Source organism: Equus przewalskii, chromosome 2, assembly GCF_037783145.1.
Source record: "Equus przewalskii isolate Varuska chromosome 2, EquPr2, whole genome shotgun sequence".
Taxonomy (NCBI): domain Eukaryota; kingdom Metazoa; phylum Chordata; class Mammalia; order Perissodactyla; family Equidae; genus Equus; species Equus przewalskii.
Genome location: NC_091832.1, coordinates 97,354,329 through 97,498,507, shown reverse-complemented (window position 1 = coordinate 97,498,507; position 144,179 = coordinate 97,354,329). Strand labels below are relative to the sequence as shown.

The 144,179-nt window shown below is 35.2% G+C and overlaps 1 long non-coding RNA gene across 4 annotated transcripts; it reads left to right on the top strand.

Moving 5' to 3' along the window:
- Positions 1 to 50,901: 50,901 nt before the first annotated feature.
- Positions 50,902 to 127,839, top strand: LOC139078878 (uncharacterized). Of its 4 annotated transcripts, XR_011532047.1 has the most exons (8): positions 50,928 to 51,059; positions 62,960 to 63,179; positions 63,800 to 63,916; positions 95,371 to 95,423; positions 113,667 to 113,751; positions 125,965 to 126,037; positions 126,418 to 126,537; positions 127,045 to 127,834. It is a non-coding gene; the product is annotated as an uncharacterized lncRNA (long non-coding RNA). The 4 variants fall into 4 exon arrangements; XR_011532048.1 differs by lacking the exon at positions 113,667 to 113,751 and having other exon boundaries at positions 50,902 to 51,059; positions 127,045 to 127,529; XR_011532046.1 differs by lacking the exon at positions 126,418 to 126,537 and having other exon boundaries at positions 50,920 to 51,059; positions 127,045 to 127,839.
- The last annotated feature ends 16,340 nt before the right edge of the window (positions 127,840 to 144,179 follow it).

Below are 144,179 nucleotides of genomic sequence, written 5' to 3'. Positions count from 1 at the left end.
TCAAATAATCACCCAATGTCACCTTCTCTGCTTCCTTAGTTTCACATTTAATATATAATCATACAGGATCTATTTGTTAATATTTTTGAAGCGCTGTCATTTTAATGAGGAAAGAAACTAACAAGAATCTGGAAGTGTTACTGAGTGAAAGGATATGACTATAACTGCCATAAAAAGCTAAAAAGGTGCAGTGTTCTGAAACTACTTGCCCAAGTTTCTTTTCTCAGAGTACAACGAGAGCACAACTCCTCTATCATAACAGGCAAAACGATTAATTGATTCAAAATAAGCAATACATCGCTACTTCCCCTGAAACGCAGGTCTGAATTGCAAGAGAAAATCAGACCAGTGGCACCTTTCTTTGATCCAAATGATTCTGGAAGCAGACAGATATAAGGAGACACCTTTTACAGCATCATGCCCGGAAGGTTAACTACTTTTTATGCTTCAAAGTCACTCTCCCTGTCTAGAGAACATCACGCCTAAATTGGAAAGGGCACATCTTTTTGGTTTAGCTGTTGTTGTCTGATTAATAGAGGAAGTCAAGCTAGTTGTCTTTATTGTTACTGTTAACCATTTATGGTCTATCTTTCTACATTCTATACTGACAGGCAAGCAGCTCTACCTGTTGTTGGTTCTGCAGCTAGATATCTGCAGTTATTGGTTCATAAAGGTCTTATAAATTAAATGAAAGCCAGAATAAAAATTACTGGACTTTATCATGTCATACACATTCATTTGATGTACTACATATAGACAGAATTATAAAATGTTTACATGCTTCTTTATTACTCCTTTTGTGGGGCAGGGGAGAGACAGGTTGCCAGTCTTTTAATTTGGATTATGTCACAGTCAAGGAAAAAGTGAAACATTTATTGGTGTTTATAGATAGAGTTCCTTACATGTGTGTTGGAAGTTGAAGTCTCTTTGCTTCTTGATACTCTCCACATTCAGAGCTTTCCGTCCTTCCACACCAGGATATCAAATCCTTCTCTTTGGATGGAGTGAAAGTGGGAGATCTTAGGTAGCTCTATTGGAGGTATTGTGGTGGCTGCTTTAATGACAGCTGCTGCTTGCACTATCAGATGAGCTTGAAAAAGATGTTCTGTTTTATTAAATGCACAGCCCTCAAAATCCTGGACATTTGTACTCATTTTGTGTTAGTTTTCCTAGTTCCAATATTCAGATGTTAGCCGAGATCCCGATGGCATTTTAACATAGTCATTGTATGCAAAGATCAAAGAAAAAACAGATGTTTTTGATGGCTACCTCACAATGGAAATTATTTAATCCTTAAATGTCCAGTAAGGGAGATTCTATGGCCTTCAGTAAGCCATAGATACATTTGTAAAAGTGTATTCACTTGCTCTTGCAGCTTAAAGATTACCACAGACTTCCCACTTTAAGACGATTACGCATTTATTAACTTACAGTTCTGAAAGTCAAAAGTCTGGCTGGGTGTAACTGGGGTCTCTGCACATGGTCACACAAGGTGTACGTCAAACTCTCGGCCATTTGGGATTCTTGTCTGGAAGCTCTGAGAAAGAATCCTCTCCAAGCTCGTTCAGGTTGTTGGTTGAATTGAGTCCCCTGAGGTTCTAGACTGAGATCCCCATCTGCTTGTTAGTCGTCAGCCGGCCATGTGCTCTCAGCTCCTCAAGGCTGCCCACATTTCTTAGCACATGGCTTGCTCTATCTTCAAAGTCAGCAATGGCACCTCAAATATTTCCAACCTTGTGCTTTGAATCTCACCTCTTCATCACCTCTCTTCTTTCATACCAGATATTATAGTCATCTCAACTCTTCCTTTTATGTCTAGAAAAATTCTACAAATGGGGTCTGTTGTATATTAGACTTGAGAGTAAATGCACCTCAATCGATCTCCCTTTGACAATTAAAACATGACAATTTTCACTGTCCACTTGTTATATGAAAAGAGATGCAGCTACGTTCTTCCTAAAGCACCTTCCAGAGCCAAATGATTCCTGGAAGATTCTGAGAGACCCTTGAGTTTCTAAGGCTGTTGACAACAAATGTCCTGCAACATTCTGCATGAATCTCATTTCTGACTTCCACAGAAGAGACCTTCCTGGGCGCTTACAGCTTTATAGTGATAAAAGATCTAGAAATAAACAAGCTGAATGTATTTTACAGGAATCCCCAGGAACAAATACATTGACTTCCAGGATAGGAATGCAGATATTTGCATTTTTACCAAGGATTCAGTACTAGTAACATTTTCAGAGATTAATTTTTGAGGGCCATTGTTCCAAATACTATAGAAACTGTTGATCTTTATTAAGAAGAATTTCTCTAAGATTCTAATTTTCATATAATTATCAGGGTTGCTTTCTACAATCACAATGTTAGGCTAAAATATATATTACCCTATTATCCCGAAAAGAATGCCATAGTTTTAAAATTGTAATGTTTTCGAAAACTTACGGAAAAAAAGAATGAGCTATGTGCTTTAAAAAATTGTACATCATAGTAAATCATCTTAGGATCTTAGCATTGATTTTTAAAGTATTTACAAACTTCCTTTAAAATTCCAGTTTATATGTAGCTATTTACATTAATGTCTGATTTTCTTCCAATGATGAAATATTTTATCTCATTTATCTTTCTTTTTTGGATAATAAAAATACAAAAGTGCACTAAAAAAAAGTGATTCTTTTCATCCTTTCACAAAATTATTTCAAACCCAAATTCACTAGTCTCACTTTGGTTCCTCATTCAGGTTTAGTCAATATAAAGCTGTTAATGTAACATTGTGCAATTTGGCATTTCCCTCCATAATATTTGAGAAGCGGATGTCTGATTCAACACTTCCTAATAGGAGGAGAGGCAACTTCATTTCAGGAGCTTCATGCATACCAGAATTTTCCTGCTGAGCTATCTATTACCCTGTAAGATCATAAGTTATTTCTATATTATGTAAAATGCAGCATGCATCGAAGGTGACATATGCCATTTGGGGGTTTTATTATAGTTCACCCAACAAATTGTAAGGACAGTCAAATCAAAATGAGATTTCAGAATGCAAAACAGCATTCACGCTAGTGGCTCACCTGACGTGCTGTTCTATTATATGCTTGTCCTGTCCCATTGTAAGATGCCTCCTTAGAGGGAAGTATGAAAAGCGTCACTCAGTTTTTCTCTCACTAAATACTACCTGTACATTTGTGATTCTGTAATTTCATTTCAAGTGTCTCTTGCAAATTGAATCAAGTCCTATGAGGACAGATACTGTCATCTGCAAGAAAAATGCATAGTTAACCACAAACTATACTCTTCACATATGACTAAATATATTTTCTAATACATTCAGGTGAAAATAGATGTTTCTTCTCTATGAGGCTGGTTTTTTTTTAATGTATTTTAGGCATGCGGCTGAGAGTAAAATCTTAGCAATGTAACAGATTTGAAATGGTGCTGTCATGCAAACCCTTAAATATGACAATATATTTGCAAGTAACAGTTCTAAAAAAAAGCTTTCTCTTTTGTTCTTTAAAACACACTTTAACTCGTGTTTTGCCATCTATTATATTTGTTTAATAAAACATATATATATAATTGTACACATACAACCACTTTTTATCTATATATATGTAAATATATATGTATAATCAGTATATGCAGAATGCCATCCTATACTGGTGGAATTACAAACTAAAGAAAGAATGAGAGAATATGGTTCTTGTCCTTACGAAACCCATATCTAAATGGGGAGTAAAAGTAAACACATATTGCATTTAAAGCAACAAATCTGATTTTTCTAGGTTATCCTATCCCTTAACCACAGATGATGCTTCCAGGAGTTAGACATGCCACCAAAAAAAGGGCCAAATACCAAACACATCATTTCTCCTATAAATCTAATTCTACTCCTTGTGTTTCCATATGATTTGGAATCACAAGAACTGGAATATGGCCAGACAACCACTGTCTTAGTCACTATTTTTCTTAGGATTCATGCGATTCATTTCCCAGTGTCCCTTCTCCATCTATTGAAGGCTGTTGTTTGGGTTGCATACAAACCAACAGGAACCCATAGTCACTGAGTCTCTCTAATATCAAAGCTTAAGTCTGCAGTGTTATTTAATGGACTCAGTATTCGTGTCCAAACTAAATTTACAGGAGAAATGATGTGTTTGGTATTTGGCCCTCTTTTTGGTGGCGTGTCTAACTCCTAGAGCCATCATCTGTGATTAAGGGATAGGATAACCTAGACACATCATATCCTACCTGGTCAACTCCTTCAGCGCGTAGTATGTGTTAATTTCTCTCAAAAGAGGTTGTATATAAGAAAACAATGTCTGGCTTTGATACTGCAAATAGTCACTTGGAGGAAATATAGAATGAGCTTACTTAAATGAGTCTTGAGGTGAGGTGTAAGGGAAAGACAGTCTGTTTTTCTGTGTAGGGAGAATGCCCATTGTTTGATGATTTGTAAGTTGATCTATTTAAAAACACATGTGTGTGGTACTGAGTAGGCTAAACTAACTGAAGCCATGAGAATAAAATATTCTCTGTGACAAAAGAAAGTGAAAGTATCTTAGGAGTAACGCTCCTGTATCTCAGGAATTTGAGTTATATCAGAGCATTGGAAGCCAATGATAAAAGAAAAAAAAAATAGAGTATACAGAAAATGCATTGCTGAAGAGTGGGTTTTGATTTGTTTTTGTTTCGTTTTTGATTGCTTGTTTGTAGTAGTTTCAGAAAAAGATAAAAGAGAAGGAAGCAAAAATAGAATATAATTTGCAATAAGAGAATTAGGGCAAGCTAAGTAATGTTATGGCATTTCTCCTTTGCACAATAACACATTTTAGTACCTTGATCACCTAACTATTTTAGAAGGATTCCAGTTGTACGAGTAAAATAACCCCAATCTTGATATTACATTTTATTATAATGTTTAAGTAATTTTGATTATTACTTTTGCTTCAGTTATTATTACTTTTGTTTCGGTTGATCTCAGTTAGCTGAAATAATTTTGACCACGAGTTGATCGTATTTGAAATAAACATGGCTGGACCACTCCAATCATCAGGTCTATAATGTAATAGCTACTTCGAATATTATGTTACAGAACAACTCTCCTCACCTGTCAGTAACCTCCTGCTCTCATCTGTCTGTTTATTTATGCAATAGACATTTGCCACAACCCAAAGTACTCTACATTTACAAAAGGCAAGTGGAGCAGAATCTCAAAGAACTTCACGTCAATCTGTTGTAATCACCAGAAGGAATGCTTGACAAGTACATGTTTGTTCAAATGCACTCTTACCTTTATGCCTTGGCTAATATCTTGCAGATCAAAAGGAGCCTTGATTCAGCAGAGGTCTGTGATTAATTCACCATCTATGGGAGGACAAGAGAACATCCATCTTTGTTTTAATACAACACTCCTTCCAATGAGTATGCCTTGAGTTCATTCTCATTTCTCATCCTTGAAAAGATCCAGATAACAAAATGTTATTATTCTGAGCATATTTTTTAAAAATTCCATAATTCTGAAGCTTTAAATATTATGATACAATAGATATTTTGATATTTAGGGAGGAAAAACTGGAAATAAAAATCTGGGTACTAGGTAAAATAGTGGAAATAAAAATAAAAAAAATACTAGAAATATATCAGAGTTATTTCCTGGGCTCCTTTCAAAAGATTTGATTTTAGAAAACATTAGTTTGAAGAGAAAGGCAAAAATAAGGGTGAAAACTTTGCCCACTATTGAAACATCTAATTGTAACCTCTAAGAGAATTTAACAATGTATGGATGATTCAGTCTTTTATATCTTCCTACTCAAGTTCCAATGAGGAAAATAAGAACACAACAATTTTTGTCAATATAAAAACTATTAATAATACTAGCCCTTCTGTAACTGGGCTGGCCCAATGGCACAGTGGTTAAGTTTATGTACGCTGCTTCGGCGGCCTGGGGTTTGCAGGTTTGGATCCCAGGCACAGACCTAGTACCATTCATCAAGCCGCACTATGGTGGCATCCCACATTAAATAGAGGAAGATTGGCAACAAGTGTTAGCTCAGGGCCAACCTTCCTAAAAAGGAAAAAGCCTTTGATACGTGGGTGCATTTACAGTCACGTGTCCCTTAACAATGGGGACTTATTCTGAGAAATGTGAGGTTAGGCAATTTCATCATTGTGGGAACATCATAGGGTGTACAAACCTAGATGGTATAGCCTACTACACACCTAGACTATATGATACTAATCTTATGAGACTACCATCATATTCTGTCGTTGACTGAAGAATCATTATGCCGTGCATGATTGTATTTATAGAGGCCCACAAAACTCTTAAGTCCTCTATATCTTATAATGATCTGGAAAAAAGGTTTCAATGAAAATCAGGATGAGTAACTTCTAAGTCTATCTTGAATTAAGAATGAGAATCAAGGGGTCGGCCCCGTGACTGAGTGGTTAAATTCATGTACTCCACTTCTGTGGCCCAGGGTTTCACCGGTTTGGATCCCAGGAATGGACTTGGCACTGCTCATCAGGCCTTTCTGAGGCGGCATCCCACATAAAAAAAACAGAGGCACTCACAACTAGAATATACAACTATGTACTGAGGGGCTGCAGGGAGGAGAAGAAGAAAAAGAAAAGAATAAGAAGCAAGCAGAGAAAGTAGGAAAATATCTAAATTCCCAAATGCAACAAATCACAGTTGAATACTTGCTAGAATTTGAGAATTTGACTATTAGCTGAAATTAAGAATAGTCATATGCTTTATCCATTTGCAAGCACTGTCTCTCCATAGAGCTCTTATTATTCCAGAAGACATAGAGAAATAAGTAAAAGGATATGCACTCCAAAGAAAAGACTATAAAAATGATTAATGACTTCATTCACAAAATCATTTTAAAAAGATATCAGGACTCCTATATGAGGCATCATGGTGGATTAATGTACTAAAGGAGCCACTTCATTGAGGGGAAAATAAACTAAAAACTGGAAAGAAGTAATAAAAATGTTTAAATGAATCACTGACCAAGGAATATGGGATCCCAGAGGCCAAGATTAAAGTGAAAGTAAGAAGCCTTTTTAGTAAGCACATACCCTAAGCATCTTCTCCCTTAGCTTAACAGGGAGAGACTTATTAACTTGAGTCTTTCTTTTGATGACTGCATAGGTGTAGAGACAGGAGCTAAAGTTTAAGTCCTTCTCCAGGGATGAGGAGTCTGATGAAACACTCCTCCATTAAGCCTATCTGAAATGAGAACACTTGCAGTGTAAAGGTGAACAAGAAGATATGATCCTGCTCCACAGACTCAGCAAGAAAATTTTACGGTATCGAATTTGTGGCTAGTGTAAAACACACACACACACACAAATACACACACACACACACTCACTCTTGAATATGCATAAGCACAATCCAGGCATTATGTGAAATTCAACAGAACATTCACACCACTTGAGTGGTTTAAGTCATAGTATTCAAACCATAGTGATCTGAGATAAACACTTGCCCCACTGATTGCAAGAAGCAAATGCAAATCCTGTGAGAAGAGCACAGCTTCTGTGCAAGCCTTAAAAATTTCCCAAAGAAAAATGTCAAGAACATGGACTCCTCGTCAAAATTCTCAGAACAGTGAATCCTGAAAGTGATATTGCAGAAGAAAGCAGATATCAGAATCAGATCAGTATTGATTTCAGATATTAGATTTATCACAAACAGAATATAAAATATTTACTATATATTATGTTCTAAGAAGTAAAAGAAAATACGAACTAGAAACGAAAATTATACAAAATGACAAACAGATTTGAAAAAATCAAATATAATATCTAGAAATGAAATGTTTAGTTACGCAACTAGGAAGAATTAGTGGACTACTTGTACAGAATTAGTGGATTATCTAGTTTAATTCACTTAAGTGGAAGATCTAAAGGGGGCTTCTACTAACAATAATAAATGGTGAGGAATTTAACAGCAACCATTCACCTTATACATTTACAAGCATGGGCTACTTTTATTCTAGAAGAGAGAAAAAAATAAAGGAAACAGAATATTCATATGAATTTCAAAGTATAGATTTTAAGAGAAAATGGTTAGTTACTATAACTACATTAATTTAAAATAAATCTGAAGAAAGTATCTACAATATAGCATACATTAAAAAAAGATGAAAATGTGACATACAACTTAAGAAACATGGAAGAGAAAAGGAAATGATCTGATGTATGTTTACTTAGAGTTCTAAAGGGTGATAATTAGATTACAGAAAGAACGAAGAGGAGGCAATGTCTAAAGAGGTAATGTTTGTGAATTTTCTAAAAAACATCAAATCTCACACTTTGGAGACCTGAACTTTTAATAAAGATAAAGAAAACACAAACACATTTATAATAACTATTTTTTTAAGATTTTATTTTTTTTCCTTTTTCTCCCCAAGGCCACCCAGTACATAGTTGTATATTCTTTGTTGTGGGTCTTTGTAGTTGTGGCATGTGGGACGCCGCCTCAGCATGGTTTCATGAGCAGTGCCACGTCTGCGCCCAGCATTCGAACCGTCAAAACACTGGGCCGTCTGCAGCGGAGCGCGCGAACTTAACCACTGGGCCACAGGGCCAGCCCCACATTTATAATAATTTTGACAAAGCTTCAGAACACCAAAAAGAGAGTAAAGGAGAGAGGGAGAGGGAGAGAGAGACTAAGATATCAGGAAAGAAATAACATTGCAACTAAAGTGAAATGATCATGAGAGTGAAGGTTGACATCTCAATGACATCTATGATAGGCAGAAGACACTGAAGTAAGACTTTTAAATTAGTGACAGAAATAACCATAGATTTTGAATTATCAACCCAGAGAACTTTCAAGATAAGGGTAAAACAAGATATTATCAGACAAACTAAACCCAAAGAAATTACCTCTATTAAAGGGAATTCTAAAGACTGTATTTCAAGAAGGTAAGCAGTCACAGTAGAAAGGTCAATGTGGCAAGATTATTAGAATTAATTAATGCTAAAAAAGGAGTGAGATACAAGAAAAACATAAACAAATTAAATCTTTACCACCGGGCAACCAAAAATTATTGCAATGTGAAATAAGAGATTATATTGACAGTAGCCCATGAAATATATATTTTCTAGGCATATATGATTAAACATAAAATTTTAATAGGAAACTGATAGAAAAATTTACTGAAAAATACATAAGGAAATTCGAATATGGTGCAAATATCGTTTTCTAGAAATAAAATAATCAACATCAAAATGATCTATATCTTTTACAAATTAATCTGGTTTAATTTTTTGGGAATTGAACCAATAGATTGATTCTAAATTTATCCAGATAAAAACTTGGAAAATTCTAATACTTTTTAAAAAAAGAATTATAGTAGAGGATCTTCTTAAGGGAAAATTAAAGTATATTAAAATATATAAAAATTAAAAGTTTTTATTGGAACAGTATGTTTGATATGAAGCCTAAATAAACACACATTTTGCATATGTGTGTATACACATGTATGCATACATAACCACACATGTATATACATATACATACATGTTTGATAACATTGATATAAAAATACTAGCTATAGTCATGTATTATACATGTATAAGTTATATAACATGTGCTATACATCTATACTATTAAAAACATAGTGTAATATATAAATAGCCCAAAATAGAAATTATCTAAATATATTATCTAAAAATAGTGTATTTTATTTTTTATCTATTATAAATTAAGTATCATACAGTATTAATTCTACAATGCACCTTACATAATTAATATATTATATTATATACTAGAAATTGAACGTCATGCTATAGTTTATTACCTATACTATATATATATACTATAGTATATTTACATATTATATCATTTTGTATAAATACATACAATGTACAACAGGTAATAGCCCAGGAAGAATTACTAATTTATAAAATAAATTCAAAGCATATAAGTTGGCAGAGGTAAAAAGGGCATAAATCTAAACTTTCCAATTTATACTTTTAAAAAATACAGTGAAGTACAGGACTCATAAAACTAAAAATAAATAAGTAGGCAAACAGATAAATAAAGCTCATGCTCTTAGCAAAACAAGAAGAGAGAGAATGTCCAAATTTAAAATTACCTGTAAGTAGAAAGCTAACCATCAAATTCCAAAGAAGGCTGTTCTATTTCACACCCCAACCCCTGCCTTCTCAGACAGCCAGTGCAGTTTGTGAAACAAAATGAAACAAATCCAAAACAAACAAACAAAAATCTATGCAGAAAGGGAAAGAAGGGAATTACTCAAAATCCTAAAATCAATCTAAACCATAGCCAGGAAAAGAATCTAGGTGAAAATACAGAGAAGGTGTGCTGGGAGATCAGAGAACCGAGTAAAGGGGAAAAACTCAAAAATAAGCATCAGACATGAGGTAGTAGCTTTGGAAAAGTGAAGCTTCAAGCAGAGAAAAATGTTAAATGCAAGGAAGGGGCAACCATTGGAAACTGTATGATGAAAAACAAAAGAAACAAGAGAGGAAATTTTTTTTCTTTTGTTTGAGGAAGATTGTCCCTGAGCTAACATCTCTGCCAATCTTTCTCTATTTTGTATGTGGGATGCTGCCACAACATCGCTTAATGAGTGATGTCTAAGTCCCTGATGGAACCCTGGGCCAACGAAGTGGAGCCAACAAAGTGGAGTGTTAACTTAACCGCTATGCTACCAGGCTGGCCCCAGGAGGAGAGATTTTTAAGTCCTTAAACAGAAGATATCAAAGACTTGAAACACATGAAATAACCACTTCCCCCAAAAAGGCATTCAGTGCCTGAATCACACTTTTTCACTGTAAAGGAGAGTATTCGTGAATTTGAAATCTTGTATTCACTCCACACCACCAACCACGTCGAAAGTACAAGCAGCTAGTATACAAAACAATTACAAAAAGAAGAGTGAAAACGAGAGCCCAGGCGGTTCAGCTAAGGAAACTGCCTCTCCCCACGTGCTCACCCTGAGAAAGTACGCTGAGCAGAAGAAAGTTATAGAAACACTTCAAACTTAAATTCCCTGAAACAAGTATTTGGGACCAAAGAAAAAAGACTGAGTCAAAACTTCAAATAGAATGGGCAAAAATGATCAACTAAATGAAGATTGATCGACATTAAAAAAATAAATGGAAAACAAAAAATGATACTAGTAATACAGACTAAATAACAAGCTGGCAGAGAGCTAACAGATTTAAATAAAAACGAAATCAGAGGAAGAAAAGGAGGAAAACAATAAAGATAATGAAAATGTGATAAAGAAAGAAATAAAAAGGGCCAGAGAATAATTGATGGAAATGAAAGACAAACTAAGATAATCAAATGTACGTATAAATGGACTTCCTGAAGAAAAACAAAAAGCAATGGGATTTGCTGCAAATACAAAATAATTTTAATCAACGTACTTGTAGATTCCAATATATACATAATGTTCCATAGGGAATAAATAATAATTGACCTGCGATGGTCAATCTCATGATGGATCCTAAGAAAACAATTATATTTTAAAACTAAGGAATAAACACTGAGGGCTTCCAGGAGGAAAGATCACATAATGTATGTGTGTAGTAGAATTAGGGTGGCATCCAGATTCTCAAAATCAACACATAAAGCAAATAAAAATTTTTCAAAACTCTGAAGACCTTTTATCATAGGATCTTATATCCAGTGAAGCTGTCCTTCCTTTATCAAACCTATAGAAAAAGTTGTAAATCTCAAAGAGCTTGGGATATTTTACATCAGAGAACTTATTCATTAAGATCTACTACAAGAACAATCTCTTCTAAACCAACAATGACTGGGGAAATGAACAAAAGAACTAATGAAAATAAGTAAAATCCACATGTAGGGGGAAAAACTAAAATGGAGTACAAATGAAACAAATGGATTGCAGTATTTCAGTAGAAAAATAACCACACTGAAGAGGAACAGAAAGAAAGAAATTAACTCATGAACACAGTATTTGGACTCTATGCCCTAACACTAGAGAAGAAAAGATCTTTAAACAAACATTGAAACATAGTTGGAAGGCTTCTTTTTTGCAAAAGTATAGGTTAGCAACACTGAAAGTAATTTCTCTGCATTTTAGGATAAAACAGGTAAGTAAGTATGTTGTGGATGATGGAAACGTTTCCATTGTCTGAAAGGCAACAAATACGGAAAGAGGAAGAGGAGAATAAATCCTGTTGTGTTGAATTGGAATTTAAGGTATCTAAATTTACGGTTTTAAGGGGGGAGAGGAGTAATCTAACTCTTTTTTATGAATTTCAACATGTAAATCTTAACAGAAGCAATTAATTGGTCAAAAGATATATTCTATATAAAAATATTTATGTTCTATAAGCAGAAACAATAACCAAGTGAGTAACAGCCTCAGGTTAATGACAGAAAACCAGGTCATATACACATATATAAATACCATTGCTGGTCTGAAAAGCATTTCCAATTTCTATGCCTAATTTATCCCACTCCTCTTTATTAGAATCTTGCAAGTTGTCACTTTGACAGTTGTCATATTTCTTTTTTCTTTTCTTTCTCCCCAAAGCCCTAGTACCTAGTTGTGGGTCCTTCTAGTTCTCTCAGCTGAGACACTGCCTCAGCATGGCTTGGTGAGCAGTGCTAGGTCTGCGCCCAGGATCTGAACCGGCAAACCTGAGCCTCTGAAGCAGATCTTGTGAATTTAACCACTACGCCACTAGACCAGACCCTGTCATATTTCTTCTTTAAAAAAACTGTCAATACTTGAGAAATCATTAGTGGAAATTTGTGGCTTGCAGGCAAAAAACCTATTAAGAAATTTTTCAAATATTGTTAAAAGAAATCAATATCATCTTCCAATGGTATCATCTTTCAAATATTCCACATATATTTCTATCTAAATGTACTATTACAACCAATGTTTTGCTAATTGGTGGAATTTAGAGTAAGTTTATGTCAAAATGCTTTATCTTGTTGCACCTGTTTTTAAAGAACTTCATTGCTTGGTGTGACATCACACAAGGTAATAAACAAAACACAACCCAATATGATATACACAGGTGATGTATTTCTAAGGTACCTAGGCAGCAATAAAACTGTGATTTTAACAAAAAGCTCCTCTTTTGCTGATTATTAGGATAAACACTTTAAAGAGATTTTGTTCAGATTATTTTGCTTTTAAAAATTATCTCCAACTGGATGCACCTTTTTTTTTTTAAGCTAGAGGGAAGCACGAGCTTGCTTGAACATGACTCAGAAATAAGTATTCATTGATCAGTATAAAACTGTGAAATAGTTTTCAAATGGCAAAACAGCATGACTATATCATTGGTCATCAAAGAATAAGTTAGCATTAACTTTGTCTTTTAGTAGATTATATAGAATGATTAGAAAGACTTAGGCAGTCTGGAAATATGTGTGTGTTTGTGTGTGTGTGTAAACATTGGGTTTGAAAATAATGACTTTATTTAATGTTATTTAGCAAGACAATTCCCCATATAGAACAATTGGTTATAATTTTTATCAGGTAGTGGCAAGGTATTTACTATTACCTATTTAATGCACACATTCAACGGTGCTCTTCAGAATCCATCCCATATTTATGTTTTGTTTTAACAGGACACAATGCCACAATTGCATTAGCAGTTAATCGAATGCATGCAAACTTTAAATAATAGGTAGGATTACTTAAAATCAGCTTTTCACAGTTTCAGCTGACATATATCTAGACAATTTAAGGTGGAAAATTGAACAAATAAATAGCAACTGGATCAATTAACATAACTATTCCAGAAATTTTGCTTCTTATTCACCTTCCAAAGTCTTTCTTATTCAATATAAGTCAAATTATTTCCCTGTATTAACCGTTGTTTCTTTGCTTAAAGAACCTAAGCATGCAATATACTATGAATATAAGCCTTTCATGGAAAAATTAACACTAATTTATTATTGAAATATAATAAATGACACCCTACACGTTGTCTGATTTGAGAAAAATAATTAATTTTGATTGTCAATCAAACGTTCCAGGGTAGCAAGTACATGGTGACCCAGAATATTGCTGTCTATAGGTATTTAATTAGGATTATCTAATGGCAATATTTTGCGCATTTTTATTGCCACAACATACCGAGGACTATGAGTCTTCTCTTTACCCCTGAAAATAGGCAGTGTGTAATGGGAACACATAGCCAGATTATCTAGAATAATCTTCCTTACTTCAAGTTGACTTTCTTAAAATCAACTGATTATAGACTTCAATCACATCTAGAAAGTACCTTTAAAGCAACACCTATCTTAGAGTTTGACTGAATAACTGGAAAGTGTAGTCTAGAGTGTTGTAGTTTACATATCAAACATTCTATCATAATATCTACAAAAAAAAGATTGATAGCAAATTTATAAGAAGTTTAGGAAAATCAAAAGGTTTAAATAAGTGTGTGTGTGTGTGTATTCATGAATTAGTGGCCTTTTTTGGCAATTGAGAACCTCAAACATTTGTATTCAAATTCAATACTTATTTTGTATATTTTGAATTTTTAAAAAAGTAGCACAATAGAAAATGATGCCAAGTTTTGTTTATATTGTATTTTACTGTGATAAAAAATGTAAGTAAAATATAGTGAGGCTTATTTGAATAAACATCTTAATCTCAATACGAATGGGGTAAATCTCTTTACCTCTTTACCTCAAACTTCCTTGTTTTCAGTTTCCTTTGTACTCTGGATCCATGAGCTACATTGTTGCATTGCCCTCATTGCCTCTTCTGGTTACTCAACCAATAGGCTCATGGTTACATGTCATTATCATACTCATTCTTGGGTTAGCACTCTTTTTTGTCACTGCTTTTTTCTGGTATAAATTTCTTCCTCTTACCTTTTCTACTCATCCCTTATCCATATCAATTTCATAGTGTTCTCCTATGTTATCCAATGCTTCTAAAATATACTAATTTCTCTCAACAGAGTAAGTCTTGATTTATAGCTTAATACTTTCTTGCATTCTAAGTACTTCCTATATACTATTTTTATCCATTAAAAAAGTTATGTTTCCTTTCTTAGATTCTATGTTACAGAGTATTTCAAAAAATCATTCAATCTTGTAGACATAGCACCCTGCCTGAGACTAAAGAAATATCAAGTACTAGTGAAGGCAATTGAGCAGAACTATATTAATTATATATGACTAGTTTGTCTACCTTCTAATCTGAAAATAGGTAACTGCAATTTTCCTTTGCCAGAGGGTTTCTCACATTTTAGTTAAAGCCTACAGTAACCACTTCTATGAGGCTGAAAATTCATCTGTCTGCCGAATTTTGGCTTATAATTTCCAAATAGATTAGCTTGTTTATTCACTAGACTGAGGAATTATAAACTATTAACATTCAGTAGTCATAAAATGTGCTAATTTATAAGGTAAAATGTTTTTCTATTCTTAAAATTTCCTTAAAATTTTTGTCGCTCAGTTTTGCTTTTGCAAGTAGAAGTAATAGAAGTTTTAAATTAGAAATTATCCTCAAGTAAGTCAATGATTAAAAATTCTTGGAGTAATTATTTCTATTGTGTATACTGAGTGTTCCTTTTATGAAAATGTTGTATGGATGAGAATTAATATTCCAGCAGATTTTTAGTTACGTTATATGAATAGTGAGTGTACCTTCTCCTCCTTTATTCTATTCTGCCACAAATTAATCTATTTTACAATGAGGAAGATCTAATGAAAATATTTAAAATAGATAAATTAATCCTAATTATCAAGATTGTACTGATTTCTTTTCTGCCAACATTTTTTACCCTTCTCTCTCCTGTGATAGAACACTTTGGATAATAAGCAAAATTGGTAAATATTAAAAGCTATTTTAGGTATTTTCAAGTTCCTTTTAGCTTTCAGTTACACTTTAATGTGCTTTTGGATTATATTGTCTTGTTCTTAATATATGTAATCCATGTCCGTATTAACAGGATACTTGATCAAATTTAGGATAAATAGTATTACCACCCAGTTACATGAAGACAGCTGCTAAATCAGCTTACAATTACTGCTTTTTTCTTTCATCTGAGAAACTGGCACTAATCCAGAGATGCTAAGCATCATAATAGCAGTGACTTTAATTAAATTTAGTATATTGATTCTGCCAAAGTTAGTTCTTGAATTTTGATTCATAGGCATTAAAGAGAAATATACAGAATTACACAAGCATTTGATCTGGCTTTCTCTGATGTTATTAAAAAAAAAAAACCCAGAATGTAGCCCTCCTAAAACAAATATCTGAGTTCTAATATCTAATGAATGAAATCTATTTAACAAGTTCCAAAATCTTTTCAGGTAAAGCGTGTATCTCTTAAATATGCATCTAGAAATACTTACAAATACACACACAGATGTAATAATTACTTTCTGAAACATATGCCTTTTTATTCCCTCTTAGTTTCTCCATTCTAATTATTTTCAATATTCATAAACTAATTGTAGTCTCATACAATTCAGAACATTGATCTTGGTCTGTCTTTATTTTCCCATCTCTTTCAAATTTCTCATTCTCTGTTACCTGCCCATCATCTATGGGTCCTTCAAGATCTGAGATAATGTCACTAATTCAGAAATGTCTTCCCAAATCTCTTCCAGGTACGTGATGTTGTAAAATTCTTTATGTCTCTGTGTAGCCCCTAGTCACAAATATATTTAGCTGTTTAATGTTATCTTCTTTGTTATAGTTCAAGCTCCAACAAGACAAAAGAATTAATACATTAGATAATACAATAGATAATACGTTAACTAATTATTATTAGTTAACGATAATTAACTAATGTATTATCAGATCTAGCACAGTGCCTTGCACATTATAATTGCCCCAAAAAATGTGCTGCATGATGAGGTGATGAATAATTTTCAAGAATTTTTTTTAATCTTTGGGCATCTTAAAATATCTATCTGGATATTCCTCAAATATAAAATACACAGTATGACTCATTCCTCACAAACTTGTTTGACCCTTAACATCCTCCCCTGCCAGTTAGCTAAGTAACTTTTTTAATTGAAGTGAAATTCATAGCACAAAATTAACCATTTTAAAGTGTAAACTTCAGTGGCATTTAGCACATTCACAGCAACCATCACATCTATCAAGTTCCAAACATTTTCAGCTCCCAAAAGAAAACTCAGTGTCTATTAAACAATGACTTCGCATTCCTGCCCACCTCCCCCAAGCCCCTGGAAACCACCCATGTGCTTTCACTCTCTATAAGTGTATCTGTTTTGAATATTTCATATAAATGGAATAATACAGCATGCGACTTTTGTGTCTGGCTTTTTTTCACTTAGCATAATGTTTTTGAGGTGCATCCATGTTACAATCTGTATCAATACTTCATTGTTTTTTATGGGTGAATAAATTCCATTACATGTTCATACCACATTTTCTTTATCCATTCATTCATTCATTCATAGGCATTTGATTTGTTTCCACCTTTTGGATATTGTGAAAAGCGCTGTTATGACCATTTGCATACACATATTTGTTTGAATTCCTGTATGTACATACCAAAGAGTGGAATTGTTGACCTATATGGTATTCCGTGCTTAACTTTTTTAGTGTGAGGCAATTGGCCCACAGTTAACATCTGTTGGCAATCCTCCTCTTTTTGCTTGAGGAATATTGTCACTGAGCTAATATTTGTGCCAATCATCCTCTATTTTGTATGTTGGACACCACCATAGCATAGCTTGATGAGCAGTGTGTAAGTCTGAGCCCGGGATCTGAACATGTGAACCCTGGGGCACAGAAGCAGAGCACACGAACTTAAACCCCTCCACCACTGGGCTGGCCCTCTATGCTTAACTTTTGAAGAATTGTCAAACTGTTTTTCCACGGTGGCAGTATCATTTTATGTTCCCACCAGCAATGTGCAATTCTTCATATCTCTTCTAGTTCTTGGTATTTTCCCTTTTATAAAAAAATTATAACCATCCTAGTGAATATAAACAAGTATCTCATTGTGGTTTTAATTTGCATTTCACCAGTAACTAATAATGTTGAGCATCTTTTCATTTTCCTGCTGTCCATTTGCATATCTTTAGATAAATGTCTATTCAAATTCTTTGCCCATTTCTTAATTGGGTTGCTTGTCTTTTTGCTGTTGAGTTAATATAGTCCTTATATTGTTTGGATACTAGACCCTTATCAGATATATGATTTGCAAATATTCTTTTCTATCTTGTAGGTTGTCTTGCACATTCTCAATAATGTCCTTTGACACACAAAAGTTATTAATTTTGATAAAGTCTATTTACATTTTTTTAATGTTATTGTTTGTACTCTTGGTGTCATATTAAAGAATCCATTTCAAAACCCAAAGTTATGATGATTTACTTCTATATATTTTTCTAAGGGTTTTATGGTTTTGCTTCTTATATTTAGATTGTTGACTCATTTTCAGTTAATTTTTATATGTGGTATGAGGTAAGGGCTCAACTTTGTTCTCTTGCAGGTAGATATTCACCTGTCCTGTCATTACTTATTGAAGAAACTGTTCTTTTCCCATTGAATAATCTTGGCACCATTGTTGAAAATCAATTAGCCATAGACATATGGACTTACTTCTGGACTCACTCTCAATTCGAATCTATATGTCTAATCTTAAAGCAGTACCATGCTGTTTTTGATTCTTGAAGCTTTGTAGTAAATTCGGTATCGGGAAGTGTGAGTCCTCCAATTTTATTCTTCTTTTTCAAAATTGGCTGTTCAGGATCCCTTGAAAGTTTATATGAATTTGAGGATTGGCTTTTTCTCTACACATTTACCAGGATATTAAAAGTAAAATAATTAATAATAAAATATATTGGGAAAGACATAGACCACGGGGAGTCTTTGTTAGGACAGCAAATTACACAACCACTTTGGAAAGCTACCTGGTCTTAGCTACAAAATGTGAACATATGCACATAACATAGCTCAACAATTAGCAATAAAACCACTGTGCTATCTATACATAAATAATAACAAAAATGAGTCAATAATGTACACAGTGGCATTATTCTGGATAGGCAAAAGATGGAAAAACTTTGACGGTCAATCAATAATAGAGTAGATACATACATTGCAATATAGGGACAAAGTGAAATAATAGATAGCAATGAAAATAAATAAATGCTAGACTCAACAAGGATAAACGTGAAAAGCACAAAGCTGCGTGAAAAAAGCCTGGCACACACACAACACACACTGTATGATTTCATTTACATCAAGTTAAAACCATATTAATAATATCGATTGTGCCAAAAATCAGTATAGTGGCTACTTTTGGGGAGGGGTAAAGAGCTAACAGTCCAGAAGGGGCATAAGAGAGCTTCTGGTGTGTTGACTGGTCATTTCTTTTTGTGATGGTTACAGGAGTGTGCTCAATATATGATAATGAATTGAGCTGTATGCTTGATATTTGTATGTGTTTTGTACGTTCCTGTTTAACAAATAAATGCATTTTCATATATAAATTGTATATTTTAACATATAATTTAGTAACTACACCCTACACGCTCCCTCTCCTTACCAAAAAAAATAATTTCCTTTTACCACGTCACGTCTGGCTCCATCTAGATCCCCAGTCACCATTCTCTTCCCATAGCCTTCCAGGAGGTATTTAATCCTCTTCCATTGTATAATCATTTTCATATTTGAAAATAGCTTATGTGTGCCTCTGAGTCTCTTTTTAAAGTGAAAATTTGTTGTGTCCATTAATCACGGCATCTGAAATATTTTAACCGTCTCACAATTCCGTAGCTCTGTTCTGAACATATTTTGTCCTTTTTATCTATAAATTTAAGTTAAATGATGTTGTCAAATTCTGAAGCCAAATTTGAAGCCAATTCAAATTTTGAAACGTATGCAATTAAGAGTAGATTTAAGATGATCAGAAAAAAACCCCTCAGTTCTAGATTGCAGGCTATCAACAATACAACATATTACAACTTTTTGTTGATATTTTTTAATATTCTACGTGTTTACTTAGCAACAATAAAATAGTTAATTTATGTATGCATGTTTTTGGTATGTAAAACATTCTAAGCTGCATCTCCAAAACACCATACATATGAAGCTTAGTGTTTTGTTTTTTTAGAGGAAGATTAGCCCTGAGCTAACATCTGCTGCCAATCCTCTTCTTTTTGCTGAGGAAGACTGGCCCTGAGCTAACATCCATACCCATCTTCCTCTACTTTATATGTGGGATGCCTACCACAGCATGGCTTGCCAGTCGGTGCCATGTCCACACCTGGGATCATGAACCGGCGAACCCCGTGCTGCCAGAGTGGAATGTGTGAACTTACCTCCTGGGCCACTGGGCCAGCCACTAGAGTTTAGTTTTTGAAATCATGATAAATAACACTGTTTTGCATGTTAACGTTAGGAATTGTGTTCAGCTACTAGAAAACTACATGGGGTGAATGGTACCTTAAATAAATTATGAGTATATATTTTTCTTTCACAGATTGATAAGTCCAAAGTTTGGTAATTGAGATCTGGATGACAGCTCCACAGTGGTATGAGAGATTTGGGTTCTCTTTTGCTGCTGCAATTTCTTTAACATCCTTTGAGGTTCTAGTCTCAAGTTTGCCTTGGGGTAAAAAGGTAGCCGCTGAAGGTACTGCCATCGTATCCATGTCTTAGGCAGGATTAAGAAATTGACAAGTATATAAGGGCTCAATTTAGCTGAGTCAGCAACCCTTCTGACAGATTTCTCTGTGAAGTAGCCCCCAAAGTCTAGTTGTCCAGATGTTCATACCATTGTCAGCCCTCTCTGCAAGATAAAATATAAAATGCTGTCAATTGTTTCTCCAACACAGTCTGTTTTATTATGGAAGAAAGAGAAAGTAGATATTGCTTGGGCAAGTAGTAATCTCTTATGCGAGATTCTGAATTTGTCATCTTAAATGTTCGCTATTCCTGCACTCACAAGTTTAGGACCCCAATTCCTGCTTCTAGTAACAGTTTTTTGTGAAAATATTGAACAGGAGAAGGCTAAGGAAAATTACTTATTAAGTAACACTAGAAACGTATATACTTGCTTGCTCCAACTCACTAAGCAGCCATCACTCAATTAATGATTACACAATTTACACAGCATCCTGTTAATATTTATATTTTCCCAAAGGCCAAGGTCAGGGGTGTGTATAGTGTATGTTATTATTAGTGATACTGGAAGGGTATATACCAAGTAAAATACTGGATGTGATGCTGGAAAAGAATATGTGCGTTGGACTTTAGCGCAATGGACACAGAAAGAGAAGCATATGCAGACAACTAAGAGGTCCCGTGCTAAGAATGCTTTAAAAAATGTCACTTTTTGTGTGATATCAAATATATTTTCTGTAAAGTGATTCTGTAATGAACACCTGCTCTTCACCAAACAGCATTTTTAAACTAAGTGCTTTGGCAGGTGAGCGTCTAAGGAGAGATTTACCAGCATACAGCACATTAAAGGACATTATTAGTTAATTAGTTATTTTAAAAGGACATCCTAGTTTGACTTGATTTCCCATAACATTATTTCCTTAAAATTATCTTAATGTGAGATTAATTCCCCAAACCCCGTTTAACTAATTTTGCTTACGTATTTCACCAATTTGTCCCGTTACAAGTAAAGACACTTTTGATTAGGGTAACTGCAGTGTCTGACTTTGCAAACTTTGATAAATGAGTGCGTTAGATATACCCCACAGCTAATGAGATTCCACACCTCAGTTTGGATGACATCGAATATGCCACAGATTGTTTATTTTCCTAAGCATAATTACTAAGAGAAAAAGCCCTTATATGTGATTATGGTGATAAAAAATGCATATCTTCATTGATAGCATAATTACTAAGAGAAAAAGCCCTTATATGTGATTATGGTGATAAAAAATGCATATCTTCATTGATATTTAATAGACAATTTTCTTAAAACAACACTGTGGGAGCGCATCTTTTTGATGCAACAGATGCTGAATTTACACAAAATAGAAATAAAACCAGGATTCTATACTTGGAATACCCATCTAATTTTAAGGATGAGGATTTTTCAGTAGCAGATGGCATTTCACACCGTCTTATGAAATAGAAAAAAAAGTTTGCCTTTACACTGTAAATTAACAGATTGGTTACACCTATGTGCATATGGATTAATACATTTAAAATCTGTGTTTTGTAAAGATAGACAATTCTCGCAACTGGCAATATGTGAATTATTAAGCATATCTTTCTAATCCTTAAAATGGAAGTCAATATAAATTCACGTTTTGTTAAATATGGATTTATAAGCTTGGATTTAGTTGAAATTAATTAATAGTAAATCTGATCTTTTCTAAGGAGAAATTTTTCATTTGGTAATATGCAAATTTTGCAATTGATTCTGATAAGAACGTGTATAGTGTCACATTGTGTATGTCTTTTATCACAATATAAAAGAACTGTAGAAAGAATGTCTTTTGATCACAGAATTACATAGAGTTTTTAAATCGACTACAAACATTTTTGTAGCAATTTTGAGTAAGAGATGTGCAGAACTCCCTCTAAAGCCAATGTCCCTTCTTTCTATTATACTACAAATATCATTTTCCCAGTAGAAAAGGAGTTTGCTTTTCATGATAAGAGAAAGCATAGAGTTATATTTCCATTGCCTTGTCACCATTGAAGGAATTTTACCTACTATTTTTCAAAAGTGTATTGTAGCAAATCAAAACTACAATGAGATATCACCTCACTCCCATCAGAATGGCTATAATTAACAAGACAGGAAACAATAAGTGTTGGAGAGGATGTGGAGAGAAGGGAACCCTCACACACTGCTGGTGGGAGTGCAAACTGGTGCAGTCACTATGGAAAACAGTATGGCGATTCCTCAAAAATTTAACAATATAACTACCATATGATCCAGCTATTCCACTGCTGGGTATTTATCCAAAGAACATGAAAACATGAATGCATAAAGATACATGCACGCCTATGTTCATTGAAGCATTATTCATAAGCGCCAAGACTTGGAAGCAACCTGGGTGCATGTCAAGGGATGAATGGATAAAGAAGAAGTGGTATGTATACACAATGGAATACACTTGGCCATAAAAGCAATGAAATCTGCCATTTGTGACAATATGGATGGACCTTGAGGGCATTATGCTAGCAAAATAAGTCAGAAGGACAAAATCAAATACCATATGATCTCACTCGTAAATAGAAGGTAAAAACAACAACAAACAATTACATAGAGACAGAGATTGTGTTAGTGGTTACCAGAGGGGAAGGTGAGAGGAATGAGGGCAAAAGGGATAATTAGGCACATGTGTATGGTGATGCACTGTAATTAGTCTCTGGGTGGTGAACATGATATAATCTATGCAGAAATCAAAATATAATAATGCACACCTGAAATTTAAAAAGAAAGTCTATTGAATTTCCTTAAATTATTAAAACTGTATTATAAAAACATGTATTCCCATAGGAAAATTGGGCTATTAGCTAAAAAGTTTTGTACTTCTAAAAGAAAGTCCACTTTCTCTAAATTGCAATAGTAAGTATTATCATTGCTATGAATGTTTGTTTTGTATAAACATATATATTATTGAGCTTAAACCTCAACATATGAGGAATGAGTCCATCTAACAGGCACTCATAAGCAATGGCTTTTTTCTATATTCATTTGAGATAATTTTAGTACAATGTATTTTATACTTTCTTATCTTTCTTCCATTAAAGAAAACTTGAAGCCACTCAAATATATTCTCTCTCTTGTATATTCCTAATTACTTGAGATTATCTCACAAGTTGATTGTACTACAAATAATATCATTCTATATAATACAACATATGTTTCTGAACTGATTGTCATCTTAGATTCATTTTGCATTATGAATATTTGTACTTCTTTCACAAGTAATACTGATCTCTACTCAGCTAGAGACTTTGATCCAAGGTGACAAGACAAATGAGATGGACTTAAAGGTAAAGGAAGGAGTTGAGGAACCATAGATTTGACACACAATTGGGGAAGTTGAGCCAAATGGGTGTAGTAGATCTGGACTTGATTCCCCTTATGGGTTTAACTAATATATTGAGAAAGTATTACTCAGAGGACATAATCAAAGTACAATTTAAATTTATCTCTCATTTTGCCTGTATATTTAATTAGAGGGATGCATTTCTCTGCCCAGAGTGATAAATGGGGTTAGTATATGACATCACTAATTACTCTTAGTTAATAAACAGCACCAGTTTCTTCTTCAGGCCCAACATAGACATAGTGTTTTGGCTGGTTATTCTGGGATGAAGTTTCATGGTCTTTTTCACTCTCTTCTGATATTTGCCAGATAACCTCCTAAACCACCTATGCTAGGATACAGGGACTCAAAAAAGGGAAAGAGGAACTAGTGAATTCTAATTTTAATTACTATTCAAAGCAGATAACTAACCCCCCAAACTCTCCTGATTTTGGGGTTTGGTTAGACACAAATCCACCAACTCCCCAATGCAGACAGATGTCATATATATGCAGAAAAATACCACGGGCACCTCCATCCCTAGACTTTAGGTCAAGTCAAGAGTCTTCACAGCAGGGCAAGAGCTCTCTCCCAAGAATCCTCTCCACAGGTCCTCGCTCCATTTACTTTCTCAACCTTCTTGTACTTTTGATCCTTACCAGGGGTGCTGAGGGATGGGGCCCATCCATTGGGAAACCAATTCTAGCATCTATTCTGAAATTTATGTTTTGTTTTGCTACCTCTCTTTATACCGTCTTAATACATAGGGCCTCACTCAAGTTGACATTTACATATCGAGACAATCAGATTCTATTTTTTCTTTCTACTAACTACTAGTCAATCATGCATTCCAGAATCCCAGATTCATCATTAGGTCTTGAATAGATATTATTCATCTTGATACTATCGATTTTCTCAGTGTTCTATGGTCTAGAATGTCTTTTTGTTTTCTACCCACCGCTTAAAATATTACAAGCTTTTTTAGACATTGCAGCATGGATCATCTACACAAATGAGGGCTTGGGATTAGGAGGAGAGATGATGGCTCACATGTGTGGAAATTGAATCCAAATAAGAAATACCCAATTTATTTTATTTTTATTATTATTTATGCTGCCTATTTCACAAATGATTTTAAAAGATTGGCTATCTTGGTAGGAAGCTAATGAGTTTAGATTAGTCATGAAACCAAGTGACCTGTCATGTATATTAATCAGCCAATAATAATTTTTAAAAAATGATTTGATGCAGGTAACTGTCACTATTTAAAATGTGCATTTCACATAAAAATTGTATGCAAAGTTTAGAAATATGCAATAAGAATAAAAAAGAGTATAGGTAGCTCTTACTATCAAAATAACACATATAGTAAGAAACATTTGCAGCACTCATAGAAAAATTAAAAATAAACTACTCAGAAAGGCATAGACATTTGTCCATTGGCAAATTCATTTATCCATTTGTTTATAAAATACAAAAGAATTCAGTAAATACTAACAACTAATGCTTATTGAGCACTTTTTAATATTATGGGTCCATTTCTAAATATTTTACAGGCATCATCATATTTCATTTTTATGAATACCTTTTGTAATAGTTATTCTAATATTATACGTAACTATATATTAATGTAATAGTTAGAAAAAAGTGCCTAGAGACATTAAATAATTTGCCTGAGCTCATATAGTTAATTAACAGCATATTCAATTATCAAACAGAGGTCCATCTGATTTAAGAATCTATGCACCAACCTTAATACACACCTCATGAAACAGGATATAGAGATGGCAAATAGCCTGATAAACGATGCTCCACATCATATGTCGTCAGGGAAATGCAAATAAAAGCAACAATGAGATGCTACTACACACTATTAGAATGGCCAAAATTTGGAACACTGATGACGCTAAACACTGTGAGAACAGGGAGCAACAGGAATGCTCAAGCATTTTCTGGTGGAAATGTAAACTGGTACAGCCACTTTAGAAGCCAGTTTGGAGGTTTCCTACAAAACTAAACAAACTCTTACTATACGCTCCAGCAATTGTTCTCCTTGGTATTTACCCAAAGGAGTTGAAACATATGTCCATACAAAAACTTGAATGTAGGTGTTTATAGCAGTTTTATTCATAACTGCCAAAATTCGGAAGCAACCAGGATGTTCTTCAATCGGTGAATGGATAAATAAGCTGTGTATATCCAGAAGATGTACACTAAAAATAAATGAACCATCAAGCCATGAAAAGTCATGAAGGGAAACTTAAATGCATGTTAGTAAGTGAAAGAATCCAATTTGAAAGGCTACATACTGTGAGATTCCAACTACGTGACATTCTGGAAAAAGCAAAACTATGGAGACAATGAAAAGATCAGTGGTTTCTGCCAGGAGTTGGGCATGGGGAGAGGAATAAATAGGTGGAACATAGTGGATTTTTAGGGTAATGCAAATATTCTGTTTAATACTACAATGATGAATGCATATCATTCTACATTTGTCCAAACTTGTGGAAGGACAACACCAAGAAAGACTTGTAATGTACCTTCTGGACTTTGGATGACTATTATGTGTCAGTGTATGTTTATCAATTTTAACAAATGTACCACCGATAAGGGATGTTGATAACGGAGGAGGCTCTGTATTTGTGGGGAGGCATGATGTATATGGGATATCTCTGTACCTTCCCCTCATTTTTTCTCTGAACCTAAAACTGCTCAAAAAATACAAAGTCCTAAAAATAGCAAATAGCTTTCATTTTTGACAATGATTATCTGTAAGTTGTACCTGCATCACTATCAAAGAAAAAAGACATTTGTAATTATGAGAACCTTGATGTGATAGCTTCAGAAAGGAAATATCAATACTCAAGCAATGGAAAGTTTAGCCATTATTGGTCTTCCCTAAAAAGCGATTTCTCTACCTTTCTTAGTTCAACACCACAAAAGATTATATTTGAAGAACAGGTGATACAAAACTCTATTTTTTCTTTTGTCATGTGTAATTTCCTTAACAGAATAATAATACAAAACAAAAACCAAGTAGTAAATTCTAAGTATTTTCTGAATATACCTATATATTAGTATATTTTATAGAAAATTCCCACAATGCCCTTGATCCTTTAAATGGCTTTAAGGTATAACAACAAAATTCAATGCTTTGTATCAAAATAGATAATGAGAGCCTATATGGTATCCCGATTTTGTCAAAGAAAATTAGATTATGTGGGGATTCAAAGGGTACACACAGTGGTTCCGTCTTTCTCATCCAAATAAAATGTTCATAAAGTCTTGAACTAGAAACAGAAATTCATCTCAGTTTCTGGTTCACAGTTATGTAATATCAATCCAAGTTAATTTCATTTATTTTATTTGCCTTTAGTGACACCCAGAGACATTTCTGTAAATCATGTGGAATCAGGTAAAAGATTAAATGACTTCAATTCATTTAACGTGGAATCACTCAAACCCCAGGATACAATTTACCAAAAGAGAAGGTGCTTACACAATCTTTCTAAGGTATTTGAATAAATTTTTCTTTAATAAATTAGAAAATGATAAGGCAGGCTCAATTTCTATCAAATAGAAAAATAAAATGCCAGTAATTGTTTTTTTTTATCATATTCATTTTTCTGGCAATAAACATTAACTCAGCCTATCCAGACTGATTATGGGAAGTGGAAAAATAGAAACTGAAAATTGAAACTTGGTCAGTAAAGTCACATGGCACGCGTTCCGAAGAATCCTCACAGAGGGAAGCACCAGTAAAGGCTCCACACACAGTCATTGATAAAAAGTAAAGAGCATCTCAGAAAAATGTGGTTTGACAAAAACAGAAATATTAGGTATGAGTAACTCAGTAACTGACCTGGCTTATTTCAGTTACCTTTCGTTAGTTTTAAATAAGATGTAATTTCCCCTTTCCATCATGTCAATGTATTTACCAATGACTCAAGTGACATGTGACCAATAGAAAAACTTCTAATTTCTTCCCTATGTTTAACATGCCAGATTCTAATGTGTAATGTCATTTTCACTTATCATCTCTCTTACCTCAAACAAATTAGTCTCTCACTGCCTTTTTCTTCAGGACATGGCAATGTTTGTAATGGAAATTCAAACTACTGGCATCTTTTCCATCTTAGGTTAAAATAGAGAAAGTAGGACATTACAGCCCCATTTGCGCATTTTTCTAATCCAGAGAGGAAAAATATTTTCAAGGAAAGCATTGAAGTCTGTACCTTTACCATTAGGCAAATAATCAGGGTCCTGTGAAGACAGTTCCCCAGTTCATCACTGCTGGAGCCAGGAGAAAGTCCCCGGAGAGGACTTATCCAGCTCGCCTCGACTGCGCATGGATGGTTTGTTGACATTGTAACTGGAGTGCAAGTTGAGAAGTTCACAGGAGGTAAAGTAGTTGTTGGGGCCTGTCAAGATGCTCTTCTCAATGCAGAAGTTAAAAGTATTATTCTAGAACATTCTACCAACTGTGAGTTGTCTGGAAAATTCATTCAGATTTGGACTAAATTATTTTATATATAAAATGGAAATATTATTAGTACTTACCTCCTCAGTAAGTACTCAATACATGGTTACCATTATTATTTTAAGCAACTAGTGCTAATAATAGCACCAGTGCTAATAATAACAATACTAAATAATAGTAAACGTCTCAAAATAAAAATAAAAGTGATTACTATTATCTTTAAATTTTAAGAGTGAAGAATTTGAACAGCATAATAATATTTTCAATACATAAAAGTCAAGGCATAATTATTGTGCCATGGGACTCACAATTCAATAAATATTGGTTAGACCTGGATTTGCACCGTAAAAAAAAGGGCTCGTTTGCATTTTCTAACTTTGCAGAAACACAAAACATAAGGAAGACAGCAGTTTCAGGAGAAAGTCTTACAAGAACATTTAAGTGAATGACCGCATTCCTTTCAAATGCGGAGCAAAACCCTTCTGTCAACTACAGATAAGTATTTTCCTTCGGAATGAAAACTTACGGATCTCTACAGGTGCCTAGCAGATTGAATTATTTTCTACAAACACCAGTGTTAATTAATGGCTAATCTTATTTCTCCATATTTGATTTACGGGTATCAAAAGGGAGTGTGACTCATCACAAAAAGGCATAAATATCACTCAAAGATGGATAAAGTGACATATTCTCTTTGGAGAGAGGGTTAATGCGTGAAATGCCTGAGAATGCCAAATATAGTTAAAATGGTGCTATGAATGAGGAAGACGGTTTAAAAGACGTGCATGCATACCCAGTTGACAGGGGCTAGACTGTGCCCTGTCGCTTTGCTTAAACTGGGAACTCCATTTCGCAGGATCCCCTCCCCTGTCTTTTTCTGAGTAGCACTAGCCAGAATAGAAAGTCGTGCAAGATTTAGAAGTCATTAAACAGTCAAATAGCTGATAGACACAACAGTGCCTAGTTCATTCCAGCTCATCCTCTTCTACACATGCTCAGATCTTCCCGATAACTGAAACTGTAGCAACAAACAAGGGTCCCAGGCCCCCCAACTTTGGAGCAGAAACACAGCAGCTAAAGAGAGAAGCAATTCCCCACATACCTCTCCACAAGCTCCACAGAAAGAATTGTAACTCCTCCTCCTCCTTTTTCTATTTCTCCTTCTTCTTTCTTCCTTCTCCACCTCTCCTTTCTCCTCTTTTTTCTCTTTCTTTTCCTTTTATCCTTCTATTTCTATAGTAATTGAAGATGTTCAGTTAAGCTGGAGAAGTTCCCCAGCGTTAGTCAAGGAGGCATTTCTTTTAAAGACGACTTTCAGGTATTTGAGAAAGAGACAACCCTTAAAATATGCATAAAGAACTTATAAATACTTTGATGTCAAGGGAGCTTTGGGTATGATAGCTGTATAAAGACTCTGACACCCCTAAATATTGTAGATTTATAGTGGGGAAAAATGCAGTCTGCTGTCTTTCTATTCTGGAGAATCGTTTAAGTGAGAGAAGATGCATTTTATAAATTAAGGGGGAAAAAACATGAGAAATCCCTGGGGAATGTGCAGGCTCTGCCGAACTACTGAACACATATAATGATGTAAACTTAGAGTATGGAAATCAAGGCTTGAGGAGAGACTGGACTGGAGGATGGATTCCAATTCCTCTTCTTATCTTCCCCCATGTCAGGGCCTTTCACTTACCACAGCATGCAGCGGTAATCTAGGCCTGTTGTTTTGGATGTGGTGATACTTACCATAAAGGTCCTTGAATGCTTTGAGCTGAGAAACAAAGGATGATGAGACATCCTTTAGCACTCACATCTCCACCTGTTCTTCCTCCAAAATCAATGGGCTTTGCAAACTCAGATGACTGCTGCTTCCCAATGCTGATGCTTCTTAAGAATTTAGAGCAAAGGGGTCCTGCCCAGTGGCAAGTGGTTAAGTTCCTGCTCTCCACTTCGGTGGCTCAGGGTTTCACATGTTCAGATCCTGGTGGTGGACCTAGCACCACTCACCAAGCCATGCTGAGTCGGCATCCCATATAGCACACCTAGAAGGACCTACAGCCAGCATATGCAACTATGTACGGGGGCTTCAGGGAGAAGAAGGAAAAAAAATAAAGATTGGCAAGAAATATTAGCTCAGGGCCAATCTTTAAAAAAGAAAAAAAAGAATTTAGAGGAAAAATCCTAATCAGAGGTGTTTTTTGATCCAGAGACAGCAAAATGCAGAGTAGGGGCCTGTTTGACTTCAAAATTACTTGTTGCTTACTCGATAAATTTACCTGGTTATGCATGGCTAAGGAAAAGTTTGCTTTATTCAGATGTCTTAAAATATTTCATGGAATCTGAAAAATATAAACCTCTCCAGCAAACTGAATAACACGTAGTAACTAAACTGAATGAGACAAATAGTTAAAAATATGTGTGATATATATGAGGGGTCAGCGCCTGACAAAAATCCCAGGTGTGATTCTCCAGGCCCAACCATAGGCAACTCACCTGGCAGAACTCATGGAGCATATCTGCCCTCCCCACACCAAACCTGGGGCACAACCAGGGCTTTGCAATCTTTGAAGGGAGAGGCAGTCAAGGACTCACCTGGGCCCCTCTGGCCAGTCATGCTGTCACTCACTTTTGCCTTCCCAGCCCAGGCTGTCTTCAGCCCAGGCCTTCCTGGGTGCCTCCGCAGAGGCCTCCTTTCCTGTGTGGGGACCTGGAATTGGCAACCCCAAGATATGTCTTTTGGGCATCAGGATTATTTGAGGCTGATTGCTGTTGATAAACTGGGACAGGGAAGGAGGCTCTGAGGAATGGAACTTGCCCTTTGTTAGGACACGTTTACATTTGTAAGGTAAATCTCTATCTGTAAAAGGTGCCTCCCTCTCTGTACCAGGAAGAAGAAAGGAGATGACCTTCTCTCTCTAAAAACTCTTAATCAATACCAAAGGCAAGGACTTAAATCTGCATTTTATTGTGCTTGTCTGGTAACCTCCTGTAACTGACTTCCCTCCCCCTCCCAACTTTGGCATTTCTTTAAGGATTAAGTATCTTTCCTTAGGCTAGGAACTGATTGCTGCGTTCACCTGTGACCCCCCAGCTCCAGACAATTGACTTGCCTCCTGCTACGCTCACCGAGACAGCAGACCACTACCTGCTGTGTCCATCAAGCAATGTGCCAACAGGGCAATCTTGTGACTATTGTGGGAGGGACATTTCAATCACATGTGAAACACCCTGTTTGGGGGTATTTAACCACTCTGTGCACCCCACTTCTTCGGTGCCCTTTCTTCCTTCGGGAAGAAAGGCCCCGGGCCATGGTTCCTCATAAAGCTTTGTTTAATTTTCTCCTGCTATTCTGTCTCATGTGAATTTAATTCGTTCTCCAGCCAGACGAACCCACATTTGGGGAGAGGAAATGTCCTCCTCGCCTACACCTGCATGTGATTAGGGAGTGGAGGAGAAAGGGGAAACTTTGAGGATACTTTTCTCAGTACTTTTCTACTCCTATCCCACCCCTTTACCAGATTTTGAATATCTAGCATTCAAGTATAAGACATACAGTAAATAAAACAAAGAAAAAATACTGTCGAGACACCAAATATTCAGTAGAACAAGAAACGTAAAATAACAAGACATTGAAAGTATCAGATAGAGATTTTAATGTAACTATGATTCATATGATACAATATCCTAGAAAAGGTAAACATGTATGAACAAATAAGGATTTCCAGTAGAGATATGCAAAATATATGAAGAGACAAACAGAATGTTTGAAATAAAAATACAGGATGTCAGAGATGAAGAATCTGTACAATGGGTTTATCAACAGATGACACAACAGGAAAAGAATCAGTGACCTTAAATATAGTTCAATGTAAATTTTCTCTGTTGAAATAAAAAATTAAGATAAAATAAATTTAAAAGAAAATAGCATCAAAGAGCTGTGAGACAAAATCAAAAGTCTTAACATATGTATTTGGAGTCTCAGAAAACAAAGAGAGAGAAGGAGTATGAAAATATATTTGAAGAGATATTAGTTGGAATTTTCAAAAAATAATAAGAAATGATAAAAAACTGATCCAGAGGGGTTGGCCCGGTGACACAGCAGTTCAGTTAGTGCACTCCATTTCAGCGGCCCATGGTTCCCTAGTTTGGATCCCAGGCGTGGAGGTATGCAAGGCTTACTAAGCCATGCTGTGGCAGACATCCCGCATATGAAATAGAGGAAGATGGGTACAGATGTTAGATTGGGGCCAATCTTCCTCAGCAAAAAGAGGAGGATTGGTAGCAGATGTTAGCTCAGGGCTAATCTTCCTCAAAAAAAAAAAAAAAGATCTAGAATGGCAAAGAATGCTGAACACACTCAATAGATGCAGAAAAAGCAGCAACAAACTTCATGCATTCATGATAAACAAAGCAAAACACAAAACTCTCAGCAAACTAGGAATAGAAGAGAAATCTCCCTGAAAGGCCCTGAAATGATTAAAACATCTATAAAAACCTACACCCAATATTATACTCAATGGTGAAAAGTTGAATGCTTTCCTACTAAAATCTGACGCAAGGCAATAAGATCTGCGCTACCGTTTCCATTCAGCACAATATGAGTGACCTACCCATTGCAACAAGAGAATGACAAGCAATGAGGGACATATAGTTTTGAAAGGAAGAAATAAATGTCTTTATTTGCAGGTGATGTGATTGTGTATCATAGGAAATCTACCAAAAAACAACAAAAAAAAAGAATTTAAGGATCTGCAAAATAAGCTACTAAAACTAATAGATGACTTAGTAAGGCTGCAACATACAAAGTCAAATAGTAAATTAATTTTATTTCTATATATTATCACTCATAATTGGAAATTGAAATTGAATGAAAAAGAGCACTTACGAAAGCATTAAAACCTGCAAAATACATAAAGATACATCTAGGAAAAGATGTGCATGTTTGTTTGCTGGCAACTATAAAACAATGCTGAAATAAATCAAATAAACTTGCACAAATGGAGAGATACACTGTGTATATGGATTGGAAGAGTCAATGTTTTTAAGATGCCAGTTCTTCCTAGATTGATTTATAGTTTCATTGCAATTCATATCAAAATCGCATTGCTTCACTTTTGTCAATGAACTGGTGAAATAGAAAATAGGTCATCTCCTGAGAATAAGAATAGAACAGAAAATTTTGAAGGTTAGGGGAAACAGAAGTTGTAGGTGAGTTATTGAAATGGGCAAATAAATGGACTGGAAATACAAGGCACACTTGAAATTAGGAATTATAAGTTTACTATCATCTAAAGAAAAAAAAAGAAAAGTTTAACTAATAAAAGAAAAGGGAAATGAATAATCTTAAGAACCCCAAACTAAAAATCTGGACAATTTAGCTAGGGTAAAGAGTTTGCATAGGAGACATCTTAGGGTCATATACTAAAGTATTTGTGATAATTTCAAGACATCAATAAAGGCAATTAAGCATTACTGTGGGTCAGAGAACCACGCCACCGGTCTGTCGGTTGTCAGACTGTGGTGGCTGCATGTTGCTGTGATTCTCAAAGCTATGCCACCAGCATTTCAAATTCCAACAGAGTCACCCATGGTGGACAGGTTTCAGTGAGCTTCCAGACTAAGACAGACTAGGAAGAAGGACCTGTTCATCCACTTCCAAAAAACTGACGATGAAAACTCTATGAATAGCAGCGGAGCATTGTCTGAAACAGTGCTGGAAGTGAGAGGATGGTGCAAAAAGACTGGGCAGGGTCCACTCTGCTGTCCGCAGGGTAGCTAGGAGTCCGAACAGATTCTACTAGCACTAAATCCAACAGAAAACATGAAAGATAGAAAGAAAAATACAATACTTGAAAAAATAAAGTAAGATGTTATAAGTAATTCTAATAAATATGTGAGTTTTAAAATCGTCAAGTAGAAGATAGGTCTCAAATGTGATAAAAATAATAGTTCTAACAATATATCATATATAATTATATCAAAAAGATATGAAAAAATTCTAAATAAATGAATTTAAAAATATTCATCAGATAAAAATGAATCATAAGGATGAGGGGTAATATTCTCAACATCTGACAAAATAAAATCTAGGGAAAAATAAAATACATCCTGTGCTAGTTTATGGAACAATAGACAAAATTATATAAACATTTTAATATAGAAATTCAGCAACTCATGTTAAGTAATTTCAAGCAAAAACTGATAGAACTTCAAGGAGAAATAAACTTTTAGCTACCGACATTAATACATGTTTATAAAATGATAAGTCAAGCAGATAAAAGATAAATTTATAACATAAAACATGCGATTAATGAGCTCAAGCTACTTCATATAAATTATGCCTTAATATCCTGAAAAGAGAATACATTCTATTTTAGAAGACTTGAACTGAATTAAAATAGGCAAAGTTTTCTGAAATTCCAAAGAATGAATACTACACAATCTTCTCTGATGTAATCAATACAAAAAAATCTTATTAACAAAATGAATGCTATTTCTTTGGAAAATAAATTATATACTAATTAAATTTACATTGCGAAAGAAAATAAAAAATTCTGAGAAATTGCAATAATGAATTTGTGAATCGAGCTCATTTAACTTACATAAAATTTTATACATTTAATTGTATTGAACAGGAAAAAGTCATCAAACGTTAAAAACAAATTCCTTAAGCAGTCGACTCAAGGTGTTGAAGAAAATGGGAAGAGATCAAGAAGATTCAAATACTGGAGTTCTGAACCAAGTTTAAAGGTGACCCACATCATAGTTCTAAAGCATGATCCCTAACAAGCAAGACACCTCACAATATCCGGTATCAATGAGGTCAGATGATGCCCAGAAGTGTTTTCTAATTGTAAATGGCCTACTTGAGAATTGTTATCCAACCTAAAGTAATGTATGTCATAAGTAATCATCTGAGGTAGCTATAATTTTCATTTCACTATAGAGGTTGTGTGGTCTTATATTGCAAAAAACAACTTACAATAAAAGTGAACATTATGATACCAGTGACAGAATTGAGATTTAAGTTAAGAGTATGAGGAAATAGTAAAATTTAGGCATTTTTTTTTGATAATTTAGAAGAATAAACAAGGATTTTTTTGTGTATCTTTGAGGCATTCCCGTCCAAGAATAATGAACATCTTGATAGAGAAAAGTAAATTTATTTTTGGCTTCTAGGGTAGATCAAAATAGAAAAGAATTGACAGCTTATATCCACCGTGCTATGTAGTAGGTGAAACACATAGCACCATATTTGCTATCTTAGACATCATGGAGAAGATTAAAAAACTAATAATCATTACATGTTGACTATTGCTTTCAATAGTCAGGGTACCATCTCTAAGACTCTTGTATATATTGATTTATTAAGTTTGAAATATGGGGCTAAAAATTTTAAGTTCCTTGCAAAGATCGTTTAGTGTAACTGGCAGCCATGATTCAAATACACAGAGTTTGGCTCCAGAATTTGCAATTTAGCAGTTTTGCAATACTGACTTTCTGACTCCTGCATGCAGACTCTCTAGTGAAATAGTATGACATTTAAGAAATATTAAATTTTAATATTTTAACCTTGCATATCAGTAAACACTGGATGGGTCCATAACAGTTATGAAACAAAATGAAATAGTTTACACAGTAAAGTGGCGTATATGTTACTTTGTATATAGCACCACATGCTGCTTGGTTTGTAAATACTCCAGAATTATGTAATTGAAAACAGTGCTCCAGTATAAATTTTGCATTATATTACCTAATTCTACACAATGAATGATATCGTTATCTATACACTCATATAACCAGAGATCTGAGTGGACGATGGGCCAGATATTTATACATGAAATGTTTTAATATTATGTTTATGTAAAAGACAAGATATTTTTATGAAGACTGTAACATTGAAGATTATGCAGTTGGAATTAAGGCATCTTTTGAAAAGTCTTTGTTCCTCCTTTCTCCTTATACAATCAGTAAGAACACTCTGATTTCCTCCTATATATCTCTCAAGTCCAAATCTATTGCCACTTTCCAAATTCAATTTATAGCTATCTCTTTTCTACTCATTTTCTTTTGATCTAATCCAATTCATTCTCTAAACTTCAGCTTAAGATTAATCTTTTTTAAGGATCAAATTGTTAGAGTAACTTCTCTGTAATATACTTCAGCAGTTTCTCATTGTTCTTACGTTTGAGGTAAAATTTCTAAGGTGCCTTAGAGAAATACCAAAATCATGCAATACCACTATATTTTCTTTCTTAATTCCTTGAATGCATATGTCTTATATCATAGAGGCATTTGTCCATTTAGTCCTTCCAATAATTTTTTACATTTATGCATATAGGTAACATATTAAAATTATATAAAATTTGTGTTTAAAATTTACATGTATAATTTATATACAAACATATATATTTATATTTAAAGTGCTATTTGCCATATGGTTTCCTTTTTAAGATAGTTGAGGATTTAAAGGGTTGCTTTATATGGTTATAATGGCAGAACATAGAGAAAGAGAAGGTATATGTTTTTATGTTTAATACATATTGCATATTATGTGCTGTTATAGATTGAATGTTTGTGTCCCCCCAAAAGTCATATGTTGAAATTCTAATCCCAATGTGATAGTATGTGGAGGTGAGACCTTTAGGAGGCAATTAGGTCGTGAGGATGGAGCAGTCATGAATGGGATCAGTGCCCTTATAAGAAGAGGACAGAAAGCTAGCTAGTTCTCGTTCCGCCATGTGAGGACGCAGCAAGAAGGCAGCCATCTGTAAACCAGGAAAAGGGCCCTCATCAAGAAGCCAACCATATGGGCACCCTGATGTCAGACTTCCATCCTCCAGAACTGTGAGAAATAAATGTTTGTTGTTTAAGTCCCCCAGTCTATGATATTTGCTATAGCAGCCTGAACTAAGATGTGTGCAAATAGTTTGTTTTTCATCATACACTTAAAAGTATGGAATTTACATTTAAAGGTAAATTGAATGTAACTTAAACTTAAATGGCTCCCATTATATAGTGTGTGTGTGTGTGTGTGTGTGTGTATTGCTTGTGTTTATTCATTAATTCTTATTAACTCTTCCTTCCCGAGATCAAATCTTACCAGCCTCTTCATCATATAACTTTTTCCATAGCAATTATTGGTTATTCCATTGAGCTGTAATTTTACATTTATAATGCAGTCATTTGATGGTCTGTCCCACTAGACTATAAATTCTGTAACGGCAATCAATATTTGTTTGTGCTTGCCATTGGATATTTTTGTTGACTTATAAATAGCCAATAAATATTTGGATAACTAAATGATTGAATAAAGACATGAATGAATGATGTATCTTTCAATGGATTAAAGAGGATACGTATGTTAAATGATTAACAGTAATTGATCTCTGCAGTTAGAGTATAGAGAAAAATCATGATAGACTCAATATCTGTGTACTCTAATCAATTAAGCTATCTTAGAAACTATAAAACACCATTCCTTCTGTTATTAAATTTGTAAGTGATCTTATCTCCTAATTAATTGCTCAACAGAAAATTTTTGGTTTGAGGCTTAGTTGATGTTTTTCTTTGTATTTTAATGTGCTTGTTTATATATTGATACCATAGAAAAGCCGAATTATGTTAGTATACAAACATCATCATACAAATAAGAGAATATTGTCAAAAATATTGTTGTTAAAATAAATTTATTTTAAATCCTCCTAGTGAAATTTGAATGAAAAGAGCTGCATACAAATCTGATAAAATTAACTTTATTTTGTATTTGAAATTTTATTTGCAACTTCTGTTACTAAAGAGACAGTTTACTTGCATAATTAAACATTAGAATCTTCCCAACGGATTTATCTTTTATAGAAAAAAACTTTTTGTGCTGTGCAAGGAATGAAATCATTTAATCAAGTCTCTGTGGTAATTATCTCAGTTCAGGAGATTTTCCTTATTCCTCATCTAAACAATTCATTGATTTCTTTCATTCACTTTTGTAATGTCTCAATATAGCTTTCATTATATACTAGTAACTAATTCTTTCCTATATAGCATACTATTGTTTTCCTACTATTAAAAATATATATTTAGGGGCTGGCCCCATAGCCAAGTGGTTAAGTTCGTCCACTCCGCTGCAGGCGGCCCAGTGTTTCATTGGTTCGAATCCTGGGCACAGACATGGCACTGCTCATCAAACCATGCTGAGGCAGCGTCCCACATGCCACAACTAGAAGGACCCACAATGAAGAATATACAACTATGTACCGGGGGGCTTTGGGGAGAAAAAGGAAAGAAATAAAATCTTTAAAAAGAAAAAAATATACAGATATATATATTTATTCACACAAATGTTAGCCTTTGATATTTTATTTTCATGATCTAAGGAATACGCATATAAAACAATGAATATCTTAAATAACTCTTTGCCAAATAATCTTCTAGATAGAATTCAGAATTTTAAAAATTGCCTTTTGTGGTTATAAAGGTAGAACATAGAGAGAGGTATATGTTCACTACAATTATTTGTTTAGTAAGTATTTTGCATTACGTCCAGATTGCATTGTTTTTATCATTTCCTAACATGGTATCCAGAAGTGAATTTGAGGGAAAATGCATTTTCTCTAATATCAAGAAAATCCAGCTATTATACATATTTAGCTTTTTCCAGGAAAAAGAAATAAAATCTAGGTTTCTCCATGAGAAAGAAATAATCATGACATAGAAAGCATTACCGGGAAGAAATGTACAGATCTTACCTGATACCTACACATAAATATAAGCTCTGCAAATAATTAGTATGTAAATCATAGGTAGCTGATACATCTTAAATGCTGAAAAGATATTATAGTTAATAAGAAAATTAAGAAAACAAATTCATATCATTATAATATTATATATTTACTTAGAAAGTCTTTCAAAATACTACAGAAGGAAAAAAACTGAATCCCATACTCTGCCTAAATTATCTAAAATTTCAAATTAAATATTAATTAAGAAAAACATTGGTAGGGCAATAATTCATTTTTTCATAAATCGTTTATTTAGCAATATTAGCCATATGACATGTGCCACTAACTTTGAAGGAAACCCAACGAAAAATAATTTTTAAAAACCTAAAAATAATAGAAGAGTAGGAAAATACTTGTACAGCACTTTAATAAATGATCATAACATTCTTGAATTATTTAAAAAAATAGATTGCATAGTTATTTAATGAAGGGGCTGTTCTGAAAGCAGTAATGGTTGAGACTGAAAATCATTTTTAGAAAAAAAGAGAACATTTCTGAAAATCCTTCTTCTGATTTAAGATGATGACTATCTCTCAGGTACTGATTTATATCCCTTTTCTTATATGTAAATAGAGAAAATTTAGAACAAGAACAGAGGTCAGGCCACAGAATACAGCAAAGAATCTTCACTAATGCTTTTGCAGAAGAGTCCTTGAAAAAGTAGAATCTAGAAAAAAAAAAAAAAACGTGATAAAGTTTCTGCCCAGCCAAAGGTGGATCTCACAGCTTCGTTTCTAGGTAGTCAAGGTCATTTTGAGCCTTGCAGACTGATGCTTGCCCATCCTTGCCTGCACAGAAGCCCTGCATTCTAGGTGCAATCTAATCCAGTACAGATGGGAATGAGGGACTTTCTGTCTTCATTATCTATCTTTTTTATCAAGTACATTCTCACTCAGCAACCTCACACTTATTTATTTATAGAATCACTTTTCCTCAGATCACCTCTTCATAGTTTACAAGACAATGGTTTAGAAATAGTAGACAGCAGGAGGATATTTTTCTTTGAAATGTTCTGAATTTACTCCATGTTTCCTGAATTCTCTCTCTCTCTCAATCAGAAAAGCCTACAGTGATCCTCCTCCTGTGTTTTTCCTTTACTTTTACACAGAACAATTCACTTCTGACACTTCTGGTCACCAAATGTGTGGAGGTTTTTCCCCACACCAAGTAATTCCCCATGATGCCGGTTGGATGTCCTACCATTCAACTCAATTCTGACGCTATCTACCTGGAGATATCTACCTGGATAACTGTCTCCATGTAGATTGTGTTGGATCCCACAGGTTAAGGGCTCAGTCCCACAAAACTGCATCCTGTCACTTTAGACACTAGTCACAAGTCCAGGTTGTCACCTGTGCTTCTGACCTACTGGCTATAGATGAGAGGGTTCAATGAGGAGACCCCCTCCTTGGGTTCAATTAATTTGCTAAATCTGCTCACAGAACTCACGGAAACATTTTACTAACTGGATTACTGGCTTCTTATAAAAGGATATAACTCAGGAACAGCCAGATGGAAGAGCTGCATAGGACAAGGCTTAGGGAAAGGGCACAAAGCTTCCATGCTCTCTCCAAGCACATTACTCTCCCCAAATCTCCCAGGTGTTCACTAACCGAGGTTCTCTGAACCTGGTCCTTTTGGGGGTTTTATTACATAGGCATAATTGATTAAATCATTGGGCTCTGGTGATTGATTCAACCTCCAGCCCCGTCTGCTCATTTCAGAAATCAGGGGATGGGACTGAAAGTTCCAACCCTCTATCACTATTGAGTGCCCCAGCAACGCAACTCCATCCCTAGGTGCTTTCCAAAAATCCCTTCATTCACATAAACCCAGTTGTGGTCAAAAGGGGTTTGTTATGAATAGCAAGACATCCATTTTACCTTTATGGCTCTGAAGCAATTTCAGGAACTGAGGACAAGAGACCAAATATTATGAAAACAGATGCTCCCATTGCTCTTATCGCTCAGGAAATTCTTGGGGAACCATCAGAGAAGTTCATATATCTATGCAAAATATATTTCCATCAACTGAATGACCAAATATATATTTCTTATAAATCACAATGTTGCACTTTCTCTCGGTTTGTGTTTATTTGCAGTCAAGCCTCAAAGTATAGGGGACATTATATGTAAATGATATACTTTAGGGTTTAGGTAGATACAGAACATATTTCAAGACTCTTCCACCAGATGTCTATCCCATTACTCCAAGATTACTTCGTTATTTACAGTTTTCTGGTTTTTGATTTGAATTTTTTTGTGGCTGAAATATATGTAATTAAAATGCCATGAGGTCTTAATGTTTATTTTTAGCATGTAGTTTTCTACATTATGATTAGTATGTAACTCTTTCTACAGAAAAGCTGGACCTTTATTTCATTAGGTTCCTCAAGACTCCATACATTTCTTTTTCCTTTTTGCCTTTCTTGCATACAATACAATTCCTAGAAGGAGTATATACTGAAGGTCGATCATTCCTCTTCTTCCATTCTCTCTTGAATCCATTTTAATGAGCCTTACATAGCTTTCCTGGAAAAATATGTCTTCCCAGGATCACCAACATCCTCCAGGTAAATACAGCAGTCAATTTTAGTCTTCATCTTACTTGAACTGTAAGTAGCATTCAAGACAGTTGATCACTTCCTCTTCCTTGAAACATTACCCATAATTGACTTTTCCAGAAACCCCTTCTCCCAGTTTCCTTCTTATCTCACTGGCCTGTCCTTCTCAGTCTCCTTCGATACTTTGTTCTCCTCGCCTGCCTGCACGAGTGTGAGTGTCCCAAGATTCAGCCACAAGAACTTTCTTTATTTTCTTACAGGTAATTTCATTGACTCCAGTGGCTTTAAATCTACATGATGATGACACCCTAATCTATATTGCCAGCCCAGAAAACTTCCTTGAATTTTGAACTTGCATATCCAACCACTTGCTTACCATCTTCACTTGAATATGTACATCAGGCATCTCAAATTTAACATGTCTAAATCTTAACTGATAAGCCCAAAACCTGTTCCCGCATTTTTCTTCATTTTAGGATATAGAAATGTCATTCTTCAAGATTCCCAGTTTGAAAATCTGGAAGTCATCTTTGGCACCTCACTTTCTCAGATTCAATCCATCATCATACTCTGTACATTCTACATTCAAAAAAACACACAGAATCTGTCCACTTTTCACCATTTTTATGACAAATCAACATCCAAACCAATCTTATTTCTCAGTTAGATGGCTGGGAGAAAATGGTTTAAAAATTGTCCTCTTGCGTTTACGCCTATAACCTGATAATATATTTTCATCAGGATAATCAAAGTGACTTTAAAATGGTCAATCAGAGCAGATCATGATTTTTCTCCAAATGCTCCCATGGTTTCACATTCCAACCAGAGTTCCCTCACTGGCCTACAATGCCTTGCCCTGCTCTCTCTTTAGTTTTATCTCATGTTAATGCTCTCTCTTGTCCAGTCATCTCCTACTGCCGGGGTCCAGCCCCAGCAGGAACAGGGTCTCCTGAGGGATGGACGGCGTAGGCGAAGGAGGAGGCAGTGAGACAAGGAGTTTGGTGTCCAAGTCTAACTTTATTTGTGTATGTATGATTTATATAGGGCTCAGGATATGCAAGGATGATTTCATGAAACAGTCCCAATACATATTTTTGGCTCGCGTAAGCGGGTTTTTGCAAGGTAGACAATAGTCCTGAGAGCAACTGATTGTGTGTAGGCCTGGGGGGAGTCAAGCTTCTGCAATCCTTTACTTCAAGGAGGCCACCCCCAGCGGCCTCCTGACTCAATGGCCCGTGGCAACCACCGTCCTCCTAGAGAGATCTGTGGGGGCCACAGATTTCTTTGTTTCCTCTCCACTCCCACCGCTTCACCCGACCAAAGGACAGGTCAGAATGTTCTTTCCCTAGAAGATGTTTTTCCCCAGAACTTTTCCTAGAATACTGTATTGTATCATTCTCATTCCCAGGGCCTGGGTGACTTCCCCTGAAATAACCCCAGGTGCAGAACAGAGTAAGCAGAAGCAGGAAAGTCAAAAGTACCAGGGAGACTTGTTGCAGGGGCAGCCTGGTAGATTCCCTTGAGGGTCGCCGTGCGTCCCCTCATCTCTCTCCCGGACCATGTCACAAGGCAGAGGCTTAACTTGTAGGCTGACAGCTCCCAGCATCCTACTGCAGTGACCACCTTCCTGTTCCACTAATACATCAAGCAGGCTTTCATCATAGGGTCTTTGTATTTGCGCTTTCCCTTGCCTGGAAAACAGTCTCAAGAAAGAGTCATATAGGGGCTGGCCCGGTGGCACAGCGGTTAAGTTCACACCTTCTGCTTTGGCAGCACAGGGTTCGCTGGTTCGGATCCTGGTGCGGACATGGCACTGCTTGGCAAGCCATGCTGTGGTAAGCGTCCCACATATAAAGTAAAGGAAGATGGGCATGGATGTTAGCTCAGGGCCAGTCTTCCTCAGCGAAAAGAGGAGGATTGGCAGCAGTTAGCTCAGGTCTAATCTTCCTCAAAAATCAAAAAAAATCAAAAAAAGAGTTATATCCCTCGTTAGTTTCTTCTTTCAATTTACAGCTCAAATATGACCTTTTAGGGAGGACTACGCTGACAACCTTATATAAAACAGCAGCCTCTGCAGACACACACACACACACACACACACACTCCCTTTCACTTTTTCCTCATTTATTTTTCTCTAAATGACTTTTCACTTTTGGATACTCTGAGCATTTGCTTATGAGTTTATTTCTCTGTCCCCACTACTAGACTGTAAGTTCCATGAGAGAAGATACTATTTGCTATTTTGTTTACTGCTGCATCCCCAACACAAAACAGTATACTGGATCACAGATGCCAAGTGAATATTTGTTAAATGAAGAAACAAAAGATGCATAAATATGTTGTGGTCATTCTTTACTCTGATTGTTAAAAACCTAAGTGGGAACTGGGTTGTAATCAGATTCTAGTTTTCACAAGTCAGAACATCCCTGAAAGTCTGTCAGCACAGAACGGTTCTTAGAGTCTGTGGTTCTTAGATTCTCAGACTGAGTGATTCTTGAGTGATACCTGTCGTGATGCAAAAAGTGCATTACCAAGCGCAGGATAGCACTTACTGACAATAGTCTCAGATAAAATCTTCCTCAGTAATAGGAAAAAATCATTGCTCTGTGTTTGACCTGAGATTGGACCTATTTTTCAGGGTGGTTCTGAGCAGGATTCCTTCATGAAAATGGGCACATCAACCAGTTTCAGGCCATCTTGCCTAATAAGTGGAGTCATCTTTTAAGAATGCCACCTTGGGGTCAGGATGGGTTTGCGAATTACTTGCAAGTCATCATCTTTGTCATCAAAGTCTTTGTGGATGCTCTATCACCAATCTCGCAGGGACATTATTAAACACTGTAGGAGACCAACTATACTGCTCTTACACCTAATTCCACACTGCATATGACTCTGAGGACTCAAATTTTAAAGATACTTCCAATATCCTCCCTACTAATCATAATAGGTAAGTACCCCTACTATCAACATTTCTAACCATCTAATATTGATTTTAAATTATGCTCAATGGTTATAAAGATATTTTTATGCCTATGACAATAGCAACAGCGACATTGGACCCAGATTTACTAAACAGCAATATCTCATACAGTGTCCAAAGCATAACACCAGTGAGTTCACTACTGGCTCTCAGAAAAGTTCAGCTCTGTTCATTCCCACTTTAGTTAGGAGTAGGTACTTCTCCTTGTACACTTTAATGCCTAAGACTCTTCCGAACTCCCTGCCCCTAGAAGATGTTAACCTGTATCTAGAGCTGCTGAATGGCAGTTTTTCCACGGATGATAATTTGGAAGGAGGTAAAGATGTTCACACATTCAAACACAGTTCATCTTCGGAAGCTTTTTCATTCTGCTACTTGGCCCCTATATTGAAGACTCCGTCTGCGCCTTCCTCTCTTCAGGTCCCTACTTAGTCCTCTCCTCTTCGTTTTCCTTTCCTTCTCCTCCTTCTCCCAGGATAATTCTTATCTATCTAATTAAAAATTGTGATAATTCCTTATTTCTAAGAACGGTAATTGTTTCTCTTTCATAGTAGCTTCCATTTATTCTATATATGTAAGGGACTCAAAGTCAATATATTGAGGAAGAGAGAGTATTCAAATAAAAATATCTGAGTCTTTGATAACTTCCTTAAGCCACCGAACCAACCGAGGGGCCACTAACAAGGCTTCTATTGTGTAATCATTAAAAGTCCTCATTACTTGCAAGTGAAAGTGAAATTAACTGAACTGTACACTAAATGTCTCTTTATCTGACTTACAAGATAAAAGCCAGATTGTATATGGCACCTTTTGATACCATCCTGAAAAAAGATCTCTACCTGAGATTTTCCTGTCATATTTGCTAGTTATTGCAACTTTAGCCTATGGACAATAACAGAAAGGGTATAAGAAATACTTATTTCATGCCTAATCTTTGAGTTTTTCTATGGGGACTTAGAATTGTGTTACAATTCAGAGAGGCTTAGGTTTAAGTTATTCCCAGTTGTTGACAGAATGGATGAAAAAGGCTGAGTGCATGCTAGAAGTGGGTGATGCTTTCCTTTGGGGAAGAGCAATGGGAAAATAACTGACCACTGAACAGCTACTATCTCTTGAAAGAGCAGTTGATTGTGTTTGTGTTTGTGGTGGGGAGTTTGGGGTTGTAGTGGTCTCAATTTTAATTCAGAAAGCAGTATTCAAGTGAATTCTGCACAACAGAAAAATACCAAATTTGAAGAAAATCTAGGACACTCATTCGTATAACTTAAATTTCACCATAAGCTAGGGAATTAGATAGTACCAAACTAAATGCTGGAGCATCAGGGACAAATCCGAAGAGATTCTTTCTTAGTGATGAACTACCATTGGGATGAAGGCGATTCATGAATGTTTGAGGGGAAGAGTCCAGTACAAAATAATGTAATCAAACAAAAGAGGAACAAAGGGGAAAAATTTAGAATGAGATCAAGCTTTATGTGCTGGGCCATATTGGTGCAGATGAGAAAGTCAGTAGATAATATTGTGACTAATGCCTTATAGGGGTATCCAGACCCATTCCGGAATTTTTACTTTTTTTAAGGAAGATAAGCTTCGAGCTAACATCTGTTGCCAATCTTCCTCTTCTTTTGCTTGAGGAAGATCAGTCCTGAGCTAACATCTGCATCAATCTTCCTCTAATTTGTATGTGGGTCTACACCACAGCATGACTTGATGAGTGGTGTAGGTCTGTGCCTGGGATCTGAACCCATGAACCTGGCTGCCAAAGAGGAGCATATGGAACTTTAACCACTCAGCCATGGGGCTGGCCACTCCATTCCTGAAACTCTTGATTCTAGATGGAATTGACCTTATGCAATCCAAAAACCCAGCAGCAAAGTCTGAACCAGTGACTGCTGAAAGAGACTTACCCACAAACTGCAGTGGATAGAAAAAGAATCTGAGTAGCCTCTTTCAGAATGGGCTTAGAGCATTCTGTGTATAACTGTATGTAAGTCTATAACTAGATCCTTCTATATGTGACAGGGAAGATAGATGCAGCAAGCATCAAGAAATTTTCTAACTCAAATTCACAAGTTTTCTTATATTATTTTTTCTCAAAGCATTCCTTCATAAGGAAATAAATTCTTTCATAATATGATCACTATCTCTGTCAGGTAATTCAGTATTCTGTTATTAAAGCATGCATTTACAAACAGTTCAAAATACACAATTAAACATTTTAAACTTAGAAAACTAAGATTAGTTGTGAAAGAAAAAACTGAACTTAAAAGGAAGAAATATAAATTATAATCTAAGTGAATCCATAAATAGAGCAGAATGTATTTACACTGTATATCTATTGTTGAGGAAAAAATATACTTGTGTGATTTTTCTTCCCATTCAAATAGACTTCCATTTGAAATCTCAAAATTCTTTTGTGTTCTTATGCTGAATGGTAAGTGCTTTGTATGACAGAATTCTTTTATTCAAAAAGTATGGTATTATTTGATATTTCTGAAATATCCCTTATGCTTTTAGGCAGATACCAGACATACTAAAACACTTGAGTTTTAAAATAACTGGTATTATAAGGAATAGGCACAAATTGAGTATCTAAAATGCTTCATCGTTATTTTTGCTGTGAACAGAATCAGCTTTATAAACTCAGAGCCTGTTTCTTTTGGGCAATTATCATGAATACACATGAATTGTGTTCATTTTCCATTTATGCTGCAAATAGTCAATACCAGAACTGCAGAATAACAGCTTAATCAACATACTTTAATGGTCTTCATTCTCTTATGTCTAGATTTTCCTAAGCCAAAATTATTTATATAGTTTATATCAAAATTAAAGGTGCAATAATGGGAAACTTTTTTTGATGTTTTCTTTCATTGTAAGTAAAAACTAAATATTGGAATCCTCTAACTTACAAAGAGGGTCACATTTCAAACAGCCGTTTTAAAGTCGGGTGGGAGGAAATAAGAAAGCATTTTCTTACAAAAATAGCAGTTAAGCATCATAGCTGATTTGAAGGGAATAAAGAAAGTGAAATTTCTAGCATACCAGGATTTATGACCAGAAATGTACACTCTCTCGGTAGAACAAGGTTTTCCCTCTCTGTCACCCCACTTTTTTTTCATTCATCAGTATATTCCTGCTTCTTCCTATCTTCAAGGTGGTTGAGCAAGGTTGGAAGGTGAATTGATAGTCTGTCTGCCTCTAGTAGATTCAGAACGTAGATTCTATCAATGGATTATGTTGAATTCCAAGCTCCAAGGAGTCCAGCCATTAATAGGTACAATTAGCTCTCATAGAGCTCAAATTCCATTCAATTGAGACAGATAATAAATACAAATACGATAAATTGGCAGATCATGACAGAAATAGATCAAGGAGATGTGGCATAGACATACTAAGTGAACTCTTTAAATTGAGTGGTGAGGAAAGACCTTTCTCAGGGGATGACATTTAACCTTGAGCCGGGAGGATAAGAAAGACTTCACTAAGTGGGATGAAATAAGTATATCTGTGGAACTTAAAGGCTGGTAGCTTAAACCTAGTGACAAGTGCTGAAATGATATAATATCAGGAAGAAGCACATTCTGTATACATTTGCAAGCCAGGATATGGGGTTTGGATTTTATTCTAAGTACCCTGGGATACAAGTGAAGGTTTTAAAGTAAGTAAAATGGTTAACCTTTGAGAAGATCACACTTGCTAGAGTTAGCCCAATAATGAAGGCCTGTTCGCTTTTCTGTTATTTTCTTTGCGTTTCCTCCCTTTTATCCTCCATTCTTTCTTTTCTGTGTTTCTTTTTCCTTTATATTTATAAACAGGGCAGACTTTAGAATTAAATTTGATAATGTGACTTATGAACAAGCTGTATAACTGAATTTCTCAAATTTAAAATATTCCCTAATGCATGTAGTCATCCATTAATTTAACAAATATATATTGAGTATGTTATCTAAGTGAAGACTAATCTAGATACCAGGAATAGAGCAATGAATATGAGAAACAAAGATTCCTGTCTTCAAGGGGGGGAAACAGACAATAAAAATAAAAAATAACTAAAACACATAGTGAATAAGATAGTGATAAATGTGAGGAGAAAAATAAAGCAAAGAAGATAGATGTGGAATGTTGGGGGATGGTAGGAAGGCTTCGATTTCATACAGGGTTGTCAAAAAAGGCCCATTGAGAAGACGATGTTTCAGTAAGGACTGAAGGATGAGGAAGTGTACCTTGTATAAACCTGGGTCAGGAGACATTCAGGCAAACAAAAATGAAAATACACACACTGTGAGCTAGAAATGTTATTGCTGTGTTTAAGAAGAGCAAGAAGTCTGCCTACATAATCCCAACACCAAATCATGAAGAGCCAAGAAAAGCACTGCAAGAATTTTAGTTTTGCATTGAGAAAATGGGAGACTTAGAAAGTTTTGATCAGAATAGTAATAGGATCTGTCCTAATTACTAACAAGATCACCATGGCTGCTTTTTGAAAATAAATTTAAGAGAAGGGCAAAAGCAAAAGTAAAGAGATCAGTTATGAGATATTAAATAACAAAAGCAAGAGATAAAGGTTGCTCGGAAAAAGTGGTAGCTTAGAAGAGAGAGGTAGCAGATTCTAAATATATTTTGGAGGAAGTTCCTATAGAATTTGTAGAGGAATTGGATGTTGGATGGGAGTAAAAGAAAAGAATCGATGAGGATTCCAGTTTTGAGCCTAAGCAATAGAATGGAAAGAATTGTCTTTAATGAAGAGGAGGAATGTGAGAGAAGCAGTTTTATTTATTCAGAGTAAGGAGTGGAGGTAGACTAAGGACTTTGGTTTTGAACATGTTACGTTTGGAAAGCCTATTAAATACCCAAGAGGAGATGACGTTTAAGCAATTAGATGAATGACCAAAAAAGAAGTCTTTGTATAAGTAGTATTTGGAGTCATGATAGAAGTGGAGGTTATTATGAAAGTAAGTGTAAAGTAAAAAGATGCAGGAATACATCTTTGGGACACTCTAAAATATCAAGGTCTGGCGATAAACAGGAAATTTTGCAAAAGGGAGAGAAAATGAGATTGATCCAAAGTAAAGAATAAGAATGTTGTACATTAGAACAGAAGTCAGAAGGACATGACCACAGTGTTGTTTGCTATAATAGGTCAAGATTGATTCACACTAATAATTGAAATCTGGATTTTGTGAGCTTGACAAGGACATTTTAAGGGAATGTTAGAATGAAATAAATGCTTGGAGATGCTTCAGCAGAAAATCAGAAGAGAGCAAGTGGAGACATCGACTATAGACATCTCTTTTGAGGTATTTTGCACTATCTAAAAGAAAGAAGGAGAATCTGTGAAAGATAATAGAGTTTAAGAGAGAGCTTTTTTAATTTCAGTTTTTAGTGGAAAATAGAAAAATTTTTATGATCATGGGAAAAATCTATGAGATAAAGAATCGTAGAGAATGCAGGAACAGAAAAAGAGAAAGCTAAAATAATGTCCATGGTCTGGTAAGCAAGGGTGGCAGCTGCTGTACACAGGAGCAGAAAATTCTTCCATAGTAACAGAATAGGCTAAATATATGAAACCAGATGCAAGCGCGAGGGGCAGTTATGGTGGAGGGAAGTTATGAGAATTCTCTTTTGATTTGATCCATTTTTTTCTCAGTGAAATATACAGCAAAGCCATTCACCTGAGAGTGAGGGTGGGGAAGAGAAGTGCAAAAAGAGTAGAGGTATACAATTATTATCTAAGAGTGTGGGAGGGTAATAGAAGTAGGGAAATAGAGACAGGGAAATAGAGAAGGACTCAGGAACAACTTAAATTTAGTGATCACCGATTCTAAAATGTTCTTTTCTCTAGCCATTTTCAGTTCTCTAAGTGAAGCTTTGATGCTTTCATGTTCTATGTTCTTTATTTCTCCACTACCCAAGAAGATGTGACCATATTTTTTTTGTTGCACCTGTACTTTCTCTTATTTTATACAACACATATTTAATATTTTGGTTTAACAACACTTGTTTCTTAACCTTCAAACATGTCCTGCACCCCATCAATGGCTTGCTGAAAACACACTGTTGCATCATGCCTTTAGTCATAAAGAGTGATTATAATTTGGCTCACTACATTTACAGAAAGATAAAGCACACCTGAAAAATGCCCTCATAAGACCAACTAAATGATCAATAAAGTAAATTAGTATTTTAAGACTAATGACTTCTTCACCGCAAGACAATGGCTAAAAGAACATAGGTTCAAAATGTATAGAGAAATGGTGAGTTGTGTACTTAGTGAATATTAATAATATATATTTTCAAATATTATACAATGGTTATTACATTGTCTACCATATAGTCAGAAATCACTATTAGCGAATATTATTACTAATAGTGTCATTACTATTATTATTGATAATATATTCATCCCCAGATCTGCTTATTTACTTAGGATTTCTACAGTTATACCAAGTTGCTCTGTGTGTTATCATTGCCAACTCCTCCATTTCCTCATGGAAAGTTTATTACACTAATTATCTACTTTTTCCTCCTCTTTCAGCTTGTTGATTTTGGACCTGCAACTACAATATAGCCTCTTAATTGTTATTACCATCTCTCCTTTCAACTTCTTCAATTCGGCTAACACTGATTGACCAGAGATCTATTGCTAAACTGTGAATCTAAACAAAATTTACTTACTGAATGTACTTGGATGGCTGCCTGTAACCTCCAAAATGTCCTCTAGTGTTGTGTGTGTCTTTTGCTATCATCTCTCAGAATAACCTCACTTGCATCTCATACCCAGGAATGCCAAGCTGCATAAAATAATCAGAAAACGCTGTATTTTTCCTGTTTCTGTGCCAAACTAATTCTAAAGCATCCCTTCAGGATTAGATCAAGTATTACCTCTGTAAGTCAATCTTCCTTAATCACAGGCAGTTAATACTCTTTTAAAATCATAAAATCACTCATGTTTACCTTTATTTAGCACTTAGGTGATTCTGAGCTCTTTGAGAGAAGAAATCATGTGGTGTATATTTCTAATTCTCTGTATTAAAACAATACTGGTGGTACTACAGAAATATAAGAAACAATTGTGAAATAAGTAAATTAATGAATTAGTGGGCAATGTAATGTTCTTTTGATTATTAAAATAAGCAAACACAGAAGCGATGAAAAGAAAGACTACTCTCAAAAAGTAATACAAACTAATATTATAAAAATACCTAAAGAAGATGTAAAATTATAAATAATATGTCTTTTGGAGAACAATTTAATTTTATTAATTAGGAAACTTTCTGTTTAAGAAGCAGAAACAATAGAGCAGCACATTTTTGCAGACATGCTAATTAGGATATTACAGACAATTAGCAAGTTGAAAAAGTAGCTGACATAGCTAATAACATTAGTGGCATCTAATTCAACATGTGAATAAGGTAAATAGTCCCAAAAGTATAAATATGATGGATCATGAAACAGCCTGATTAGGCTCAGCAAATACTCTAAACTTGACCTACCACAGAACTTCCAGAGCTAGTCAATAGATTCTTAATTATCAGTTTAAATACTTCTAAAATTATGCAGAGTTAATTGTTATTTTAATAAGTATTTTCAGACTAACAGATCATTGCATCCATTTTGGATTTTATTTTAAGGAAATAACGCCTTTGAGAATAACAACGTAGAGATTTTATAAATGGATAAATATAAATGTTATTCAGATGCACGATTACAAATAGGTTCTTACAACATTTTTCTTAGGTGTTAGGGTAATTTTAAAGAAAAGATAGATAGGATTCCACTACTACCCTTTAATGTATTTTTCAGAATCAGCTACGTGTCCAGTGATATTTTTCCGACAATTTTAGCGCCGCCTCGTCTCCTACTTCTTTGCCCAAACCTACTTTTAGAAAGTCCTCCAAATAAAGCCTAAGAAGAAAATATTTTTTTTTCTTTTCCATGATGTTACCAAAATGCTTGTGATTTAATCAGCTATGGTTAAAATCATAAGTGATGCATTCTTTGATAAACAACTAATTTTAAAGGCTTTATGTCATTCCAGAAATATTGTACTGGATCTCAGGTGCAAGCTCTGTCTCCTGTCCTTATATTTCGATGAGCAACTTCCGTTCAACTCCTGAAGAAGAAATAGGTTTTACCAAATATGATTCATCTTCCTTTTTTCCTCTCTCATTCTCACTGAGACTGAAAGTATGATTTATCTGATTTTAAATATTTTTACATTTCTGTTGCTTTATAATTTCTTATTTTTATTCATAGAAATATCTATTTTAAGTGCATTGAGAAAATAGAGAAGTAAAATTATTGTTAACTAGCTATTGCTAATAACTTCATATTATAATTCTTTCCTTATTTTATAAAAATTTTATGCATAGGTCCTGTATTAGTTTCCTAGAGCTGCTGTAACAAAGTAGCGCAAACTGAGTGGCTAGAAAAACAATAGAAATTTATTTTCTCATAGTTTGGGAGGTTAGGAATCCCAAAAGGTGTCAACAGGGCTATGCTCTCTCTGAAAATGGTAGAGGAGAGTCCTTCCTTGCTTCCATCTAGCTTCTAATGGTTCTCAATCCCTGGCTTGCGGTTACAGCACATCCATCTCTGCTTCCATTGTAACATGACCTTCTCCCTTGGTGTTTGTGTCTCTTCACTTGCCATTTTCTCCTTATAAGGACACCAGTCAGATCGGAGTAAGGCCCATGCTATCCTAGTACGACCTCATCATAACTAATTATATCTGAATGGTCTTATTTCCAAATAAGTTTACATTGTGAAGTCCTAGAGGTTAGGACTTGAACATGTCTATTTGGAGAACACAGTTGAACCCGTAATAGGAACCATGCAGTTGCTTTGTGGTTATTACGCCTTTTTTATTGTGGTCAGCTATTTGATGAAGAATTGTGTGAATAGAATGTTTTTCAGGGGGGTTGGCCCAGTGGAGCAGTGGTTAAGTATGCACGTTCCGCTTTGGCAGCCTGGGCATTGCCGGTTAGGATCCAGGTCCGGACATGGCACCACTTGGCACGCCATGCTGTGGTAGGCAGCCCGCATATAATGTAGCGGAAGATGGGTATGGATGATAGCTCAGGGCCAGTCTTCCTCAGTAAAAAAAAAAAAAAAAAAAAAGAGGAGGATTGGCAACAGTTAGCTCAGGGCTAATCTTCTCCCCAAAAAAACAAACAAACAAACCAACAACAAAAGAATGTTTTTGGGGTAGGAGTAAACAGGATTACAAATTTCAATTCAGATTCTTTGTTTTAGGTTTAGCTTATGATTTTAATCTTGAGCACACGTTAGACAAAATGACATGTTGTTTGTGCCATGGAAGGGCCCATGATCCCTTCATTTTCAACAACTTTCAAAATGATATTATGCCTAACAAAAAGCTCATTCAGTGATCTGTGTTTTATTTTGAACTTCTTCCTGCTTCACCTCACTTCTCTTCTAACAGTTTACCTTAGGTAGGAGGTTAAGTGGTGAATAATAAAATAGAAGCTTAATCCCCGGCCACTTCAACCCATTCATTTGGAAAGGCTTTTCAGTATTATAAAAACGTACATTTAGAAAAATCTCTGCTCTTGGGTTTTGAAGAACCAGATGCCAATTTTCATCACTTTTACGTTATTCTACATTTTCTAATATTTGGCAATTATGCTTCAAAGTTTGTTGGTGATGATCATGTCACTGAAGATGGAGATGATTTTCTCTCTTTATTCTTTGGAGGTTTTTTTTTTTGAGAGAGAGTGTACTTAAGTATGATCATCTTTACTTCACTCTTTGTATTGAGGAGTTCTTTACAAATATGATTTATTAAAACTGTTTTTCTGAAATGTATCTTCTATGAAAACAATATTGAAAAATAATACTATTCATGATTTATGTAGTTATAGTAAGACAGAATACATAGTGGTGTATTTTAGTGTTGTTAATGACAAATAGACATTATTTAGAAGTCACATTCAATTAATCCAAATGCTATTAATGGTAGCATGGAATTAATAGTAAAGAAATGTGAGTCATATAATGTTTTTCAAAATATAAAAATATACTGGGTGCATATTACTGAAGCATGAGTATATTATAATCCATCATAAAAGCAATGAACATAATGAGCATATTTGCCTAAAAGAGCAATGTATCTAAGTATTACACTGCTTCTTAAATGTTATGATAATCCTTTTTACTATAAATATAATGACATGTATTCACAGAAGATATACAATAGTCCATCTTGACATTGCTTAAAACAGCAAGAAATTTTAACCAAATTAAATGTCTATAAATAGGAGATTTTAATACATCAATATAATCAAAAACTATGCAACAATAAAGTTTGTATTTTATAAGAACATTTAACGAGTTGGGGATTTTGTAATTATACAGTAAGTATAAAAAGCAATTGAAAAACATTATATAGGATATTCTCTAAATTTAATATTTATAAACCTCAATAAATGTTCTATTAACATATTGCATTCAACAAAAAGTATAGCTAAATATATAATATGGGTGTTTTCTCTGTTCAGTTTTTTTAGTAGACTTTATTTTTTTGAGCAGTTTTAAGTTCACAGCAAAATTGCATGGAAGATAGAGATTTTTCATATACCCATTGGTCCCGGGCATGCGCAGCCCTCCTCGTTATCAACATCATCCACCAAGTGGCACATTTGTTTCAACTGATGAACCTACATTAACGCACTATTATCACTCAGAGACAATGCTTTCTTTTAAAAGAACAATGTAACAGGAGTACTGTTAGCTATATTTTTATTCAATTTGGGTAATATGTTTGAGTTACATGCTGTATATATTAGATAGTCTAGTTTATGCTCTGATAACCAATTAAATATGACATCTCAATTGCTTAACAAGAGAAAATCTTATTTCTCACTCACTTTGTATATTCCATCCTCGATGACAGGTGCAATTGTTGGAGGTGGCACACTAATCCACATGGCCACTCAGAGATTCAGGGTGTTGTGTAAATTCTCCGACATCTCAAAACATGGTCTGTGGTCACTGTTGCACAGAAGAGAGACCTGCAGGAATCATGTCTGTTGTTAAATTTGATTATATCCCATTTACCAGGTTAATCACATGGAATGCCAGAAAATGTCACCTTTCTCTATGCCCAGGAAGAGAAAAATGTGGCAAATACATAGCATTCTGTCTGTGATGCACAGAATATTTGAAATTCATATTGGTGATGCATTCAAAGGGACAGACAATATTTTAACAGAGTAATAATCTGAGGCATGAGACCCTTTTGTGACTGCTGACCTCATAAGTTTATATATTTTAAAATTACTTAAAAGGATAATCAAATACCAGTTAGTAATATGACCACTACATTTGAAATTATATGAGCAATTGCTTGATTTTTTTTATTGAGATATAATTGACATATAACATTATATTAGTTTCAGGTGTACAATATAATGATGCAATATTTGTATATATTGCAAATGATCACCATAATAAGTCTGATTAACACCATCACCACACATAGTTATAATTTTTTTTTCTTATGATAAGAACTTTTAAGATCTACTCTCTTAGGAACTTTCAAATATACAATAGAGTATTGTTGACTCTAGCCACCATGCCGTACATTACATCCCCATGGGCTTATTTATTTTATAAGTGGAAACTTGTACTTTTTGACCCCCTTCACTCATTTTGCCCACCCCTTACCATCCACATCTGGCAACCACCAATTTGTTCTCTGAATTTATGAGCTTGTGCTTTGATTTTTAGATTCCACATAAATGAGATTATATGACATTTCTTTTTCTCTGGCTGACTTATTAAAACCAGTTGCTTTTAATTGTGTCCTTTTATTTTTAAACAAGTTGCTTCTTGCATGAGCAACATTATTTAGCCCCCTTTGGTTCAGTGGCAACAGGAATTCACCTAAGCTTTGCTAGATGGATTTTAATTTCTCTCTCATGTGCATGTTTTTGCGCTCTCACTTTCTCCCTATCTCTATCTCTTTCTCTGATGTTGCCACATATCTATACATTTAAGACTAAAACGAGACACCAAAATGTTTATAGTGAACTCAAGATAGTGAGATAGTCAAAAAAGATTCTTGACGCTTTTCTGTATTTTACAAATATAACACAACATAACTGTATTATTTTTAATTTGTAAAAAAATTACTAAAGTAAATTTAGATGTGACTGTTTAATTTATATCATATTACAACCATACATCATTTTTAGAAGATCAATAACTTGTCAGCAATGGTGAAAGCAAGAGGTGAAGGTAAGAAAGTATTTCCTGTGTTAATTTAATTAAACAAAGAGGCCCTTAGACTGAGATGACTTTGATGCCCAGGTAGCTACTTAGCAAAGCAAAACCTAAGCCTATGAGTGCTTCAAGGTTACGAAATTGAAACCTCAGGACAACCAATCGCAAACAAGAAAATAGGCTTTGAACTACAGCCAATCAATAAGTTCGTTACCTTGCTTCCGCTTTTCTCTATAAAATCTCTCCCCCAAGTTCCTGTGCTGGAGCTCCTAACCACTTTCTGTTGGCAGTCCCCTATTCGAATTGTATTTTGCTCAAGTAAACTTAAAATTTTTAATATGCCTCAGTTTACTTTTTTAACAGCTGTCTCTTTGAGTGCATCATCAGTGTGAATGTTATATAGCCCAAGCGTGGCAGAGACAATAACCCTACACTCAGCCAGTCCCTCTACCTTCCCCGGCCGTCCACAGGACCGATTTGGCAAACGGGCGAATTTGTAAATGGAGTTCTTTTGATTTTTTCTTTTTCAAATCTGAAGACATGAAGTATTTTAGGAATCAAGAAAATATCCTCAAGATTTGGTTTTGAGATTTGGATGAAAACGTGAATGAGTTGAATTATATAAACTTTTGGCCCACAAATATGTATATACTTGGTGCCATAAAAAGGGCACAACAAAAGAAAACAAAATATCTTCCCTTCTTAAAACAGACATAATGTGGAAATAGATAGGCTATTAATGTGACAGAATTGTCAATGATATCTTTTTCCACTTAAAATTAAGAATATTATTGGAGTCTATTTTATTTTTATTAATTGAATTTCACTGTTAGATGTATTGATTAGCTGAGCAAAGCTATGCACTTTCTCCCTTTATTTGAGAAGCGCAGAAGCAAAAGAAGAAATATAAAGGCATTTAAAATATGAAAATTAGCAAAAAGAACAAAGCTCACCTTCTATTACCTAGTATATTTTGTTGCCAAAGCAGTAAAAAATATTTCTAAACATGACCACGGTGCATTCTATTCTCATATCTCTTACAGTGTTCTAGAGAGCCCTAGAATATCTTTGTGATTCCTTATGAAGATTTTTTATAACATCTTTGAACACATTAAAGCTAGTTACTTTCTAGCAAAATGTTTCTGGTTAGCTTTATGAAGGAAACTAAATTTATGTTGAAGATACGAGTAGGAAAATAATTTTTATTAGATGAAGAATTATAAGTCCTGACACGCTTTTACCAACTTTTGAAACTCACACACACTCACTGTTTTTTTTTAGTAAATTAGTAAGTCCCACTACTATTTGAGCTGTATATACCACAATGATTGTACTCTAGTTCCAGTGAGAAAATTGGCATTAATACATTCAGAAATTTATTTTATTTTTGAACTCTTCTGCTTCTCAAATGTAGCACCTACTGCCTGGGAAATTTCAAATAAATAAAATATAACAAATAGCAATCATATAATATATACCAACTAGCTTTTTGGATTCTAGAACCAAAAATTTTAAGGATAACTCTTCTCCTCGAAAGGAAGATTGTGTTAGGAGTGGTGAGGTGTGCAGAGAAAAAGGAGAGGAGCAGGAAAGGGGTCAGATATCTAAGAGAAAAGTAAAGTAAGTTATTTAATGCCCTGGCACATACACAAATTTGTGTTTTAACACCTTGGGAGAAACTATCTAATTTTAAGACCTATGAGTCTTTTGCTGCTTTTCCTTTCAACTTTAAAGTGTCTGCTAAATATTCTTAAAAATAAAATATTCAATCTTAGCTACATTGTGGCTGTTTAACTCTTAGCAGCATCATTTGTATAGCTGTATATATTTCAAGTCATAATCTCTCAAAGGCGCCTATTTTTATCCATGGCAGAAATTTAGAATGTTGAATTATAAATTTAAAAATTAGCTTAATAAAACCTATTAAGAAAAATTGATTCACATTAGAAATAGTGACACATTAAAGAAAGAACCGTCATCAAAATTACTTGCTGTTTTCTCATCACTTTAGTACTTTTGTTATTTTGAAACTATTTCAATCCTCACTATAAACAGTATGTGCCATTTAATAAAGACTGAAAAAACTTTTTTAAGAACATAAATTTAAAGCCAAGCGACACTTTAGAGACTCTGTAATTATTGTGTATGTGAACATTGAAATCTTCTTGCTATAGCAATAATAACCAAATCATTTACACACACATAGATTTCTCTAAAGAAAAACATGAAAACAGGCTACAAAGAAAAGCCCTTGTCCTAGGAAAAAGAATTGCAATAATCTCCTAGAAGATGACACCCCTCCCATCTCCACCTCAGTATTAGTACCTTTCAGTCGGCAGAATCAGTTAAACCTTGTGCTAAGCCACTGAGCCTAATTGAAAAGAAATACAAGTCATCTAAAGCACAACCAAAAAACGCAGTGGAAACGGTAGTCTGTCATTCTCTTTTCGAATGCCATTTTAAAGAGGTATTAAAGCCAAAATGGGAAGCATGTCATTTCTCTTATGGTGTCAATTTTTTTTTACTCAAAGAAATCCCTCACCACCACATGACAATTTTGGTCTTATACTCAGAAAAACACTCAAAAACCAAGTTTCATATGTCTTTGAAGAATAATTTTCCTATCTAAATTAAGCTCATTTGAAAATGATTTTTAAAATAAGATTTATGCGAAACAAATCCCAGTTCCCAGAATAACCTGCATTTGTGGTTGTCATGCCACAGCTAGAAGAGAAATTACTGATCGGTGAGCTGTTTCAGAATGCCAACGGGAACCTCAGCTCGGATTAAGGAATCTGATGAAGCATAACGTACCATGAAAGGAATAAAAACATTTTATAGGACTCATGGGCATTATTGACAGGTTTCCACTGCTTTTTAGATATGATTTGACTCAGCAGGAGATCTCCTTTGTAAAGAACCCTTTATTTAAACATTATACAATGCCCCATTAAATTCGAAGAAGACCCAAATGTTTTCCCATTAATACAGTTCTGTGTAGGGAATCATTGCTATGAAACATTTTCAAATATTTTTTGACATTTCATTAAACTGGAACTTGAAATAAAGAAACAATGTAGATATGTTTTTAGCCTCGGTAGGGTTTACGCATATTTGAAAATCAGTAAGCATTTTCACAAACCGAGTTTTAGGAAGACCCATTTCTTCAATTAAGAAAAAAATATTACTTATTTTGTTAATTCGATATCACTCTGGCAAAGCTACTATTTCCATAAATAAATACTGTATTAAGAACTCAGTTCTTAAAATAAAATAATTAAATGCTTTATTCCTTTAAAAGTTTATTATATAATCTCGTAATGGCAGCGTGATCAAGTCACATGTTTTCCAAAATTATTTGGTAAGTCTCTTCGTCGGTGAAGAAAGCCACACAAGAAACGAATGGAAGGCTTGATTTCAAGTATGAATTTGAAAGAAGCTATTTTTCCCTTTTTAGTATTAACACGTCACTTCTCTATGTCCGTAGTCCAATATCCTCTCTGCATCAAAGTCACCCAAAAAGATAGTAGACACCAACAAAAGATTTCTTGGACTCCATGCCCAGAGATTCTGATTCTGGTTATTTGGGGTGGAGCTTGTATTGGGACTTTCTGAGAGTATCTCAGGGGATTCTAATGGACACTGAGTGTCAATAACAATTGCTCTTAACAAAGGAAGAAAACCGAGTGAATAGATGAATAAGCACAGGGCACCTGTGTGACAGTGGCAAGTTCTGTAGTCATGCTCTCTACATTCAGAAATTTTCTTTTCAGATGAAGTTAAAATTCTATTCATGGTTCAGGGATAAACTATCTTGATATTAATTTTATTTTAATTTAACTGTCACATAATACAAAAAAAATCAAACAAAATTATAATTTATCATCAAGTATAGATCTGGGGATATTTTTAACTCTTTACTAATATGTGGAGGTAAAAATTTAAAAAGCATTTTCAGTTAATACAAGGAATGACATTTCTACTATAAAGCAACAAAAGGATTGCTCATGTAGGCGGACTTGAAAATTACCTTAATTGCTCTTTTAAGAAAATTTTCTAAACACCTATGTCTCTCAGTTACAGTTCTGATAGACTTCACAGCAGCTACATAAAGTAGTTCACAAGACCCCAAGTCTACAGTAGCGAAGGAATACACATTTGATAATTTACTGTATCTTATATATCTCATATAAAATTTTACTATAAAATTCTCAATACAATGAATTGATTTTTAAAATATTTACACAATATCATTTTTCAAAACCTAGCAAATTAAACAACATAAGACTGTGAGTAACGAATATTTGTGTCTAGGTCTTTGCACTGCAGATTATTTTCTACTCTATATACAGCCAGTCGCTGCAGCTTATACTCTGCCAGATACTGACATTGTTAATCTTCTGCTGTAGCATCATCCTCTTCCACACTTCATCATTCCACTTCATCATTGTCAACTTGAATCTGTTCACCACAGTTATTGTCATCTTATGAAATGCCTTCTTTCTTGAAGTAGAACACGAATGATGAAACTAGATTCTTATTGAAAAAATGCTTCAATTTTTTTTTAAAGATTGGCACCTGAGCTAACAATGGTTGCCAATCTTCTTTTTTTGTTTTCTCCCCAAAGCCCACACTATATCGTTGTATATATTAGTTCTGGATCCTTCTGGTTGTGGCATGTGGGATGTCGCCTCAGTGTGGCCTGACGAGTGATGTGGTGTCTGAGCCCTGGATCTGAACCAGCGAAACCCTGGGCCACCAAGCGGAGTGTGCAAGCTTAACCACTTGGCCTCCGGGCAGGCCCCAAAATATTCAATTCTTAGTCATCAACAATTTTAGCACTGAAAGAAGCATATAGTAGCATTCCAGTCTCAGGAGTTTCTGGAACACAAAAGCAGTTCAAGAGTGTTCTACTTACTGTTTCCATTGCTTAATGACTTGTGTAGTGTCAATCTTTCTTTGCTGTCAATTTACCTGCCCACCTTCTGTCCTCAGGCTGTTTATCATTTCCAGTCCATGCGAAAGGTAAGGATTAGAATTATCTGAGTCTGGCCCAGCGCCAAGTAGTTAAGTTCACTTGTTCCACTTCAGCAGCCAGGGTTTCTTGAGTTTGGATCCTGGGCTGGGACATGGCACCACTCATTAGGCCATGCTGAGGCGGTGTCCCACATGCCACAACTAGAAGGACCCACATCTAAAAATATATGACTATGTACTGGGGGGATTTAGGGTGAAAAATCAGAAAAAAAAAAGAAGATTGGCAACAGCTGTTAGGTCGTGTCAATCTTTAGGAAAAAGAAGAATTATCTGAATCGACCTCATTTTCTATGTTTTCATTAACACTTCGTTTGGGGAATAACTCAGTAAGTTCAAAGGGAAATTCTATTGTAAGACTCAAGCTTGGCAATATCTGAGATGCTGGACATCTTTCAAAAGTTTTGGAATAGATTATTCACGCTTCTGAATGGTGTATTTGAGCATATTAACATCCTTAAAACGGTCAACAAACAATAAAGAACACATTCTAGGTGGCCTTTTCCTTCACATTTTTGTTTTTCCTCAACCTCGCATCTCCTTGGAGATTGCCTTCTAATCATTTTGTTTTATTTTCATTCATCTCTTCTAGACTCATAAGTTGCGTAGATCATGTAATACCTCTTTCCAAACAGAGCTGGACAGAGTCCAGTTCTCCCTTTTAGGATTATTAACTTTTTTAGAATATTTGACTTCTATTTGCACAATTTCTACTTGAAGGTTATTAGGGCAATAATTTATTGCTTAACAAGTTTCAGCAAGTGCTAAATGTGGCCTTCAGGTACCGCAGTGTATCAGCACATCTTTCTAAAGGAGTTTCAAAGAACCGAAGAATGTGCTCCTTTAAACAGTTGCTTTTTTCTCTGTTCCTCAGCTTCCTCCACCACGAGTCAGCCTCCTCATTTTCTGCAGCATTTTCCATCTGTGTCATTGGCGTAGTACACACGTGCCTGACCTAGATGTTTACTGGCATTTGCAGCATCGTGATTATCTTCCTCATCATTATCTTTGAAGCCCAACTGAAATGATGCCCTGTAACTACGGGTCTGTGAGTTGTTTTGGAACAGGATGTATCAGCCTGTCAGCATTGTTTGGTAATTGTTTTGTAATTGCATTTATGTTTGCACCTGAATTTGGAAGGCTCTGGGGGTTGGGGGAGGCAGAGAGTTCCAATATTAACACAGTCCATGTAGCTAGAAGGAACCTGTGCATCCGCTCATTGTGAGACCTCCACCACAGGCTGACTTTGAGTTTCCCTGTGGCAAGCCACTTTGTCTTAATGCTGGTAGTGGCGAGCGACTTGGAGACAAAGAACGTACGGTGCTGGAAACACAAAGTTTATTCCTGAGTTCTCAGGTTCCAGTTCAACACATATCCTTCTTCCAGGTATATAAACAATGGTATTCCAGGTGTATAAACTGGTGGAGTTCCAGAGTCCACTTAACATTTGAACACCTACATTGATACAAGCTTAATTAACAATTAATGCACTTCCTCATAGAAGACTATCTGTACACTAAGACAAACGATTTTTCTCTGAATGTGTTCCTATAACATCATGAATTTCTCCCTATTAGATATTAGAACTTGCATAGAGACAATTTACAAATTTTAATTAAATTTTAGTGTCTACTTTTTTCCACTCCATGGTACATTCCATGAAGACAAAAACCATCTCTCTTTTATTTACATATGTGTCTACGGAACACATCAGAGAGCTCAAGAACTATTTGCTGACTAGCTAAAGAATCTTCAGGTTGAAACAGAATCTTAAAGATCTGAGGTAAATGAATACAGTTAAGTGTAACTGAAGAGGAACCGGTAAGAAAAGGTAACGTTATGATGGAATATGATTAAACTACAGAATACAGTCCCTGACATGATGGGAGAAATGTTATTTATTGTATTTTTTAAGAAAAAGCATAATTCTGTTTATTAAAGACAACTGTAACAATAAGAGAGAGGGGAAAGGAAATAGTTTAGGAGAAGATATAGCTATGTCAGGGTTCATATTTAACAGATTTATTTTCACTCCGAAGTAGAATGTGAGATATTCTTCCTGAGTGAAAGGAGAGGTATTAAAGTTGGAAGTTCGAAGCTGCTGGAGGAAATCTGACATAAAAGCTATAAAGAATAGAAAGAAAGCCCAGTAAATGGCAGCATTTACCAATATTATTGCCCAGCCCTTTCCAGTGGGGATTGTTACAGAGTAATTGCTTGGAGTAATAAGGTTGTGAGGTATTGAGTTTAAAAATTAGAAAAGAATCCTTGTTGCCTACTGTAGTTTTCATTATATTAATTGGATGAAGCATATTGCAAATTCTCAAGAGGCAAATATTGCATCTAACATTTACTGTGCTTACTTAAAAACATGGGCAAGAACGATCCCATGGGTCCGATGACAACTTCACAAATGTAAGTTTACAGAGTTCTACCTATCAAACTCTCCCCGAGGATGGGCACCGTCTGTGACTCTGACGCTTTGTGGTGCTTGTCTCCACGCTGTCACGTATCCTCTAGGAAAGAAAACCTCTCACAACCCTCCTCATTAAAGCTCACCAAGAGGTTTATTTCAACCCAACTGCCTGCTAGGCCCAAAGCCACATGCCTTAGGAAAGGTAGAAAGAAGATTGTGGGGATGACGGGTGTGACACTCATGAAAACTCATTGCTCAATCTCCTGCCTCAGGGAGCAAAGTTAACTGACAGCCCCAGATGCTGCCCTTCTGATTCCACCACCACCTTCCTGCTGGCCACTCTTCCCCATTCAGCCTGCTCCTCCAGCCTGCTCCCAGGTAATGAATGAGCATGGCTAGGGAACTAGTGCAGGCCCACTCATTTGGGAAATAGATCTTCTCTAATGGGCAAATTCCACTTGATATTCCCAGTCGGCCTCTGCAAAGCTTTCCTAGAACTACTCTGCTGTCAGAGATTCTTTCTACGTGTTCACAAATGTCAGACCCGCCTTGTGGTCTGAAGGTTTTCCTGCCTACTCCTACGCCCTTCCCTTTCTCCTTCACAGGGCGTTTCTGTCAATAAATCTTGTGCCTATATAAGCCTGTCTTGGTGACTACTTCTCAGACGTCCCAAACTGACACAACAGGAGGCAAGATTTATATACAATACTCTTTTCTCAGGATCTTTGCTATAATATTACAATGTATCAAAATCAAAATGCATTATGACAAATTAGTGTTGATTCCAAGAATGCAAGAAATCTACCAATATAGTTCATTTCAGCAACAAAGTAAAAGAGTTCCCATATGCTCACATCAATAGATGCTGAAAATGCATTTGATAAAACTTCTAAGCCTTTTCTGACAAAGTCACAGAATGGAAAGACATTGAATAAATATAATAAAATCTATTAACTGAAAGACAACAGAAAATATTATTTTAAACAGCAAAGCACTGAAAGGAATTCAGTTAAAAAATATAAACTTGTCATGGATGCCTATTATGACTCTCAATACCTGTGTGTGCCTCAGAGGTGGTTGACAGAATATATCTACAGGTAGAGGGCCGGCCCGGTGGTACAGCTTAAGTTTGCACGTTTTGCTTTGGTGGCCCAGGGTTCACTGGTTCGGATCCTGGATGCAGACCTATGCACCACTTGTCAAGCCATGCTGTGGCAGGTGTCCCACACATAAAGTAGAGGAAGATGGGCACAGATGTTAGCTCTGGGCCAGTTTTCCTCAGCAAAAAGAGAAGGATTGGGGGCAGATATTAGCTGAGGGTTAATCTTCCTAAAAAAGAAAAAATAAATAACAAAAAAGGAGAATATAGCTACAAGGATAGCTAAGTGATATAATGTATATTAGGGACTTTTGGTATGACATAGTTAGTTGTGTAGATTGTCATCTTTCTCTTCTTCTTCTAGAAATCATGTAAAGTAATGAGAAAAATAAAAAGAATCACATTCTCCATGATCACGGAACCTTGGAGTCTGATGTGATTTACAGAGTCTAGAGTGTAAAGGTTATTAAAATCAATCTAATCTGTGCAGATGTTACACAAGATTGAGTGTGGAGGTTGTTTAGTTGGCCAGAGGCGGTGGATCCCAGGATGGACTGCAAAACTATATTTCTCAGAGATAAAGGAGTCTTCCTGGGTGATAAACACTGTATCTCTTATTTCCAATAGCCGGATATATAACTTCAGTGGGTTAAGACAGGTAGACTATGTTCCCATAGAGACGGAGAAAGGAGGCACAGGGAGTAGAGAGTATCAAGGGGCCTCAGCGCAAAAGGATTCCAGTGTCGGAAAAGTGCCTATCTAGAATTTAATGCTCTTACCATGAACTGAAGAATTCTATTCTGCAATGTTTTTTGATAAAACTAGGAAGTCCAGGGTTGGTAGAAGTGTAAAATGTCAGGGAAGAAATAATGAAAAAATAATGAAGACTAAATCATGAACTTGCAAGACCTAGGTAAAAATTAAAAGCAAAAATAAAGCCAGCAGACAAATGAAGATGAAATTAGAAGTGATGACCAGGGAGAATCCATCAAAGGAACTACAGTAGTGACTTGGAGAATAGAAATAAGAAAACTGACTCAAGCACAGTCAAAATTAATTTGAAAAAAAAATTAAATGGAAATACATTTTCAAGAGGCTTGAAGGAAAGCACAGTCTATATTTTGTTAGTAGGAGGACAAATTGATATAACACATATGGAAAGCAAAACCATATATGTGAATGTCCTTATGCCCTGAAATAAAACTACTTTTTACATATATATATATATATACATATATTTGTGTGTGTGAAGAAGATTGACCCTGACCTTGCATTTGTTGCCAATCTTCCTTTTTGATTGAGGAAGATTAGCCCTGAGCTAACATCTGTGCCCATCTGCCTCTATTTTATGTGGGATACCGCTGCAGTGTGGCTGGACAAGTAGTGCTAGGTCCACGCCCAGGATCCAAACCTGCAAATCCCAGGCCACAGAATTTAACCACTAGGACACTAGCCTGGCCTCTACATAGATTCTTAAGTGAAAGAAAAAGTAGTGACCAACTATGTATACAATTATTATCTTTGTTAGAAAATAAGGGGGAATCAGAATCTCTATACTAGTTTATTACATACATAAGGCAACTGTGGACAGATTGATAAGAATCCATGAGGACATGGGGACAAAAAATTGGGTGGAAATGTGATAAGAATAAATATTCATTATTTAGCATTTTTAACTTTTAATTTTGACTTATCCGATTGCATTATTTATTTTAAAAGAAGCTAACAAGATAGAAAGCTAATAAATAAAATATAAAAGGGATACTATGGGGTGTTTTAAGCAGTGTAATGACAGAATCTGTATTATGAATACAAATGGACTTTATGGAGACAATGAATCTGAAATAAAGTGGATGAATTTGGGGTAAATCTTGAGGGAAAGCTATAGGAATTTTGGATGGTTTTATTCATTTATTCCTTCAACAAATATTTATTGAGTAATTGATATATGTCAAGACCTTTCAAAGGCACTGGTCATTAAATGTTAGCAGTGATGTGGAAAGGAAAAAATCAAGGGTGACTTTAAGGACATTAAAAAAGGACAGTAAACTGTTGAAAAGTGGAAGTGCCATATGCTCATGAGAAATGTTGGCATAGGAAGAAGCTTGAGGACGGAGTTCCAATTTCAATATTTACTGCAATGATGTCTTTTTGACATTTAGGCGCAGATGTTAAGTGAACAGTTAGATATGTTAGTCCATGATTTTTTTCATAATTTTTTTTATCTGTTTGACTTCTCAGATACCTGTCTCCAATACTATGGCAAGACATACATTTTTCTCTAGGAAATCTTACTATTTAAAAAATAATAGCTCTACTCCTAATTGAACTATAAATATAATTCAGTCCTTTCTTAAACGGAATTTTAAAAGTTTATTCTAAACTTAATCTAGAAAGAAAAATGTGTCAAAATGGTGAAAAAATTCTAAAAAAACAGGAATTCCTATAACAATCCCGTGGTGCAGCAGTTAAGTGCGCACTTTCTGCTTTGGCAGCCCCAGGTTCACCGGTTCGGGCATGGTACCACTTGGCAAGCCATGCTGTGGCAGGCGTCCCACATATAAAGTGGAGGAAGATGGGCACGGATGTTAGCTCAGGGCCAGTCTTCCTCAGCAAAAAAGAGGAGGCTTGGCAGCAGATGTTAGCTCAGGGCTAATCTTCCTTAAATAAATAAAGAAATAGTTATCAAAATGTTATAGAATTACACTTTTTATAGCACTCTGGGTTTGGAATGGAAATGGTCAAAAAGTGGTTTTATCATAATATTGCTTCACAATCTTTACTCAGAGTGTGAATTTGAGGGAAATGAGTAGGCTGTGAGCAGTCTAAGCAATTGATTTTTTCCCTGAAAACTTTCCTTTCTCTTTGTTTGGTAAAACTGCCTTTGCTGGGAAAATCCTCAAAATATCCAGCTTTCTGGCAGTGTACAACCTCATTTCAGGCGATGCTACCTGCTGGATTAAGGGCATAACTCTTCCGTTGTGTTTCTCCTAGCTATAGCTACTGGCACTGGACGTGAATTTTGTAATCCCACAGTGTTACTGCTTCCGAATGCTGGGCGTCAGTGCATGTGAAATTGATTCCAAATGATGTGTGACACATCTGCTGCACCATTCACCTTTTGCCTGCAGATTGTACCTTCTAACTTAGAAGAGAAGAGCACTCTTGCCAACCTGTCTTACACATTCTGCCTGGTCCTTTCTACAGTAACCTTTTTCAGAAATTCTTGAAGCATCATGATATGTATATGAAATTCTGAAGCAAACCATACAGATCCAAATAACACACCATTTTTAACATTACATTAGCTAGGTTTTAAAATTTCTGGGGAGACTATGACATCTGTGTTCACACTGCCATGTCAATGGCGTTTTTCCGTTGTATCTTTATCAGTGAAAAGCTAAAATAAAGAAACCAAAATAAAACAAAAAATCACGCAAATATACAATTCTTAGCATTTTCTCTGATTTTTATTATGCTACTTTAATTGCTTTGAAATAAAGTACACAACTTAGATAACCTGATAAATTAGGTTTAATATTTTTTCATAAATAGTGGGCCTTTTAAGGCACTTAAAAAATAAAATGTTCATTTTGTTGTGAATCATAACACATACACTGGTGAGGTGTTTCTCTCCAGACCTACCTTCAGCTTTTTAGGCCTAGGGATGTCTCTCATCACTGTGCCTTCTTGCTCAGCTTTGGTTGAGGAGCTATGTACACTCAGTGAGCACCTTGTTTGCCCCCATGGTATAGAAATATACATGAGTTTAACATACATATTAATGAATTATTATAAGTTAGATGCCTATTTCACAGCTCACAGTCTAGAAATGGCATTGCCAGGATGCCAAGGTCTCCAAGTTCATTTGTTCTCTTTCCAAATGGTGAGCCACTCATTTTTTCCTGTTTTTTGCTATAATCGCTCTCTGCATATATTTATGGTTATATCATGTCCCTATGTATCTCCAATTATGATTTTTTTGCCAATCTTTGTATAATTGGAAATGTATATTGCCTTTCTTACAATGTGGATCTGCTAAAGATGAATCCTCTGAACTTTTTCTTATCTGGTAAATATATTTAATTTGTCATTATTTTTCAGGGATATGCTTCCATGTTATAGAATTCTACACTTTTTTTCTTTTTATCCCTTTGAAGGTATGATTCCATTGCCTCCAGCTTCCATTATTTGAGATCAGATGTCAGTGAGCATTTTTATTGTTGTTTTCTGAATTTAATATGCCCTTCCACCATCAGTTTTTAAGATTCTCTCTTTATCTTCGTCTTTTAGAAGTTTGTCTGTGATATGTCTAGGTACACTTTATTCATTTTTATCTCACTTGATGTGTGTCAAACTCCTAGGAACTATGAATAGATGTCCTTCAATTTAGAACAGTCTTTATCATTATCTTCTCAAATGTTTCTTCATTCTCATTTTACTGTATTTCTAGAAATGCATTAAGTAGGTTCAAATACTTGATATTGTCCCGCAGTTCTTGGATCTGTATAATTTTTATTTTCAAATTACTTTTCTGTTTGGATGATATTTATAATCCTGTTTTCAAGATCGCTTACTCTTTCTCCTACTATATTCAGATGTCAAATTATTTTATTTCTGATAACGTATTTTATAACTGTATATGTGATTTCTGTGTGATGCTTGTTTGGAGTTTCTAGCTTTCTGCTAAAATTCTGTCTCTTCATGAATGAATTTCCTCTATTCCTCTACATTATTTAGTCTACTTATATTATTTATTCTAAAGTCTTAGCTGTTAATTCCAACATATGGTCTTCAAAGTGCCTGTTGCTATTAACTGTTTTCCTTTTGGCTATGGTTCATTTATTCCTACTTCTTTCCAGTCATCCTATTTTTGTTGGATGACAGCCATTTTGTATAATAGAACATAGAGATTGAAATGAGCAATATTTTCTTTTTAAAGATTGGCACCTGAGCTAACCACTGTTGCCAATCTTCTCTCTCTTTTTTCTTTTTTTTTCTGCGTTTTCTCCCCAGATCTCCCCCGTACATAGTTGTATATCTTAGTTGCGGGTCCTCCTAGCTGTGGCATGTGGGATGCTGCCTCAAAGTGGCCTGACAAGCTGTGCCATGTTCATGCCCAGGATCTGAACTGGTGAAACCCTGGGCCGCCGCAGCGGAGCACGGAAACTTAACCACTTGGCCATGGGGCCTGCCCCGTAAATGAGCAATATTTAAATCAAAAAGTTTATGTCCCCATATTTGTCATGCCATTAGGGTAAAGAGTGCTGTGTCCAATCTACTTTAGCGTTGAGCTGTTTTTGAGGTCTGTTTGAGTTTTAGTTAGACCCAGTTCACCACTGCTTTCAAGTGTTTTTAAATCAGGATCCAGATAATCTTTTTATTAAACTGAGAAAGTGCTGCCCAGTACCTAGATTTCGGACAGTAGTGAAATTTTTCTCTCCAGTCCTCTTCTCGGCTTTCTAGATCTAGGATTGTCTCTCAGCACTATCCTTTCTTCCTCAGCCTTGGTTGAGAAGCTATTATACACTCAGCAAAGGCCTTATTTGCCTCCATGATATCTCTCTTAGCCCTCCAGCCTTGTCCCAAATCTTCAGCACACTGCTGTTATATTCTTGGAGAAGACCACATAAGAAAGAAATGGCACCAAATTTGTGGATTTTGTTACATCAGCAATAAGAAACTAATACACACATTAACATCCACTGGAGTTATTACTCTTATATTTTAATCAACATCTGTTAACAATCCTAGGCAGACACGGATTACATTATTTGTCTTTACCTTTGAGGGGGAAAAAAAAGAAAAACAACTAAGGGCCTAAATTTGCAACATTGAAGTTTTTAAAAAATTCTATGGATTATAATAACAAATGTGAGGACTATACTTTCTTCTATGAATGTGGTGCAGGTCTTTGATTTTGTTTTTTGTATAAATAAATCCACAGATAAGCAACAATCCATTGCATAACTATTTTCCCTGTGTTTTTTTTTTTCTTTTTAAAGATTGGCACCTGAGCTAGCAACTGTTGCCAATCTTCTTTTTTCTTTTCTCCTCCTCAAAGCCCCACAGCACACAGTTGTATATTCTAGTTGTGTGTCCTTCTAGTTGTGTTATGTGGGACGCCACCTCAGCATGACCTGATTGGTGGTGCCGTGTCCGTGCCCAGGGTTCCAAACCAGTGAAACTATTCTTTTGGATATCAATTTTAGGGACTTCAAGTAGTACATATACAATCATTAATTACGTATTACAAAATATTTGTTTTCAAATGCAGAAATTTAAACTGTCTTAACTAGAAATTTTGTTTAGTGTCCTTTCAGACCCTTTCGTCAAGTTACATAATTAAGCCAAAATCTCACCATAAACTTAATAACATTAACATTCACTAACAATACTTATCAGTAAACAGTGCATCATTAATGTGGATTAACACTGTAGGAATTCTTTCTTAATCTGAAAACTTAGTTTCTTCTGTGGGTTTAAAAAGAAAACATTGAAATACCTTCATAAGATGTATTAGTAAGTATCTGCAATTATTCTAAATGTAGAAAACTTTAGATAAAATAAAGAATCCTTTACAGTAGCAGAAGCTTCATCAACAGATTTTACAGGATTTTCAAGGCAATATATTGTCAATTTTTGAGAAACAGAATTCAAAATTTAAAGGCAACTATGAGACTTTGCATTATTATACAATTGAAAAAATAAAATTTGAAGTTCTTTCAAGATGACTCGTCTTCACATTATCTCAATTAAAAAAATCTAAGTCCGTTCATGCTCTCTTAGATTGTTTCCACGTACTGGCTGTTGTAAATAATGCCGCAATGAACATAGGGGTACAGATATCTCTTTGACATACTGTATTTGTTTCCTTCAGATTTATTCCAAAAAGTGGAATTGCTGGATCATCGGGTAGTTCTATTTTTGATTATTTGAGGAACCTCCATACTGTTTTCCATGGTGGCTGTTTCTCCACATCATCACCAGCATTGGTTGTCTCTCATCTTTTTAATGATAGCCTTTCTAACAGGTGTGAGGTAAAATCTCATGGTGATATATATATATACACACACACAGGAATATTATTAAGCCATGAAACGAAGGAAATCTTGCCGTTTGTGACAACGTGGATGGACCTTGAGGCCACTATGCTAAGTGAAACCAATCATACAGAAAAACACAAATACTGTATTATCTCACTTACATGTGGGATCGAACAAAACAATCAAAACCACAAACAATTTCAAATTCATAGAAAAAGAGATCAGATTTGTGGGCAGGGCAGGGGAGAGTGGGAGGATGGAGGAATTGGATGAAGGTGGTCAAAAGGTACAAACTTACACTTAAAAGATAAATAAGTACTGGGAACGTCATGTACAACACGATGACTACTGTTAACACTGCTGTGTGGTATAGTTGAAAGTTAAGAGAGTAAATCCTAAGAATTGTTATCACAAGGAAAAAAAACATTTTTCTTTCCTTTTTTTGTGTGTTTATATGTTATGGTGGATGTCAACTAAACTTACCGTGGTCATCATTTCACAATATACGTAAGTTAAGTCATTCTGCTGTATACCTTAAACTTACACAGTTTTGTGTGTCAATTACTTGTCAGTAAAGCTGGGGGAAAAAAAACTAAAGACTTTGTGCAAAAGAAACAGGGATATTTCTCGACATTTGAGAAACTGGAAACATGTGAATAGCAAACATAGTAAAAAATGCACTTTTATCTGACATTTGCTGTGGTAGCCGCATCCAAGATGACCCCCAGTGACCCTTTCCTCTCTGTGTTGTCAACCTTGTGTAGATTGCTCTTATTCCATATCAAGGTCTGTGTGATCAATAGATTATGTTAGAAGTAATGGTGTGTTTTTCCAAGATTAGGCCATACAAGACATTTTTGCTTCCTCCTTGCTCTCTCTCTCAAATCACTTGCTGTGGGGGAAGTTAAGTGCCATGTCATAAAAACAATCTGGTAACCTTGTGAAGCTAGCCATATAGCAAGGAAATAAGGTCTTCTTGCCACCACCCAGCGAAGATGGGTGATAAAGATGCCTTTTATTTTTAACAAAGGACAATACATGTGACATAATCTAAACACAAACTACTTTATTGAGTTTCTTACTCATTTTCTCTCTTTTAAAATTTATATATTATTGTTTTTAATAGACTTTATTTTTTAGGTCAGTTTTAGGTTCATAGCAAAATTGAGTGTAAAGTACAGAGAATTCCCATATACTCTCTGTGCCTACACATGCATAGCCTCCTCCATTATCAATATCCCCCACCACAGTGGTACATTTGTTACAATAGATGAGCCTACATTGACACATCACAATCACTCAAAGTCATAATTCACATTATGGTTCACCCGTGGTGTTGCACATTCTATCGGTTTGGACAAATGTATAATTACTTCTATCTACCGTTGTAATATCACACAGAGTAGTTTCACTGCCCTAAAAAACTCCTCTGTGCTCTGTCTAGTAATCCCTCCCTCTTTCCAAAATCTTGGCAACCACTGACTTTTTTACTGTCTCCATAGTTGTACCTTTTCCAGAACATCATACAGCTGGAATCAAACAGTACATCTGATTGGCTTTTTTTAGTTAGTAATATGCAATTAAATTTTTTTATATCTTGATAGCTCATATCTTTTTAGCACTGAATAATATTCCATTGTCTGGACGTACCACAGTTTATTTATTAATTCACCTACTAAAGGACATATTGGTTGCTCCCAGGTTTTGGCAATTATGGCTAAGTTGCCTTCTTTATGATAAATAAATAGTAAAACTTATCAGTTTGGATAACTTGAAACAACTTTATGTTTTCGTAAGATGTAATTAATTTAGAAATGTATGCTATTAAATAAAAGAAATTTTATACATGTCAGAACTTAAAGATTGTGTTTTTCAAATGGCAAGATTCTTATGCTGTTAGAAATCGGAACAAAAAACATTTTGTACATGAAAGCAGAAAAGTTATGTTCATTTTCAGAATATGAGAAAAAGATGCTTTAAGTAATTCTATCAACTGAGCTAATATTTATAATGTATATAATCTAAATAACACTGGCTAACTGTGCTGGTTTATTGGAAAATTTTGCTCAAAAATCTTTATATGTTACCTTTCTCTAGAGCCCGGCCCTGGTCCCGGAACCATCCCTAGCTCTCTGCCTTTTTTCCTTTCTTCCATCTCTGTAATTTATCTACCACAGACAGACTGATTTCCTTTAAATGCCACTTTTGTTCCTTGAGCGCAAATATGTGTTTTGAGAAATCGTTCACATATAATGAACAGAGAAATAGTATGGTAGCTGATTGGTGTTAATGGCAGAAGAAGGCTAAGACTTCAAAATTCAGAGGGAAAAGGATAAAACATCGATGTGGGTCTCAAGCAAATTGAGATTTTATGGTACAAAGTTGAGGATATTTCATACAATAATTTGAACTTTCTCATGATAATGGTTTCCTTGGTTGCCTTATGATTTCAGCTCTCTGATGAGTTCAAGAAAATATATTATTTTGTATCTTATCTTGCTTTTTTTTCACTGTTAGTTCAACAGCAAAATTCCTGCCAGATTTCTGTATCCTAAGCAGAAAGAGGTCCTCCCTGTCACTTGGATATTTTAATGGTAAAATTAGGACTTTCCCTTCACCAGGTCGAGGAAATGAACACTGAGGAGATTCCAGGTATATGTTTAAACTTAGCCAAACCACCAATTTGCAGAACAGCGGGAGATCGCTCCCTGTTTTTCAGAATAATTTCTAAAGTTTGGGCACTGGGATGGTCTCCTTGCTGTCCAGCGCCTCCATCTGTTTGGGATCTTGTTCAGCCTTCAGATCCTTTGGACTTCAGAGGACAGGAGTCCTTGAATTTCTAGAATGCCTTTTCTTAGCATTCTCACTTCTCTCTCAGATAGTTTTTTTCCTGAAAGTTTCTCTGACTGATATTTCTCATCTCTCTTGTTCTGCTCAGATGCATTCTGAGAATAACTACTTTGCATTTGATGGATAAAATCTCTATAACACAATGGGACAACTCTCAACTCTCCTTCCCTGTTCCAGCTTTTGGTGTATTTCCGTTGAACACTTAGTGAACACTCACATAAGAGGGAGCTGGTGGGTACAGATTCACTTTGCGCCTGGGGCTTTGAGATTTTGATGTCATGCCAGCGCATGAGCAGTTATGGAAAGTTCCTTAAAAGTTCCGCTTCTTTCGCCTTCCTTCATCATGGTGGCCTTGAGTGATCCGTCCATAGTTCCTCCATTATAAAAGAAGCTGTCATATGAAAAGCTTCTCACTTCCTGGAATTTATTCCATTTAGGTTGCTTTGGGTCCTCAAGTTGCTCATCATTTTTAAAACCACAGTAGTTTCATAGCTTACTCAGATTGTTGTTTTCTTAGCGTGAACACACAATCTTGCAAATTTCGATATCCAAACTGGAAGCAGAACATGTTCTCAGCTATTTTAAATTTGATTTTTGTTGTTATGTTTGCAACTGTAAAATCTTTTTGGAATTCACCAGACAGAATCAACTGTAAGTGAGCCACGTGTATTCATAATATTTTTTCAATGTGAGTGCCTAGATTGAAATGCTGTTTCAAACATTGACTTCTTGGGGGATTTGTTACTGCAAACATATTAACAAGGCAATGAGGGGAAAAAATGATGATCCCATCAAAACAGCAGTAAACTGTCTTCCTTATCAAACACTTCCGTCACGTTGGTCTTTTCCAACGACAAAAAAATATATTTCGAGAAAGAGAAATTATCGCTTCAGATTGAGTGCCAACGAGACATTTGCTTTCGTATTTTCGGATCAAACAAAGGAGGCAATGGTTACATTCTACAGCTTTGCTTCTGCAGACTGTTTTTAGGCCACTTAATCTTTTATTATCTTATCTTGATCTCTTATTCTCTATACCTCGACTATTTTATTAACCTTCTACCTTGTCTGTTATTCCATTCTCTCCTTTACTGGATATCCTTCTACAACCACAGCGACCAATCAAAAATACTACTTTCATCATATTTATTTTCTTTTAAAAAAAGTCAGTGTCAGCTCTGCATGGTGTAAAGATGCCAATGTAAGAGTGGAAATACTAAGACACTTTAAGTAAACTGACTTTTGCATTAGAAAATATTATATTTCTAAGATTACATTAGTTTATATTTATTGATGGCTCATTTCATGCGAGGTGCAATTCTAAGTTCATTATGATGGAATGGATCAATTATTTCTCACAAAAACTCTGGGATGTGAATAATATTACTATCATCACGTCTGTTTTTCAGATAATGAAATAGCATAGAAAGAATAAAGAACTTGTTCAAGGTCAAAAGCATATAAGACACTCAGTTATTTTACTTTTCTCTAAAACCTAAAAATTTAACCAATATGCTATTCTACCCCAGCTGACATAATTATTTAGAAATATTAATAGGATGTAAACTGTGTGTCTAATTCTGTCATTTAAAAGAAGTGGTAAAGCTTGCTTTTGTCCTATCTTTCCTCACTATAAAATCATAAATTTAAGAAAGTTTAAATTAATTTTGGTTGGATAGTGTAATTGGAGAACTTGAATTTTTCTTGCTGTCAACACTTATCTCTAGAAGTCAAAGAGCAAGATTGGTTCCATATTATTATCTATATGCTAATAGACATCTGGTTCAGTGTGAAAAGCAACGGGAACTGATGTGAGTAGTTATTTAACTCAATAAGTGTTCATCTAATTCCTGATGTAGGGAGTTTTGATGATTACTAGCATGCGCTCCACACTTATAAAGTGCCAGGTGTTATTTTAATTATTGATTACTATCATGTGTTCAATATTGGGAGAGGCTCTCTTAGGATACACTTATGGAAAGACATTGTTTTCCTATTCAAACTTTTACTTATAAAGGGATGAAATGTATGAATAATAAGTATTCTAAAAATCAGAACATTCTAGCGAATACCTATGCTTATGCAGTAATAGAAAAACCAATTCCACACATCAGTGTTTCCAGAGATTTGGATCTATGGAGAGCACATGCAGGGCTACCTTACTGAATACAAGGACTTTTCCTTTGAGGAAGGCAAGGTGATTTGGAGAACAATCCCACCTTGGGCTGCAAGGCCCTTCCTCCAATCACTACTGAGAGATTCTCACAGTCCTTAGCACAGAACCCTGTATCTAATAGCCAGTCAATGAGAATATATTGAATTGATAAATAAAATTAGTCCTAGGGTACATGGTAACATTTAATTGTTAACAAAATAATGAAAAATACAGTATTTGAACTAGGCCTGTTCTAGAGTGAAAACGTCGTTTTATAGTTTGAAATACAAAGATTGGCACAGTATTCCCGTCCTGTAACCAACTCTCAAATTAAACTTTTGTAAGTAATTAACCTCTGTGTGACCAAGTTTGCTCATCTGTAAAACAGATACAATAATTATTATGGCCTACCCTGTAGTCATAGTGTGAGGATTAATGAGGTAATTTTTTAAAGCAAGTTTCTTGAAAGGTATTTTATATTTATAACATTTTACTGTCCTAGCCTATTTGTTTTATTTCATCATATACATCCAAAGTCTAAATGCTTTACAAAACATATGTATTTTTTTTTAATTTTAGGTTGACCAATTATCACTAACAGAGTACTAGTTGTTCAACTAGAGTTGAAATGTAGCGATGATAATTGAAATATTAATTAATATTTCTGTAGTGTTTTATACATATATTTTAAACTGAAACTTCTTTGGGGGAAGTGATCTTGTTTTCTAAAATTCAAAGCTTCAAATATTTTATGTTATTTTCATCATCCAATAGTTCGATACAAAGCCTGCTGTGATCTCTCTAAGAAAGGTTACTCAGCCTCAGCACTATTGATATACTGGATCTATAATACTGTTTGGGGAGTGTCTTGTGCATTGTCGGATGTTTAGCAGCATCCTTGATGTCTACCCACTAGATGCCAGTAATAACTCCCCTACTGCTAACATTAAAAAATGTCTCTAGACATGACCAATTGTCTCCTGCAGGACAAAATTGCATTCAGTCGAGAACCACTGTGCTAGAGGAATTAAACAGGGTGAGTGCCCCGTCCAAACTGTGTTATGCAAATCAACTTAAACAAACTTGACACTGGGGAATCCACACATACACACACACCCTCCCCTAAGGTGACCGTACAGCCTAGTTTGCCTGATATGGTTCTGATTGACGCTTGATATCCTTAACATCTCGTCCCATCCCCATTGGTACTAGATTTTCAAGTTTGTAATAGAGTATCACTATTAATCCATGTAATAAAATAAACGTATGAGGATTTCATTGACCTACAATTTTTACCTCCAGTTTCTTCCCTTCTTTTTGTTTTTTGTCTTACAGTGTGTAGGATGTGTGTGCAGTGAACAGAAGTTTCACCATAAAACGTTAATCTGAAAGGTGTACCCATTTCTTTTTCACTCTGTGCGTTCCTGAGACAATGTAACTAACACTTCAGTTCTAAGGCCAGTATGCTGAGCAGTATGGAGAAGAGTAACTAGCCTGCTAACGATTCCTTCAGATGTCACATAGAGGTGGAATAATGCTGCTGCCCTTACCAGTCACTTGATATGCCAGCTAGTCATGCTTTAGCTGGTGCCATGGCCTGAAACATGCATGAAGCTGCAGTCAGTGGGGATCAGTGGTAGAGGTAGAAGCTTATTGATTGGCTGTACAGGAAATCTATGCAGCAAACAGAGATTAGGGAATCCTACCTCAGAATATACAGTCTTGCTGTAGCTGTTTCTTAATTTATTGTATAGCGGAACTCTACAATAATTCATTTACTTTAAAGTTTGATTTTTTAATTTTTACAATAAATTTTGTAATTCAAATGAATGTAAAAAATAAAGTAGATATTTAAAGGAAAATTTAACTAATTAATAGATGAGCATGCACGGTACCAAAATGTTTGTTGACTTTTATGATACCATCAACCTGAAGGACATATTGATAACAATAATCATATGAGAATCAGAAAGCTAACTTTCTAAAGAAATATTAATATTTACCTGAAAAGTAATAATATATTTTAGTTATTAAAATGTGTCCAAGGTGATAATTTAGCCCATGCAATTGCAGAAAGTGCTTTTATAGATAATTCTTTGAACTTGAGTTTTTGTTTTAATCAAATGACTATTTTTCTAAATTTTCATAATTTTCAGTTGCAAATTTTCTTGGGCATGTAGGAAATGTAACATGAACTTTTAAAGTTGGACTCCTATAACAGGAGAATTTCAAAGTCAATTAAAGTTGACTTATATAAAGTTGACTTTATTTCAACAGAAAGACAGGTTCCATCTTTGTTAAAATTTGAGTTTTTCACCTAAAACATGGGAAGAAAGTGAATCTTTGAGAAGTCCGTATGATTGAAGTTGAAAATAAAGGTGTTTTTGAAAGTATTTTCTCTAGTAATAAAAATACAAATTTTTCTGAAATGTAGCATCATAATTTTAGTAATCTTATAAATTAAGAATTTGAGGTAGCAGAAATATATTTAAATATTATTTTTCAGAATTAGTTGGAAATCATTAATAACTTAATTAATGTGTAGAACACCAAAAATTTTTAGTGTTCAGTTGTTTTAATTGGTTGGAGTTAATAAAATTAAAACATGGAAATGTTGAAATTTATCTTCCAAAAACATGGGACACCATATGATCTAGCAATCACACACCTTGACACTTACTCAAGTAAATTAAAAACTTATGTTCACAGTAAAACCTATACATGGATGTTTATAGCGGCTTCTTTCATAATTGCCAAAACTTGGAAGAAACAATGATGTCTTTCAGTATGTGCAACGGATAATGTAGTGCATCCAGACAATGGAATATTATTCTGTGCTAAAGAGAAATGAGCTATGAAGCCGTGAGAAAACACGGAAGAATCTTAACTGCATATTACTAAGTAAAAGAAGCCAATCTGAGAAGGCTACATACTATATGATTCCAATTCTGTGACATTCTGGAAAGGCACAACTATGGAGATAGTAAAAAAAGCAATGGTTGACGAGGGTTATCTGGGAGAGAGGGGTGAATGGGCAAAGCACAGCGGACTTTTAGGACAGTGAAACCATTCTGTGTAATATTGCAATTTGGGTGCAGGTCATTATATATTTGTCAAAACCTATAAAATGTACAACAGTAAGAGTAAGCCATAATGTAAACTATGCACTTGGTGGTAGTGATTTGTCAGCGTAGGTTCACCTATTGTAACAAATGCAGTACTGCGGTGTGGGATGTTGATAGTCGTGTGAGTGGTGCAAGTGTGGGGACGGGGACATATGGTAACTCTCTATATTTTATGCACAATTTTGCTATGAACCTAAAATTAATCCAAAAACTAAAGTTTATTAGTTAAAAAAATAAACAAAAAAGGGGAGAATCCGAACAAATGAAATGATAAAATCATGAATGTCTACAACATTTAGTTTGAAATCTTAATTGCATCTTGAAATGCCTCAATTTGTGTGACGTCTTTATTTTAATTGTATAAGTTGGTAATTTTTAAATTTTTAAAATTACAGTCATTTTTATATTTAGTAATCTATGTCTTCAGTTTATGCTGATGGCATGTTTTTTTCTTCTGTTTTATTTTGAGGAGAAATATTGGGATCTGTGGATACAGTAGCTATCATTTTCTTTAGTTACCAAAAATATGTTTCTATAATAATTTTAAAAGAGTTTAATGATATTTAATAAGTGACATGCAATTAAAATGTTTTCTGCATATATTTTGTGATTTAAAAAAGGAAAATGAGGTGAAATAAAAGTAAGTAGAGGCAAGTTTAAATAAGTGAACCTTTTCCTGGAGGCAATAAAAAAATAAATGTTGGATAGTTCAGTATAATTAAAATCACCAAATTATATTAAAGTGAAAGATAAGAGAATGTTATAAAATTTATAGAAGGGGCCAGCCCCGTGGCCAAGTGGTTAAGTTTGCACACTCTGCTTTGGCAGCCTGGAGTTTCCTGGTTCGGGTCCTGTGCGTGGACCTATGTATGGCTCATCAAGCCGGGCTGTGGCAGCGTCCCACACAGAGGAACTAGAATGACTTACAACTAGGATATATAGCTATGTACTGGGGCTTTGGGGAGAGAAAGAAAGAAAAACAAAAGAGGAAGATAGACAACAGATGTTAGTTCAGAGTCAATCTTCGAAGAAAAAACAAATTGTAGAAAAAAGGTACATAAACTGATACATTAAAAATATAATCTTCAGAATCCTCAGACTTAAGGACTGGATAGAAGAGTGCAGTTCTTAGGGATATAAGAAAACAATCAGGATATTATAGTGCTATAATATTATGGTATCATAGTATTACAATATTCTAATATGCAATATTCTAGTGTAATATTACATTATTATAGTACAATGAACAAATCAAGAAGAATATGCCAACATTTGCAAATACTACATTAGTCAAGAGGAATTAGAATGAAAAAGATCACGGAATGCATTGGCTCATATTGCAAGTGATTTGTGTACTTTATACATATATTTTTTGACAAAATTTAAGGTATGTGGAATTAAAAATAGAATGCGTGACAAGATGGCAATTTGAGTAAATATTTTGAGTAGATGAGGTGAGAGAGGAGTAGAGAAAATATGGGAACTTTAAAGAGGCATTATTGTTTAATAAACATTTTCCATATCTCAAAGCTGTAACTATTCAAAGAAAAAAAACCAATGAAAAGAAAACAATTGATGGAACTGGAAATAAAAATTGTGTTTGAAGTAATAGATTCCCAGAGAAAGCAAATGAAATGATATTGGGGAAAATATTAAGATAATTATATAAAGATAATCATATTTAGAAAACATACATGCTAATATCCTGTTTACATAAAAATTGTTTTGGCTTCTGTAACTTTATCCTTAAATGATCAAAGAAGATAAAATAGTCTCATATATCAGTTTTCAGTATATTTTTATTTTTGGTGGAAATGATTATATTTTTACATATTGTCGAGATCTTCAGGTTGCTACTTAAAACAACATAGCCTGATAATTTGACAAATTTTAAAATGTTTTATTTGCTTAAACTTCAAATATTCTAATTCAAATATTATAATATGGGTTTATTGACATATATTTCTATATTGACAATTACTTGAAGAAGAATTTACTGAATATTCAGTTTCTTTATTGGCTCTAGCATTTTTCATCAATAGACTTTACGTTTAGGGCAATTTTAGGTTTATAGAAAAATGGAGCAGAAAGTACAGAGAGCTCCAAAGTACCCCCCTTTCCCTTCACACACTTCCCTCTATTATTAACATCTTACAGTAGGGTGGTGCATTTGTTGCAATTGATGAACTGATATTGATACGTTATTATTAACTAAAGTCCATATTTTACATTAGAGTTCACTCTTTGTGTTGTACATTCTATGAATTTTGATAAATGCCTACTGACATATATCTTCCATTACAGAATACTGTACAGAATAGTTTCACTCTCTTAAAATGCCCCCTTGTTCCATCTGCTCATTTGTCCCCCTCCACTGAATGCTTGGCAACCACTAATTGTTTTGTGGTCTCCATAGTTTTGCCTCTTTCAGAATGTCATGTAGATGGAATCCCACAGTATGTAGCCATTTCAGATTGGCCTCTTTCATTTAGCAGTATACATTGTAATTTCTTCCATGTCTTTTCATGGCTGGAAAGTTTATTTCTTTATATCACTGAGTAGCCTTCCACTGTTTGGATGTACCTCGGATTGATTACCCATTCACCTATGGAAGGACATCTTGGTTGCTTCAAAGTTTTGGCGATTATAAGCTGCTCTAAACATAGTGTGCAAGTTTTTATATGGACATAAGAGACCAACTCATTAAGTTAAATACCAAGGAATGTGGGTTGCTGGGGCATGTTGTAAGATTATTTTTAACTTTGTAAGAAACTGTCACACTGCCTTCCAAAGTGGCTGTACCATTTTATATTATGACCAGCAACAAATGAGATTTCCTGTGGCTCCACATTCTTGTAAGCATTTAGTGCGGTCAGTGCCTTAGATTTTAACAATTCTAATAGGTGTGTAATCTAAATGTCGTTTTAATTTGCAATTCCCTAATGACATATGACATTGGACATCTTTTCACATGCTTAGGTGCCATTTGCATATCTATTTTGGTGACATCTCTTCAGACCTTTGCCCACATTTTCTTGTCTTGCAATATTTTTGCAACAGTGCAATCTTGCAATTTTGCCTGTAAGTGTTCTTTGTATATTTTGGATACCAATCCTTTATCAGATAAATATTTTGCAAATATTTACTCCTAGTGTGGCTTGTCTTTTCATTTTCTTAAGTGTCTTTTACAGAGCAGCGATTTTTTATTTAATTTAATTTATTTTAAAGATTGGCACCTGAGCTAAGAACTGTTGCCAATCTATTTTTTTTTTCTTTCTGCTTTTTCTCCACAAATCCCCCCAGTACATAGTTGAATATTTTAGTTGTGGGTCCTTCTACTTGTGGCACGGGGGACGCTACCTCAACGTGGCCTGATGAGTGGTGCCATATTCACACCCAGGATCCGAGCCAGCAAAACCCTGGGCCGCCACAGTGAAGCTTGAGAACTTAACCACTGGGCCATGGGGCAGCCCCTAATTTCAATGTTGTCCAGTACATCAATCTTTTCTTTTACGGATCATGCTTTTGATACTATATCTAAAAAGTGATCACCAAAAATGAAGTCATCTAGATTTTCCTACGTCCTCTAGTAGGAACTTTAAAATTTTGGATTTTATGTTTAGATCTACGATCCATTTTGAGTTAATTTTTGTGAAAAGTGTAAGGTTTGTGTCTATATTCACTTTTTTTTTTCACGTGAATGTCCATTGTTCAAGCGCCATTTGTTGAAAAGTCTATACTTTCTCCCTTGAATTTCCTTTGCCTTTTGTCAAAGATCATTTGACTAAGTGTATGGAGGTCTATTTCTGAGCTCTCTATTCTGTTCCATTGACTTACTTGTCCTTTCTTTCATCAGTACTACACTGCCTTGGTTACTGTAGCTTTTTGGTAAGTTTTGAAGTCAAGCTTTGTCAGTCCTCTGATTTTCTTCTTCTCTTTCAATACTGTGTTAGCTATTCTGGGTCTTTTGCCTTTCCATATAAACTTTAGACTCAGTTTATTAATATCCACAATATAGGATGCTGATTTTTTGTTGTGATTTCACTGAATCTATAGATCAATATAGGAAGAAATGACATCTTGACAACACCAAGTCTTTCTACTCATAGCCCTGCAATATTTCTCCACTTATTTAGAGTTTCTTCTATTTCTCTCATCAGAACTTTAGAGTTTTTTTCATTTAGCTCTTGTATATATTTTGTTAGATTTATACTTAAGTAATTTATTTATTGGGGTGCTAATGTAATGTTATTGTGTTTTTAATTTCAAATTCCATTTGTTCATTGCTGCTATATGGGAAAGAACTTCACTTTTGTGTATGAACCTTGCATTCTGCGATCTTACTATAATCACTTCTTACTTCCAGGAGTTTTATTGTCATTATTGTTGATTATTTGGGATTTTCTACGTAGACAGCCATGTCATTTGCAATCAAGGAAGTTTAATTTTGTCTTTCCAATCTATACACTTTCTTTTCTTTTCTTTTCTGGTCTTGTTGCATTAGCTAGAACTTCCAGTATGTTGCTAAATATGAATGTGTGTGGGGATATCTTGCCTTTTTCCCAATCTTAACAGGAAAAATAACTAGTTCCTCAATTTGTTTTTTTGGTTCCTCAACATTAAGTATGATTTTGGCTGTAGATTTTTTGTCGATGTTCTTTATCAAGTTGAGGAAGTTGCCCTTTATTGCTAGCTTGCTAGGAGTTTTTATCATTAATTAGTGTTGGATTTTGTTATATGCTTTCTCTGCGTTTAACGATATGATCATTCTGCATTTAACGATATGATCATATCCTTTTTCTTCTTTAGCTTGTTGATGTGATGGACTACATTATTTTGTTTTTGAATGCTGAAACAGTGTTGCATATCTGGACTAAACTCCAATTAGTCATCATGTATAACTATTTTCATACATTGTTGGATTTATTTTGCTAATATTTTGTTGATATTTACAGCTATGTTCACAAGAAATAGTGGTCTGTAGTTTTCCTTTTATACAATGTCTTTATCTGATTTGGTGTTAGGGTTATACTGGCTTTAGAATGAGTTAAGAAATATTCCCTCTGCTTCAATTTTCTGGACATATTGGAGAATTGGTTTAATTTCTTCCTTAAATGTTCAGTGGAATTCACCTGTGAACCCATCTTGGTGTGGTGCTTTTTGTTTTGAAAGGTTTTGGTGCTTTTTGTTTTTTAGCTAATGGCTTATTAGCTATTTGGGGAAAAGTAGATTTAATTTTTTCATATAAAATAATGATGCATTCAATATTTCAATAATAGTGTTTATTGTTACAAAAATATATACATTTGTATATATTTTCTAATACCATGTCTTCTGTCATCAGTAAGTTAATATCCAGAGAAGCAATTTATTAAGGCTTAGAATTTCTTGTTGTACTTTCTTCATTTGAACAAAGTGTTTTCTTCAAACCTGTTTTCTCCCACATCAAAGAATGCAAATCCATGGATCTTGCTTTCAGCAGAGAGAGAGAATCTTTAAATCAGAATTATTTAATAAATACAAGTGAGTTAAGAAAAAGCAAGCAATGTTTATACTCTGGAAATGCCTACATAAAATATAACTGTTACTCTTAAAATATTATAAATTATTTCAAAGGTGCATATGTATTCTAAAGAATTTACTAGCACTATATCACCAAGAGAAATTGTTTTGCATTGGTCTCAGCCTATCAACAGTGACACTATCAGCTAGAAATGCCTGGGGGCACTCACTTGGGCCCCTGCTACTATGGCAAGCCCCCATGGGCATTTCCCCAACTGGAGCCAATGCTGTGACTGGACTGGTTCTTATAATCACAAGACACACATTAGACACAAACATTAGAGAATTTTGAAAAATCAAGGTTTATTGCTTACAGGTTCTGCAGGGTACATGGCACACCCAAGAGTCACACAGTGAGGTCTTGGGGGAAGAGAGAGCAAGAGCGAGAGCGAGAGTGAGAGAGAGAGAGAGAAAGCCTGGATATGGGGCTCTGCCTTCGTTGAGGTTAAGCTTGGGAGTGGCTACAGTTTTCCAGGTTCACTCTTCATTGGTGGGTTTGAAACAGAAGAGTGAGAATTAAAGCACAGGAAGGGATAAGCAGGAGATCAAGTCTCCAGGTCACCCAGGGCTTTCTAAAAGGGAATCGTCTCGGATAGGGCAGCTTGGCTTTCCATCTAGTTGTATAGCTGGTAATATGTTTATTCAGGATGGATGTCTTTGAAGTGGGTGCCTCAGCTGCCAAAGCTTAATGTCAGACATTTACTTTACAATCAAAAGAGCCAATTGTGAAGGATGGGGCACAGGGGTAAGAGGCCAATCTTCATGGCCAACTCTTTCAAATATGGTGGATGAAATTCAATTTGCTTGGGCTTGTTAATATTTTGTTTGAACAAAAAATATCTTTTAAAGAAATAAGCAATGATTATTTTACTTTATTTATAATTTTATAGACTAGAAACAAACGTATTTTAAATTTCTTTGTTAAGATTATTGGCAAGGTAGGATAGCTTTTTAGCTATATTTCCCTTTTAAAATGTCTATTCTAAGTCTTTTACTCATTTCTCTCTTTGTCACATAATGCGATATCTTATCCATTTGAGCTATCTTTTAATATAATAAAGGTATTAATAGTTTGTGATATTTGCCACAAAAAAGCTTATTTTTTAGATTTTCAAATTTTCAGACACCCTACACTACAGAATTTAAAATATTTTATCTAGACTCATTCCTTTAAAATACTTGAAATTATTACTGAAAATCTAAAGTACTTTTGTATGGTATTTTATTCTTTCCATTCAAGTGACTAATATTTCAAATTTCACATATTCTCAAATTTCTAACCATCCAATCAATAAACATATGCATGACTTTTATTTCTAGGTTTTCCCATTGTCTTGGTCAGGTCAGACAGCTATACCAAAGTACGATAGACTGAGGGGCTTATAAACAGCAGAAGTTTATTTCTCACAGTTCTGGAGGCTGGAAGTCCAAAATCAGGATGCCAGCATGGGTGGGTTTTTGATGAAAGCCTTCTTCTGCATAGCAGAGTGCTGTCTTCTTGTATCTTCACATATCAGACAGCGGGAGACCTCTCTAGGGTCCCTTTTATAAGAGAACTAATCCTATTTGTGAAGCTTCCATACTCATAACCTAATTACCTCCCCAAAGCTCCACTTCTTACAACTATCCCATTTCGGGTTGGAATTTCAACATATGAATTTTGGGGGGAACACAAACATTCAGTCCATAATACTCTTGATTCCTTATATTTTCAAATCTAAACACAACTGGTCTTTTTAAAAACTATATTCACTCAAAAAAAATTGTTCACTCTTAACTGTTTGAGAGAAAAATCCATGAATAAAAAATGTAGGATATCTAACAATTTTCATGTTTAAATAGCTCGCTCTGCAGATGTGATATGCAAAGGTGACCTTTTAGTAGTTATATTTACATATATTTGATGTATTATATACATCAAAGTGGTTGTGTGTCATTTTACACATAACAACTACTGTGAAGTAATCCTTTTTTGCATTTTAATTAGGGAATTTTAAGCCGTAGTATTATCTATTCATTTTCTCCCAAATTTGGGATAATGCAAAGGTCACCTGATACAAAGGTTGGCAATATTAAGATTCTATTTTACTAGGATATAATAAAACAGAGAAAAGGGACAGAGAATAATTATTGATGTCCTAGGTAAAAATTTTCCTAGTTTGTATCCTGGGCAAGGATAGATGTAAAATTTCACTCAAAATCTAGAGTATGTGTAAATATCTCTTGTTGCACGATGTATGTCAGGTAAAAGAAATTGGTGTAAATTAGAGCAGAGAGGAAAATTGGTGTGAGATAATGCTAGAGAGGAAAGAAAGTGAGTGGTATTAAGGAGGTTTGTCTTTTTCCTAAGGTCATTGTAAAGCAATTCCACCATTTTAAACTTGGAGATTGATATATTTATGTAATATGAAAATGCAAGGTGACATAAATAGATTTCAGTTTTATAAACTCATTTTTTTTCATATTGAGAATAAATTTGAGTGAGGCACAAACGAATATGTGTGCATCAGTTAGGTTTTTATGGGGTCACAGTTATGATGCGAGACAAGATGGCAATTTGGTTTAGGATTGTGATGACTGAAATGGAGAAGAGAGGGACTAACAAGATAATTAAAGGATTAGGGTAGCAGAGTGTCATGATGAAGGATGGAATATGTGGAAGATGAGACACAATGGTGTAAAGAATGAATCCTAGTTTCCTGATTTAAGTCACTGAATTCAGAATATAGTACAAGAAGGCCAGGTTTGGAGAAGACTAGCAGAGATTTTAAGGTCTTGGGAAATATTTAGGAAGATTTTTCACTTAAGAAGGTGGATATAGGGATGTAGAGATCGGAGGAGAAATTTGGACTGAAGACAATAGTCTTGTGATTCCTATACATATAGGCAGTCATTGACGTCATGGACGTGAGTAGCATCATCTACAAGGAGAAGACAGAATGGAAAGGGGAGGGCTACTACTAAACCTTTAGGAACATGAACATTTATCTGACGGGTGAAATAAGCCTACAAAGGAAACTGAGAAAAAAGAAATTGAAAAGTCAGGTGAATGCAAAGTCAAAGGAAACAAGGAAAGAGAGTGGTTCAAGAAATACAGGAGTGACTAAGAGTGTTGACTAATGTTTACAGGTACAATAGGAATATAACAGAAAATCTCACACGGTTTTTCAACTTGAACACAATTGCTAACTTTGGAGAGCTTTTTTATAAGAATGATTGAAGTTAGCTCCAGATTGCCCTGGACAGATTCAAAAGGAGGAGGATAAATAAGAAGAGGAAGAAATTGGAAAGGATATGGGGAAATGTCGTCATTAAGGAAATTATTTTTTGTCATGAACCAGCTAAAGCATTACTCTCTTTATTAAAATTATAAAGTTCAGTTAAATCTCTATCCTATTAGGAAATATTGCAATGTTCTCAGGTCAGTGAAATTATTTTCATTTGATGTTATTATAACTTGATATTAAAATGTGCTATATTTTATTTATTTATTTATTTTTTGAGGAAGATTAGCCCTGAGCTAACTACTGCCAATCTTCCTCTTTTTGCTGAGGAAGACTGGCCCTGAGCTAGCATCCATGCCCATCTTCCTCTACTTTATATGTGGGACGCCTACCACAGCATGGCTTTTGCCAAGCGAGGCCATGTCCACACCCGGGATCCGAACCTGCGAACCCCTGGCCACCGAGAAGTGGAAGGTGAGAACTTTAACTGCCGCACCACCAGACCTGCCCCCAAATGTGCTATATTTTAATCCGGATATACCACTCCAATTTAGTAGACAATTTACAGAATTCTATAAACTACATCCATAAAAATGTATAGATAATTTTACAATTATATATAACATCAATAACTTGATTTCATACTATACATTGAGATATTTATCTTATATATAATATATTTTAGATGAGAACATACATGTGTATATATAATACAAGACAAAATTATTGATTAAATAAGTAATTAACAAATGCTTTTTATTTCAAATAAAAGAAAGTGCTTTCATTAGAACTCTAGAAGAAGAAGAAGTATATTATTTATACATTTAAACTCTTTAAAATGAATTAGCTGTTGAATTTAATGCTTATTAGTTTATGATATATTGTAAACTGAAATGAAAGCTACATTTGCATATGAGTTGATTATTTGGCTCCACTAAGGTATTTGTAAATGCCCAACGAATACATTCCGTATCAAACCATTAACCAGGAGAACATTTTAGCCCAGACATTTAGTCACTTATGCTTCCCTTTCCTAAATGCATGATAAATTTGTATTACCAGAGTTGTTCTTTAAAAAAATTACATTGGTGCACTTTTTTAAAAAGGGCAAAATCATAAATGGGAATAAAACTTTCTAAGAAAGAGAAGAAACTTTAAGATGTTTATAAACTTAAAAAAATACCATAATGGAGATAGATTCACTCTGATAACATTGGTAGGAATGATCTACTTCTACAGTTACAAGAAAAAAATAGTTTCTTAGAGAAAAGGCAAGGGCCAGTTAAGAAAAGAAGGCTTTATTCAAGTGTCAGCTATACTTCAGGATTGGGTGGCCATATTGGAAAAGAGAATGGCCCACAGGATTGAAATGCAAGGAATCAGTGTAGTTCATAAGCTCCACTGGCATCCAATAAATGCCACTGCTTCAGGCCTAGGGGTCTTTAGATTCGGTCAGAGTGAAAAATTGGGATTAAGACTGTGGACATTTGCTTATAACCAGTGGCAATAAGTTTACCTCAATACCTCAGTTTCCTGCCCCTTTATTTGAATCCAGTGAAACTGATCTAAAAATATGATGATATGTTACATATAAAGTAAGCATATAAAAATCCTATGTATGAGATGACTGCATTCAGGTGCCACGTTCCCTTCTATGTCCTTCCATGTGTTCTCTTCTTTTTCTAGCAATACAGCCTGTCCTTTGATCATGTGATAACAGTCTGATTCGTCAGGGCTTGGACCCCTTTGCTCACGTTGTAGTGATTGATATCAAGCGTATCACCCAGGTTTTAATTGGCAATAGTAGAGGTGGCAATACCATAATAATGTCCAATTTGCAAAATCAAAACTGGTAAATTCTGACCCATCAAGCTCCTTAAAGTAAAAAAAGAAACAAATACAAAGCAAAGAAGAACTTAGCTCCTCCCTATGAGTCCTTGTTCTGTCTAAAACACTGTGCTCTCACTCTATCTACTGTATCAACAAGTATTACTTTAAGTAGCTTTGAAATTTCCAAAACTAGCTAGTTCTATTTGGCAAACATTTTTTCACAATCTTCATATACATGACACTGTTTAAAACAGAAAGTTGAAAATGAAACAGTTCCCAAGAAAGTGGATGAGATGTATCAGACACTCAGATACCTATAACGGCAAAGACAAATTTTTAGATAACTTCAAAATGATATACTTAAGATCATTTTAGTTTAAGGAAGCCATAGATTACTTAGAACACGAACAAGTAAAATCCTTGAGAGATTGTTAATGTCTGTACGTGAAGAGTTGAGCATAAGTCAGTCCAGAAGCAGAAACGTGTGCATGGATGCTGTGACAGAGACTACTAGTTGCCTAAGAAATATCCATTCTCCTCTTCTTTCTTAAAAATGGAGCTCCAATTTTATTCCAAGCAGCCAAACGGCAAAATTAAGGGCTATATTTCACAGCCTCCGTTGTAACTAGGGTGAGTCTTATAATAACGTTATTTAATTCTGCTCTGACTCAGCTGAAAGGATATTATTTTTAGGATCTCTAATTCTTTTCTGCCAGTATGTGGACAACTATCTTATCAAGCAACCTTGAGTTTGAAGTCACGTGCTGTTGAACGCAGTGAACAATTAAAAGGAGACGGTTTTTCATGAGCACCGACCTACCACACTGACTGGGGATTCTTCTCTCTGATTTTCACACGCATGTGAGAGAGAAAAGCAGACTTCTGCTTGATTTAACTACTCATTTTATTATTTTTTTTTCTTTTATACAGCCAAGTCAAGCCTAACTGATTCAATTTCTATTTGGACATGTAGACTGGGAAATCATTTCATCAAGAAAAAATGCACAGTCCAGCAATAGCATACAGAGTGCAACGTATAGGAAAAAGAATGGACAGGAGTTTCTCATGGGTAGCTACTGGCCCTGTGTTATTAAAATCAGTACAACTCTTTAAAAAGACGTTTTATGCATTCAGGCGGAACATAGATGCTCTAGTCGCCTTTGCATACTTCTAACAATTATTTTTCTCACCTAATCTTTGAAGGCATTTTAGTGTCAGACATTTGAGAGCATAATAAGTAGTCAATTAAATTTGAATAAAATCTGCATAAGAACAAAATCACCTCAAAATAGATACAATAGAATAAGAGTGGAAAATGGAATCTATAACGTTAGATTATTTCCACCCCATCACACAAAGACATGCAGACACCCAATTGCAATAGAGAGGCAAAGATAACCAGGGCCAGTGGTGAGACTGAGAGGGCATCTTCCTCGTGTTTGGAGTGAGGGTGATGACCAGATTCAACAGCACCCACTAAGAGATAAAATGAAAGAATTGCAAGCTGTGGTCAGAGACCAAAATTCTTCAAGTTTAAGATTTTGGAAGTGATGGGAATGAATAACGCACATGCATATTAAAGTTTGAGAGACATTCGTGAACAGAAGTGGTTTAGTTGGCTCAGGGAAGTCTAGTTTCTAATACTGAGGCCACTCTGAGCCACGACGACACTTTCCAAAGGAATTCTTAACTAGATGTTGACAGACTGACTGGGCAGACTGCCATTTGAGAACAAAGACATGTTGTATTAAAGTCATAACATATGCAGAGGGATAAGTTTATTAATGTTTTCCCCACCCCTAAGATCTAAAGAAGATCTAAAGGAGAGGTAGAGGAGAGATGACCCCACAAAGAACACAGTTGTGTCAATGGAAAGTTCATTTCAGGTTCTGTAAGACATTGGCAAAGTAAATTCTTATGGCCTATGAATAAATTTACCTTTTTAATTCTGAACAGCAAAATATTTGCTTTCTATTATTCATCATCTTATTACTCTCAGTAGTATAGATGATAAAATGAAAGTCCATACTGGGACATTCCCCAAAGACACTTTTCAAAGTGATTGCCCAAACTAGCTCAAAAATACGAAATTGGTCAAGAATTGTATTTCATTCTTAACATCAAAACCTATATCTCACTCAAATGTAATTTACCGAAGCCCCTTTCCATGTATACATTCATACATTCTCTTATTATGCTAAGCTCATCATATTAGATGAATTTCAAGTGAAATCAATGCTTGCTCTTTGTTAAACGTATTGGAACAAAGAAATGACTTTCTAATTTTCAAGAATACTTAGTATATTTTATTTATGAAGATTTTAAGATGCATTTACCAATTGTAATATTTAATTCAGAAGATACAGAGTGTATTGCATAATTTTATCTATATTACATTGAAAAATAAACTTTACCTTCATTTTTCATCAAATATTCAATTTGTATTTTTCTACATATCTAGGCTGTTACTTTCTAACACTATTTATATCTTTTTAATTAAATAGACTATTTCAGGTACATTTTAAACGCTTTTTCCATTTTAAAATATGCATATATCATTAAGATACTGTGTTCAAATATGAAATTACACCTAAATGAAAACTTTCTATTTTAGTTGCTTTTATTCTTGGAGACTTAAACTTACTGACGATTTAGTGGAGATACAGGCATACCTCATTTTATTGGACTTTGCTTTTCTGTGCTCCACAGACATTGTGTATTTTAAAAAAATTTTCTTTCTTTCTTTTTTTTGCGGAAGATTAGCCCTGAGGTAGCATGTGCCACCAATCCTCCTCTTTTTGCTGAGGAAGATTGGCCCTGAGCTAACATCCGTGCCCGTCTTCCTCTATTTTATATGTGGGACACCTGCCACAGCATGGCTTGACAAGTGGTGCCTAGGTCTGCACCTGAGATCTGAACTGGAACATGCGAACTTAACTGCTGCACCACCAGGCTGGCCCCGAGACATTGCCTTTTTTATAAGACCCACCACTAGCAAAAAGATTATGACTTGCTGAAGGCTCAGATGATGGTTAGAAATTTTTAACAATAGAGTATTATTAATTAAGGTATGTACATTGTTTCTTTAGAAGTAATGCTTTTGCCCACTTAATAGCCTGTAGTATAGTGTAAACACAACTTTTATATGAACCGAAAAACTGAAAAATTCATGTGACTTGCTTTTTTCAGTGGTCAGGAACCAAACCCACAACCTCTCCAAACTATGTCTCTAATAGATGTTGAGGGAAATAAAAATATGCATTAATGTAAAGTATATTATAATATTAAATTAGTAAAACGATGTTTCTACAAAATACGATTTTTAAAAAAACTAATAAATATTTACATATAAATTTCCCTCAAGTAAATTAATGCTCAAATTCATTTACTACCACAATTAGCTCTAATGTTAATGTTAATAATTACTTCTGAATCCAAATAAACGGTAGGTGTTAAAAAATATTGGTGAAAATGTTACTTTAAATGTGATTGGGACTTTGGAGAGTTACGTAAAGAGAAATAGGCTATTTTTCCTGGTCACACATCGCAGTTTTTTCAAATACCATCATATACATTTTCTGGATGTTGTTTATGTACTTTTAAATTAACAAAAATGGAGAAGATGGAAGAGAAACAAATAGTAGGTAGAAAATGGTAGAATTCTGTAAATGTAAATTACATAAAATATTTGGCCTCTTGAGAATTGTTCTGGGTCTGATTATTATCGTCAAATCTTCTCATGATGCATTTCCACGCGAGGAAACAGTTTTTCTTCAGATTTTTGTAGAAAGGGAGGTCTCAAGATTGCAGTGTTTTCACATTGGCTCTCTAGGCTTCCTTCTCAGGAATGTGTCTGTAATAGGATCTCCTAACCTGGGAATAGATCTATTCAAGAGATCTATTTAAGGTTCCCTTAAACTACCATCGATTTATGCTAAAATTTTCAAATCCTTGTTACCTGTTTCTTCTCATTAACAGCAACAGAACTGAAGAATAGCAATTTCCCCGAGAGAGAGAGAGTGAAAGAAAAAGTAAGTAAAGGAAACAAGAATGAAAAGTAGTTTATCATACATCGAGTAGAAAATCACCCTTATAACTCTATAATTGAAGACAATATAATATTTGTGCAACAGGGAAAAAGAAGATAGAATAGACTCAAGAACATACGAAAACCCCATTTATGAGAGAGAAGATAGTGACCAACATTAGGGAAATGGTGAACACCCCTGGGGAAAAGGATGATGTGTACATCATAGATACTGCTAGTGTTGTCTGTAGATGTCCTGATTTCTAGACATCCTGTGTAGACGTGACATTGAGTGTGAGCCAATGGAGCTGGAAGCTCTCTTCTATAGTAGAAGGTCCCCACCAGCCTCTCCCCATAATGCTTTCTTTTTCCATGGGTGACTGAGAGTGGCCTCCTATTAGAGTGCTTGAATGCTAGGCAATTGGAGCTTGGTTATACCTCGTTTTGCAAAATAGCTTGGTAGAGTCGAATTGCTGGAAAAGAACTGTGTCTGTGGAGAGTTGCAGCCCCCTCTGCTGGCGATGGGAACCTCCAGTCTGGTGCTAGGATGACTGCAGACTCTCCTTCTGGGCTGAAGGCAGGGCCCTCAACCAACCAGTTCATTGCTGGGGAATCCAAGATATGTAACCGTAGACCTGTTTTCTGGATATTGTCATATTCAGAAAGAAAGGATGGGAAGGGCAAAAATTGGAAGAAGAAATTTAAATGCATGTAAGTATTAATATCTGGGATACATAAAAATTAAAGATTAATAATCCAGTAGAAATGGATAAAAAGATTTTTTTAAATGAGCTAGATCTTATTAGCAATTAGTGCAAAATTAAAACCATTGGGTCAACAAAGATTAAAAGTCTAATAACCACATGTATTGGTTAGCATGGGAAACAAACTGTGATAAACTGCTAATGTGCTTAAATCTATACAACTACCTTGGGAAATAATTTTTTGTTATCTCATAAAACTGAAGATATACATATCTTATGACTTAAAAATTTTGTACTTAGTACCAGGGAACACATATGAGGATGTTTTCAGAAGTTTTGTTTGTCTTAGCCAAGAAACTAGAAATAATACGTGTCCATCAAAAGTAAAATGGATAAATATTCACACAGTGTTCTATGTTAATGCAAAGGAATGAACTCAGCGATGTATACTGGCATGGATGAAACTCAGGAACTCGACATTGAGAAAAAGAAGGCATAGAAGATAATTTACGCTAAAATACATGAAAAACATGCAAAACTAAGAAACTTACAGTCTAGGGATAAAAATTTGTGGAAAACTATAAGAAAATTCATAGAATAACCATAAAAATTATGGAAATGGTTGTCTCTGGAGTACAGAAGGATAGGGCAATGTGGTAAGAGAAATAACACAGGGGGCCTCAGTTTTTTAAAGAATATAGTCCACAGTTTAGCAAAAAGGAACTAATGAATATGATGTTTATGAATAATACAATATGCTGATGTTTTCAATAGGATTTTGTTACATTTGATCTAATTGGGAGCAGACTTTCAGAAATATTTGTGGATGTATAAAAAACCAAATTCCATTCTGTTATTAGGCTAAAATATTATATAATTGTTTTAAATATGACAATAAAAATGTACCAAATTCTACTGTATCAGAATTTAAAAAACATAGCTACATGATATGCTTACTTTTTTAAAGAGTTGACCACCACCCTGCGCTTTAGAAAGATGAAAGACAGCTAATTTAGAAATTTTGTGTACTTTACAGGAATTGTCAAATAAATCAATTTAAGCCTCTTTTATATACACTTTTCTGGTTGAGTCATTTTTAGACAGACTACAAATGAAAAAATATTATGAAGATGCCTATGAAATCTGCCACCTGGTGGAAGTCACCTGGAACTACAAGAACAAATTATTGCTAGTTTTTTCTCTTCCCTTCTGGATATATTCCTATATCTCCCCAAAAGACAAAAGTGGAGGATGGAAGGAGAGGGCGTTTGTTTGCTTGTTTGTAAGCCTCAAACACACTTATGAATTATTTTGAACAAATTATACAATCTCCTAAGTGAATAATGTAGTGCAACTTCTTAAACAAAAAATGATAATCAATAAAGTGTTATGAAAATATTATAATGCAGTGAAGTGCACTTTATGAGAAAAATATTTGCATTATGTGATAATAGATGCTAAATATACATCTGCTCAGCTTCTATTATTATCATTAATAGACTATAATTGTCTTAAGTATAAAGCAAATGTAACGACCAATCACGTTTGGAGCACATTTTAGTTTTCGTTCAGTTCTCAAACACGGAAAAAGAAAGAAGCATTTCTTAATAGAATATTGTATATCTAATACTGTCCCATTTCTCTTGACATTTAAGTCTTAGCCTCATGTTTTGAGTCAGTTTTATTTTCACTGTTAAAAGAACTTCTAGACTGCTGATTTAGCTGTATTTCTCAAGTTTTCATAATACTGAATTTCATTTACACACTTTAGGTTATTTATATTCTGCTTCTCTTATTTAGTTCAAAAATGGGGAAAAGGTCGTGTAATGAATTTCTTAAGCTAAAAATATTTATTCTTTGTATAGTGCTATATAGGTAGCAAAAGTTCCATCTATTACATTTAGTGTTATTACTTACATGGAGGAAATAAGTGAAATAACAATGGTTGAACGCCTATAGCAATAATCCAAACCTTTTTGCAAGATTAGCTATATAAACTCATATATAAAATAAAGAGAAATTTTCTATGGGTTTTTTAAATTCAAAGTAAAATTTCCCTGCTTGTAAAATGCCTTGATTTTGGTGTCTGACATAGATATCTTGGTTCTAGACAGACTCACTAATCTAAGGTAATGTTATACTTACTTAAAGATCCATAGTCTTCCTAAATTGAGAGAACTGACATGTGTAACCTAGAGTGGAGAAAAAGAAGAAATAACATTTTATAGCAAATGCACATGGGAAAAGGAGATATGGAATTACATTCCAGAATACCTGGGAAGTCTAATCTCTTTCTCAACTCACTCCTCTTGGTCTGGACTGCTGAGCAACTGGGTGGAGGAAATGCTCCCAGGATCTTTGATTAGTTTATAAAGGAAGAAACGTTTAAAGACATCAGCAATCAGTATCCAGAGGAGTAAAAATAATAACACCTAATACATAATAATGGAAAATTACAAGTTAGGATGAAAATGACAATGATGTGGATCGATTATAAATTTAGTTAGGAGAGATAGGGATTTCGTTTTAATGTAAAAATCAGAATAAGAGATCAGGGACTTATACTTTCAAATCATCAGTTGATGGATTTGTCAAACAGTGAGGTGAAGATAGCTGCAAAAAAAATTTATACATAGACAAGAAATAAGAAACAAAACTGGAATGTTTCCTTTGAATATGAGTAGACATCTTTATGCCTGTAACTGTCAAGAAAGAGCAAACCATGGTACAAAAGACAGAGAGAAAAGTTAGAGAACTGTCTATTAGAAATAATATCTTTAAGCAAAGAAGAAATTTTTGAGCAAAAACCTAAGTATAGAAGACGAGAAAACAAAGCGACTTGAAGTTTCCCAGCCAGTATTTATGTCGTGGTGATGCCATTAACCTATTCAAACTTGTACAAAAAAAGAGGGAAATTATGGGCTATCTGAGTCTAGACAATCAGAACTGTATGCTGTTGCAGCTGTGTGCTATACTCCTGCTGACTGTCCACCAACACACCCTCGCTAGATCCATTCTTGCTGACATATTAATTTGTTGCTACAGATTTAGGAATTTCTCATTGATGCACACTTACTGAGATTACCACCTACAGTAAGCTGGTTTATTTGGTTAAATTGTCCTCTTTCTATGAGTCTCTGATTTGAAAATCAAAACCAGCATTTTTCTTCTCTTTTTATGACATCATTCTTAACATAGTTCTTAATACCCTTCCCTTTTATACTTTAATAATTTGACTAAATACAGACCTGTACTAACTTGTAAATCCGTCTTTATCTAAAAAATATATTGAACTAAATTATGTTTTATCATTATATTTCTTCAAGATTCAAATGAGTTTTGTCTTTGAAATGTATTTGTGTGTATTTGTACAATTTGTGCAAACATATTTGTTTGTTTGTTGTCTGAATGTAGAAATAGGAGAGTGCTTTTCCATGTAGAATTAACACCATCATCTCTAACATGGAAATTGATGACCTCTTGATTCACAGATCTCAAAGTTCTCCAACTTCCTAAACACAGGAGAAATTCATCCAAATCATATTCTTTCATCTTTCTTGACATGTATCTTCTATTATTATCATCTAGAATTGCTCTAAAGAAGATTCTAATTTTGCAGTATGATTGTTCCAACTCACATCTTTACACTTAATGATTTATCTCTTCCTGTTCATTATCAAATTCAGATCCTCAACAAAGTATCATCTTCATAGACCATTAACTACATGGCATAAATTCTTCACATGCCACCAGTTGATTCCTATTAGTCATTTGAACAGTGCCCGTGAAAATAACCTGGAATTTTCATGTCTTTTATTTACTACTATATCTACTGTGTCAATCTTGGAGCAGCCCCATGAGAGAAGTTGCTTAAATTGTCTCTACTCTTCATGCTTCAGACATGAATTTTGCGTTGGAGACTACCTAGTGAGGCATTGAACTCCACCATGTTCCTTTGCTCAAAATGTCTCACTGAGGAGGTTATTGAACACAGAAAGCTACCCTGCCCAAGCTTGCGTATCTTCCTAAGCAAAAGAACATTATGTACACGGTCTGTTCCATGCCTATCCCTCGTATACCTCCTTTTCCACTGATCAATCAACCTTGCCCCATGTATTTCCAATCCTCATTATTCAGCAGTTTCTTTATTATATGTCCCATTATTTGAGGGATTGCTTCATTATTATTTTATAATAAATGTTAAGTATATTGCCTGAGTAATGCACAGTTACCCCATTTTCAGCCTCTGTAGAGGTCAAACTGATAAAACACAGCCCAAGGCCCCCACCATAAATCACACTGTTAGCACAAAGCATCTGAGATGGCCCAAGCACACACCGTAAATCAAACTGTTCATATGAGCTATCTGGTTTTGCCCAAGGTCCCAGGAATACAAAATCTAAGACAGGAATAAGTAGTGCTTACAGGAATACGCCATAACGACTCATGAACTCAAGAAAAGATCTCCAGCCTTCATGGCAATTAGGGAAACACAGAGTAAATAGACTCATTCACACCAATAAAATAGAGCAAAAATTTTATTCCAGATGATAATCAAAATTGGGAAACAGGTCTGGAAAATGTACACATTGTTTCACAGAATATAAAATGGTTGGATAACTTTGGAGGATAATTTGACAGGATTTAGTAATAGGAAAGGTATGAATATACTATGACCAAGAATTTCACTTGATCCTACTTCATTCCACATAAATGCAATAGAGACTAAAGACAATAGAAAAGATTAATGAAAGTAAGAGCTGGTTCTTTGAAAAGGTAAACAAAATTAATGAACTTTAGCTAGACTCACATAGATAAAATGAGAGAGAATCCAAATAAAATCAGAAATGAAAGGAAGAGAAGGTATTACAACTGGTACCATAGAAATATAAAAAATTATAGACTACTATGAACAATTATACACCAACAAATTGGACAACCTAGAAAAAATGGATAAATTCTTAGAAACATACAACCTACCAAGACTGAATTATGAAAAAATAGAAAATCTGAACAGACAAATTTCTAGCAAGCAGATTTAATCATTAATCAAAAACCTCCCAACAAACAAAAGTCCAGGACCAGACAGATTCACTGATGATTTCTATCAGATATTCAACATAGAATTAATGTCAATCCTTTGAAAATTCTTCCACAAAATAGAAGAGGAGCCAACTCTTCCAAACTCATTTTACCCTGGTTACCTTATGCCAGATTACCCAATACCAAACTAGACAAGGACACCACAAGAGAAGAAACTTACAGAGATGCAAAAATCCTCAACAAAATATTAGCAAACTGAATTTAACAATACATTAAAAGGATCATACAACGTGATCATGTGGGATTTATTCCAGTGATGCAAGACTGGTTCAACATCCACAAATCAGTCAATGTGATACACCACATTAAGAAAATAAAGAATAAAAATCATAAGATTGTCTTAATAGATGGAGAAAAATCATGTGACAAAATTTAACATCCATTTATGACAAAAACTGCCATCAAAGCATACAGAGAGGGAACTTACTTCAACATAATGAAGACCATATATGACAAGCCTACAGCTAACATCTTACTCAACAATGAAAGGTTGAAAGCTTTTCCTCTAAGATCAGGAACACGACAAGGTAGCCTACTCTTGCCATTTTTATTCAACATAGTATTGAAAGTTCTTGCCAGAACAATTAGGCAATAACAAGAAAGAAAAGGCATTCAAATTGGAAAGGAAGACGTAAAATTGTCACTATTTGCAGATGACGTAGTATATGGAAAACCATAAAGACTCCATCAAAAAACTTAGAACTGATGTTCTGATGTTCAGTAATATTATAGGATACAAAATCAACACACAAAATTTGTTGACTTTCTGTACACTAATACTGAATTATCAGAAAGAGAAATTAAGAAAACAATCTTCTTTACAATTGCATCAAAAAGAATAAAATACCTAAGAGTAAATTTAACCAAGGAGATGAAAGACCTGTATACTGAAAACTACAAGACATTAAGGCAAGAAATGAAGAAGATACAAATAAATGGAAAGATATTCCATGCTTATGGATTGGAAAAAGTAGTATTGTTAAAATGCCCACAACTACCCAAAGCAATCTACAGATTCAGTGCAATCTTCATAAAAATTCCAATGGCATTTTTCACAGAAAAGGAGCAAGCATCCAAAAATTTGTATGGAACCACAAAAGACCCCAAATAGCCAAAGCAATCTTAAGAAAGAAGAACAAAGCTGGAAGAATCATGCTCTCCGATTTCAAACTATATTACAAAACTATGGTAATTAAAGTGGTATAGTATTGGCATAAAAATGGACGTACAGATCAATGGAACTGAATGGAAAGTCCAGAAATAAACCCACATGTATACCGTCAATTAATTTATGACAAAAGAGCTTGGAATATACAGTGGAGAAAGGATAGTCTCTTCAATAAATAGTGTTGGGAAAACTGAACAGCTAATGCAAAAGAATGAAACTGGACCACTATCTTATATCACACACTAAAATTACCTGAAAATGGATTAAAGACTTGAATGTAAGACCTGAAACCTAAGACCTGAAACTCTTAGAAGAAAACAGGCAGTAAACTCCTTGACATAGGCCTTGACAATGTATGTTCTAATCTGACACAAAAAGTGAAAGCCGAAAAAGCAAAAATGAAAAACCCAGACTACATCAAACTAAAAAGGTTCTTCACAGTGAAGGAAATCATCAACAAAATAAAAAAGCAACCTGTTGAATGGGGGTGAAAATATTTCAAATCATTTATCTGATGGGGGTTAATATGCAAGATATGTAAAGACTCATACAACTCAATAGCAAAACAACAAACAATCTGATCTAAAAATGGGCAGAAGATCTGAATAGACATTTTTCCAAAGAAGACATACAGATAGCCAACAAGTACGTGAAAAGATGCTCAGCATCATTAATCATCAGGGAAATGCAAATCAAAAACACAATGAGATATCACCTCACACCTGTTAGAATGGCTATTATCAAAAAGACAAGAAATAAGAAATGTTGGCAAGTATATGGAGAAAAGGGAAATCTTGCTCTTTGTTGGCAGGAATGTCAACTGATGCAGCCACTACACAAAACAAAATAAAATTACCATATGATGTGGCAATATCCAAAGAAAATGAAAACACTAACCCAAAAAGATATATATGCCGCCATGTTCATTGCAGCATTGTTTACAATAGTCAAGATATGGAAACAATCTAAGCGTCCATCCATGGATGAATGGATAAAGAAATTGTGGTATATAGACACAATGGAATATTATTGAGCCATAAAAAGTATGAAATCTTGCCGTTTGCAACAACATGGATGGACCTCGAAGTCATTATGCTAAGTTAAACAAGGCAGACAGAGAACAAATACCATATGACTTCTCTTATATGTGGAATCTAAAAAACAAACAAACAAAAAAACCAAGCTCATAGGTACAGAGAATAGATTGGTGGTTGCCAGAGGCAGGGGTTGGTGGGTGAGAGAAATGGATGAAATGGGTCAAAACAAAAAGAAAAAATATTCCCTACAGTACTTTGCACACACTAAAAACATAAAATAAAATAAAGGAACAAAAAGATGTTTCTAAAGGCAAAAGTTCATGATGTGCATGGAATAGACTCTCTCTGGGCAGAGTGTCATTTAGCATACATGTGCTAAACTCCTATCATATTCCAGGCACCGGGGCTAGCACAGTAAACAAATCCAACAAAAAAACCTTTGTCCTCCTAGAACTTATGCTCTAGAAAGGAAAAAAAACAGAATTCCACTTGTAGGTATCTACCCTGAAGAAACACGTTTTCTCACATATTATACATTTCTGGTGTTTTCCACTCTTTCTTAAAAGACCAAGTTATCATTTTGTAATAAAACTACCTTGGGTGAATTTTCTTAAAACTTCCTTATTTTAGCTTCATACTTGAAGAGAATTTCCCTTGTATATAGAGTTCTAGACTGAAAGAGGTTTTTTTTCCTTCTTTTTTAAAAGAATTTTGTTCCTCTGTTCTTTCCTTATTGCCTCCTTTTGAATGATGTCGATATACTGGAATATAAAATTGTTTCCTTGGTAATTATATTTTGAGTTATCTTCTTAGTGGTTGTACTAGAGTTTATAATATTCCTTTTAACTTATCAAAATCTACCTTACATTAATGCTGACTCAGTTCCAGTGATATCTAGAACCTTGACTCCTATATAGCTCAATTTCTCCCTCCCCTTTTTGTACTGTCATTGTTATACATATTGTGTCTATATTTTGCAAATCCAACAATACATTGTTATGATTGTTACCCTTTGCATTCTATGTCTTTTAAAGAAGTGGAGAGAAAATTCATATTTATGGAGTTTGTTATATTAGTTTTCTTGTTTAACTTCACTGGTATTCTTTCTGTGAATTTGGGTTACCATCTGGTGTCATTTGCTTATTCCAGTACAGCTTTTTCCCACCCACCTTCTTTATGCCGTTATTGTCAAACACATTATATTTCTATATGCTATAATAGTTCCAACACCACACTTTTATATACATGTTGTTTTATGAATTGCGTTTTTAAGTGTTTAAAATAAGAAAGGAGAATAAATACACAAGTATACTGTCTTTTTAAATTACCTACTTTATTATTTTTACCAATGCTCTTTGTTTTTTCATGTGTTTTCAAATTACTGTCTGGTGTCACAATTTCAGCCTCAAAATATCTTTTAGTATTTCTTGTGAAGCGGATATGCTAGAAAATAAATTCTATCAGTTTTTGTTTATCTATGAATGGCCTTCATTTTGAAACATACTTTTACTGGCTATAAGACTCTACACTGGGGCTGGCCCCATGACCGAGTGGTTAAGTTCACGAGCCCCGCTTCACTGGCCCAGGGTTTCACCGGTTCAGATCCTGGGCGAGGACATGGCACTGCTCATCAGGCCACGATGAGGCAGAGTCCCACATAGGACAACCAGAGGCACTCACAACTAGAATCTACAACTATATACGGGGGGCTTCAGGGAGAATAAAAAAAAAAAAGAAGATTGACAACGGTTGTTAGCTCAGGTGCCAATCTTTAAAAAAAACAACAAAAAAAGACTCTACATTGACAGTTTTTTTTTTTTTCGCTTTAAGCACTTTGAATATGTTGTCACATTGCCATCTTGACTCCATCGTCTCAGCTTTTAATCTTATTGGGGATTCCCTCACACATTGTCATTTTTCCCTGTTTTCAAGATTTTCTTTCTTGTTGGCTTTCAACATTTTGACTATGATGTGTTCAGATGTGGTGGTGTGGCTCTCTTTGTATTTTTTGATGTGGAAATTAATATTTCATCAAGTTTTGGAAGTTCTAAGCCATTTTTCTTTGATTTTTTTTTCTGGCACATGCATACATTGGTACATCTTATGGTATCCGCATAACTTTCTGACTTTGTTTTTATTTCCTTTCTTTTCTTTTTTCTTTCTCTCTCTCTTTTTTGTTTTTCCTGCTGAGGAAGAGTCTCCCTGAGCTAACATTAATTGCCAGTCTTCCTCCTTTTGTATGTGAGCCACCATGACAGCACGGTCACTGATGGACACGTGGTGTAGGTCTGTGCTTGGAACTAAACCTGGGCCACAGAAGTGGCACATGCTGAACTTAGCTGTGAGGCCACCAGGGCTGGCGCTGTTCATATTTCTTGATTCATCTTTCTGTTTTTCAGATTACACAATCTCTGTCTATCTTTAAGTTCACTGAAGGGTTCTAATATATTAGCCACTCTAACATATTTTATTTTTTTCTTTTTCTTTTTAACTATAGCTTTCCATTTGGTTCTTTTTTTTACAATTTCTACTTCTTTATTGATATTATTTCTTTGATGAGCCATTGTCATATCTTCCTTAGTTTTTTTAAGTATGGCTTTCTTTAGTTTTTTTGAACATATTTACAATATAAGCTGTGAAGTTTTTGCGAATTCCACTGTCTGTATATCTTCAACAGAAGTTTCTATTGTCTGCTTCTCTTTCTTACATGTGGGTCACGCGGTCCTTTTGCTTTGCACGTACCATAAATTTTTGTTGTTTAAAACTGGCCATTTTAGATAATATACTGTAAAAATTCTGGCTATTGATTTCTCAACTCCCTACCCCAGGGTTTGTTACTGTTTTTCTTGGTAGTGGTGGTGTTTGTTGGTGATTTTTTTCATTTGTTTAGTGATTTGGATAAACGAATTCTTTAAAGTCTATTTTCCTTACAGTTTGCAGTCTCTGATGTCTTTGCTTAGATTTTCTTCTCTAATCTTTTTAGCTTGGTTACCAAGGAGTCACTCCTGGACCAATATAAGCCACTTATTGGTCAAAAGTTGTACTTAAGCTTCCTTAACTAGTCTGATCTTTACTCTTTACCATTGGATGTGTGTATGGCTTGGAGGCTACTATCACAGTTCAATGGGTTTTTATGTTTGCCCCATTTTCAGAAAACAACTGGTAGCTTGTATTTTTCCTCTCCAGTCACTCCTGAGAGGACACAGCCTTGGGCATTCCCTGAGTCTTACAGATTGCCAAGGATGAGTATGATTTTATTTATAAGCTTTGCATTCTAGAATTTTCCCCTGGGTCAGAGTAGATTTTTGCTTAGTTATTATATGCTGAGATTGTGTTTAAGCCCCTATGCAAGTGAGGTTTCTGCCATATATTGCTATATGTGTTTGACTTGTTGAATGCTTTCAAGTTGGCCTCATGTTCTGCTCTGATTGCTCCTGAGTCCCTACTCATGGATACTGTACAGCTTGGTACATGTACACTGTCTTCCTGACTCCCGTAATTAAATGTCATCCCTTGAGGCTGCATCTTGGCTATATCTTTCTCGAGCACTCTTTATTAACTTCTGACTTGTCTGCCATTTCAGTTGAATCATGGAGCTATCAGCCTCCTTTTAATTGCTCTCCACCAAGATCTCTATTGTTTTTAAAGATGTCTTCAGACGTGGAGTTTTCCATTCTCAGTTCCAAATAAAGTCAGTTTCCTCAAGCAGACCTCTGGAGGTCTACGTTCTCACGGCTCAACTTTTCCTCTGTGTAGAGTCCTTGCACCACTGCACTAAAGCTGGTGGGGGTGGGGGAGTTCACTTTTCCTGGAAAATTCCCTCATTTTACAAGTGAGTACTGAGGGGAGGAATGGACTCTTTCCTCCTCATCTTGGCCCTGAGGGCATAGAACAGACACCCTATGAGCAAACTGAACAAGGGACCCTCGAAGTCCGGTATTCTTGGTCTGCATTGCCCCAGCAAAGCTTCCATCCTACACTTGAGGGCTGTCTGGGAGGACACCTGGTCCTCTCAGAAGTACCTGGCTGGAACAGAGCTTCTACAACACAGGGTTGGGAGTCATAACAAATTCTAGCACCCTCCCTCTACTTGGGAGAAACCACAGCCCCAGACTAGGAACTGAAGACAGAGGGCTGCTCCTGGCCACGCTTATCTAGGAGCAGAACAACCGTGTTAGAGATTTCATAACACAAAGGTATGGGTAGGAAGGAGTGAGATTCTGAGTCATCCTTCAAATTCCACAGACTCTCACTGTTCTAACCAAGATAGAATTTTTTTTTGAATGGGTGTTTAATGTAATTTCCAGAGACTATAAATTATTCAGTTAATTTAGCCTTAGCTGGTTGTTTGGAGTCTGCTTCACATGTGCACAATTCATGGGTCAGCCAGAGATCTGGGTAGAATTTACACTAAATTTGGGACTCCTCCGCCCTGTGTCTTCCTTCTTGGATTCCCTCCCCTCAAATTCTCAAGGCTGTTAAGGATGCAAACTCTGTCCTCTGGTTCTTCCAGTCAACAAAACTACACATTTTTAAAAATAAATTTGTGTTTACTGCATGACAAAGTGTGGCGCCTAACCCTATCCTCAAGCTGAACACTTTAAAATAGGAAAGGACCAATGCTTGTCCCTTCTTGAAGGTGTTGATACCCATCCAATACACACTTGTGGTAAGTATGAATTTTTAAAAGTCATGTTCGCAGATATTATCACTGTTTTCTGAAGGACTTTGTCTGATATGAGCTACTTGGCCATTACTGGAAGTGGACTCACTTTAGTCAGGTTCTAAACTTGTGTATAAATGTTTAGTTGGGATTGTGCATATAACACTTTTTAATATTGTCTTTATTTGCAACCTAATTAGAGCCATCACATTAACCACTCTCTCCTGTTTTAGCCCTTTAGAAATAAATTAAAACACAGGAAGTTAAGTCAGAATATCATCTATTTTAATTGAGCACCACAGCCAACGTTATGGAAAAAGTCTGTACTCTGACGGCATGTGAGTCTAAGACTAACCTCTTCTCTTTTGCCTGGTTTCTTCAATCTCAATCAAAACGCATTCTTTAACTCTTGTTTTCCTCAGCACCTTGCACCGTGCGTAAATAAGTTAATAATATGATTGTCTTTGCACAAACAAATTAACATTGTCTTTGACTGTACTCGTCTCCTAAGGCTGCTGATACAAAGTCTCACAAACTGAGTGGCTTAAAACAACAGAAGTGTATTCTTCCACAGCTCTGGCGGCTGGAAGTTTAAAATCAAGGTAACAACAGGGTCGTGCTCCCTCTGAGATCTGAGTAGGATCCTCTCTTGCTTCGTCCCAGCCGCTGATAATGGCTATAAATCCTTGGCTTGCAGTAATGTCACACTAATCTCTGCGTCTGTGGTCACACGGTATTCTCCCTGTGTGTCTCTGTATTCCTATGACATTTTATTCTTATTATAAGGACACCAGTCACATTGCATTAGATACCACCCTACTCCAGTATAACCCTGTCCTAACTAATTACATTTGCAATGAGTCCATTCCCAAATAAATTCACATTCAGAGGTACTGGGAGTTAAGACTTCAACATATATTTTTAGGGACACATTTGAACCCATAACATTGTTCTTGCACAAAATTCCACAAGTGTTCCTTTCTTTCCCTCTGTGAGACTCCGCCCAATTCATTCACAACTGAACAGATAAAAAGGTAAAAACAACTTCTGCTCAAAGATGGTCCTCATTTTAGTCTGTCTTACCAAAACATCAATTTAAGAACTTCTGACTTACTCTAAATATTCAATTTAAAAATACTGAAACTTAAGCAAAAAAGCTATGTGACTTGTCTGGAGTCAGAGTAATCGTTAACAGAGCTGAGATTCTAATTTTGAATTGAGCAAAGTTTAAATCGGAATCCATAGTGAAGCGATGAACTCAAGATATGATTTGTATTTGTTTGGGGATCCAAGAATCAGGGAAATGGGATGCAATATCAGGGGTAATTTTGGCAATGAATCTCCATTAAAACGTCTCTTTTGATTTGAGATGGAGCCAACATCCTAAATCTGCATCATTTTCCTAATTCATGCACAAACCAAGTCTTGTGCTGAATGTATTTCCAGTAAGGTTAAACGGCATTTTGAAATTTACATAAAGATTCTAGAAATAAAGAGACCTAAAATAAAAACCAGGAAATTAAGTCAGAATGCCATCTATTTAAATTGGGAAGCAGACCCACGGTTACAGGAAAAGTCTGTGCTGAAACAAATCTTCTATAAACCCATTTCCCTTGTTCACAGTTGTCACTGCATCTGGAAAAGATACTGGGCTCCATTTATTCCATTTGAGAACAACTAGAAGAGATAAAGACTGTTAGGTGAAATTGCTCGTCATTCATGATTTCTGATCTAAAACATCATCATTGGTTTTTGATGGCTAACATTCACCAACTCCTTTCTTTATGCCTAATTTCTTGAATCTATAATCAAGGGGTGCTCCTTAATTCTTGTTTTCCTCAATATTTAACAACTTTTAAAAATCAAACTATGTGTATACTCTATGTTAGATAATTAGAATCCCCAGGGACAGGTAGGGCCTGTGTCACTAAGAAGCAGGCATTTTACTCTCAAGACCTGATAAAGAGGTTTAAAGAGTTACAGAGCAACACAAGAACTGTCAGAAGAGATTTTCCACCTGACTACATTTCTGAAGCCTTGTTATTCCATGTTTTATGGTCTGATATATGGCTTTTTCTCAGTGTGTCATGTTTTAGCTTTACTCTTCCAGTTTTACACAATGCCCTTTAGTCTTGACTAATGGCTTGACTTGGCCTTTGGGAGTAACTTCCCTCTTGACTCTTACACAGGACCTGTCACATAAACCACTCTTCTAACTGTTGACCACAACTTGCCACAGCAGTAACTGTCCTTTTTGAAGGTTTTCTGAGGGGTACCTTTTGTTCAACCAGCCAGCTGCTCTGCTTCCCTTTGCTTCCCTCCTCTGGCAACAACTAGTCATTGCAGTTAACCTCTGAAGTTCTAAGTTTGTGTTCTTACATATTAGTCTCAGTTCTTGACTGTTTATTAATTTATTCGTTCATCTGTTTCTTCAAGAAATATTTATAGAGTACCAATAAATCACCAAACAAAAACACATTGCGAGGACAAAAAGTTGTATAAAATCATACTCTTTCTTGGCTTTTACTGATCTTACAGTATGGCAGGAAAGATGGACATTAATCAAACAACGACTTTTTTATGCTCGACATTGCCTTCCTGGATCCTTGTGATCTGTGTGTCCTTAATTGCCAGAATCACTTCTTTTGGATTTCATGATATTAGAATGATTATGTTTTAACAAATTATCTTACTTATTCATTTACTTGTTCTTTCATCTGCTCATTTAATATTAACTTATTAAACTACTATGCATCAGAGTCAAACACTGGTAATGCAATATGAACATGAGAGATCCCTAACATGAAATCTAGCATAAAGTATAGCAAAAAGAAAGGTATTAGGGGCTGGCCCAGAAGCCTAGGGATTAAGTTCATGCACTCTGGTTCAGTGGCCCGGGGTTTGTCAGTTCAGATCCCGGGTGCGGACCTACACACTGCTTATCAAGCGATGCTGTTGCAGGTGTCCCACATATAAAACAGAGGAAGGTGGCCATGGATGTTAGCTCAGGGCCAGTCTTCATCAGCAAAAAAAACAAGAAAAGTACTAAGATAAGTAATTAAAATAAATTTATCTGAGAAGAAATGCAGAGTGAACTAGGAGTATAGGAGAAGGAAGATGAAGTATGTAAGAAGTATTTATTTTCAAATATTCACTTTCCATATAATGAGAAAATTATGCCAAAATTTCTATCAGTTTTTGCACATGCTAATATTATCATCTTTACCTTTGTGTGTTTGTATGTGTATGCTTCTTTTAATATACTGCTTAAGTTGCATAATTATAGTATATATTTTTGAAAACAAGAAAAATATGTATAATTAATTTTTTGTTATACAAATTTACCTTTAAAATATCTTTTAATATACTGAGCTGAAAATACTGTTAATTTGCTTTTAAAAGTATTAAACAGTTAGTATTATAGATTCTATTCTAAATACTTTCAAAGGCATGCAGTACGTTCAAAAAACGCTATGTAGAGGTGCTTCTTTACCTTTTACGGAAAAGGAAAATGATTCTCCAATAAGCTTAAAGGATTTGCTTAAGACTAAAGATCTAAAAAGTGGCAGAGATGACCTTTCAAGTCAGCGTTACTGCTCCGATTGCTCTCCCTTCCCACTATACTGGAAAACGGAGATGATGGTAATATTGATTTCATACACCATCAGAGTTATGTGTACAAAGAGTTCTTTAAATAACCTTAAAATTATGCTACATTTTAATGATATGATATCTCCTCTTTTTCCCATTTCTCCTTTAATTTTCTGGAGGCTAAATATTTAGCCTATCATTCATCTGTATCAGCTTCTGTGATGTACCACTGTGATTTACCTTCAATGAGAGATAGGTTACTTTAGCTGCTAGGAGTGCTGGTGGCAAAAAGCCTTCAATTTTCCTCTAGGGATTGTCTCAGCTGAAGAACATCACCTCTTTCCAGATTATGCTCCTTCCTGGAGCAGCTTACATTCAATCACTGATCAATTCCTGACAATTTCAATATAAATTGGAAAAATTCTGAAGAACCATTCTAGTTGCATAACTCACTGTGGGTTTGGCAATGCCGCCACTGGGCCTGCACTGCAGTGTGACTTCTCCCTTCGCCCAGCCTTCCTTTTTCTTCTCTCTTCCACAGGTACTGATTCTAAGGAAAGGCATTCCTTAGTAAATATCTAGCACACTAAACTTCGTCTCAATTGAGTCTGCTTTCTGGGGAGTTAAATCTGTGACAGTTGTACCAGACATGGCCCAAGAAAGTATGTACAGTATATTTCAACCCTGGAATTATTGGTCTGAAAAACCTACCAGGTGACATGAAATGCCGCCAACTCTGAGTGCAGCCCAGAACAGAAAAGCACTCTGAATTGTATCCAAACTGTAGTTATATTCTGTCTCTTAAGCCTCATGACTTAGCAGCCCCTTTAGTTTTAAAGGTATTGGTAATTGAAAGAGATACATTTTAGAAATTATGGCAAGCCCTAATGTAGAATCGTAAGATAGACCCCTAGCATTTTGGAGTACGGCCATGTCATCTGCTGTAGAAAATCATATCCCTCTAAATACAATTGCTGGAGTTCTTGTGGGGCATAATAGAGACAGAGCATCCAACTGTGGGCACCAAATGACCATGTGGCTACCATTGTCCATCATGAACTGACTTATGTCAGATCCATCAAGTCATAGGTACAGGTGACGCAAGCAGTAATCCATCATTAGAAGGAAGTGATTCATCTTAGATCAAGTACATGCAGAATTAAGGAGGAAAAACAAGCTACACATCTGGCTTCCTTGTTATCCACCACTGTACCAGCTTTCCTGCCTTAGCTCACAATTATGGCAGCACGCAGGGACTTTTATGACTACCTGATGGAGGAGGGTAAAAAGCAAACTGTGTGTGTGGATATAAGCCCAAAGTAGAAGGATTCTCTACAGATTCACCCAGTGGTGACCTTGGAAGGCAGTACAAGAGAAAATTCCCTTAGTATGCAGAGCACTTGGTCATCCAGTTTGTGTGGAAAGAAATGTGGCCCAAGCTTAGAATTTATACTTACTCATGGACACTAGCAAAGGAAGGGAAAAAAAGGAAGATCACAGACAAGAAGTTTGGGTTAGACGAAAACAGTATTATATACAGAATGGGTGCAGGGTTTGAAGATTTTCATGTTATGTGTTCATGCCAACCAAAGAGCCCCTGCCATGAAAGAGGCAATAAACATCAAGTAGATAAGATGACCCAACCAGTTGACATCAGCCAGCCTCTCTCACCAGCCATCACAGCGCTGGCAGAAATGGAGGCTGTGTATGGACTCAGAAGGGTCACTTTCCACTTACCAAAGCTCATGGAGCTCCTGCTGCTGTCAAATGTCCAACCTGCCAGCAACAGCAACCAATATTCAGTCCCCATTGTGGTACTATTCCTTGCTCATACCTATTGGCCATGTAGGGATAAGTTACTGCATGGACATCTTCTACCAGGGGTCTGGAGGCCAAAGAGTTGAAGCAGGATTGGCCCCACTTACCTTCACTCTCAATAACCCACTGAGGAAATTTGTGCTTCCTCTATCTCTAACTCTAGGTTCTGTAGGGTTGGAAGTCTTGCCCAAAGGGGAACACTTCCAACAGATCCAGGACACCCGGGAAGAATCCCATCCAATTATAAGGTAAGAGTGTCACTTTTTACTATGGGATACTTGAGCCAAATGATCATCAGGCACGAAGAGATAAGTGATAACCTTGAAGAGATAATTGATTTTGATTATTAAGAGGAGTTAGGCTGCTGTTACACAAGGATTCAAGACGGAATTTGTTTTGCATACAGGTGATTCATTTGGGTATCCATTGTTATATCCTTGCTGTATTTTGACAGTAAATGAGCAAATGTAGCAATTCTGGCCTGAGTTGTGCATCGTGACCATGGGCTCAGAGCCTAGCAATGAGCATCTAAGTGATACCACAGGGTGAGTCACTGAGACCAGCAAAGCTGATAGCTGAGGATGAGGGGGAGCTTTTATGGATAAAGAAGGAGTGAGCGGCCAGCCCGGTGGCACAGTGGTTAAGTGCGCACATTCGGCAGCCCAGGGTTCACCATTCAGATTCTGGGTGCGGACATGGCACCGCTTGGTAAGCCATGTTGTGGCAGGCGTCCCATGTATAAGGTAGAGGAAGATGGGCATGGATGTTAGTCAGGGCCAGTCTTCCTCAGCAAAAAGAGGAGGATTGCAGAAGATGTTAGCTCAGGGCTAATCTTCCTCCAAAAGAAAAGAAGGAGAGAAATAATGTCAGTCTTTGTCAGCTGCAGCAGCAGTGGATGTTTTTCAAACCTCTAATCTTCCTCTCATAGAATTCCTCCAGACAGAGTCCACTTGAATCATATATGAAGTTGTGGATTCAAGAGCTGCAAATAAGGGATGCTGTGAGGCACCCCCGTTTGACTGTTAGCTGTCATCTCCGTAGTTGCAGAGCTGCCTTGCCCAAAGTCACAATCCTTTCCTAGGGCAGCTCACTTCTAATGACTGATCTATGTACTAGTCTCAAGACCAAGTCCTCTCATTCCAACCTGAGGTCAGATCTGAAGGGCTCATTCTAACAGCATAGTTCATAATGGGTTTATCTAAGGCTGTCGAGCCTGCAGGACAACTCAATCTTTCCTTTGTTCAAACCTGCTCCCTCCCCCTCCCTCCAGAGGGGCTGATCTCAAGGGGAATCCGGATTATTTAACCTGCACACTAAACTCCATCTCAGAGTCTGCATCCCAGGGAACTAGCCTGCAACATGTGCATCGCATGATTCAATTTCACAGTTTTATTCCTCTCTGCCTAATCTTGCCGGATATTTCCATATTTAACTAGACGAAGCTGGGATAAAACAATTTTACGTGGATTCTCTAGTGTATTATTAACTCTTCCCTCAACATTTGATATATTTAGTTATATAAAATCATTTATGACCACTTTATACCTTCTATAGGTTTCATTGTTTTTAGCAATTATGCAGGTCCTATATTCTAGTTAATTTTTTTAACTTCTGTAACATTATTCTTTCATATACAAATATGTGTATGTGCTCATGTGAGGATGAAAATGAGAGTGAGAATAAAGTATTATAAGTAGAAAGATATATTTAGGATAAAAATGTCAAGGATACTATTATCTACATGATTTTTAAATTTTTATGTTCGATTCCATGGTTTAAACAATCCTGATGATACATTTCTAATACAGTGACACTTTTCAAACTGACTCATAAAATAACTATTTATTTGGGGATGACTCCTTGAATAAGTACCTTTCAACAAGTTTTATTTATATATAATTCTAATTGATTCAAAGTATTTATAAGCATTAATGCAAAGTATTGTAATAGCAACTTCATGAAGTATTAGATATACTTCAAATAAGTTAGTAATAATTGTGCTTTCTCTAATATCTATTTAGTTTTTTCATCCTCCCATGTAAGAGTGTGTGTATGTGTGTGTGTTTGTGTGCTTTACCACAGGAATAATTTTTCAGATTTTATCTGAATATAAGTAGGTCAAAAAGATTAATGTTTTCTATTTAATTTGACATTTTTTATAAATACAGAAACATTGAAAAATAAGAAACTAAGCATCTGTATATCCCCCCCACTAGACTAATCTACTATTCGTATTTTACTAATGTTTTACTACTTTTGATGTGTAGGCAGCCCTCACTTTGCACAGTAAGATGGTGACTTGAGTTTTATCTCAATTACCACTGAAACTTGGAAAGTTCGGAGTCCATTCTGATCTACGTGTGTTTCAGTTAATGTGGAACTGTGCAAAATGAAGGCTGCCTCTGAGTGTGTGTGTGTGTGAGTGTGTCTGTGTACATATATATATATATATATATACACCAAGGAAAAGTAAATTGCGAACATCACGACTCTTCTCCTAAATGCTTCAGTTCACATCTCCTCAGAAATAGAACATTTTCCTTCATGACCACAATACAATCATAACCCTGAAAATATAATACCTAAATTATAAAGCAAAAATCGCCTGTAATAATGTCTGTATTTTAATTTCCCCAATAACCGCCCCTCCTCCCAGTCCAGGATCCAATCCGACTTTACATATTGTATTTGGGTGTAATTTTACTTTAGTCTCTTTAAATAGAAAGCTCATTTATATTTTTTTGTTGTAGCTTTTAATGACCTTTCCTTGAAGCATCCGGGGCAGTAAACTTTGATGATCTGACCTCTGAGTTTTTTCTCCCAAATTACTTTTTCCCTTTAAAATAGTTTTAGTGTTAGAAGCACACAACCATTTCCCACTTCTATTATCATTAATAAAAGACGCATTGCATTCAAGTCAGTACCTTCATGGGAGCCATTCACAGCTCTTCCTCCCACTTGCTTTGACACATATGACACTTTTTCCTAAGGCAGTCACCTATTTCTGTGTACTGCACATAAAGCCCCTGTATTGAATAGGAACTGAAATTAATTTTTCTGCTGTTCCCCTAGCAAATGGGAACTCAGCTATTATGATGATTCTTTGTTCCAAAGGGTAGAGATCAGCATAGGTATTTTTCTTCCATTATGAACACTGCTCTCTTTCCTTTCATGGTGTTATCCCAAAGAAGAAAGAAAATATAGGGCAGTATTAGCAACTCAGTCAGGCACCAAAATAATATTCCAGGGCCTGGCATACTATGCCCAAAGATGTTTTTTCTTTTGAATGCCTCTAACGTGCTCTCACGTTTGCTGATATTTTTGATGCAGCTTCACACACACACAATCAGCACCTGGATACGTAGGACGGGTTGGGGAACTCGTACTTTAATAACCTCTCTGATCTGCCCGCCCTACAGTGCACATGTCACTGGCCACATATGCGATTTCAGTAACTCTTCTAGCATATATTTAAGGACCATAAATGCCACATAAAAATACAGAACATAGGTTATGTAGAGTGTTTTTTCCACATGAGTAAATGTCCGATATACAGAGATGTGCAATTAACATGTAGATAACTGTTTACACACATTTGTCCCCATGGGAAAAAATTTGTGTTTTTTATATGCAATTATTGGCATTTTTTTCCACTATGCTAAATTGTTGTTTGGTAAATTTCAGAGATCTCAATTCAATATTTCCTGATTTGTAGCAGCCAACTTTGAAATTTTTGAGGCAGAAATCAAAGTGTATGAGAACACTCTGGATTTTTACAGCACTTATCCAGGCCTGTAAATTAGTTAATATCCAACTTAACTTTGAAAATTCTGTGTTTTGCGATAATTGTGTAAGCATATCTCTGCTTGATTCCAGCTATTTTTGTCTTTTGCATGTGGAATTTTTAAAATCTAAATGTGGAGTAAATGTGCTTTCCATGTCATGTGGCAAAATTTCATTTTCTATATGCTTTTCTGGTCAATTCTTTGGTTTAACCACATAGAAGCTGCTGCAGTAAAGAAGCGGTGTCACAAGGTCGGTTCAATAAAAGCGTAAATATAAATGGGCATAAAGATGTGTAAGCTAACTTGCGCCTCATGCTTTTCCAGGGGTAAAGGTTTTTTCACTATTTCATTGCATGGTTTAACCGAAGAGAAAATTTATAATATACAAGTCACATTTTTGTCTCTTTGTCTTGATATTGTTGAATATTTAAAGGAGACACTGTAAACAGTATGATAGTCTTTCCTTATCAGTGTGATAAGGAAAAGGATCCGTTTAATAGAGATGTTTGCTATCATGTATGAATGTGACGCTACGTCAAGATGAGTCAGAATATGGAAAGTTGCTATAATATAATTTGCAGTTGGCACAGTGGTTCTCTACAGTGTAAAAAGTGATGTTATCAAAAGTTGGCTTAAATATAGGCAATGAAAGTGGAAAGTGCTGTGTATTTTTATAGTGACAATAAAGTGCTTGGGGTTGGGAATAATTAATTGTTTGTCTTTGCAGAACAGCAGGAGCTCACTTAAACAAATAACCATCGTTTACAAGTACTTGTTAAAAAAAAAAAAGTAAGATAAACTTACCCGCAACTACTAATCTGAGAACAAAGGCTATAATAATAGCTGTAAACAGTCTTTATTTTCAGACATCCTATCTGTAAAATGTTTACTTCTCCACAAACAGAAGCAAAGTAGCTTTTGGTTAAATGTTAACTTCTGTGAAAACGGGTACAAAAAGTACTTTACGATAGCAAACGTGCTTTATTATACCTGCAACTATGCAATATTGAAAATTTGAAAACACTATTTCTCTGAGTACTATATTGCTACAATATACATATAATAGGCTGAGAATATCTACATTTGAGTAAATCTTTTGCACACGGAAGCACTTCTATGTTTCTGTATTAAATTGGCAAATAGATCACTAACGTATTAGGATTTGGTTCTGCTACCTCTCAACCAAAACATTTCAGTATAATTTAAAAATATTTCTATAAAATGCCAGGGCTTAAATAGAATCTTATTTGAGAATGAATTCAGCAAATTTATTCATATTCTGGCTTGTTCCAATTTAGAAATGTATATATACGTTCAGGAATTACTCAAATCGGTTCACATTTATCCATTAGCAGTGCAATCAAAAGAAAATATTTGGAGTTAACTTGGTTTTAATTTTTTCAAGTTAATATTCATCTCCTACAATTTCATGTTCCTGATAATAACCTAAATATATGTCATTCTCTGGTGATGTCTTAAGCAATTAGGGATGCACTTTAACTTTTTTGCTTTACTAATGTAAAATCCTATTTCTCTTGCATTTCAATTCATAAGAAGAATTTTGTGTGCCTTGCTATTTGTACTTGAAAGGACATTATAAGTTTTATTCTAAGGCATACATGGACTAAAGTGTCATGTAGTCAGGAAAAGTAGCAGTTACATGATAAAATTTTTCCACTGTGGAAAGTAAGCAGAAAAGATTCTGGAAATCTTACCCATGTTTAAATGATAGAAAATATTTTATCCAGAAAATGAAATATAGCTTTCATAAATTTTATGCACTGTGGCAAGGCTAGATCCTAGTGCTGAAAGGTCCTAGAACCTGGAGAAGCTTTATGAGGGGGCTTCTGCAATATTTTCCAATCTGGACCCTTGAAGAAACCACAGGCATTCAAAGCTAGTGCTTTCACAGTTCCCTCCTTGGTTCTGAATACATAATGGGATTTTGGGCCACCAAACTGGTGCATCCCGCCCAGCCTTGGCAACAATAATTTACAGGCAGATCCTGTGCTCTGTGGTACACAAGGAACTCAGCTGTCTTGTAGTTTAATAGCAACAAATATTGCTATGTCCTCAAGAGCTAAAAAGTCCTATGTATGAGAAATTTATTTGCCCTATAATCAAAACATTGCTCAGCTGCATCCTCTAGGAAAAGCTGAAGCTGCACTCTGAGGCTCCCACATAGGCACCGACGCTCTTTCTGTCCAAATACATGTATCAAATGTAGTTCAAGTCATGCTCCAGCAGCAAGAATCTTTCGGATCACGGGCTCCCGCGAAAGGCTTATGCTTGTGCTGAGGGATGTGTGACTGAAAAGTGTCTGCCGAAGTTACCCTTATAGCCAGCAAAACTTTCACAAGGTCCAATCTCACCTGAGCTCCAAGATTTTACTAAGGCTGAAGAGTACATCGGAGACCGAATGCTGCTAGGCCTGTGCACGCTTGTTCTAGGTCATCATAACCAAAATGTCATTTGCTGTAGCCACTATAGTCCTCTTTCCCTAGAAGGAGCCTTTCAAATGAGAGCAAGGCCAGTAGGGATTGTAGTCACTGTCTCAACTGTGTTGAGTCCACAGCAGTTAAAATCCACTGCACATCTGTCAAATTTCTTCGCTTTACATATTAGCTTCTATCAACTGCCTGGTCCAAAATATCTTGCCTTCACATGGAATTCCAAACTCAAAAGCCACATGGCCCACACTTACTCAAAGCTTCTTCATGTGTCTAATGGCTCTCCTAATATCCACTCTTATTTTATATCTAAATGCGTCGACTGTGCACCAAAAATTGGGATCTCTGAAGGCCCTCAAAAAGCAGCATATCTCTTTCTTGCCAAAATTCTAATGAAGAATATGGGAATTAAGATTGGCATATGGAAGCCAAACTATTACTTTTCTTCTTAATAAAGGCTAAAGGACATGGAACAACTGCTTCTCAGAAAGGCAGACTTATCCATTTATTTATGTGTGCTAGATGTGGGTAGGACTCCCTTTATAGAGACTTGTCCACAAAAGACCAATAACATGGATTTGGCAAGATCTCCTTTTCCCAGTGCACCTGCTAGGTTCCAGGAGACAAAAAAGAAAGGGCTTTGATTAAATACATTCAGTTTATTTTTCCCAAATTAATCGATTAAATGGACAGTCTCACTTTCCCTTAGTTATGGTCATTATTATCATCATCATCATTTTTATCTTTCTCATGACCATTATTTTCCACCAGTGTAAATAGGGGAATGATGAGAAAAAATAGTTTCTTGTGTATTTTCTAATATAATAAAAATGTGTGAGTTTCTTATAAAAACTCCCACACAGTTGAGTCAAAAATTATAAATTCTCTACTTCCAGGATTATCTACTAATATAAGAGGTTTTGGAATTGTCTTAACGTAGTATTGACCTTTTAAGATCCAGTGATAACATACAGGAGGTGGGGCTCACTTATAGCAAAGTCCTAGAAATGCGTTGACTGCAGGACGTTCACCATGCGGTGGGAGCAAGCAACATCCTACTCTGAGCTAGAGTTAATGAACACTTCTCAGCTTTTACAGACGTCGAATGTATTGTCAAGTCTCTCACTAATTCCACCTTCCTTCTAACACCATGACAACAAGTAGCACTGGAGGTTTTCAGTGTCTGTTATGTGCTGGTGCCTCATCTCTTTGGTGTCCCTCGATATCCCATACACGAATAGGCATGATTTACATATCAGGTAGAGGAAAACCCCAAACAACTATTTCCACCTTTCTCATTCTCTACTCTTGCTTCTAAATATTCCTCTAGATCACAGAGGAAGAATTCCCAAATCATTAACTGTGAATAAAAGGACAAATAAGTGAGCCTTTATTCAAATATATTGCATATATCATTCAGATATATTTTGTTTTGAAGAGCTAATATCAGAGATTTTTCAAGAAATGTGAGATGAGTTGAAGTAGATATTTTTGTTCTGTTTTCTTTAAATATAGACCACGTTATAATAAATAGTAGGTTTCTGTTGTGTTAGACATTTGAAATCTTAATGTGTCTAATACCCTTAGAACACTGTAATGTTTTTTATCTTATATTTAATGAAAATTTTGATAACATGCATAATAGATTTCCGCTAAAATTTGTGTTGCCTCTTAATCATACTAATTCCTAATAAAAACATCAACTCAAGCTCATAATCCTGGGTAAATAAATCCAAGTTGAAATCAAGGTAAAGATGAATTAAAACCCTCATTTTCCAAGGTGTGCTTTGAATAATAGGTGAGCACATCTAGCTGTCTGCTTCCTGGCTGGACGTTTTCAGTATTGTCTAGATTCACATTATCAGTCTCTTGCTTATTATTCCCTCTTGGGTAATTGCCTCCTTTCCTTCATTTGTACTAATTAGGCTACATTTCGTTTGGCACATTAGCTTGAATTGTTTCACCAAGGTAAAACAGCTTTAATAAAGCCAGCTATGCAACATTGCCACTAGAATCATTATCAATTACAAATGTACCCTCGAAAATGAATTTAAATAAAAGGTAATTGAATTATGTAGAAAGACATATATTTCGATTTTTTCTCACTAAATTCTATTTTCTTTTCTTTACCACTTTTAAAAATTTTCTGTGAACTTTGTGATGAAATAGGCAATCTACATTTCTTGGATGTGTAAAAGTTCTTGTGCTCTTAAAACTTGATCAAATTAATTTTTTCACTCTCTCATGTTTATTAGGTACTGTAGGTCTCAAGGTCATCAGAAATTGTAATAGACTTGGATAAGATGGCTGCCATTTGGTGGCCAGATTGCTTCAAAAATTTTAGGTGACTCCCATCCAATAAGTTTACTTGTTCCTCAATTTTGCAAGCTGATTGTGCCGATGGATTTGTGACCATATGTAGAGGCACGACTGAGGAGCAAAGAGGGAGATGTGCCTCTAGCAAAGAAGTTGAAACTTACTAAGCGTGACTCCTCTGCCTGAAGTAGTTCTTTTAGTAATTGCAGAGGGTAAGAGAAGATTCCAATTCCATTATCTGTTGCTATCAAGATGTTACCCGTGTCCTCAGAGACTGCTATCAAACTATTACTGGGATGTGGCCATTCAGTAAGAACAGATGGTGACAACAGGCACAAGAGAATATGGACAACTTCCAGGTTTCAGATAAATAGAATCATGAGCTTAGCTTGGAAAAGAATTTAAGGGAACAATTACCCAACAAGTGAAGTAAAGCATATTCAATGGGTCCATGAACAATGAAAACACAACAGAAGAACATGGCCAGGTTATGGGTTTATTACCATCTCCTAACAGGAAAGCTCTTAGAGTTAAGGAGCTGCTAAGTAAAACCTAATGACAAGTTTTAAATTTGGAAGCATGTAAAGTGACTTTGTAGATAAGAAAAAAGTAGTAAATTAAGAAAATTATGACAGTACTATTACAGTGGAAGGATTATTTTTAAAAAATGCATAGCTTTGTAACTTTGAAGAGCACCGCTTTACTAAATGAAAATATGTTAATCCTTAACTTGTATTCTTAAGTGAATAAGAAGCAAATACTCTTTAAAGAAGTTACGAAAAGGAAGAAGTTCAAGAAAATATGCTTAAAAGCAGCATTTATACAGAACTTCGATAACTAAATAAAAACCTTTTTTCTACCAATTCATAAGTCATTTCAGAAGACATAATTTAAAAATGTGGATTTCAAGCTTAGATTCTCTAAATGCCACCAATCAGAAGAGAAACAGATGTTTCAAAGAGTTCCAACAATTTGATTTTATTACCTAATATAATAAGTTAACATGTAGCAATGAGTAAAACAAACCACAAGTGTATGATTTTTACACAGGATCAGAAGAATGTAAGAGAATGCTGTCTTCTTAACTTCGGTCTCCCAGGGGATGTTAGAGCTAACATGTCATACTTCATTGTTGCCTTCTGGATACCACATCTAATGGCATGGATTTCATAATTTTCTATTTTTTTTTTACAGCATATATGCACTTATAAAATCTTGACTCTCTGAGACTTTTTTTTGACACCATTGGTACAGTCCACGATAAAGTCAATCCGTTTATTTATACTTTTCTTTCTTTTTTTCACTTCCTATTTTAGCGTGGTCATAGAAAAGTCTTATGGTTAAATTTAGCCTTCTGTAGATTGCCAGTCGTGACTTCGCACTCTTTCATATAACTCTTTCCCTTTATCACTCACATACAGACCTCACGAGGCCTTGTCATTTCTGCCTCCACAACATACTCCAGCTTCATTCCCTTCACTGCATCTCTATTGCCACCATCATTATCTAACCTGCTTTCTTCTCCCAGTATACCCGTTTGTTATTTTACATTATTGGCTCTCTACAATCCATTCTCTACAAAGCAACGTGATTTTTCTTGCTTACAATTAATTCTTGAGGTGCCCCAACTTGAAATTCTCTAATGATTTTCTAAGTCACTTGGGAGAAAACCTAAATTCCTAATCATAGCTTACAAGGTGCTATATGATCAGATTCTTCTGACCTTATCTCATAACTGACGCATCTACAAGCTCTGTTCACAAGACTTCTGATTTTCGTTAAATTCACTAAGCTGACTTTCCTCTCCGGACTTTGTATCATTTGCTCTTCTTTTTATTAAAAACTCTCTTCATCAGTAATTGACTTGGTTGATTTCTTCCAAGTCCTCAAATTTCATCTTTTCAAGAAAGCAGCACTGAAAATACTATTTAAATTAGCTACATATTCCAACACACAGACAGAGCCTTTTATTCTATGTGTATCTTCCCCTTTATGGCACTAATCACTATTTGAAATTATCTTATTTATATATACATGTATTTTTTGCATTTTTTCCTCCATTAGAATGTTATCACAATAATAACAGACATTTTGCCTCTTTTATTACTCTTGATCCACTTGAATTGGAATAACACATACTCAAAGATATTTCCCAATAAGCACCTGTCAAATAAAAGCATGAAAGTAACTATATATTCACAAAGAATCTGTATACCTGAATTAAGTAATGAATGAATCATAAATTCATTATTAGAATTATAATATGTTCCAAAGTTCATTTAGTCTAAAAATAAAGTATAATATGATTTTTAAAAATATCTTGGCCAGGGGATGGCCCCATGGCATAGTGGTTAAGTTCAGCATGCTCCACTTTGGTGACCCAGGAACACAGGTTCGGATCCTGGGCACACACCTACATCACTCATCAGCCATGCTGTGGCAGCAACCCACATGTAAAGTGGAGGAAGATTAGCATAGACGTCAGCTCAGGGCTAATCTTCCTCAGGAAAAAAAAAAAAGTCTTGGCCAGTGGACATCTAACCAATTCTAAATTGAATGACAGAAAATTCTTCACACCTCAACTGGTTCTTTCAGAAAGATAGTTTTCGTGAGATGTGTTGGGTATATTCATTATGCTGGTTCCTTTCGTCAGAATTCAATAATCATTGCTGCTAATTATGGTCAAGATGTAATTGCAATACTGCTGTAACTTTGAAAACTGCTATAGATCAGAGTTCTAAATGTTTTTATTCTAGATTCCATCTTTACTTTAATATTACCTGTAAGCTAATATTTTCTTTCTTTCTTCTCCTTCACTCTCTTTTCTTTCTTTCCTGTTTTTCTTTTATTTTCATTCTTTCTTTCTTTTTTTTTTTTTTGATTATAGACTAGCCTGGAGCTTAAAGTTTCTAAATGACTTTTCACTCTTGCTAAATTTCGTCCTATATGGTCCATTATGTCACCTCAACATGCCAAAATCTTTCTGGGATTTTAATTCAGTCATTTGAAATACATATTATTCCATGACTCTTTCTGTATCTTAAAAATGGATGCCAATATTATCCAAGTTACTGACTGTATTTGTAAGCAGGATTATAGAGGTGAAAGTGCCAAATATTATGATAAATTTCTCTTTGGTTTGAAATCAATACATAATTGCACACATATTTTCAGGAAAACATTATATATGACATGAGAATTATGCAAATAGACATAGTACATTAGGTTCCAATTGCATAAACTAAAATGTAGCAAACATTTTCTGAACTCATTCAGACTCGGTTCACTCTGTTAGTGATGAAAACCCTTACTTTTGTCTATAATAGCTTGTGGTGGAAGCCAGCCATCAGCAACTCCTAGAGCCATCCACCTGTTACCCTGGCATCAGGGAAAGTACATTAGGTAATTCAGATTCTCCTGGGCTCAAATCCTCGTCTCTGCTGCACATGACATCCAAGGCACGTGGTCAGGTAATTCCCACTCTAGCCTCTGCTTTGAGGGGCTATGGACTTGGAATTGAGCTGAAAAGTGTAACTTTCTCCCTCACATTGTCATCCCAGGTCCAACCAAGTTGGTCCTTGACCAGTAGTCCCAAGCTTGCACTTGACAGCTAATCCTGTTCACAGCCTCCTACCTCGATTCATCCTATCGCAACCCTCTTGTCAGCCTCACACAGGAATCAACTAGAGGAAAACAGATAGCTGAAGGAAAGAAATTAAGGCAGGAGGATTCTTTATAAAATAGCAAGTACATGTGACAGAAGCAGTTGTAAGCCCCGGTTGGCAAGTAGACACCAAAGGATTGTAAGGAGGAGAGGGGGAAGGTTGTTGAAAATTCCTCCTTCAGTCTTTACAGGGTTCGTAAACACCCTTGTTGTTCTTGTTTCTATATATCTTCTTCTTTTTTCCAGTAGATTGATTTTTTACGATTTCACCAGCAACTGGCGGGCTGCAACATCACGGAGCTGTTTGAAATCATCATATGTAAGCTGATTATTTGAAGGGATTTTTCACACACACATAATATTAAATTTCTGATCATATTTTGTCTCCTCTAAGAATCTTCAATTTCTGAAATAATAAAGAACAGCTAGATCTTTTTTAGCAGGAGTTTTACATGGCAGTGATTGATAATTGTTTTTTCTGGAGCATCATTATTATCACAGTCTCATGCTAACAGATTTCAATGTCACAAAAATCTGTAAGAATATCAGTCCCCATGTTTCAGATATTTCCATTCATTTCCTCACACTCACCATTAAATATAGAGATCATTTATTTATATGTTCTTAGGAAATGAAGGCAAATGAACCAAAGCTGATATCCAGGTCTTAATATGTCTCCAACATTCATATCCTCTGTAGTACTCAATGCACTTATTCAACAATGAGTAATTAAAAGATGAAGATACGGTCTCAAGGATACTCTGATGGGCAATAAAATTGCACAAGTAACTGACTGAAGTACATGCTAAATCAAGAGAGGTATGTACAAAGGACTAGAGGAGTAGGTTAATGAGTTAATGAATCCTGGGGCATAAGGAGGAAAAATGCACATAATTTTGCAAAAGGTGACATTAAAACATAGATAGCTTTTGGAAGTTGAAGGGATGCATATATAATTTATGTTCTTCTTTAAATATGACATCATTACTTAGTTGAATCAGCTCTTTTGTACAGCTATTTTCAACAAAACTGATTTTGAAAGAATTTTTAAAAGTTTTGAGGGACATTCATGTTATGCAAACTGAGTCTTTTTTTAATGCTGAAAAAAATTTTAGGCAAATTAGATTTGTACTCTGGAAACACGAATCCAAAAAAGAACGATATGAGTTCCCAGGGGTCCTTCAGCCTTTATTATTTCCACTTTGTTAAAGAGTATAGATTGAAAACTCCCTCTTTCTACCACTGATCTTAGAAGAGTGGAATTTGGCCAGATAGGGTGAGCAGAATTTTAATGATGTCCCCTCAACTTTCTGTCTCCTAACCTAGGTACTACTATGAAGCAACTTTGCAGAAGTAACTCATGTTACTAACTGTCAGATTTTAAAACTGGGAAATTATCCTGAATTATCTGAGTTGTTTACAATACAATCACATGAGCCCTTAAATGCAGAAGAGGAAGGTGGGAGCGATGAGGCAAAAGTCAGAAAAATTTAAAACATGAGAGGAAATGACTTACCATTGTCGACTCTGAGAATGGAGAAAGGGGAACATGACCAAAAAATTCAGTCTAATTCAAGAAGCTGGAATGATCCTTGGTTGACAGCCAGAAAGGAAATAAGGAATTCAGCCCTACAACCCCATTGAACTAAGTTCTACCAACGCCTGGAGTGAAATGAGAAAAGATTCTCCTCAGGCTCCAGATAGGAACACAGTCCTGCTGACACTTTTATCTCCACCTTCAGAGACTCTATCAGAGAACCAGCTGAGCGACACTGTGCTCAGACTTCCAATCCATGTCAACAGTGAGACAAGTGGGTATTGTTTTGCGCATTAGATTTGTGTAATTTTTTACAGAGCAATAGAAAACAAATACACCAAACATGGCAATCTCTCCTCATGCTGCGTATTCTCCCACACTGTTTGATTTTAATTTTTTTCCGTTAATCTGCAGTGTGAGGATCTAGTGAAAGCGAGGTGCCTCTGTCCGAGATACACAGGAGCAAGAGAATCATTGATGGTGTTGAGCCATATTATTCTGCAATTTCTTCTTTTTTCCTTCTCGTGGAGACACGACAATTACTTTTTATTTGAGAGGAAATAAAGATAAAGTTTAATATACAATTTTGTAGTGAGAATATTTGTTCTGAGTTATGTTATTCTGAAAAATAAGTACTAAGTGACCATTCAAAAAGAATGTATTAATATCTATCCCAGGATGTTAAAGACTTTAAAGCAAGAATCCTAAAATTTGTATATGTCTTTTTTTTTTTTGAGGAAGATCAGCCCTGAGCTAACATCTGCTGCCAATCCTCCTCTTTTTTCTGAGGAAGACTGGCCCTGAGCTAACATCTGTGCCCATCTTCCTCTACTTTATATGTGGGATGCCTACCACAGCATGGCATGCCAAGCGGTGCCATGTCTACATCAGGGATCCAAACCAGTGAACCCCAGGCCGCCGAGAAGTGGAACGTGCAAACTTAACCACTGTGCCACCAGGCTGGCCCCTGTATATGTCTTTTAGGTGGAAAGATATGGCCACAAAGTTGGAGCTGGATTTAAAGAATATAGACTTGAAAAAATCACTTTCGAGTGGTCGATTGACAGAGTCTGGAGAAGAAATAAATGTTTGAAACATGCAAAAAATATAACTAAAGCAATCAGAAGCATACAGCTTCAAAAGACCACACAGAATAAAACATTTCAAGGAGATGTGATAAACAGTCTTAAATTTGGCAAAGAGATGAATTAAAATAAGGAATTAAAAATACCAGATTGAATTTGAAAAATAAGAGCACATTAATGATCTTAATGGAACTAAATTTGGCAGGTGAAAATCAGATTTAAGTGTATTGACAAGCGACTGAGGAACAAGAGCTATTGATAAGAAGTTTAGGTGAGAAATGGAAAAGTGATAGAAGATACTACAGTAAATGGGTTAATGAATAATGGAAGAGATTCTTTAGAATGAAAAACCATTTCACTTGTTCAAAAAGTGAGGAGAAATTTCCAGTAAAAACAAACAAAAAAAGATTTTAAAGATATATATAAGAAAAGAGCAATAAAAGTTAACATGATAACAGTAAGTGATTCCTACAATGTAATCAATTTCCTGGACTTCGAGAAGGTAACTGCCAGTCAGCAGCTGGTGGTGTGGGCACACAGGGGCTGCGGAAACCCTGGGGCTCAGCAGAAGAGCCTCACAGGGATGTAGAGGGAGTGGGGGCTAGAGGAGCCCACCCTGGGGCACAAGCAAGCTACACAGGGGTGTCAGGGGATACCTTAGAAGATCCCGCATTTCCTCAATCTGGGCACTGAATTCTCTTCCTCTTAGCCCATGAAGCCGGAATATGAAGCTGAGGCAGAACTCACACCCCAAAGCTAGGACCAGCACATGTCCTCAGGGCCTATGTCAAGTTCTTGCTCATATATGAAGTTTATCTCTGATTACAAGTGTTCACAGAGAAATTATATTTCTGATCTTCAATGTCTTTAAGTTTCTTTAAAAGCTATTTTATTGGTCATTTTCCTTTGTTTGCAGGAGGAAAGTTAACCAGTTCAACCTTCAGCTGCTATTACTGGGGAACAGTATAAGTTGAAATTTGACTATTTCATCTATATCTCTAAGACATATTCAAATTTGCAGAAAATCCGCTTGTGCCTTTGACCACAGACTCTCATCATTTTGGTCAGAGCACACCGTCAACCATGGAAGGACATCTCTTTCATTAGTATAAACTTTGTCATACCATCCTTTGTAAGAATCTGTATATCTGATCTGCCCAAATCTCTCTTTGGCCATCAGAAATTCTAGGATGACAGACTATTTTTGCTCAGCCTCTAACAGTTCCTCTCGGTCAAGAATTAACTCTTTATTTAGGAAATAGTGAACCTCATAATCATTTATTCTTTCTGCTGAAGGAAGTAATCTGTAAGGAAAATTAAGAGCTTGTTTCTTTTAAAATAAAAGTAAGTTCTAAAAACCTGTAAAGCCCCCTTAACAGGATTACCTTTTATCTCAGCTTTTACAAGCCATGCACTTGAACCTCTGGATCATGATCTTGATCTGGCTTTGGAATTGGATTCTGTTCTATCTCTCCAAGTTTACTTCTTGTTGAATATTTCTGTTGCAATCCAGATATTGGCCCTCATGTTGCTTTGTGTTGTTAACTTCACAAATCTACATAACTGACCCTGTCTGGACCCAAGGGAATATCTGACTGGTTAATCTAGTCATTGTATTTCTACAAATAAAAAAATATTTTCCTGGGGCCAGCCTGGTGGTGGAATAGTTAAGTTCTCATGCTCCGCTTTGGTGGCCCGGGGTCTGCAGGTTCAGATGCTGGGCCAGGACCTACACATCACTCATCAAGCCATACTGTGGCAGAATCCCACACACAAAGTAAAGGGAGATTGGCACAGATGTTAGTTCAGTGACAATCTTCCTCAAGCAAAAAGAGGAAGATTGGCAAGTTATGTTAGCTCAGGACCAATCTTCCTCACATACACACACACACACACACACACACACACACACAGAGAAAATTCCATAGTGTTATCAGATTGATAAATTTAATTAATTAATCTAACTTTTAATTTAGTTAGTTTGAAATTAGTTTATGTGATTTTTTTCAATGTCATTCATATTATTAATTTTCAGCATCCATTTTCGTACGGATAAGAGGTTTTGTTCTAGAGCAAAACTGCCTCATTTCAGCTCCTACTTCCAATATATAACAGCTTTCACTTAAGCAAATTACTTTACCTTTCTGTGCCTCTATTTCCTCATTTGTAAGAGAATGACATTAATATCTATCTCATAACATTATTTTCAGAATTACATACTTAATCCTTACAAATTGAAAGGAACAATAGACATACACAGTAAGCCTTGAAATGTTAGCTCTTATTGTGATTGTGATTTTAGTGTAAATTAACTATAAATAATTTTATTTATATTATATATAGAACAATTATGCAAAAGATAATACTCTTTTGAATTTATGCTCCTCATCTATTATATTACTACTTATATTCATGTTATAATTAAAAATACGCATTCCACACTTTCTTCAAAATACCTTACTTAATAATAGTATCTCCTGGGCTAGTTTGTTATTAATATGAATGAATAATTTCAGTCTAGTTCTGAAAAGGACTGTGAACTGCTAGATTTCCATTATTTTTATTTTAGGACATCTATCAATTTATTAAATATCATATGTATTTTTCTAGATATTGATCTTGACAAATGTCTTCAATAATCTAGATTTATCCTACCTAAGGGGCAATTTCTTGCCAATGCTAGTAAAATGGGACTCAATTTCAAAGCCATTAATTGCCACTATCTTAGTTAAGTGCCTTCTATATTTAATACAAGTCATAGGAAAATAAACAATAGTGATGTGGATGGAGAAAATATTGTATGCATTTTGGATATGGACACAAGCTGAGGGACCCAAGTAGAAAGAACACACGAGTGCCCTCAGTTTTACTGAGTAGTGTGGATTTATTTCTGCAGAGTCCTTAGTAGAGTCAGCTTTGTTGACCAGGTTGACAAAGCTCATGTCACAAAAACAAATATAGGTATATGTACGTTGTAATTTTATAAGCACAAACCCATCTTGAAAGCAGTGTTTTTCATCCAACAAAAGAATTCTTAAAAACGAATTTAAACTAAAAACATAGTCAGGATTTTCTTTTTCAAAAGCAATCATTGTCTGAAAAGAAATCACTGCTTATTAAATTCACCTAAAACATTATTATAGGATTTTTACTTCACTGTTTTAAAGGAAGCTTTAGAAATTTAATAAATGGAATATGAAACAACAAAAACAAATTACCATTTATCAATGTACTATACTTTTAAGCTGCACAAAAGCTGCAGACTTACCGATAGTTTTAGAATTTAATAATTGCAGTAAGAAACAACATAAAAGAAATTCTTCATTCATCATTCTCCATCCTTAGAGTTTATAAGTACATAAAATCCACTAGCAACTGTTGCTGTCTCTATATAAGGTAGAGAAAGATGCTTATGGATAAATTTTGTATGGTCAGTTTTCAAAGATCAGAATATCCAATCATTTTAAATTATTAAATTCAAATTATATCTATCTAAAAATTGTCCATAGTGGGGCCGGCCCCGTGGTGTAGTGGTTTGGTTAGGCATGCTGCACTGCATCACCTGGGTTTGTGGTTTGGATCCTGGGTGCGACCTTCACTACTCATCAGCCATGCTGAGGCAGTGACCCACATGCAAAATAGAGGAAGACTGGCACAGATATTAGATCAGGGCAAATCTTCCTCATAAAAAAAAAATTATTTTAATTAAAAAAAAACTTTTCCATAAGGTTAAAACTTGTAATACAGTACAGATAATTCATATTAGATTATCAAAAATTAAGTATTTGGAAATGGGGAAATGTAGATGTCATTAATTAAAGGATATATATCTAACAGCACAACCATTAAAAACATCCAGAAATCCTGGAAAAACTTGCACTTACTAAAAATAATAAAACTACAGAGTATTGGAACACATTTTAGCAATATCAATCAAACAACTTAAAAGAGTTAAAAGCAATTTTAACTGTTCCCAAGATAACTCAGAGTTATGTTGGGGAATTAAAAGAAATATTTTAATGTCTCAAACAGAAAAGGAATCATTTAATATTTAAAAGCAACTGAAACAATTTTACAACTTTGTGAAGAATTAAGAATTGTTTTATCGAGTTATGTTCTAAAGAAAAGCAATTTACTACAGAAAGTTAAGTAACAACAGTTATAAATTTAAAAAGAAACTCTGCATCAATAGAATTTAGTACCATCCTATTATTTGCTTTTATGGCAAAAAAGGTATCAGAGCTTCTTAATCATGGCACTTAATTTTCACATCACCTTGTTTAAATAGGAAGGAAGTAATAGGTTTCTGTCTGTAGATATAAAGAAAAATCAATATAAGAAAAACTGAACCGTCCACATTTCTTTTGTATCATCACATTTTTGGTAGCCTCAGTGAGTCAAAAACTGGTAAAATTTTACAATTACTATGGTAACAATTAATTGTTCTATGCAATCTTTCATTCGATATCTAGCTACATAGAATGCAAATTTCCTTTCAGTTCATTTATAGTAATTATGTCAAATTTATATATAATTGTGTGCTCTCTTCAAATCTTATCCAAAGCCACCCATATTTAATTGTGTAAACTATGCATAACTAACTAAACCATTTGAAGTAAATTAGTTCACTATCACGTCATTTTGGGTAATTTAGAATAAATATTCTTTATAGTAAAGTTTATCATACGCACTTCTCCAATAAAAACTGCACTCTTTTATTTGAATTGTATACATGTAATATAATCTAAATGAAAACTAATAATCAAAATGATCTATAGTTTGGGGGTGATTTAAATAGATAATGCTATTTTAAAAGCTCATTAAGGGAAGTCAGTCTACATTTGACACCATATTTGCATGTGTGTGTGAGTGTGTGTGTGTACATGCATTGTAGCTTAGAAATTACAACCCAAACGGGAAATGAGGTTATAATAAAAATTCTTATGAAAATTGCAATAACAAGGATATAGACATGGCATATGAAAATTTGTGGGGAAAAGTAGAGAAAAATGTTTATCTCCTTGAAATTTTTATATTATATTTTTGGAATACTTACATCTATCATAAAGTTAAATAATTCACAAAGGTGCCTGAGTATTTAAATGCTATTCTTTTTTCCTTGATTAACTGAAATAATTTAACTAAAAAAATCAGATTTCTGAATGTATAATTTATTTACATATTTTTATTTCATAAACTGATGAAATAAAAGAAAAAATATTTTGGCAAAATTTTGTTATCCACCTGTCTCATGTTGAACAAAAAAAAATGAGTACCCAATGAGTATAATTATTTTAGTCCAAGCCTGTTTCCCAGTGTTCCCCACTGCTGCTTACTTTACTTTGCAGCACTTTTTGTCCTCTCAAGTTTTTAAAATTTATTTTCTCTGAATAAGAAGCAGTCTGGTCAGCATTGTTGTCAGTAGTCTTCTCTAACATGACAGCTTATTGTTCTCAAGACATGCAAAGAGTCAAACTGTGTAATTTTTTAAGTTGGTTAGAAAAAAGAAAAAAGAAGGAAATGCTGTATCTACTTTACTTCATGCAACTATCAACCTTTTTTATAAATCTCTTTTCTCCATCTTCTCTTAATTACCACCTGAGATGCCAGGGCCACAGTTTACCATCCTTCCACAGAGAAAAATGTAATCTACTTGTAGGAATTTCAAAGACACAGAAAAATAATGCCTTGGAATAAAAGTTGATTATGTTTATAAGTCAAATCTGCCCTAAATACAAAGAAAATATACTATTTTTTGCAACTACTATCAATTAAAAATGTAAACGTGAGCATGAACAAAGAGAAATCATGTATATGTGTAAATCTGTTTATATCAATTAACCAAAAAAACTACCAAATAGCAAAATGAAACAAATGATTATGGCTATATTTATTTCTAAAATATTTGGTTTTTGGGATTATAACTAAGAAAACTCTAACCAGCTATGGTACTAGATAGAGGAAAGAGTGTTACAGAATGAGTAGTCGAAAAAAAGGAGTTATAAATAGTAATAAACTACAGTCTTCTAACCAAAATAGAAAGAGAAACTGAACAAATTAACCTATTTTCTTTTCTTGTTGTAAGAAATTTCCATGGAGTGTGTTAATGGTGGTTAAATTCCTAATTTAGTCTATAGATTACAAAATATCAAGATAAGATTTGTAAAAAATAAACAAATAATTAAAATCATCCTAAATCTTTATGTTTATAGGTAGATAACAGGATAGGAATAATTTCAGAAATATATTATATTCCTGAATCACTTGATTTCATATCATAAGAATATCTAATTTTCCTCAAATCAACATAATTACGTTTATACAAAATTTTGAGAAAATACCATAAAAAATGGGCCAAATAATTTATAGTTCATATAAGGAACATAGTAATTCCCAAGAAAAATATTTAAATGGAGTAAGAAATGAAAAACATGCCCTAATTCATTACAATATATGAAAGAAATCAATAAATATTAAAAATATATACATACTAAAAGTGACCTTTCAATTGAATTGAACAATGGTAGTTTATACAAAAATGCTTTGGACTAATTGTGTGTATATTTGAAATAAAATATAGAACATAACTAAAAAGTACAAAAGTAAATTTAAAATTGATTTACAACTTAAGTGTAAACAAATTAACAAGCTATTCAATAACTATAGGAACTGCGTAAAATCAAGACATGTAGATTGTGGGGTTGGCCCCGTGGCATTGTGGCTGAATTCAACATGCTCTGCTTCAGTGACCTGGTTCATGGGTTCAGATCCTAAGCATGGACTTACACCACTTGTCAGCCATGCTGTGGTGGCAACCTGCATATAAAGTGGAGGAATATTGGCACAGATGTTAGCTGAGGGCTAATCTTCCTCAGTAAAAAAAAAAAAAAGATATGTAGATTGTACTCAACTTTTAAAAATAGTAAATTTTCTGTAAACATTCTGTAAGTTGAAACAAATAAAACTCTAAGCTGGAGAAAATATTTATAACATAAGTCCGAAGCTGGATTGTTATGCCAATAAAATTGTATAGCAACTTATAGTATAATGCTAATTTAAAAGAATGGACTCTAGGATAGTCTGCATAAGTTTACATCATAAATAAATTTATTAGTTTTGTAATATATACAAATTAATTAGCAGTCAGTTTTCTCATTTGAGATGGGGATAATCATTCACACATACATAGCTTGCAGATTTATTTGAAGTTATATTTCAGTATTATGCATAGCAGATGGTAAATGTTCCATAATTGCTAATCCTATTACTTATAAGTATCATCAATATATAAAGTCCTTATAAATCATTAAGAAAGAAAACTTGGAAAAGTGAGCAAATGGCATATAAGGCAGCAATTAAGAGAGAAGGGAACATAGAAACAAGAAAATTCTTTTTGATTAGATTGGCAACATTAAAGGCTGGAATTGCTACAACTTTTTTGGAATTTGGTAGTATATGTTTGATTATATCCTTGCCAAAACCTTTGATCAGGTAATCATGCTCTTGCAAATCTATTCTTTGGAATGAAACATGTCACCATAAGAAATATATTTAAAGAATCTGTATTGGTAAAAAGAAAACAGAAGGAAAAAAAAAAAAAAAAACCACAAGAGAGAAAGAGAGAAAGGAAGAGGGAGAAGGAGAGACAGAGAGAGAGAGTGAAAGCCTAAAATAATTTCAATGCATAGTAATAGAGAAACGATTAAAATAATTGTGCTATATCCGTGTATGCCCCATTGTTGGTCTTGACCAAGTGTGATTTGGCTCAGCATTCTGTAAATATGCCCTTTGCTATGAGGACAGCATATCTCAGGGGCTCAATCTTCAGCCCAGGTCACAGAATGACAATACACAGGACACACAAAATGCAAGTGACCCACAGCCTGGAGCAGAGCTTCAGGTGACTGCAGCTTTCATGTAAAGTGAGCCAGAAATAAATTATGTTGTTGTAATACACAGAGATTCAGTGTTTATTAGTTTTTGCTGCAAAAGCTGACTAATAATCCTACACTGAGATATTATGAGGCTATTAAAATAATTAGATATTTGTATGGATATGTAGTAACATGGAAATGTGACACATGTATGTGTGTGTGCATGTATGTGTATTTATAATATGAAACTTACAGAATGTTCTCTAAATTCTGACGTTTCTTTTAAAAATTTGTTTAAAATATTTGTATGTATACATGCTTTGAATGTGTATAAATATTAAGAACTATAGATATAGAAAATGGCCAGATTTTAATTTTGATTAAGATGGAAGAGGCAGTACTAGTGAAGGTAGGTCAGAGGGAATGAATTGAAGGTGAGATTATTAATATTTTTGTACAACATTTTACTCATTTGTCTTGTCAAAACTAGTCTTCATTGCTTTTATAATTAATAATAATAATGAAATTAATAATAATATCAAAAGAAAATGCAGTGAAAATTTGTTATAAATATATTTACACCATTTTATCTCTAGAAATCACTGAGGTGATGTCAACATCATACCAGAGTGAGTTGTTCCCTTTGTCTCCCCATCTAAGTCACAATCTGCAGGACATCCGTTGACCAACAAAGGACTCCCTGCATAGCACACCAGAATGCCTCAGAGACCCGTGCATCTATACATCTGAGGGTAGGTGGACTGGACCTCCAGGAGTCAGTGGAACTAGGGGAGCAGCGCCCTCCCCCTCACCTACTGGCAGTGATCCAAAAGGCAGATACTCCAGGCAGTGGTGGTGGAACCCTGACCTGATGTTTCAAAAACCACACCAGTGCATGCTGGAAGCAGAGGCTGCAAGGGCAGCAACAGCACTCTTGACTTAGCCCCTGCCCTCTCCATTGGTGGCAGGTGGCACCCATGACCTGATGCTGCAGGAAGCACAGCAGTGCCGATGACCTAGCCCCCTCCTCCTCTCCCAGCAGTAGAGGCTCGTCCTTCCAGCAGCAGGGACAGCATCCAAAACTTGAATACCCCCAGAGTGGCTGTGGTGCCCTGACCTGAGTTTCAAAAAGCTCACTGGAACTGGAGACCAGAAACTAAAAAAAGCAGCAGTAGTCCTTATGGCTCAGCCCCTCTCCCTCTCCCAGCAGTGACAAGTGGCACTCATGATCTGAGGCTTTAGGAGCCACAGCAGAATTTGTAACCCAGTCCTCAGTGGCAGCAGCCCCAAGACTGACTCTACCAACAGTGGGTCCTGCATCCAAGACCCCCAGTCCCTGGTGGCAGCAGCAATACCTCTGAATCCAGCACCCCTGGAAGCAGTGCCACCATACCGCCAGATAACCCAGGAGCAGCAGTGCAGGTGGTGCATAGGGCAGGAGTACTTGAGCCTATGGAGAGCCCTTGGAGTGCCAGCAAGGGAACACAAGACCCGGGTGACCTCTAGCAACAGAAGTGCCTGGAGACCCCAGTGACAACACCTGCAACTGCAGCAACATCATAAGCAGCAAGGCACAAGCAGCACAAGAAGGGCACTGATGATGCCTCTGGCAGAGGCAGTGGAGGGTGAAAACTGCAGACTCTCAAGAAGCATCTCAGAATCAAAGTAAGCAAAGCCTGACCCAAATAATAAAGGTATTTACTACCACAAATGCACCAGCAGAGGATCCACCCATCAAAGACCATGAAGAACTACAGTAACATAGTAGAACAGAAAGAGAACGACAACTCTCCGGAAGCTGAACTTCACGTCAGAGAAGATTGTGATATAACTGACATAGAATTCAAAACAGTTATCATGGAGAAACTCAGTGAGTTACAAGAAAACTGAGAAAGACATTTCAATGAACTCAGGAATAAAATTAATGAACAGAAGGAGTTCTTCACCAAAGAGATTGAAACTCTAAACCCCACCCCCCCCCCACAAATTCTGGAGATGAACACAAGTAATGAGATAAAAGATAAAGTAGAAAACATTGTAAATAGAGCAAACCAAATGGAGGAGAGAATTAACAAGCTCAAAGATAGAAATTTAGAAATGATTCAGGGGAAGAGGTGAGAGATATAAGATGTAAAAATATGAAGAAAATATATGAGAAATATCCGACTCAATTAGGAAAAGCAACAAAAGGATAATGAGTATCTCAGAAGGAGAAGATAGGAAGAAAAGAGAAGAGAGGAAGAATGGAGGAGACAGTTTATTCAACAAAATAATATCTGAGAACTTCCCAAAGCTGGAGATAGAACTGGGTATCCAAGTACCTGAATGTCATGCTTCCCTTTCAACTGTTATATGTATAACACGGGAAATGACAACTCTCACGATAGTTTATGTTGGCTTGGGGGAGTAGGCTTCTCAAACACCGGTATTTAAAACTGTCCCTTTATTTGAGAGTTTTACCTCTTGAGAAATGTACCAAGTTAAATCTCTGGAAGAGTGAGAAGTAAGGCTTTATTTAGTCAGGTGAAGATAGGGAGTTACTCCTGAGGGCCTTCTCTAGCAGAGTCATTAAGGAAAGAGTAAGTACAAATAGAAGTTGATTTGGAAATTGATTCCCTTAAAGCTCTGCATGCTGGGATAAATTCCTTGGAAGGTCTTTTTGTACCCCAGGGGTTCTCCCTAGCCAAGTTTGAAGAATAAAAGAAATTTAATTGAAAATGTAGTATCTAGAAAGAAAACCTAGCATGTGATAGAACACTGGTGGGAAGAGAATGTAAGAATATGGAAATGTCAAGGGTGAGTAACTTTTTCAAGCATGTTGGCTGCAAATAGAGAACAGAGAGATATATTAGTAGCAGGAACAGTAGTATCAAAGGATGCTGAGACGACCATTCAATATCTGAAATAGAAAATCACAAGGCTGAATTTATTGCTTACTATAGTAATAGAGAGCTATGCTCATAAGGTGCAGTCTCTCTGAGCAGAGAAGGTTACTGAGGCTTTAATAGGGTTAATGGTTATGAGGACTTGGTGAATTTTCTGGATTCTAAGTAGGTGGGTACCATCTGGAGAAGTCTCATTCAGATGAGACTGTTCTTGACTGGTTGTCACTTACAGGCAAGTTTATTGGAAATGTAGTCTTGATTGGAGGACATTTAGAAGCAATGGGATATTACAGATTGAATGGTTTACAAAAGCATGTTCACTGAGGCAATGTGTTCTTGATTACTTAAATTGGTTTAAGATAAATTCTGCTATATACTTGCTATCATGGCCATGGCATAATCAGTCCCAATTCTAATAGCTGCCACCCTATTTCTTTGCTCTTTTGCAGGAAAACTTCTCAAAAAGTTGCCTATAGTCACTGTCTCTGATTTCTCACCTCCAATTCTGTGTTATAACTTACTCCATTCAGAATGTTCTCCATCTCCCAACACAAATGCTTTCATCAATATCATGGACCTCCATACTGTTAAATCTAGTGGTTAATTGTGAGCCCTAATCATACTAATCTATTAGTGGCTTTTGCACAATTACCTCACTCTTTCCTCCTCCTTAATCATTTTTTTTCATTTTTCTTCTGGGACAACACACTCTAAGTTTTCTTCATACATTGATGTTCCCTCCTTCTCAGTCTTTTTTGATACTTTCTCATTTTTATCCTTGGACTCACCTAGTGCTGTTTGCTTGAAACTCTTTTCTTTTCTTTCCATACTCTCTCCTTTAGTTATCTAATTCACTCTAATGACTTTTAAATGCCATCTATACACTGGAAATTTTTAACTTATATTTCCTTTGAATATGGTACATGTGTCATGTATCCATGGATTACAATTGCTTACTGAATATTTCCTCTTAGTGACTAATTAATACCTCAAAATATCCAAAAGTGAACTCCTAATTTCACTTATCAATGATTCTTCTATAGAAATCTTCTACATTTTCGTTTATGATAAGTCTGTCTTAGAAATACTTAGACTCCAAGTTTTAGAGTTATCTTTAACCTACATTTTCCTCCAAAATCTCATACTCCATTCATCAGGCAATTTTGACACACCTACGAAATGTAAAGTCCAATTATGTACCACTATCTATCCTGGTCTCAGTCTTTCTCATCTTTTGGCTGTGTTATTGCTCTACTCTCATACTTATTCTTGTGGCTCTCACCGTTGAACATTTTCATTCTGTTCTCTACACAGAAGCCTAAGTAATCTTTTTAAACACATTGCAAGTGTGCTACTTTTATTATCAAAATCTAAAATGATTCCTCATTCCACTCAAAGCAAAATCTAACATCCTCACAACAATCTACAAGATCCTGTCCCCCACTGCTTCTTTGACTTCATTTCTTATGTCCTTCCCTCTTGCCCATGCTTCTCTAGCTACACTGATCTCTGTGCTGGTCCTTAAACTTATCAAAGATGCTGCTTCTCAGGATCTCTGTACTTGCTGTTCCATCCACTTCCCAAAATATCTTCTTGGCTCATTTCCTCACATTTTTAAAGCCTTTGTTCAAGTGATTTACTCAGTGATCCATCCTCAATGATCTTATATAAAAATTGTATTCTTCCTTTATCTTTCTCACTTACCATCCTATTTTCCAGCTTATTTTTTCCACAATAGAACTTATCACTTTCTAAATTTCTACACAATTAATTTCTTTTCTTCCAAAAAGGCAGAGATTTTTGTTTGCTGTATTAACTGCTGTATACTCATGATATAGATTATTCTTTAGCAAATAATAATCATCACATAATCATAAAATAAGTATTTTTGAGTAAATGAATATGTGGTCAAGGAATTTTTGTTGATATTGATGATTATATTTTTCAGATAATAAATAAAATACTATTGAAATGGTACCAATGGACAGGAAAAGGTTGAAAGAAAGGAGAGAGAGGTCATGTTAAGATTATGTATCTAGGAACATGGAAAATTGTTACTTGCAGAGTACAGATAGAGAGATGGCATTAGAAAGACGGACGATTCTCCCATCTTAAGAAGAATGTTTATGGATGCATACAGATTTAGTGATTAGTTCTAAAAGCAATTTCCTATTTGAAAGTTTCTTTTGTTCTCTGTTTGTTTTGCCAATATAGTCATACACTATAATTAGCTGAGAAATGTAAAATCAAACTTTTAAATAAACTATAAGACAATTGAAATAGCTGTAAAGAATTGAGAAGAGCTGAATAGGCAAGAGCAGACTTATTGAGAAGTATACAGTGATACACATTATGTATACTAGACTGATATACAATATAATGAAATCAGTCTACCTTTTTCATTGATCCTCTGCAGAAATGTTGAGTAGTCTGGAATGCTAGCTTTATTTATAATAGGCTTTTGTTTGAGAGATACTACAAGAATACAATGATGATCCCAGTAAAATGACAGATGCTGCAGTAAAATGATAGTTAATAGATTGACAGAGACTTCAAACTGCAAAGAGTGGAATATTGAGCCAAAAAGAGGCAGGCAGTTGGAAAAAAGTGTAATAGTATCAAAAAGCTATAGATCTGGAAATTATTGAAACTTTTAGAAGTTTGGTGGTTTGGAGTGATAACTGTGGGCATGGTAGGTAGATGCAGAGTAGAAGTGATGAGCAGATCTACAAAATGATAATCTGTCTTGTGAGACTGGTGATTCACACAGATCAGGTCTTAGTTTGGAGGTGCAGAGAGACACTGTGATCCAGGTTTCAAGTTCTTTAATTCATGTCATTGGTAGATCTATTTAAAGATCTTATTATTAGTAGATAACAAAAATATTTTTAAAAAGTAGAGAATTAGCACAACCAAATGACAAGAGCTCACCATGATATTTTTGCTTGATTGGGGCTTGAAATTTGTGTTGAGACTAAGTAAATGAGCAATAGAGTCTTGACATATTTAGCTGTTTGTCAATCTAATACATTTCAGTGTCTCTGGATAGTAGAAAGAGTCAGGCTGCTCTGAATTCCGCTGTAGCTGGAATCTCATTTCCCCTGGGTCTTCCAGGATGGAAGCCAGCAGGGTGGGAAGAGTGATTCTGGTGGCTGCCCAGCCAGTGAGGCTGCTAGGAGCTGGGATTTTGCTTTTTTCTCATCCTTACTCTTTTGGTGAGGCATTTTCACAAATATATGAGGAGGCTTATTTAAAAGGTTTGGCCACTAAAAAACTTGCATTGTTTCCAGTGTTGGGGTGGGAATAAAGTCCCATTTGCCTGGTCTCAGTATCTGCCTTTGTCCTATAAAATGAATTTAGACTCAAAAAAATAAGCAGAGTCTAGATGCGAAGCACCAAACCTAAAGGCATGAACAATTTCTACCTTACTCTTTTTACAGGGAAATATTAAAAGGCAATGTTGATGGGGCCAGCCCAGTGGCCAGGTGGTTAAAGTTTTGTGCACTCCACTTCGGCAGCCTGGGGTCCACGGGTTGGGATCTTGGGTGTGGACCTACTCTACTCATCAGCCATGTTGTGGAGGCGTCCCACATACAACGGAGAGGAAGATTGGCAGAGATGTTAGCTCAGGGACAATATTACTCAAACAAAAAGAGGAAGATCAACAACAGAAGTTAGTTCAGGGCCAATCTTCCTCACACGCATACACACAAAATAAATTAATTAAAAAAAAAAAGACAATGTTGGCAGAAGAGTTATATGAGTACTTATACTAGGTTCTATTTCTATTTTTCAACCCCCAAAGCATTTGTGGGTCCATAGATAATTATATTTGAAAAATATTTATCATAATGGTCCAAAACTAACCCTTCCATATTTTGATGTTTAAACTACTGCAAAGTATAAAATGTTTTAAAATGTAATATACAAAAATATGTAATTTATATTATTAATATGTAAGATGGTATTAAAATTCTCCAGATTGAAATAAATAGCCATGCCACATTTAATGCAAGCTTTTAAATTCTGTGTTTATAATCTTCAGAAGAGAACTTTTCCCGGGACACTAGAATCCTTTTTCTATTATGCTTCAATCTGTAAAAAGAAAAATTACAGTAAAGTGATTTTATTTCTGGCAAATTTTTAATATGAATGTTTTATTTATAAACAAAATAAATGATAACTATATTTAGTAGACAACTTCAAAATGTGGAATTTTAAATTTATGCTTTAAAATTATTAAAGTGTTTTATAATAATGTTAAAGTAATCAATTTCCAATAATTTCTTTTGTGTTAAACCTAGATTTTGGTATTAGTATCCTAAATCTATCTATACGTAATATAAATGTATCATATCTGGGTCCTTTGTAGAACAAATATGAAATATTTTATATTACATTACCAATGTGTTCTATATATTGAGTGTGTTTTGTGTATTATAATTACACACTGTAAGATGGATCGCTAGGGTCTAGCAGAGTAAATCAATGGAAGAAATAGAAATAAAAGTCAGATTTCCTAGGTTTTCTTTTTCCTATTATTACTAAAATAATAGTTTGATCTTTGGCCTCTGACCAGGAAACATCTACACCACTCTGTTCAAAGATGCCTAATAATTCTTTATCAGGTTACAAAATGTGTTATCACATTGTTAGAATAAAAGACCCAGTCAAAATGAATTTAGGAAAACTAAAACACAAAAATCCTTGAGCCAGAAGGGAAGAGAGCTATTCTTTTAGTGACTAGATAGTGCTAGAGTTCTACTTAGCAACTAATATTTTCAGCAAAGAAAATTAAGGTCCAGAGTGGTGGCAGAGATTAGTGGAAGAGCTCAACTAAAGCCTGGTTTTCATTCTGCAATCCAATATAGTAATATGGTGTTTCCCATTGTGTGGCATCAAAGGTTTTTACAGAAGAAGGAAAACATTCATTTCAGTGTTTCCTGTCTTTTGATCTGGTTTCCAGCAGCCACTATACTGCCATAACAATGCATGTCATAATCCCTCACCCCATTTTTAGCATCTTTGTATAAATTTGGATTACCTTCTTGTAATGGCTTTTCCTCCTTCAGATATAGCT